Below are 143,808 nucleotides of genomic sequence, written 5' to 3'. Positions count from 1 at the left end.
ATTAAACACCACGGCGCAAGACACGTGACCAGCGAGAGCGGGCGAAGTGTGCCGCAAACTCCACGTTCACGCGCCGGGAGCAGATCCATTCTCGGACTGGTGGCGCTTTAGTCAGCCGATGTATCATTTCCATGCTGATGATGATGATGATGTTTTTTACTACTGCTGCTGGTCGTGTCTCAATCTCAAAGAGAGGGCATCTGACTCAAGTTCCTGAGTTCAAGCCCTGAAGATGGGTCTCTTTGTGTGTGTCTCTAAGCAGGTTCATAATAGCCGTGTCTCAATCACAGAGAGAAGGCATCTGACTCAGGATCCTGAGTTCAAGCCCTGAATATGGGTCTCTGTGTGTGTGTCTCTAAGCAGGTTCATAATAGCCGTGTCTCAATCACAGAGAGAAGGCATCTGACTCAGGTTCCTGAGTTCAAGCCCAGAATATGGGACTTCTCTGTGTGTGTCTCTCAGCAGGTTCATAATAGCCGTGTCTCAATCACAGAGAGAAGGCATCTGACTCAGGTTCCTGAGTTCAAGCCCAGAATATGGGACTTCTCTGTGTGTGTCTCTCAGCAGGTTCATAATAGCCGTGTCTCAATCACAGAGAGAAGGCCTCTGACTCAGGTTCCTGAGTTCAAGCCCAGAATATGGGACTTCTCTGTGTGTATCTCTAAGCAGGTTCATAATGGCCGTGTCTCAATCACAGAGAGAATGCCTCTGACTCAGGTTCCCGAGTTCAAGCCCAGAATATGGGACTTCTCTGTGTGTGTCTCTAAGCAGGTTCATAATAGCCGTGTCTCAATCACAGAGAGAAGGCCTCTGACTCAGGTTCCCGAGTTCAAGCCCAGAATATGGGACTTCTCTGTGTCTCTCAGGAGGTTCATAATAGCCATGTCGGAATCAGTCACCGAGCCAGCACCTATAATTCCCAAGGTTCGATCCCAGGTCCATTAATCGGTCCAGCAAAAGCTGCGTTGTTTCAAAGTGGATCGGGGAGTCGCCACAGTGAACGTGATGCCAAGGGGTTGTCATCTATCCACGTTGCGGCCATTGGCCCCAACTCTTTGTGTGTAATGAGTGCGACACGGCCGTTATGAACACCCCCTTCCCACCCTACCCCACTGCCCCCCCCGCCCCCCCCCCAGTCACACGATTTGTAATTAAGATCACACTTTAATTAGCCGGTAATCGCGAGCGAGCCGAGCGAGCTAATAAACAGCTGGTGACGTGAGAGCACTTACTTTTTCTTGCACGAACCCCCAATTCAAATCGAGAGCGGTCGCATTTTTATTGTCGCCTCTGGCACTGAACGTCTCAATTAAGTCGGCCACGGGCGTGGCCCGTGATGGGTGGGGAAGGCTCTCTCAGACTGGCCAGACGACCCATTCATGCGGACGGTCACACACAAAGCAAATCGGTCGCCGCACGGGTGAGCCCAGGGGCGATGGTGAAACCTCGCCGCCGAATCTCGTCAGCTGAAGGAAGCGTCGAGCGGCATCACGCGAACTCCGCAGCAGCTGTGGCAGGGGCTTGTCGCGAACCGTCGGACAAAGAGGGCGGTCGCCACATCGCCGCGCGGGCGGTTTCCGATGCGCTGATTCTGCGGCCGTCTGGAACGCTCTTCTAGCCGAGATAAGGAAGCCACTGGAGCTAAAGCACTTTTATATCTACATTTAAAACGTATTTCTTCAGAACTGCTTTTAGGATTTCGTTTGTTGTCCTTTCCTCGCAACTTCGATTAGAACGGTTTGCTACGTACGGTGCGAAAGAAGGTCAACATACATATGTAGACTTACACAGAGACCCATAGACTTACACAGAGACCCATAGACTTACACAGAGACCCATAGACTCACACAGAGACCCATAGACTCACACAGAGACCCATAGACTCACACAGAGACCCATAGACTCACACAGAGACCCATAGATTCACACAGAGACCCACAAGCTCACACAGAGAACTATAGACTTACACAGAGACCCACAGACTCACACAGAGACCCACAGACTCACACAGAGACCCATAGACTCACACAGAGACCAATAGACTCACACAGAGTCAGAGTGAGTCTTTGGGAAGGGTTGAGTTTGTGGGCAGTGTTGAGTCTATGGGCAGTGTTAAGTCTATGGGCAGTGTTAAGTCTATGGGCAGTGTTGAGTCTATGGACAGTGTTGAGTCTGTGGGCAGTGTTGAGTCTATGGGCAGTGTTGAGTCTATGGGCAGTGTTAAGTCTATGGGCAGTGTTGAGTCTATGGGTAGTGTTGAGTCTATGGGCAGTGTTGAGTCTCTGGGCAGTGTTGAGTCTAGGGCAGTGTTGAGTCTATGGGCAGTGTTGAGTCTATGGGCAGTGTTGAGTCTATGGGCAGTGTTGAGTCTATGGGCAGTGTTGAGTCTATGGTGCAGTGTTGAGTCTAATGGGCAGTGTTGAGTGTATGGGCAGTGTTGGTCTGTGGGCAGTGTTGAGTCTATGGGCAGTGTTGAGTCTATGGGCAGTCTTGAGTCTATGCAGTGTGGAGTCTATGGGCAGTGTTGAGTCTATGGGCAGTGTTGAGTCTATGGGCAGTGTTGAGTCTATGGGTAGTTGTTGAGTCTATGGGTAGTTGTGATCTATGGGCAGTGTTGAGTCTATGGGCAGTGTTGAGTCTATGGGCAGTGTTGAGTCTATGGGCAGTGTTGAGTCTATGGGCAGGTTGAGTCTATGGGCAGTGTTGAGTCTATGGGCAGTGTGAGTCTATGGGCAGTGTTGAGTCTATGGGCAGTGTTGAGTCTATGGGCAGTGTTGAGTCTATGGGTAGTGTTGAGTCTATGGGCAGTGTTGAGTCTATGGGCAGTGTTGAGTCTATGGGCAGTGTTGAGTCTATGGGCAGTGTTGAGTCTATGGGCAGTGTTGAGTCTATGGGCAGTGTTGAGTCTATGGGCAGTGTTGAGTCTATGGGCAGTGTTGAGTCTATGGGCAGTGTTGAGTCTATGGGCAGTGTGAGTCTATGGGCAGTGTTGAGTCTATGGGCAGTGTTGAGTCTATGGGCAGTGTTGAGTCTATGGGCAGTGTTGAGTCTATGGTGCAGTGTTGAGTCTATGGGCAGTGTTGAGTCTATGGGCAGTGTGAGTCTATGGGCAGTGTTGAGTCTATGGGCAGTGTTGAGTCTATGGGCAGTGTTGAGTCTATGGGCAGTGTTGAGTCTATGGGCAGTGTTGAGTCTATGGGCAGTGTTGAGTCTATGGGCAGTGTTGAGTCTATGGGCAGTGTTGAGTCTATGGGCAGTGTTGAGTCTATGGGCAGTGTTGAGTCTATGGGCAGTGTTGAGTCTATGGGCAGTGTTGAGTCTATGGGCAGTGTTGAGTCTATGGGCAGTGTTGAGTCTATGGGCAGTGTTGAGTCTATGGGCAGTGTTGAGTCTATGGGCAGTGTTGAGTCTATGGGCAGTGTTGAGTCTATGGGCAGTGTTGAGTCTATGGGCAGTGTTGAGTCTATGGGCAGTGTTGAGTCTATGGGCAGTGTTGAGTCTATGGGTAGTGTTGAGTCTATGGGCAGTGTTGAGTCGGGCAGTGTTGAGTCTATGGGCAGTGTTGAGTCTATGGGCAGTGTTGAGTCTATGGGCAGTGTTGAGTCTATGGGCAGTGTTGAGTCTATGGGCAGTGTTGAGTCTATGGGCAGTGTTGAGTCTATGGGCAGTGTTGAGTCTATGGGCAGTGTTGAGTCTATGGGCAGTGTTGAGTCTATGGGCAGTTGAGTCTATGGGCAGTGTTGAGTCTATGGGCAGTGTTGAGTCTATGGGCAGTGTTGAGTCTATGGGCAGTGTTGAGTCTATGGGCAGTGTTGAGTCTATGGGCAGTGTTGAGTCTATGGTGTAGTGTTGAGTCTATGGGCAGTGTTGAGTCTATGGGCAGTGTTGAGTCTATGGGCAGTGTTGAGTCTATGGGCAGTGTTGAGTCTATGGGCAGTGTTGAGTCTATGGGCAGTGTTGAGTCTATGGGCAGTGTTGAGTCTATGGGCAGTGTTGAGTCTATGGGCAGTGTTGAGTCTATGGGCAGTGTTGAGTCTATGGGCAGTGTTGAGTCTATGGGCAGTGTTGAGTCTATGGGTAGTGTTGAGTCTATGGGTAGTGTTGAGTCTATGGGCAGTGTTGAGTCTATGGGCAGTGTTGAGTCTATGGGCAGTGTTGAGTCTATGGGCAGTGTTGAGTCTATGGGCAGTGTTGAGTCTATGGGCAGTGTGAGTCTGGGCAGTGTTGAGTATGGGCAGTGTTGAGTCTATGGGCAGTGTTGAGTCTATGGGCAGTGTTGAGTCTATGGGCAGTGTTGAGTCTATGGGCAGTGTTGAGTCTATGGGCAGTGTTGAGTCTATGGGCAGTGTTGAGTCTATGGGCAGTGTTGAGTCTATGGGCAGTGTTGAGTCTATGGGCAGTGTTGAGTCTATGGGCAGTGTTGAGTCTATGGGCAGTGTTGAGTCTATGGGCAGTGTTGAGTCTATGGGCAGTGTTGAGTCTATGGGCAGTGTTGAGTCTATGGGCAGTGTTGAGTCTATGGGCAGTGTTGAGTCTATGGGCAGTGTTGAGTCTATGGGCAGTGTTGAGTCTATGGGCAGTGTTGAGTCTATGGGCAGTGTTGAGTCTATGGGCAGTGTTGAGTCTATGGGCAGTGTTGAGTATGGGTTGGGTATGGGCAGTGTGAGTCTATGGGCAGTGTTGAGTCTATGGGCAGTGTTGAGTCTATGGGCAGTGTTGAGTCTATGGGCAGTGTTGAGTGTATGGGCAGTGTTGAGTGTATGGGCAGTGATGAGTCTATGGTGCAGTGTTGAGTCTATGGTGCCGTGTTGAGTCTGTGGGCAGTGTTGAGTCTATGGTGCAGTGTTGAGTCTATGGGCAGTGTTGAGTGTATGGGCAGTGTTGAGTCTATGGGCAGTGTTGAGTCTATGGGTAGTGTTGAGTCTATGGGTAGTGTTGAGTCAATTCGCTACATCAGTGATTGCGACACGGCCTTCATGAACCCCATCAAGAAGAGAGAGAGACACCCAGACCCAGGGCTCGAACCCAGGCCCTCAACAGCGCCGGCTCGCTGATTGTGACACCGGCCTTCATGAACTCTGTACAATTGATCGACATTTCAAGCTCACGAGTAGAATAGAAACAGCCGCATTGCGCTGGTGTTCACGTTTAAAATTACGTTTCAACAGAACGCAATGTGTTGGATTAACTAGGAATGTTCTTCTAAAGTGATTTCCACGTAAGAACGCTGAAATGTATCTTCTTGGTTCGTTCGGTAAAGTCACGTAGAAGGGAAGTAATTAAATAATAAAAATTGAACATAATATTTTATAATGTTTTATTTTTATTATTGTATTACTTCCCTTCTACGTGACTTTACCGAAAGAACCAAGAAGATGAATCCCTGCAGTCACGAAAGCTTTAAATCGAAACGCTGAAATTGCCCATATAGTGCACTTGCCAATTTCAGGCAGCTCACGTTTTCGTTACATCATTAAAGATACATATCTGTACAGAATGAGCAAAAAAATTATATCTTTAAAGAATAATACGATTTATCTTTACGTAATTAAAAAATATCTTTACGTGATAGAAATGTGTATATCGTTAGAAATATAATAATGAGAAATAACTTAACGAAATAAAAATAATTCTTTAGATAATAAAAACATATCTTTACATAAAAATATATCTTTACATAATACAAAAAATAGAAATGTCTCTTTACAAAACAAAATAAGATTTACCATTCAAAATCATCTTTCCAATTAAAAAAAATACATCTTTCATATTAAATATACTATATGAATCTTTTCATGATAATCATAAAACCGTCAGATGCTCAAACGAGAGCGGGGAGGTCTCGAACATCGGGATGATCTTACCGCTCGCGATGCTCTTTAAGGATCGTTTTAAAAATGTTCCCTTTTTATATAAATGTACTTTAATAAATGTGCCTAATTTCACGTTCCATTAGCGAGGCGGCGCCGAGACTTCTAACGCGACTTGAACAAATTAAGCGACTGGGAGGTCTCTCCCTGGAACATCTGAGCGGTCTTTGCAGACCCGACAAATGCCACGTGTCTTTTATTTCAATGCGTCGGACTAATGTGTTCCTAGGAAAAATGTGACATCTGTGTATGTACGTGCGATTAAATTTCGATTTAAAGCTTTCGTGACTGCAGGGATTCATCTTCTTGGTTCTTTCGGTGAAGTCACGTAGAAGGGAAATAATAAAATAATAAAAATAAAGCTAAATAAAATACTATTTGTATTTACAATACAATTGTATTTACAATACAATTAGTATTTTATTATGTTTTAATACAATTTGTATTTACAATACAATTGTATTTACAATTGTATTTACAATACAATTTGTATTTTATTATGTTTTATTTTTCATTATTTTATTATTTCCCTTTTACGTGACTTTACCGAAAGATTACTATATCAGTGTTGTTACACCACGATTGCTGAGTACGGGGCCCAAGGACTCCGAAACACCAAGCGGCCTAGCGACAAACAGCACTGTTGAAGGTTATAATCGATGCGAGTGCAACGAGTTTCTTGAACTGAGAGAGCTTATTGTTGCTGTAGGAGCTTGGGGGTAAAGATACGATGATGGTGATGATGGTGGTGATGGTGGTGGTGATGGTGGTGGTGATGATGGTGGTGATGATGGTGATGATGGTGGTGATGATGGTGATGATGATGATGCTGATGATGATAGTGCTGATGATGGTGATAGTGCTGATGATGGTGGCGATGATGATGGTGATCGTGGTGGTGGTGATGATGGTGATCGTGGTGATGATAGTGGTGATGATGATCGTGGTGGTGATAGTGGTGATGATGATGGTGATGATCGTGGTGGTGGTAGTGATGGTGGTGGTGATTGTGGTGGTGATGGTGGTGATGGTAGTGGTGGTGATCGTGGTAGTGGTGATGGTGGTGATAGTGCTGATGATGGTGGTGATGATGATGGTGATTGTGGTGATGATAGTGATAATGGTGATCGTGGTGGTGATAGTGGTGATGATGATGATGGTGATCATGGTGAGGATCGTGGTGGTGATGGTGGTGATGGTGATAATGGTGGTGATAGTGGTGATAGTGGTGATGGTGGTGATGGTGGTGATGGTGGTGATGATGGTGGTGGTGATGGTGGTGGTGATGATGGTGATGGTGGTGATGATGATGGTGGTGATAGTAGTGATGGTGGTGATGGTGGTGATGGTGGTGATGATGGTGGTGATGATGGTGGTGATGATGATGATGGTAGTGATGATGATGATGGTGGTGGTGATGGTGGTGATGGTGGGAGAGGAGATTCCAGAGTGGAGTAGTGCGAGGAAAGACGCAGAGAGAGAGATAGAGGTAACATGTGGTGCAGTGAGTAGGTGAGCGTGTGAGTGAGTGGGTGGGTGGGTGAGTGAGTGGGTGGGTGAGTGGAAAAGTGAGTGGGTGAGTGGGTGAGTGGGTGAGTGGGTGAGTGGAAAAGTGAGTGGGTGAGTGGGTGAGTGGGTGAGTGGAAAAGTGAGTGAGTGGGTGGGTGAGTGGGTGAGTGGAAAAGTGAGTGGGTGAGTGGGTGAGTGGGTGAGTGGAAAAGTGAGTGAGTGGGTGGGTGAGTGGGTGAGTGGAAAAGTGAGTGGGTGAGTGGGTGAGTGGGTGAGTGGAAAAGTGAGTGGGTGAGTGGGTGAGTGAGTGGCTGGGTGAGTGGGTGAGTGAGTGGGTGGGTGAGTGGCTGAGTGAGTGGATGAGTGAGTGGATAAGTGAGTGGATGAGTGAGTGGATGAGTGAGTGGGTGACTGGGTGACTGGGTGAGTGGGTGGGTGAGTGGAAAAGTGAGTGAGTGGGTGAGTGGGTGAGTAGGTGAGAGTGTGAGTGAGTGGGTGGGTGAGTGGAAAAGTGAGTTGGTGAGTGAGTGGGTGAGTGGGTGAGTGAGTGGGTGAGTGGGTGAGTAGGTGAGAGTGTGAGTGAGTGGGTGGGTGAGTGGAAAAGTGAGTGGGTGAGTGAGTGAGTGGGTGAGTGGGTGAGTGAGCGTGTGAGTGAGTGAGTGGGTGGGTGAGTGGAAAAGTGAGTTGGTGAGTGAGTGGGTGAGTGGGTGAGTAGGTGAGAGTGTGAGTGAGTGGGTGGGTGAGTGGAAAAGTGAGTTGGTGAGTGAGTGGGTGAGTGGGTGAGTGAGTGGGTGAGTGGGTGAGTAGGTGAGAGTGTGATTGAGTGGGTGGGTGAGTGGAAAAGTGAGTGGGTGAGTGAGTGGGTGAGTGGGTGAGTGAGTGAGCGTGTGAGTGAGTGGGTGGGTGAGTGGAAAAGTGAGTGAGAGGCTGAGTGAGTTGGTGAGTGGGTGAGTGAGTGGGTGAGTGGGCTAGTAGATGAGTGAGTGACTGGGTGAGGGAGTGGGTGAGTGGGTTAGTGGATGAATGAGTGGGCAAGCGAGTTCACTGGTAAGTGAGTGGATGTGTGAGTGGGTAAGTGAGTGCTTGGGTTAGTGGTTGTGTAAGTAGGTAATTGAGTCTCGGAAAGCTGTCTCGGGTGTGGACCAATCAACTTCAAGGACAGTGCATACATTATCAGAGTTATGTTTTTTGTTTGCATTATGACTGCAGGTATTGTGGTCTATGCAAGCATGACTCCTTGTAAAAAAGGTGTCAGTTTTGTTGCCGGATAGAAGGGTAAAAAAACAATTATCATAATTTTTTACTGGCAAATGAGGTTCCAATGGTGGAACCAAGAACATGTTTGAAGTTGCCCGTCTTGAAGCCGCTGTTACGCCGTATGGAGCTGAACGCTCAATTTCCCTGCCCACGAGAACACGGGGAAACCGGGACTAGGGGTTGACAGCTCCCGGGTCTGTGATCCGATTCCGGCGAGGACACTTACAGAGTTTTGAGTCACGGACACGGCAGACTTGGCACGGTTCATTTAAACTCAAATTGTGCTTCGCATGATAATTATTAAAATGTCAATCCTTCACGTGATTTAAATCCGAGGAGGATGTATTAAATAAATAAAGTACAAAAAATAGAAACCTGACAATTCATATTAAGTTGCCAATTTTATTATGACATAATGAAGCGGATTAGTCTTCGTGCTGCGCGCGCTGGAGGGTTGTGAGATCCCATCATCATCACGGTGGCTAGGAGATGTTAACTACCTCGCCTGGTGTGCAGGAGGTCGTGGGTTCGATTCCTGACTCTGACGCCTGCTGCTGTGTATTTAGAGTTTGCGTGTCTCTCTCTCTCTCATCATCATCATCACGGTGGCTAGGAGATGTTGACTACCTCACCTGGTGTGCAGGAGGTCGTGGGTTCGATCCCGACCCTGACGATGCCTGCTGCTGTGTATTTGGAGTTTGCGTGTCTCTCTCTCATCATCATCACGGTGGCTAGGAGATGTTGACTACCTCGCCTGGTGTGCAGGAGGTCGTGGGTTCGATCCCGACCCTGACGCCTGCTGCTGTGTATTTGGAGTTTGCGTGTCTCACTCTCTTCATCATCACGGTGGCTAGGAGATGTTAACTACCTCGCCTGGTGTGCAGGAGGTCGTGGGTTCGATCCCGACCCTGACGCCTGCTGCTGTGTATTTGGAGTTTGCGTGTCTCTCTCTCATCATCATCATGGTGGCTAGGAGATGTTAACTACACACCACACACGTCACACACAAACCACACACACCACATACACACACCACACACACCACACACACACCACACACACACCACATACACCACACACACCACACACACACCACACACACACACCACACACACGCACACACGCCACGCACACACGCCACGCACACCACGCACACCACACACACACCACACACACACAGCGCACACCACACAATGGAGATAGGGGGGGGGGGGGTAGGAGGAGGTGGGGGTGAGACTATTTGGCGAGATTTGCTGCTGCCACGTGAGGTTACCAGGCCAACAGATTTCCCTTCTCCCCCCCCCCCCACCGTGAGCTGAATGCGAAATGAGGAATCTTACGGCCTCGTTCGAGGTGAGGGATGTCGCGTGGGGAGCGGTGGCGCAGTGGTTAGCGCACTGCTGCCCCCAACCGATCAGCAGCGTTACCCTCGACTTGGATACACGCGCACGGCCAACTGCGTTGACGATGATCTGAACCGACCCCACCCCTAGGTCGACTCGGCCTCAAATGAGTATCTGGTGCGGTGCGTTAATGTCGCCACGAGGGGAGACAAAGGCGGCCGGGCGTGGTGCTGGTCACCCACCCCCCCTCCCCTCGTGTGCCGTGCCGGCCTTCGTAGGTGCTGCTCGCTAACAGCACTTGCCCCAGCAGTCTGATGCAGGCTACACGGGGGACCTTTGTTGTCTACGTGGGGAGCGGTGGTGCAGTGGTTAGCGCGGGGCCTTGCACCTGATGAAGTAAAACATCGTTTATTGTTGTTGAAGTTTGAAACGACGACGTCCTATTTTCCGTGACCAAAAAGAAATATTACAATACCCCGAAATGCGGATTTCGACAAAGCAAGTTGCGTCGCAACGAAATTTGGATTATTTTCTAACCATTGTTTAATACGGACGACGATGATGACGATGATGATGACGACGATGATGACGACAACGATGATGACGAGGATGATGACACGATGACGACGCGGTGACCGCCGTCTCTGCTCGATGGTTATCCACTATTTTCGTGTTGCATTTTGTCCACCACTGCCAACGCAGCAGTGATCGCCAAATCATTGGTACGAACCCCCCCTGACCCCCCCGTATCCAACATTGGTATGACCCCTCCCCACCCCCGAGTCTATGGGTCTCTGTGTGAGTCTATCGGTCTCTGTGTGAGTCTATGGGTCTCTGTGTGAGTCTATGGGTCTCTGTGTGAGTCTATGGGTCTCTGTGTGTGAGTCTATGGGTCTCAGTGTGTGAGTCTATGGGTCTCTGTGTGTGAGTCTATGGGTCTCTGTGTGTGAGTCTATGGGTCTCTGTGTGTGAGTCTATGGGTCTCTGTGTGAGGGTCTATGGGTCTCTGTGTGAGTCTATGGGTCTCTGTGTGAGTCTATGGGTCTCTGTATGTGAGTCTATGGGTCTCTGTGTGAGAGTCTATGGGTCTCTGTGTGAGTCTATGGGTCTCTGTGTGAGAGTCTATGGGTCTCCGCGAGGCTATGGGTCTCCTTGTAAGTCTATGGGTTTCGTGTGAGTCTATGGGTCTCTGTGTGAGTCTATGGGTGTCTGTGTGAGTCTATGGGTCTCCTTGTAAGTCTGAAGGTCTCTGTGTGAGTGTCTGGGTCTCTGTGTGAGTCTATGGGTCTCTGTGTGAGTCTATGGGTCTCTGTGTGAGTCTATGGGTCTATGTGTGAGTCTATGGGTCTCTGTGTGACTCTATGGGTTTCTGTGTTAGTCTCTGGGTCTCTGTGTGAGTCTATGGGTCTCGTTGGAAGTCTGTAGGTGTCTGTATGACTCTATGGGTCTCTGTGTAAGTCTACGGGTCTCTGTGTGAGTATATGGGTCTCTGTGTGAGTCTATGGGTCTCTGTGTGAATCTATGGGTCTCTGTCTCAATCTGTCTGTCCGTTTCAATCAATCAATCACTGTCTCTGTCTCAAATAATATCTGTCTCAATCTGTCTGTCTCAATCAATCAATCTCTGTCTCAATCAACCAATCTCTCTGTATGAATCAATCAATCACTCAATCTCTCTGTCTCCCACACATTCTCTCTCTCCCTCCCTCCCACGCTCATCTCTCGCCGTTCATTCGCACTCTTGAGATTAATTAGCGGAGGATTTATGTTTTTTTTTTTAAACACCATCATAATAACAACACTGTGATTTATCCGGCGCAATATATCACGCAATGCGCACACGGCCGTGTTAAGGACGACAAAGGCATCCAATGCATCACAACAACAGCAGCAGCAACAACAACAACAACAGTCATCGTCATCATTAAGACGTTTAAAGAGCTCGCGGGACTGAAGCTCCATCACTCCCGTCCTTGTTCTTGGTTCTTTCGGTAAAGTCACGTAGAAGGGAAACAATAAAATAATAATTGACAAAGGAATTTGCATATCAAGAGGAATTTAGTGACTAATCCCATATCTGCATTTACCATACATATGCCAAATGTCTCTTGATATGCAAATGCCTTTGTCAAGGCGCTCTTCCCCCTCCAACCCAGCTTAAATATACGCTGCCAAGCTTGGTGGTGTTCATTCAGACGCTGTCTTCCCGACAGACCTGTTCTTCACCTGAGGACGGCTGCTTGCGCTGTGGCCGAAACGTCGTGAGAATTGTATTTTATTATGTTTTTTTTTTTATATCAGACGCTGTCTTTCCGACAGACCTGTTCTTCACCTGAGGACGGCTGCTTGCGTTGTGGCCGAAACGTCGTGAGAATTATTTTGTTATGTTTTATTTTTATTATTTTATTATTTCCCTTCTACGTGATGGCTTTACCGAAAGAACCAAGAAGATGAATCCCTACAGTCACGAAAGCTTTAAATCAAAGCTCCCCTCCTTGTTGTGTTCTTGCCGGCCTCCGCAGACTGAAATGCTCACATGCATTCGCTTCCCCGCACGAGGCCAGGTCGAACCCGTGGGTTGGAGTGACATTGGCGAAGCGTTAATTAAAAGTGGGGGTGGGAGAGGGGGGGATTAAAACAACGTAATTCAGCATCTACACCATTGGAACCTCATTTGCCAGTAAAAAAAATGATAATTGTTTTTTTTTTATCCTTTTATCTGGCAACAAAACTGACACCTTTTTTACAAGGAGTCATGTTTGCATAGACCACAATACCTGCAGCCATAATACAAACAAAAAATATAACTCTGATAATGTATGCACTGTGCTTGAAGTTGATTGATCCACACCCAAGACAGCTTTCCTTAGAGCCTCGCCTCACATGGTGTTGGACCAGATGACGCCAAAAGGCGCACCAAGGTGTCAGTTTTGTTGCCAGATAAAATGGTAAAAAAAACAACGTAATTCAGGGCAAACTACTCGAAACGCCCTCTGAGATTGCGTCCAAATTTAAATGCAACGCGGAGCCCACTTGCAAGCCCCCCCTCCCCTCCACGCTCTCCTGCGAACAAACGAGCACACGGCAGCTTCGTCGTCGGTACGTGGTGGAAATTCCACGTTCTCTTGTCGGGTGCCGCGCGCGCGCGTGTGTGTGTGTGTGCGCGTGAGTGTGTGTGCGTGTGTGTGTGCGTGTGTGCGTGTGTGTGTGCGTGTGTGTGCGTGTGTGCGTGTGTGTGCGTGTGTGTGCGTGTATGTGTGTGTGCTTGTGTGTGTGCGTGTGTGTGTGTGCGTGTGTGTGTGCGTGTGTGTGCGTGTGTGTGTGTGCGTGTGTGTCCACGTGACGAACGACCACCACTCGTTTCATTGCCCCCCCCCCCCCCCGGAGGCAGGGACGTGCGGTCAGGGGAGGCAGGGGCAGGCACAGCCTCACCTATCATACTCCAATGAAAATAGCTGTTAGGAAAAGTAAAAAAATAATAAAATAATAATTCCGAATTTTTTTTTTTTTTCACTGATCTGTGTTATCTGATTTCTGTACGATTCCAATAATTTTCATCAGTCAAAATCGCCAAATTTGCGGAGCTCCGCTGCAAACACAGGGAGAGACGAGAGGTGAGGCAGCGACGAGCTCAGCCTCCCCTCTGATTGCGCAACCCCTCGGAAACTGGATGGAGCGCGGGCAATCAGCTCGTGCCTGTTATTATTTCTCTGTAAGGATTGGAATCAAACAGAAATTACATTTATAACACAGATCAGTGGAAATATCTTACATTTAATTTTAATTTTTTCGTAACAGCTATTTTCATTGGAGTATGGCAGGTGAGCCTCAGCCTCCCCTGCCTCCCCTGACCGCACGTTCCTGCCCGGAGTGATGATTGGCTGAGTGACCCTCCCCCTACCCCTCCTACTCTGCGAGTATCAAGATCCCGAGACTGGGGGTCTGAGTCCTCAACCGAGAATTAGACCCTGAGACCCGGTCTCCTGGAACCGAGTCCTCAGCCGAAACTCTGACCCTGAGACCCGGTCTCCTGGAGTCTCAACCGAGACTCCGACCCTGAGACCCGGTCTCCTGGAGCCGAGTCTCAACCGAGACTCCGACCCTGAGACCCGGTCTCCTGGAGCCGAGTCTCAACCGAGACTCCGACCCTGAGACCTGGTCTCCTGGAGCCGAGTCTCAACCGAGACTCCGACCCTGAGACCCGGTCTCCTGGAGCCGAGTCTCAACCGAGACTCCAACTCTGAGACCCGGTCTCCTGGAGCCGAGTCTCAACCGAGACTCAGACCCTGAAACCCGGTCTCCTGGAGCCGAGTCTCAACCGAGACTCCAACTCTGAGACCCGGTCTCCTGGAGCCGAGTCTCAACCGAGACTCAGACCCTGAGACCCGGTCTCCTGGAGCCGAGTCTCAACCGAGACTCAGACCCTGAGACCCGGTCTCCTGGGGCCGAGTCTCAACCGAGACTCCAACTCTGAGACCCGGTCTCCTGGAGCCGAGTCTCAACCGAGACTCAGACCCTGAGACCCGGTCTCCTGGAGCCGAGTCTCAACCGAGACTCCAACTCTGAGACCCGGTCTCCCGGAGCCGAGTCTCAACCGAGACTCCAACTCTGAGACCCGGTCTCCTGGAGCCGAGTCTCAACCGAGACTCAGACCCTGAGACCCGGTCTCCTGGGGCCGAGTCTCAACCGAGACTCCAACTCTGAGACCCGGTCTCCCGGAGCCGAGTCTCAACCGAGACTCCAACTCTGAGACCCGGTCTCCTGGAGCCGAGTCTCAACCGAGACTCAGACCCTGAGACCCGGTCCCCTGGGGCCGAGTCTCAACCGAGACTCCAACTCTGAGACCCGGTCTCCCGGAGCCGAGTCTCAACCGAGACTCCAACTCTGAGACCCGGTCTCGTGGAGCACAGCCTCAATGCTCTATTCCTGACATTCCCGTCTCGTCGAGTTTGCAGGATTTTAAAATGCAAAGTGCCTCCTTGTTCTCTGGGATTAGTCAAATTCTCACCGGATCAGCGGCTTCTTCATTATTAATTTGCCTTAAGCCGCCGGGCAACGCGCGGTGATATTGGCGCTCGTTTGTGCATTCCCAGCGACGTTTGTGCCAAGCTCGTTCGCAATGTGTAGGAATACCAAAATAAACGATAACGAAAGACGTTGATAAGCGCCGCCTTGCGCTGAATTGTTTCATGAACTCCGCTTTTTGCGACGCGGTAAGTTAATGAACAATACATCTTACTCGGGCATTTAATAGCTGTCGTTGTTGTTTACCAACGGAAATCTGAGTTTTAAGACTAGTTTTTTTTTCAAGCGGGTTTTATCAAGATGTCGCGGTATGGAGGCGGAGGACATGTTGTTACTGTTGTTGTTGTTGTTAGTGTTGTTGTTGTTACTGTTGTTGTTGTTAGTGTTGTTGTTATTGTTGTTGCAGCTGCCGTGAATAAACCAAATTGATTCTAGATTTGAAGTTTTTGTGACTGCAAGGATTCATACTCTTAGTTTTTTGGCTAAAGTCACGTAGGTAAAAAAAATGAAATTAAAATTAATAATAAAAAAAACCACGACGTTTCGGAGGCAATACAAGTCTCCGTCATCAGGTGGGACCGTCACAGCCAGAGTCATTTGCGTCCCTACACTTTCGCCATTGGGGATCTTGCGCGCGTGTTCACGTGGTTGTGTTCCTTCTCAAAGGAACCGGCCGATAACCTCTGGAGAAACCCCTCCATGCAGAACATGAGGTGTGGGGGTGTAGGGGTGACACACAAAGTCCGCGCAGAAAGACACCCGGGTCGGGAATTGAACCGAGGCTGTTCTTGCTGCGAGGTACGAGGATTACCGCTCCACCACCGCCATGCTGACGTCCACATTTAAACCCAGAATCTCAACGGTGCCAGCCCCAGGGCATTCATCTATGAGCTAGGAGATGTTGACTACCTCGCCTGGTGTGCAGGAGGTCGTGGGTTCGATCGCAACCCTGACGCCTGCTGCTGTGTATTTGGAGTTTGCGTGTCTCTCTCTCATCATCATCACGGTGGCTAGGATATGTTAACTACCTCGCCTGGTGTGCAGGAGGTCGTGTGTTCGATCCCGATCCTGACCCTGACGCCTGCTGCTGTATAATTGAAGTTTGCGTGAGTTTGCGTCTCTCTGTGTGGTGTGTGTGTGGTGTGTGTGTGGTGTGTGTGGTGTGTGGTGTGGTGTGTGTGGTGTGTGTGTGAATGATGTGTGAGTATGGTGTGTGTGTGTGTGGTGTGTGTGTGGTGTGTGTGTGGTGTGTGGTGTGGTGTGTGTGGTGTGTGTGTGAATGATGTGTGGTGTGTGTGTGAATGATGTGTGAGTATGGTGTGTGTGTGTGTGTGTGGTGTGTGTATGTGTGTGTGTATTTGTGTATGGTGTGTGTGTGGTGTGTGTGTGTGTGGTGTGTGTGTGTGTGGTGTGTGTGTGTGTGGTGTGTGTGTGTGTGGTGTGTGTGTGGTGTGTGTGTGTTGGTGTGTGTGTGTGGTGTGTGTGTGTGGTGTGTGTGGTGTGTGTGTGTGGTGTGTGTGGTGTGTGTGGTGTGTAGTGTGTGTGGTGTGTGTGTGTGGTGTGTGTGTGGTGTGTGTGGTGTGTGTGGTGTATGGTGTGTGTGGTGTGTGTGGTGTGTGGTGTGTGTGGTGGTGTGTGGTGTGGTGTGTGGTGTGTGTGTGGTGTGTGTGGTGTGTGTGTGGTGTGCGTGTGTGTGTTGTGTGTGTGTGTGGTGTGTGTGGTGAGTGCATGGTGTGTGGTGTGTGTGTGTGTGGTGTGTGGTGTGGTGTGTGTGGTGTGTGAGTGGTGTGTGCGTGTGTGGTGTGTGTGGTGTGTGTGTGGTGTGTGTGTGGTGTGTGTGGTGTGTGTGTGTGGTGTGTGTGGTGTGTGGTGTGTGTGGTGTGTGTGGTGTGTGGTGTGCGTCACTCTCACAAGGCCGGCCCATCAGCAAAGGGGTTGGGTTGGGTTTGGGGTTTTGGACCCAATTCCTTTCAGCAATTAAATTCTCTTAAGCACAAACGTTCATCGGAAATCATTTTTTATCAAACCACCCCGCATGCAAAGCCCACCGAGGCTGATTGAACCTCCGTGACCCCCTGCCCGGCCGCTCGCATTTTTATTTGCACCGGAGCCTCGCGAAAATAGCTTTTTTCAGAATTTTGAAAAATAAAAAAGGAGGGGGGGGGCTTGAGGGGGGGGGGGGCTGGAGGTGGTGGTGGGACTGCAAAGAAAACCAACTTTGAGTGGTGAGAAGAAAGGGGTTTGCCGCTGGCATCTCCTACAGAAAGTAGAGAGATCATCCGCGAACGGAGATTTTTTCGTTTAATTTTTTTTGCTAAAATCGTTTCGTCTTGTCGTTGTTTAACTAAGCCCCCCCCCTACCCCCCCCCCCCCCGCGCCGAGGTGACCGCTGGGGTCAGAGGTGCTCGGTCGAGGCCTGCCGAGCCCCGGGAGATGGAGAGGATGGAAAACAGGTGGGGACATAGACATAGAGTAGGAAGAGAGGGGGTAGAGAGAGGGGGTAGAGAGGGAGGGGGTAGAGAGGGGGTAGAGAGGGGGTAGAGAGAGGGGGGTAGAGAGAGAGGGGGGTAGAGAGAGAGGGGGGTAGAGAGAGAGGGGGTAGAGAGGGGGGTAGAGAGAGGGGGGTAGAGAGGGGGGTAGAGAGGGGGGTAGAGAGAGAGGGGTAGAGAGAGGGGGGTAGAGAGAGGGGGGTAGAGAGAGACGAGGGGGGGTAGAAATAGAGGGGGTAGAGAGGGGGGTAGAGAGAGAGGGGGGCGGTTAGAGAGAGGGGGTAGAGAGAGAGGGGGGTAGAGAGAGAGGGGGTAGAGAGAGAGGGGGTTAGAGAGAGGGGGTAGAGAGGGGGGGGGGGTAGAAAGAGGGGGGGTAGAGAGAGAGGGGTGGTAGAGAGGGGGGTAGAGAGAGAGGGGGGCGGTAGAGAGAGGGGGTAGAGAGAGAGGGGGGGTAGAGAGAGAGGGGGGTAGAGAGAGAGGGGGTAGAGAGAGGGGGTAGAGAGGGGGGGGGGGGTAGAAAGAGGGGGGTAGAGAGAGAGGGGGTAGAGAGAGAGGGGGTAGAGAGGGGGGGGGGGTGTAGAAAGAGGGGGTAGAGAGAGGGGGGGTAGAGAGAGAGGGGGGTAGAGAGAGGGGGGGTAGAGAGAGGGGGGGTAGAGAGAGAGGGGGGGTAGAGAGAGAGGGGGTAGAGAGGGGGGGGGGTAGAAAGAGGGGGGTAGAGAGAGGGGGGTAGAAAGAGGGGGGTAGAAAGAGGGGGGGTAGAAAGAGGGGGGTAGAGAGAGGGGGGGTAGAGAGAGGGGGGGTAAAGAGAGGGGGGGGGTAGAGAGAGAGGGAAGAGGTAAGAAGTAGGAGAGCAGAGCGTAAAATATTTTGTGAAATCTTTCATTTAAAAAGAGGGGGGGGGGGCACATAAAGCAAAGCATTGAAAAAAAACAAAAAACAACGAAATAATGAACGAAGCAAAGTGCCGACTACACGGAGCATCTTCTTGTTTCCTCTGATCGTAAAACAAAAGAGAGACAGAGCAAAAGAGAAGACAGAGACACGCGAGGTGCCCCTCCCCCCACGAATTTTGCCGTCACAAGTCAAATATTCCAAAATGGATTAGACGATTAAAGAACACGAACAAAAAGAAGAGAGGCGGGTGGAGATCGTTGCTCATGTCCAGGGGGCAGTCGTCGCTGAAGACGAGTTATGAGCTACCAGTCGGAGGCCGTCGGACTGCGAGAAGGGCTGCGTGTAGAACGAGATTGAGCGAGAAAGTGAGCGAGAGAGTGAGCGAGAGTGAGCGAGAGAGTGAGCGAGAGTGACTGAGACAGTGAGCGAGAGAGTGAGCGAGAGAGTGAGCGAGAGTGAGCGAGAGAGTGAGCGAGAGAGTGGCGAGAAAGTGAGCGAGAGAGTGAGCGAGAGAGTGACCGAGAGAGTGAGCGAGTGAGCGAGAGAGTGAGCCAGAGAGTGAGCGGGAGAGGAGTGAGCGAGAGAGTGAGCAAGAGGGTGAGCGAGAGGGTGGAGCGAGAGAGTGAGCGAGAAAGTGAGCGAGAGAGTGAGCGAGAGTGAGCGAGAGAGTGAGCCAGAGAGTGACCGAGAGAGTGAGCGAGAGAGTGAGCGAGCGAGAGAGCGAGCGAGAGAGTGAGCGAGAGAGTGAGCAAGAGAGTGAGCGAGAGTGAGCGAGAGAGTGAGCGAGAGAGTGAGCGAGAGAGTGAGCCAGAGAGTGAGCGAGAAAGTGACCGAGAGGGTGAGCGAGAGAGTGAGCGAGTGAGCGAGTGAGCGAGAGAGTGAGCGAGAGAGTGAGCGAGAAAGTGAGCGAGAGAGTGAACGAGAGAGAGAGCGAGAGAGTGAGCCAGAGAGTGAGCGAGAGAGTGAGCGAGAGGTGGGGGTTTACATAAAGCAAAGTAATCAAAAATAATAATTTAACGAAATGATGAACGAAGCAAAGTGCCGACTACACCGAGCATCTTCTTGTTTCCACTGATCGTAAAAAAAGGAGAGAGAGGGCGTGGTGGTTGATCGACGTCGATGACGTCTCATTGTGACGGAGGAGCGGTACCACGTGACGCACCACGTGGGGATGCCTCGGTGGCTAGGAGATGTTGACTACCTCGCCTGGTGTGCAGGAGGTCGTGGGTTCGAACCCGACCCTGACGCCTGCTGTATATTTGGAGTTTGCGTGTCTCTCTCTCATCATCATCATCACGGTGGCTAGGAGATGTTAACTACCTCGCCTGGTATGCAGGAGGTCGTGAGTTCGAACCCGACCCTGACGCCTGTTGCTGTATATTTGGAGTTTGCGTGTCTCTCTCTCATCATCATCATCACGGTGGCTAGGAGATGTTAACTACCTCGCCTGGTGTGCAGGAGATCGTGGGTTCGAACCCGACCCTGACGCCTGCTACTGTATATTTTGAGTTTTCGTGTCTCTCATCATCATCATCACGCAGCCCCACCCACCCCCTCCCCACCCAGCCCCACCCTCCCTACCCAGCCCCTCCCTGCACGACGGACGGACACAATAATCCCCTGTGGGCTGGTGTAACTAGGAGGTTCCTACCAGTAGAATGGTTTAAGGTTTAGTTTCGTAGTGCCGCTATAGCCTGGGCCTCGGGTTATCGCGCGTGTTGTGGACCCTCCTTAGAGGTGCTCCGTTTGCTGTTGACTGCTACAGCTGTAGAGGCAGCAACGGCAAGGGTCGGTGGAACACACAAGGATGGGATTGAGAAACTCCCTTCTCGTGCCCCCTTGGCTCTGCCCCGCGAGAAGTCGGCGCAGGATAAAAGCGTGGACTCCATCTGTTCCACCTGAGCGGGATAGCGCGTTGCTCCCTCGCAACGAGTTTGGGGTTTCTCCAGGCTGTCATTGTTGATGATGTAGATGTTGTTGTTATTGTTGATGATGGAGATGATGGTATTGTTGATGATGCAGATGTTGATGATGTTATTGTTCATGATGTAGATGTTGATGATGTTATTGTTGATGATGCAGATGTTGATGATGTTATTGTTCATGATGTAAATGTTATTGTTGATGTAGATGATGTTATTGTTGATGATGATGCAGATGTTGATGATGTTATTGTTCATGATGTAGATGTTATTGTTGATGTAGATGTTGATGATGCAGATGTTGTTATTGTTGATGTTATTGTTGATGATGATGTAGATGTTGATGATGTTATTGTTGATGATGTTATTGTTGATGATGATGTTGATTATGTTATTGTTGTAGATGTTGATGATGTAGATGTTATTGTTGTTGATGATGTAGATGTTGATCATGTTATTGTTGATGATGTAGATGATGTTGATGTTGATGATGGTATTGCTGATTATGCAGATGTTGATGATGTAGATGATGTTATTGATGATGATGTAAATGTTAATGATGTTATTGTTGATGATAATGATGTAGATGTTCATGATGTTGTTGTTGATGATGTTGATGATGTTACCGGCTTGACGGCGAGTGACAACAGCTGATGATGATGTCAATGATGTTGACGCCCGTGTAGTATCTATATATTTCATGCGCAATTTCATTTTTACCAATCTCCCCTCCCCCATCAACGGAGTCTCTCTCTCTCTTTCCTTCACTTCAATCTCCTTTCTGTTTCCCAGCCGTGACCTTCCGTGCACCACGCAACTCCTCATCAATGCGCTGGCCCCGAAGCCAACGACATCCGAGACATACTCTTAGTTTTTTCGGTAAAGTCACCATGTAGGTAAAAAATTGAAATGAAAATTAATAAAAAATAAAATAATAAAAAATAATAAAAAATAAAATAATAAAAAATAATAAAATAAAATCACGACGTCTCGGAGGCAACACAAGTCTCCGTCATCAGGTGGGACCGTCACAGCCAGATTTGCTGCATCAAGTGAGGCCCTTTTTATTATTTTATTTTATTAATTTTGATTTCAACTTTTTACCTACGTGACTTTACCGAAAAAGCCTAAGAGTATGAATCCTTGCAGTCACGAAAGCTTCAAATCTAGACATCCGAGACCCCGGGGTTCAAGGGCCTGCAGGCAACGGTGTCCAATCCCACGGGGCTCGCAATCGCTTCGACAGGATCACGGAGCCAGCAAACATCCGTGGACGTTCAGCTCGATTCATTGATTTTTAAATCCTTCATATTAAGTTCGCTTGCTTGCTTAGGACCGTGCAAATCTTTCGGTCGTTTTTTAACCCACTTCCCGTGATCCAATCGAGCTGACATTTTGCACACAGACTCGTTGTGCGTGACAATTAATGTTCGCGAAATTTTTTTTCCAAAATTTTACACTTTTTAGGACAAAAATATTATATTTAATTACCAATTGCTTAATGGTGGCAGGCAATCATCTGACCCATAGGTGGCAGCCATCTCAAGCCAGAGGACGAGAGGACTCTAGCCGCCACGCATATTAAGAATTTATAGTGAAAAACTTTGTTTTTACTGGTTATACTTATTATTCACACGCTTTTATGTAACTCACTTCATCTGTTGTTGTATCCTCGAAAAAGAAAATGTAACTCATCTTGTGTACACTTCCCAATGTGCCATCGACTGCAAACTTGGTATAGGTATGGCATGCTGATGACAACACGATTTTCTATCATAAAAAAAAATCCAAAACATTTATTTTTAAACTTTTTACACGCCTTTATTTAACTTACTGTGTGTGTTGTCGTATCCAAAAATCTTGTAATTCAATTTCAACCGTCTTCCCAATGTTGTATCGACTGCAAACTTCGTATAGCTGTCATACTGATGACAATACTATATTCTATCATTGAAAATTAAAAATAAATATTTTAATCAATCTTTTTTACGGCTCACGTTGGCTGTAAAATCACCACGTGGTCCCCCCTTACGTCACGGCAAGCCTCGGGGAGCCACGCCCAGGGGCGGGGGATGTGGAAGGAGGGGGGAGGGGCGATGGGGGAAGGGGGCAGGGGGAGGGGCAGCTCGGACAGTACATTTCATTAAAGCGTGATTTTTTAAAGTATTTTTTTAAAATTATTAGGTACGAGCTTTACCACCCCAGCTTCGCCCAGGATTTGGATCCACCACGCCCGGCCGCCTTTGTCTCCCCAGTGGCGATGTTCACACACCACGGACCATTCTGTCGTGTCGTGTCCAAGCGCAGCAGCAGCAGCAGCGAGGACGAATGCGCAGAAGAGCTGAACAAGCGAATACTGCACTCCATGCTCGGGCATGGGCAGGATCATAATAAGTCTTATTTATCCAAAGCTGCTCAAACTGTCTATATGACTTGAGTCCTTTATTTGTCATCACGGGATGCATGACACAGTGTAACTGCTCTCTTATCTTCATTATTATTTGTGAGCTAACAATGTCGGCAGCCAGGATCAATCGATGACAATCCTTACTTAAAGCTCTCGTAGCTTAAGGATTTCATATTCTTTGGATCTATCGGTAAAGCCACGTAGACAGAAAAAAACACGGTAGGACCAATACCTCAACCCTGGACTGGTCATTGTTTTAATGCTGTGGTCACACACGAAATAGTTTTTTTCAAGACGAAGGTACTCTGCAAAGCCACTGGCTATCAGCAAAGATTCGTTCATGAAGCCATCCAGATATATAAACACAGACACAATTTCAACCGAGAAAGATGAGTAGAAACTGAGCAATCATTGGAAGGACGTTATCAACCAGTTTCAGTCGTAGCTGGCTGTGATGTTCCCAGCCTACCACCTTTCGGTAAAGTCACGTAGAAGGGAAATAATAAAATAATAAAATAATTCTCACGACGTTTCGGCCACAACGCAAGCAGCCGTCCTCAGGTGAAGAACAGGTCTGTCGGAAAGACACCACCAACCTGAGGACGGCTGCTTGCGTTGTGGCCGAAACGTCGTGAGAATTATTTTATTGTTTTATTTTTATTATTTTTATTTTTATTATTTTATTATTTCCCTTCTACGTGACTTTACCGAAAGAACCAAGAAGATGAATCCCCAAAAAGTAAAAAATTTTAATCTTGAAACTTTCGCGACTGCATGAACTCATATTCTTGATTCTTTCGGTAAAGTCACGTAGATAGAAAATAAAAAGAATGAAATAAAATAAAAACAATACCTTGAAAAGTAAAGCTTTTATTATTTTCAAAAAATTTTTTTTTTATTATTTTTATTTTCTATCTACGCGACTTTTACCGAAAGAACCAAGAAAACCCAAAAAGTATTTTGGGGCAAATGCTGCGGCGCATTGCTCCAGGGACAGGGTCAGCTCCCGATGAGCGTGGGTGGCGTCGTACGGCGGTGCGAAATAAGTTCTTCGTGCATTCGAGGTGGCCTGTGCGTGCGCCGGCTTACAATATACCACTCACAAGTTTCTCTAGGCCCAAGTTTCAAGTCCAAGTCACCACCAACATCCCCTCCCGGGCTTGATCAAAACGAGCAACCGCTTTGCATGTACGTTGAACTTCTTTCGCACCGCACACAGCCCACCGCGCTTACCGGAGGTGTGGGGTGTGGACGTGCCCTGCCATGGGAACGTGGAAAGTCCACCACAGGCGCCAAGAGAGACGCCCCATCGGCGGACGAGCTCAGCGCCCCGCGCATCTCTTCGCACACATTTCGACTGCTTGCGTTGTAGCCGAAACGTCGTGAGAATTATTTTATTATGTTTTATTTTTCATATTTTATTACTTCCCTTCTACGTGACTTTACCGAAAGAACCAAGAAGAAAAAAATACACATTTCGAAGTTACACGGCTTTGTTATTGTAATCGTTTATTGTTACACGTTGTGCTTTAAAATTGTACACACTGAGCTTCACGAGCTGACGAACACCCAATAAAAACCCTGAAATTCACATTTTTACCAAAAAGATTTGCTGTGCTGCCCGCTACGAGGTAATCGCTAACACCCCCGCACGCTGGTGGACATCTGTGAAAGAGCTTCAGAGATAATCGGATTCCTCCTGCAGTCAAAATAAAGACCGCTTGAAAGTGATCTAAAACGGGCGCTCACACTCTGCGGCGTGAGCCTGCCACGATCATTACAAATCATTACAAATCTTTACAGATCATTACAAATAACACGGCTTGCGAAAAATAACGCCGACGTCAGCATCGCAGCGTCGGTTGACCCCGACGAAGCAATTTGAATTAACGGTGAACCGGCGAACCCTTTTAGCGACCTTTCGACCGTCGGTTCGAGTCGTTTCAAAACTAAAGAAACCGTCAGAGCGCACGACGGGGCGATCGCGGACGACGCTTTGGCAAACGGTCGCGGATCCTAGCGCCGCGCGGGGGCTTGCACGTGGCATCGGCGGCCATCGCCGCAGCGCGCAAACGCTTCGACGGCAAGACGGATGCGCGCGCCTCTTGCCGAAGCTTCCTACGAAGCGCGCGCGGATCCATCGAGCCGTCGGGAAGGCGGCTTCCGTTCGCCCCGCGGCCCGCGTGAAGCGCGATGACGGACCTCCCGGCAGAGGTCGCAAACGGGTTTTGATTCCTTACCCGTACCCGGCCGCACCAGGGTCGCAAACGGATACCCGTACCCGTACCCGTTTGCGACCCTGGTGCAAACGGGTACGGGTAGGCCGTGAGTCACTGGTGAGTAACCGTTTGTCACTCATTTCCCAACGTCTTGTCTCTTCTCACAATTCAAGTTCCTAGAATCAACCCACCCGCGCCTGCAACATGGGTACCCGTACCCGGCCGTACCCGATACCCGTACCCTACCCGTACCCGGCCGGGTATCGGGTAGGGTACGGGTATCGGGTACCTGATTGCAACCTCTGGGATGAAGCCATGTTGCAGGCGCGGATGGGTTGATTCTAGGAACTGGAATTGTGAGAAGAGACAAGACGTTGGGAAATGAGTGACAAACGGTGACTCACCAGTGACTCAAGGCCTACCCGTACCCGGCCGCACCAGGGTCGCAAACGGGTAGCCGGGTATCGGGTAGGGTACGGGTATCGGGTACCCGATTGCAACCTCTGCCTCCCGGGGGTTTCGCGTGCGCTTTAGCCGAACGCGGTTGGCTGCGTCGCGAAAGGAGCGCAACTCACACGCGTACGTAACGCCGCAAGAGGCTACTACTACCACCTTGCAATTCTGACGGGGGCTGTCCCTGTGTAGTCGCAGCAGCAGTGTGCTTCAAGAGAATAACATTAACACGCGAGTCGCATGTACGCAAAGCTTTCGGTAGGTGTATCGGCGGAACAAGAAATATATATTAACATTTTACTCTCAAGGCAAACACATCTCTCTCTCTCTCTGGAGCTCCCTCGAGCGGAGGGCCCTCACGCCAGCAGCTGCGACAGCGAGCAATTGCAGGGCTGCGCCTTTGCCGCTAATTAACGAAAAAAACGTCACCTTAAAGGCAAACAAACGTAAGCTCTTAAAGAGTTAAGATATCTATTTGCACTTCGCCATCGGAGAGAATTCCCGCCGGGGAGCCGGCGGAGGCCGAGCGGGCGAGGAGTCGCCCCCCTCCTGCTCCGTGGGGGGCTCCGTGGGGGGGGGCTCTGTGGGGGGCTCCGTGGGGGGCTCCTCTTCAGCTGGGGGGGGCCTCCCTCGCCAGCCGCTCCTCCGCTGCCATTGCACCACACAGATGGCGAGTCACCTCGCCACAATGAACCCGGACCGAGAGGCTGGGTTAGAGTCCGGGTCTAGGCTGTCCTCAGTGAACCCAGGACTGGGAGAGGCTGGGTTAGAGTCTGGGTCTAGGCTGTCCTCAATGAACCCAGGACTGAGTGAGGCTGGGTTAGAGTCCGGGTCTAGGCTGTCCTCAGTGAACCCAGGACTGGGAGAGGCTGGGTTAGAGTCCGGGTCTAGGCTGTCCTCAGTGAACCCAGGACTGGGAGAGGCTGGGTTAGAGTCCGGGTCTAGGCTGTCCTCAGTGAACCCAGGACTGGAGAGGCTGGGTTAGAGTCTGGGTCTAGGCTGTCCTCAGTGAACCCAGGACTGGGAGTGGCTGGGTTAGAGTCCGGGTCTAGGCTGTCCTCAATGAACCCAGGACTGGGAGTAGGCTGGGTTAGAGTCCGGGTCTAGGCTGTCCTCAGTGAACCCAGGACTGGGAGAGGCTGGGTTAGAGTCTGGGTCTAGGCTGTCCTCAGTGAACCCAGGACTGAGTGAGGCTGGGTTAGAGTCCGGGTCTAGGCTGTCCTCAGTGAACCCAGGACTGGGAGAGGCTGGGTTAGAGTCCGGGTCTAGGCTGTCCTCAATGAACCCAGGACTGGGAGAGGCTGGGTTAGAGTCCGGGTCTAGGCTGTCCTCAGATGAACCCAGGACTGGAGAGGCTGGGTTAGAGTCCGGGTCTAGGCTGTCCTCAGTGAACCCAGGACTGGGAGGCTGGGTTAGAGTCCGGGTCTAGGCTGTCCTCAATGAACCCAGGACTGGGAGAGCTGGGTTAGAGTCCGGGTCTAGGCTGTCCTCAGTGAACCCAGGACTGGGAGAGGCTGGGTTAGAGTCCGGGTCTCGGCTGTCCTCAGTGAACCCAGGACTGGGAGGGCTGGGTTAGAGTCCGGGTCTCGGCTGTCCTCAGTGAACCCAGGACTGGGAGTGCTGGGTTAGAGTCCGGGTCTCGGCTGTCCTCAGTGAACCCAGGACTGGGAGAGGCTGGGTTAGAGTCCGGGTCTAGGCTGTCCTCATTGAACCCAGGACTGGAGGGCTGGGTTAGAGTCCGGGTCTAGGCTGTCCTCAATGAACCCAACTGGGAGTGCTGGGTTAGAGTCCGGGTCTAGGCTGTCCTCAATGAACCCAGGACTGGGAGAGGCTGGGTTAGAGTCCGGGTCTCGGCTGTCCTCAGTGAACCCAGGACTGAGAGGCTGGGTTAGAGTCCGGGTCTAGGCTGTCCTAATTGAACCCAGGACTGGGAGAGGCTGGGTTAGAGTCCGGGTCTAGGCTGTCCTCAATGAACCCAGGACTGGGAGAGGCTGGGTTAGAGTCCGGGTCTCGGCTGTCCTCAGTGAACCCAGGACAGAGGCTGGGTTAGAGTCCGGGTCTAGGCTGTCCTCAATGAACCCAGGACTGGGAGTGCTGGGTTAGAGTCCGGGTCTAGGCTGTCCTCAATGAACCCAGGACTGGGAGAGGCTGGGTTAGAGTCTGGGTCTAGGCTGTCCTCAATGAACCCAGGACTGGGAGAGGCTGGGTTAGAGTCCGGGTCTAGGCTGTCCTCAGTGAACCCAGGACTGGGAGAGGCTGGGTTAGAGTCCGGGTCTAGGCTGTCCTCATTGAACCCAGGACTGGGAGAGGCTGGGTTAGAGTCCGGGTCTAGGCTGTCCTCATTGAACCCAGGACTGGGAGAGGCTGGGTTAGAGTCCGGGTCTAGGCTGTCCTCATTGAACCCAGGACTGGGAGAGGCTGGGTTAGAGTCCGGGTCTAGGCTGTCCTCAGTGAACCCAGGACTGGGAGAGGCTGGGTTAGAGTCCGGGTCTAGGCTGTCCTCATTGAACCCAGGACTGGGAGAGGCTGGGTTAGAGTCCGGGTCTAGGCTGTCCTCATTGAACCCAGGACTGGGAGAGGCTGGGTTAGAGTCCGGGTCTAGGCTGTCCTCAGTGAACCCAGGACTGGGAGAGGCTGGGTTAGAGTCCGGGTCTAGGCTGTCCTCATTGAACCCAGGACTGGGAGAGGCTGGGTTAGAGTCCGGGTCTAGGCTGTCCTCAGTGAACCCAGGACTGGGAGAGGCTGGGTTAGAGTCCGGGTCTAGGCTGTCCTCATTGAACCCAGGACTGGGAGAGGCTGGGTTAGAGTCCGGGTCTAGGCTGTCCTCATTGAACCCAGGACTGGGAGAGGCTGGGTTAGAGTCCGGGTCTAGGCTGTCCTCAGTGAACCCAGGACTGGGAGAGGCTGGGTTAGAGTCCGGGTCTAGGCTGTCCTCATTGAACCCAGGACTGGGAGAGGCTGGGTTAGAGTCCGGGTCTAGGCTGTCCTCATTGAACCCAGGACTGGGAGAGGCTGGGTTAGAGTCCGGGTCTAGGCTGTCCTCAGTGAACCCAGGACTGGGAGAGGCTGGGTTAGAGTCCGGGTCTAGGCTGTCCTCATTGAACCCAGGACTGGGAGAGGCTGGGTTAGAGTCCGGGTCTAGGCTGTCCTCAGTGAACCCAGGACTGGGAGAGGCTGGGTTAGAGTCCGGGTCTAGGCTGTCCTCAATGAACCCAGGACTGGGAGAGGCTGGGTTAGAGTCCGGGTCTAGGCCGTCATCAGTGAACCCAGGACTGAGAGGGGCTGGGTTAGAGTCCGGGTCTAGGCTGTCATCAGTGAACCCAGGACTGAGAGAGGCTGGGTTAGAGTCCGGGTCTAGGCCGTCCTCAGTGAACCCAGGACTGGGAGAGGCTGGGTTAGAGTCCGGGTCTAGGCCGTCATCAGTGAACCCAGGACTGAGAGAGGCTGGGTTAGAGTCCGGGTCTAGGCCGTCATCAGTGAACCCAGGACTGAGAGGGGCTGGGTTAGAGTCCGTGTGTGGACCGACCGCGATGAACCCAGACCGAGAGGCTGGGTTAGAGTCCGTGTGTGGACCGACCGCGATGAACCCAGACCGAGAGGCTGGGTTCATCGCAGCGACGTGAAATCCGCAGGCGGTGGGGACCCGCCGTGTGTTTCGTGCATCGGGAGGGGAGGAGCGGTGGCCTCTAGCGGCTGCCGAGGGAGGCTCCGGCAGCTGAAGAGGGCGGCTGCCACGGAAGCGCGACGACGCCCCCGGGGGCTCCGACACACGAGAGCGTGGCAGGAAAGAGCTGCAGGTGCCATCAGGGAGAGGAGGAGGTTGGTATGGATGTGGACGCGCGCGAAGGATGGAGGAGGATAGGTCGAGACCGGAGCGTGGCATGAGAGCGGCGTAGATGCCACCAGGAAGAGTAGGTGGATGCTGGTGGATGCTGATGGGTGGGAAGCGTGTGCGCGGGGGGTGCTGGAGGTCAGGTGACCGCGACGGACGCCGGAGTGGTGCCCAGGGGGCTAGCGACCAAGGTGGTGGTGGTGGCGGTGATGATGGAGACTGTAGCACGTGCCAACTTGTGTAGACAAGGAGAAGCCCCCAAACGTCAGATGGTAGTGGCGGCGAGTTTGCAAGAGGTCGGGTGTCGACCGAGCAACGGCCGCGCGATCTGGTAGGAGGGAAGGAGGGGCGATGCATAGCGGCACCAACGTCAATCATGCCGCGATCTGGAGTTGGTGAGGTCCTCCAAGTCCCTCTGACGTGCGGCGGCCGCGTCGACCGAGGGGGGAGGGGGTGGGGGGGGGGGCGACAACGCCGGACGACCCCCCCGCCCCCCGCGCCGCGCAGGAGTCGGTCAGTAGTAGAGGATTCCGAAACTGCCCTTTCCGTTGTGGCGGAACGAGTTGCCCACGATGGAGATGAACATCTCGGCGGGAAGGTCTCCCGTCGTCGCCGCGTCTCCCCCGCACGCCTGCAGCGACAGTGACGGGGGGAGGGAGGCAGGAAACAAAACCACACGTGAGTGAGCGAGCGAGTGAGCGGGCGAGCGGGCGAGCGAGCGCGTCAAACGCGACGATTGCGTCTTTGGGGAAACGGCGTTCCGTTGCGGAGAGCGGCAGTGCGGGCGACTAGTACACGGCACTGTGGGCCCAGCGATTCCAGTTCGATTATGAGAATACGTTTGACCCTTGCTGGCAGTAAAATTATTGTGTCGAGATGATAAAAACACGAGACAGAAACATTTTGATTTTTGATTTAAAGCTTTCGTGACTGCAGGAATTCATCTTCTTGGTTCTTTGGGTAAAGTCATCACGTAGAAGGGAAATAATACAATAATAAAAATTAAACATAATACATTACAATTCTCACGACGTTTCGGCCACAACGCAAGCAGCCGTCCTCAGGTGAAGAACAGGTCTGTCGGAAAGGCAGCGTCTGAATGAACACCACCAGGTTTGGCAGCGTATATTTAAGCTGGGTTGGTGTTCATTCAGATGCTGTCTTTCCGACAGACCTGTTCTTCACCTGAGGACGTGAGAATTATTTTATCATGTTTTATTTTTTATTATTTTATTACTTCCCTTCTACGTGACTTTACCGAAAGAACCAAGAAGATGAATCTCTGCAGTCACGAAAGCTTTAAATCGAAATTTATGGTCAAGCAGTCGCCGTCATCAACACGGCATGGGGCGGCAGGCCACTATCCAGCGGTGGATTGAAAGTGGTTGTGAATTATTCCATTCCATTGGAACCTCATTTGCCAGTAAAAATATGATAATTGGTTTTTTACCCTTCTATCTGGCAACAAAACTGACACCTTGTTTTTACAAGGAGTCATGTTTACATAGACCACAATACCTGCAGTCATAATGCAAACAAAAAACATAACTTTGATAATGTGCACTGTTTTTTGTTTGCATTATGACTGCAGGTATTGTGGTCTATGTAAACATGACTGCTTGTAAAAACAAGGTGTCAGTTTGTCAGATAAAAGGGTAAAAAAACAATTATCAATTATTCCATTGCGAGTAAGCAACACGCGTGGGTCAGAGAGATCCTTAGGAACACGCGACCGCAGTTTACGAATATAAAGTTTCACTTAATCAGTGCGATGTGCGAGCCTATCGCTGTGACCCCCCCCCCCCCACTGAAACCACCCTGCCCCCCCCATGACCTCTCCAAAAACAAAGATCCCCAGTATACTAATAGGGTGTTTCCCCTTTTTTCTGGCAACAAAACTGACACCTTTTGCAAGGAATCACGTTAACATTAACCACAAAACTTGCAGTCAAAATGCAAACAAAAAACTATACTCTTAATAATTGATGCATTGTCCTTGAAACTCATTGATCCACACCAGAGACAGCTTTCCTTAGAGCCTAGTCTCATACGGTGTTCGACCAGATGATGCCAAAAGGCGCATTTCCCATATCCCTTCCCTTTCATGCTGCTAATCCTGCATAATGCACGGGCATGAGTAGTACTAATCACATACCTGCATTTCCCATAAATATGCTAAATGCCTCTTGATATGCATATTCTTTTGTCAAGGCACTCTTTTCCCCACTTCCAACCCAGCTTATATATATGCTCCAAGCACGTGTGCTGTTTCATTCAGACGCTGTCGCCACGACAGACCTGGTTTTCACCTGAGGACGGCTGCTTGCGTTGTGACCGAAACGTCGTGAGAATTGTTTTATTATGTTTTATTTTTATTATTTTATTACTTCCCTTCTACGTGACTTTGCCGAAAGAACCAAGAAGACAACGCACCATCAGAGTAATGAGAGCTCGGGGTGAACATCTACATCACGAGGCCTCCTTTGCCAGTACCAAAATACACTAATAGGGTTTCTCCCCTTTTTTCTGGCAACAAAACGTGCAAGGAATGATGTAGATCCCCCGTACAGCCTGAACAGACTGTTGGGGCAAGTGCTTGTTAGCAAGCAGCACCACGGGGGAAAAGAGAGAGAGAGACAGAACGCACAACGGGCATCGTCGGGGTCGGGCTTGCTCGAACCCACGACCTCCCGCGCACCAGGCGAGGGCGATAACATCCCGCCACCGTTTCCCGTTAGTCACCTGCGTTTCCATCGGCTGCTCAGGGTTGCCGGCGGCGGCGACGGCGGCGGCGGCGCTTTCCCTCCACTCCCTCTTCGTCTGCGACGAGTTCACCAGCTCCACCGCGATCGCCTCCTCCGGCTCCAACAAATCTGTCGTCGCCGTCGCCCGCCCGCCATCGTCGCCCCCCTTCTCCTCCGCAGCGCCCTCGCGAGACGGTAGCGACGGGCTCTGTCCGAGGTCGCCTGCGGTTGCAACGGGGGGGGGGGGGGGGGTAAACGCAGGGGCCGGGCGAGAAGGGGGGGTCAGAGTCATTAGGAATCTTCGTATTTAGTTTTGATGATAGTTTTTGGAGGCATTCATGCCCCATCGTGTTATTTCACGCGTCGTTATATTTACAGTATGCACAGCGAGCAAAGGCTCTGCTATCCGGCACTTTGCCATCCAGAATGCTCTATTAACCGGAAGCTGTCATAAAAGCAATGGAACTTTCGATTTAAAGCTTTCGTGACTGCAGGGATTCATCTGAAGATTAATCTAAATCGAAATTTCCATTGCTGTCTATGACAGCTCCCGGTTAATAGAGCGTTCTGGATGGCAACGTGCCGGATAGCAGAGCTAATTTTATTATGTTTTATTTTTATTATTTTATTATTTCCCTTCTACGTGACTTTCTTCCCTTTATTAATGCTAACCCTACTCCCTCCCTTTGATGCTGCTAATCCTGCATAATGCACGGGCATAATATGACTTTGAAAGCCCCCGCCCACCTCCTACGCATTCCACAAGTAGTGACTAATCCCATATCTGCATTTCCCAGAAATATGCTAAATTCCTCTTGATATGCAAATTCCTTTGTCAAGGCGCTCTTCCCCCTCCAACCCAGCTTAAATATACGCTGCCAAGCGTGGTGGTGCTCATTCAGATGCTGTCTTTCCGACAAACCTGTTCTTCACCTGAGGACGGCTGCTTGCGTTGTGGCCTAAACGTCGTGAGAATTGCATTTTATTATGTTTTATTTTTATTACTTCCCTTCTACGTGACTTTACCGAAAGAACCAAGAAGATGAATCCCTGCAGTCACGAAAGCTTTAAATCTAAACCAAGAATAAGGTAAAGCCCGCCGAGCCGATTGGCCTCTTCTTCAGAAGCGACCTGACCACCATCGCAGACGACAGCTCAACGAATCGGTTGGCTACGTACGGTGCGAAAGAAGTTCAACCCACGCACCTACGTGCGCCGCACTAAATCGCATCGTTGCTAATCCCCCGCTCGGCGCCTTGGGCGTCTGCGTGCAAAGAGCTTCATAGCTCATCGGATTCCTCCAGTGCAAATAACCTTCTGATTCTTGGAGGTTCAGGGGAAGCACGACAGGGGTGGTAATGCGGCAAAACGCTCTGCTATCCCGGCATCCGTGTGGGAGGTAAAATCCGATGAGCCGTGAAGCTCTTTTTCACAGATGTGCCCGGCGAGGGGCAGAGGTCGCAACCGGGTACCCGATACCCATACCCTACCCGATACCCGGCTACCCGTACCTGGCCGGGTATGGGTAGGGTACGGGTACCCGTTTGCGACCCTGGTGCGGCCGGGTACGGGTACGTGTAGGCCGTGAGCCACTGGTGAGTAACCGTTTGCAACTCATTTCCCAACGTCTTGTCTCTTCTCACAAATCAAGTTCCTAGAATCAACCCACCCGCGCCTGCAACATGGCTTCATCCCAGAGGTCGCAATCAGGTACCCGATACCCGTACCTTACCCGTACCCGGCCGGGTATGGGTAGGGTACGGGTACGGCCGGGTACGGGTACCCGTTTGCGACCCTGGTGCGGCCGGGTACAGGTACGGGTAGGCCGTGAGTCACTAGTGAGTAACCGTTTGCAACTCATTTCCCAACGTCTTGTCTCTTCTCGCAATTCAAGTTCCTAGAATCAACCCACCCGCGCCTGCAACATGGCTTCATCCCAGAGGTCGCAATCAGGTACCCGATACCCGTACCTTACCCGTACCCGACCGGGTATGGGTAGGGTACGGATACGGCCGGGTACGGGTACCCGTTTGCGACCCTGGTGCGGCCGGGTACAGGTACGGGTAGGCCGTGAGTCACTAGTGAGTAACCGTTTGCAACTCATTTCCCAACGTCTTGTCTCTTCTCGCAATTCAAGTTCCTAGAATCAACCCACCCGCGCCTGCAACATGGCTTCATCCCAGAGGTCGCAATCAGGTACCCGATACCCGTACCTTACCCGTACCCGACCGGGTATGGGTAGGGTACGGGTACGGCCGGGTACGGGTACCCGTTTGCGACCCTGGTGCGGCCGGGTACAGGTACGGGTAGGCCGTGAGTCACTAGTGAGTAACCGTTTGCAACTCATTTCCCAACGTCTTGTCTCTTCTCGCAATTCAAGTTCCTAGAATCAACCCACCCGCACCTGCAACATGGCTTCATCCCAGAGGTCGCAATCAGGTACCCGATACTCGTACCCTACCCGTACCCGGCCGGGTATGGGTAGGGTATGGGTACCCGTTTGCGACCCTGGTGCGGCTGGGTACGGGTACAGGTACGGGTAAGGAATCAAAACCCGTTTGCGACCTCTGGCGAGTGGGCACGGGGCGAGCGAGTTACCGCAACAACAACACAACAGGCAGAGGAGTGCGCGATAGTGAAGGGAGTTATCAAGTGAGGAGCATACACGCAGACAGTCCCCGGGATGCGGAAGACCCCGACTCACGGAAACCCCCACCCTTACGGAAATGCTCCCAGGGATCGTGTTTTAAAAAAAGATGTAATTTCAACGTGCAAAAATGTTTGCGTTGGTTACGTAGGCAGTGTGTGGGATGATACGGTGGTCCTGTATGGGATGAGACGAGGGTTCTGTATGGGATGAGGGTTCTGTATGGGATGAGGGTTCTGTATGGGATGAAACAAGGGTTCTGTATGGGATGAAACAAGGGTTCTGTATTGGGTTCTGTATGGGATGATACGGTGGTTCTGTATGGGATGAGATAAAGGTTCTGTATGGGATGAGATTAGGGTTCTGTATGGGATGAGATGGGGGTTCTGTATGGGATGAGATAAAGGTTCTGTATGGGATGAGGGTTCTGTATGGGATGGGATGAGGGTTCTGTATGGGATGAGATGAGGGTTCTGTATGGGATGAGACGAGGGTTCTGTATGGGATGAGGGTTCTGTATGGGATGAGGGTTCTGTATGGGATGAGGGTTCTGTATGGGATGAGACGAGGGTTCTGTATGGGATGAGGGTTCTGTATGGGATGAGGGTTCTGTATGGGATGAGATGAGGGTTCTGTATGGGATGAGATGAGGGTTCTGTATGGGATGAGGGTTCTGTATGGGATGAGATGAGGGTTCTGTATGGGATGAGATGAGGGTTCTGTATGGGTTGAGGGTTCTGTATGGGATGAGATGAGGGTTCTGTATGGGATGAGGGTTCTGTATGGGATGAAGATTCTGTATGGGATGAGACGAGGGTTCTGTATGGGACGAGACGGGGGTTCTGTATGGGACGAGGGTTCTGTATGGGATGAGGGTTCTGTATGGGATGAGGGTTCTGTATGGGATGAGGGTTCCGTATGGGATGAGATGAGTGTTCTGTATGGGATGAGACGGGGGTTCTGTATGGGACGAGACGAGGGTTCTGTCTGGGATGAGACGAGGGTTCTGTATGGGATGAGATGAGTGTTCTGTATGGGATGGGACGAGGGTTCTGTATGGGATGAGACGAGGATTCTGTATGGGACGGTGGTTCTATATGGGATGAGACGAGGGTTCTGTATAGGACGAGACGAGGCTGCGTGGTGTATAATTGCTCTGCATTGCGCCACGTTGCCGCCGCGTCAGACGCGAGACGGGGTTCTGTGTTGTAGCCCAGAGACACACAGAACCCCGTCTCGCGTCAGACGCGAGACGGGGTTCTGTGTGTCGCCCAGAGACACACAGAACCCCGTCCCGCGTCAGACGCGAGACGGGGTTCTGTGTGTCGCCCAGAGACACACAGAACCCCGTCTCGCGTCAGACGCGAGAAGGGGTTCTGTGTGTCGCCCAGAGACACACAGAACCCCGTCTCGCGTCAGACGCGAGACGGGGTTCTGTGTGTCGCCCAGAGACACTGTCTAAGGGCTTCCTAGCAGATCCGTCTACAGGCTCGACGTCGCGTCTCCCTCCACGGGGGGGGGCCCGGGGGGGGGGCCGTCGTTTCTTAACCCATTTTCTCCGGGGGACAATGAGGTGTTCCGGCCGGCGGTACTAAATAAACCCGCCGCATTTGCCCCAAGTCAACTCCCACCGATGAATATTCATCGAAAGCCTCGCTGCTTTTGCAGCCAACGATAGGTAATTTCATTTTTTTTTTCAATTCGTAAAAAATAAACTCCCGCCGACATGAACCCCGCGCACACACGGGTCAACGGGGCCGACCTCGCGGATCGACGCGAGAAAATGTTACAAGCGGTACCGATCGGCGATCTCGCCGATCGACAGAATAAATCTCTCCAAAGCGCTCGCTCGCTCGCTCAGGTTCGCAAGCACGTAGTGGAAGGTGAGGGGTGAGGGGGGGGAAGGGCTGGTCAGAGCCGCCAAGTTCAAATCCCGACCGGGGTCTGCCATTCCCCACGTCCCTCGCCCAAGTCCACAGTTTGCTCCGTGTTGAAACAATGCTGCCGAAAATCACGATGCACTCCACCAGCCAGACAAGCCGTGCAGTGCCGATGAGTTGTGCAGGAGGTACTTTTATTTCTTTTAACTGGAGAGTCGGATATACGTGAAGGACACAATCTGCTAATTGCGTTGTTTTAAATTGGTTAAAACCATTCAAACTCTGTCTACTTGACGGACCTGTTCTCCACCTGAGGACGGCTGCTTGCGTTGTGGCCGAAACGTCGTGAGAATTATTTTATTATGTTTTATTTTTATTATTTTATTACTTCCCTTCTACGTGACTTTACCGAAAGAACCAAGAAGATGGTTAAAACCACTTGAGCAACATTGGCCTCGATTGCTAGATCAGCTATTTACTCTTAAAACAAATAATCAGGTAAGGCCCACTCAGCTACGTAGCGCTTTCTCAGACGCGGCCTGACCACCAATTGTAGCTCAACGGAGTGGCCTATCATCGTTGCGTGGAAATGTAGAGCGGCAGCCAAAACGCGTGACGTTGATTCTAATCGTGGAGGGAAAAATTCACGACGACCACAGGGAGAGGGGACACGGAAACTCCAAATACACAAGCAGGCATCAGAGTCGAGGTTAAACCCACAACCTCCTGCATATCCAGCGAGGTAGTTAACATCTCGCCGCCGCCGCGCCACGGCGAATGTACCCGTCTGTGAAACGTAGCGCCTTCGCAAAGGCTTCACACTGTGCGAATGGCGCCAACACCAAACGTACGACTTATTTTTATCATAACTCTTACGAGCTTAACCCCTGCCTCCCCCCTTCTGCCACGTATACTCCCGCGCGTTCTTCATGCGATCTCAATACAGCTTTTCCATCCTCGGGTTTGCGAGAGCTGGGAAGGTGCATCACTGGTGACCGGGCTGAGAAACTCGCAACACAGGGTCTCAGTCTGTGTTCATCATGGGTAGCTGAGACCCGGACTCAAACCCAGCCTCTCAGTCTGGGTTCATCACGGGTAGCTGAGACCCGGACTCAAACCCAGCCTCTCAGTCTGAGTTCATCACGGGGAGCTGAGACCCGGACTCAAACCCAGCCTCTCAGTCTGTGTGCATCACGGGGAGCTGAGACCCGGACTCAAACCCAGCCTCTCAGTCTGGGTTCATCACGGGTAGCTGAGACCCGAACTCAAACCCAGCCTCTCAGTCTGAGTTCATCACGGGGAGCTGAGACCCGAACTCAAACCCAGCCTCTCAGTCTGAGTTCATCACGGGGAGCTGAGACCCGGACTCAAACCCAGCCTCTCAGTCTGGGTTCATCACGGGTAGCTGAGACCCGGACTCAAACCCAGCCTCTCAGTCTGAGTTCATCACGGGGAGCTGAGACCCGGACTCAAACCCAGCCTCTCAGTCTGAGTTCATCACGGGGAGCTGAGACCCGGACTCAAACCCAGCCTCTCAGTCTGAGTTCATCACGGGGAGCTGAGACCCGGACTCAAACCCAGCCTCTCAGTCTGGGTTCATCACGGGCAGCTGAGACTCGAATTCGAACCCAGGCTCTGTTCATCACAGGCTCTCAGCGGTATTGGCTCTCCGCGTGTGCGTCTGACGCGGCGACACGAATCCACGCGGGGACGAGCCGCTCTGGGCGCAGCGGCACGGAGGGAAGAGCGGCCTCTAGTGGCTGGCGAGAGGCTCCTCTTGATGAAGAGGCTGCCGTTGCCGACGGGCTCCGTGCCCGTCACCTCGCGCGGGGCCGTTCCACCGGAGCGACGGCGATTTCAGAGTCTAGCCGAGCCGTACACAATGATCTTTGATATTCATTAATCTTTTTTTGTCCGGAATCCGATCGACTGAATGTATGCGGTCGATGGGAGAATTAAATTTTTGTGAATCCACCTTTGGTCACGTGGTCGGGGTGGCCTCTGAATTGTCCATTAGTTTGCTTCGCAACGATCTCCCGCAAAACGAATTACGTGCGCGAAGCGGGACAAATGGGGCCTCGCAAGTCCTTCGAGTCGGTTTTGTCTCTCCGTTCGGACAGGAGAATGATTTAGGCGTCACTTCACGATTGATGAATTCCATTTCCGCGTAGGCATTTAGTCAAATAGCTTCGCTAATTGCGCTCCAACAATTGGTCCCGCTTCCTTCATGTTCACTCGCAGCCATTCCATCTGGTGCGGAAGCGTTCCCTGTGCCCACGCTGCAAAGGACACCGCTCCGACTTCGTGAAATGCGGCGTCGCTTCATCTGCAAAAACGGCGCGATCCCTGGCAAAAACGGCATCTCGTTTTTTTGCTGCAGAGATGCGCATCAAATTCCTCCGTCAATTATACCATTTTCACCCTCCCCGCTCTCATTCGCGGAAGAGTCAACCGTGACATAAACAAATGCCGCTGGGTTGCCACGTGATGGTATGGTAGTGGTGGTGGCGGTGGTGGTGGCGGTGGTGGTGGTGGTGGCGGTGGTGGTGGTGGCTATGCACATGGCCTCTGCAATCCTGCAGTACGGAGGCAGCGAAGGTTGGTCGTTCGCCGCACGAACATATTCCCCGGCTTGCCAGAAGGCAGCATGTTGATTCGATGCGAATAACCCAACCAATAAGAGGTGGTGCATATTCTCGGATTAACATGATGCATTGCAACTTACGCAACGACATTAACCCCCCCCCCCCCCCCCTCTTGGTCTTCGCACCCGCAGTGACATGACCGTTACTCGCACGCGTGGGTTGTACTGCGGGTACACCAGTGTTCCCACACCCCACATGTATGTCACATGCATATCACATGTATATCACATGAATAACACTGGTCAACAAAAAATAAACATTTTGTTCTGGCCTGGACTTTTGCAGCTGTTCTAGACTAATTTCAGGGTGCTGATTCCAAATCTGATCTCAGATTTGCTCTATCACTTCTCATTTTTATGCTATCAGCATACCCCATTTTCATTGATTTCACCCGAAATTAACTGTCACTTATGATTGCAAGTTGTTGCGAGTCAGTGACTGCTTTAGTATTAAAATATGGTGCTGTATTTTTAGGATAGTATGTTTATAATGTCATTTTATGTAGATATCCACATTTATTTCATTTTTTTCTTCTGCAGTTTTTATTGAAAATGCAATATTTGATATCTCAAAAACCTGATGTGATAGACAAAAACTGATGCCAGATTTGGAATCAGCACCTTAAAATTACCTTCAACCCGTTGGAATACCTTATGCCAGAAAAAGTGTGTTAACCAGTGTAATCACTCGTTAGTGGGGGTTGGATAAACATCACAAAAATAGGATCACAGAACTCGGGCAATTGTTAAATCTGTGGTATATCCCGTGCCTCTGAGTCTAAGGAAATCTCACTAACTTTCACTTAGATTTATGTTTATTAAATTATATAAAATACGTTAGACATTGTATAATAAATTTAGTTTTAAGTCTCAACGAAGTGGCTTATCGCGTGGACATTTATAGCAGCCAAATACTTTAAAAGCACCTTGCTACATGTGAAGGTAAGAGAATCAAGAGGAACCACGAAAAAAAATCCACACGACCACGGGGAGAACAGGCAAACTGTAAATACACGGCCGTCAGCGTCGGGATGGAGGATCGAACCCACGACCTCCTGCACACCAGGCGAGGTAGTTAACATCTCCTAGCCACCGTGATGATGATGAGAGAGAGACACGCAAACTCCAAATATACAGCAGCAGGCGTCAGGGTCGGGATCAAACCCACGACCTCCTGCACACCAGGCGAGGTAGTTAACATCTCCTAGCCACCGTGATGATGATGAGAGAGAGAGACACGCAAACTCCAAATATATAGCAGCAGGCGTCAGGGTCGGGATCAAACCCACGACCTCCTGCACACCAGGCGAGGTAGTTAACATCTCCTAGCCACCGTGATGATGATGAGAGAGAGAGAGACACGCAAACTCCAAATATACAGCAGCAGGCGTCAGGGTCGGGATCAAACCCACGACCTCCTGCACACCAGGCGAGGTAGTTAACATCTCCTAGCCACCGTGATGATGATGATGGGAGAGAGACACGCAACGCAAACTCCAAATATACAGCAGCAGGCGTCAGGGTCGGGATCAAACCCACGACCTCCTGCACACCAGGCGAGGTAGTTAACATCTCCTAGCCACCGTGATGATGATGAGAGAGAGACACGCAAACTCCAAATATACAGCAGCAAGCGTCAGGGTCGGGATCAAACCCACGACCTCCTGCACACCAGGCGAGGTAGTTAACATCTCCTAGCCACCGTGATGATGATGATGAGAGAGACACGCAAACTCCAAATACACAGCAGCAAGCGTCAGGGTCGGGATCGAACCCACGACCTCCTGCACACCAGGCGAGGTAGTTAACATCTCCTAGCCACCGTGATGATGATGAGAGAGAGAGAGACACGCAAACTCCAAATATACAGCAGCAAGCGTCAGGGTCGGGATCAAACCCACGACCTCCTGCACACCAGGCGAGGTAGTTAACATCTCCTAGCCACCGTGATGATGATGAGAGAGAGAGAGACACGCAAACTCCAAATATACAGCAGCAAGCGTCAGGGTCGGGATCAAACCCACGACCTCCTGCACACCAGGCGAGGTAGTTAACATCTCCTAGCCACCGTGATGATGATGAGAGAGAGAGAGACACGCAAACTCCAAATATACAGCAGCAAGCGTCAGGGTCGGGATCAAACCCACGACCTCCTGCACACCAGGCGAGGTAGTTAACATCTCCTAGCCACCGTGATGATGATGAGAGAGAGAGAGACACGCAAACTCCAAATATACAGCAGCAAGCGTCAGGGTCGGGATCAAACCCACGACCTCCTGCACACCAGGCGAGAGAGTTAACATCTCACCACGGGGGGAGAGAGAGAGAGACACGCAAATTCCAAATATACAGCAGCAGGCGTGCATGTTTTGCACCTTAACCTCCAATCGGCTTCGTAACAAACAAACTAAAATACATTTGTGAGTGCATCAAGCCATCAGCTCGAATTCCACATCCTAATCAACGTAAAACCATTTGTAGTGCAGCGTTGCGCTAACACCTACACTGCAACATCAGCATCATCATCAGCAGCATCATCATCAAGAGAAGCATCATCAACAGCAGCATCATCAGTAGCAGCAGCAGCATCATCAGTAGCAGCATCATCATTATCAGTAGTAGCATCAGCAGCAGCATCATCATCATCATCAGCAGCAGCAGCAGTAGTAGCAGCATCATCATTATCAGTAGCAGCATCATCAGCAGCAGCATCAGCAGTAGCAGCAGCATCATCAGTAGCAGAATCATCATCAGTAGCAGCATCATCAGCAGCAGCATCATCAGCAGCAGCATCATCATCATCAGCAGCAGCAGCAGCATCATCATCAACAGAAGCAGCATCAGCAGTAGCAGCATCATCATCAGCAGCATCATCATCATCATCAGCAGCATCATCATCATCAGCAGCAGCAGCATCATCATCATCAGCAGCAGCAGCAGCATCATCAGCAGAAGCAGCATCATCAACAGCAGCATCATCCTGCCACCACGGCGCCGCATCACGTGGCAGGAGGAGGTTGTGATGGTTGGGAAGCACTTGCAGTGGTGCAGGAGGATGGATAGGGCAAGCAACTTTGGAGGCTGGGACGACGGGCGTGGCAGGTAGGTGCTGGAGATGTTATTGTGAGGCGCTAGCGATGGGTGGGACGCACGGTTGTGCAGGGCAGTGGAGGGCAGGTCGTCGAGATGGGCAAGAAAAGACCTAAAGCCAAGCGCGGTGGCGGAGGTGATGAGGGCAGACCCCGGGGGGGAAAAAAAACCGGGTGTCAACTGTTCCACAGCTCGGTGGACCTGGCCAAACGGAAAGGAAGCGATGGCGAGGCTGTGGCAGAGGTCGCAAACGGGTTTTGATTCCTTAACCGTACCCGGCCGCACCAGGGTCGCAAACGGGTACCCGTACCCGGCCGGGTACGGGTAGCCAGGTATCGGGTAGGGCATGGGTATCGGGTACCCGATTGCGACCTCTGAGATGAAGCCATGTTGCAGGCGTGGGTGGGTTGATTCTAGGAACTTGAATTGTGAGAAGAGACAAGACGTTGGGAAATGAGTGACAAATAGTTACTCACCAGTGACTCACGGCCTACCCGTACCCGGCCGCACCAGGGTCGCAAACGGCTACCCGTACCCGTACCCGGCCGGGTACGGGTAGCCAGGTATCGGGTAGGGTACGGGTATCAGGTACCCGGTTGCGACCTCTGGGCTGGTGGTTGTGGCACCGAATAGCACCGGCCTAGACTGACCTTGACACGATCCCCCGCCCCCCCCCCCCCCGACACACGAAGACGTGCGCCGATAGAAATCAACGGAAGAGCGCGCGCTAATTTGACGCGTCTTGAAACCCACTCGAATTAAGGGAAGGAACCGGCCGAGCGCAATCATTACCGAGCTGTGGAAGCGGGGCCGGCAAGGCTCGCCGTGTAATTCATTATAATTTCCAACAGAATAATCCCTCTTACTCCGACTACATCAATATTGCCGTGGCGGCTTAACTAGATAACAGCTGGTGGTGTCCAATAATAAAGCCACCGCCGTCCCACTTGCAATGTCTATTCTCATCATATTTTTTTCTTCACACGGAATATGATTACCTACCACGCTGCGGGGCGCACGGATCGCAAGCCGGAGGGGGTCCCGAGTTCGAATTACCGCTCGTTCGTCGACCCGGACGATGACCGTCATTACAATCGTCGTCATCATCATCTCTCCGTGGTCGATAAACAGCAATCGGTGTCCAATAATAAAGCCGCCACAGCCGCCGTCCCACTCCCAATGTCTATTCTCGTAGAATATTTTTTACAATACATTTGTTTTTTTTTGCACTTCATAAGAAGATGATTATCACGCGCTGCGTCTTTCCGCTGCGGTGCGGGGCCGTTCGGATCGAAGAGCCGGAGAAGGGGTCGCGAGTTCGAATCACGCTCGGCCATCGACGCGGACGATGACCATCATTATAATCATCATCATCATCTCTCCGTGGTCGACAAAACGAGCGCCAGCTGGTGACAGGTCAACACGCCGCTGCTGCACGGCGCCATTTGTCAATCCACTGCCAAACGCATCTTTTTAGTGTGCCATGAAGTAGGGCCGTTGCCCGAAACGTCGCCTATTATATATATAATTTCCCCCCCCCATTTAAGCGCACACACGCGCCAAGTGTTGATGACGAACGCGTTGAGTTTCCACTCCTGGAACGAGGGCCTGCCAACGCCGTGCAAAGCTAAGGAGGGCTTAACGACCACACTTCGCCACGCCGGCTCAGTGCGAGTTGGCGAAAGCTGCGAGCGTACACATGGGACCGCGCGCGGGCAGGCTTTACGGGAAGTGGATTCGTTCCGCTGCCATCTGCTGCTACCCGCCACGTGGCCCCGCAAATGCCGGCATATGGCAACGGTGGTCACCTGTCCGAGCAATATCCAGGCTGGGCCGCGCTTAGCCCCCCACATCTGACGAGGTCGCACGCATTTCGCGTGACGCGTTGGCCTGTGGGCACGTCTGCGGCCCTGAAGCTCTGCTGCTGCTGCTGGAGCAGCCTGCGCTGCACGTATTTGAGTGTTTACGCTTCTACTACTACTACCCTGTTATGTACTGTACACTTGTGTTTCGATTTAAAGCTTCTTTCGCGACTGCAGGGATTCATCTTCTTGGTTCTTTCGGTAGAGTCGCGTAGAAGGGAAATAATAAAATAATAAAAATTAAACATAATAAAAATAAAACATGATAAAATAATAAAACTTGATAAAATTATAAAAATAAAACATGATAAAATTAAAAATTCTCACGATGTTTCGGCCACAACACAAGCAGCCGTCCTCAGGTGAAGACACAGAGTTGTCGGAAAGACAGCGTCCCAATGAACACCGCCAAGCTTGGCATCGTATATTTAAGCTGGGTCGGGGGAGGAGAGCGCCTTGACAAAGGAGTTTACATATCTGAATTAACCATTAATATGCTTAATTCCAGTGTTGATATGTAAACGGCTGCTTGTGTTGTGGCCGAAACGTCGTGAGAATTTTAATTTTATTATGTTTTTTTTTATTTTATTATTCCCCTTCTACGTAACTTTACTGAAAGAACCAAGAAGATCTACTTGTGTTTGTCAATCTCGATGACGATTTTAAAGTGCAAAGCTCCCAGTGGATTCCTAATATCGGAGGGAAGAGCGTTCCAGACGGCCCCGTCATCAACATCACCCACCATCACCACCATCCCCCACTTCCTCATCATGCGTGTACCTCCTCACCACCATCAACACCATCATCATTACCACCACCATCACGTACACATGCATGTTCAACTTCTTTCTCACCGTACGTAGCAAACCGTGATAATCGGTAGTGAGGGGGGGGGAGGGGAATGACAACAGACCTAACACAAGAAGCCGTTCTAAAGAAATCAGTTTGTCAATCTAGATGACGATTTCAAATTGCATAGCTCCATTGGCTTCCTGAAATCGGAAGGAAGAGCGTTCCAGACGGCCGCAGAAACAGCGGCGCATTTAAAAGTCTTTGCTCGACGGTCAGCAGCCAAAAGCCGCCGCCGCTGCTGCGATGACCGGAGTTTGCGTCATGATGGTTTATACCCCTCAACCTGAAATCACTGGGGAAGGTCAACATCTGTGGGCTCCAGCCCTTTCTATATAGGCCCCACCTCACCCCCACCCCCCTTCCTGATTGCGCCTCTGAAATTTCTCTTTTTAAGCTCCGCTCCTTATCCGTTAGGCCCCGCCCCTTCTTCGTCAGGCCACGCCCATTCTTCATTAGGCCCCGCCCCTTCTTTAGGCTCCACCCCTTCTTCTTTAGGCCACGCCTGTTTCCTTTAGGCTCCGCCCCTTCCTCTTTAGGCCACGCCTGTTTCCTTTAGGCTCCGCCCCTTCTCCTATAGGCCACGCCTGTTTTCCTTTAGGCTCCGTCCCTTCTTTAGGCCCCACCCCTTCTTCGTTAGGCTCCGCCCCTTCCTCTTCAGGCCCCGCCTCTTTCCTTTAGGCTCCACCCCTTCTTCTTTAGGCCACGCCTGTTTTCCTTTAGGCTCCACCCCCCTTCTTCTTCTTTAGCACCCGCCTATCTTTGTTTAGGCCCAGCCACTCCCTCCGGACATGGAGTCGGCCCTGGCTTTGGTGGTGATGGTGGTAGTGGGAGGTTACGCAAGAGGGGTGGAGAGGGGGGGGGGTGCACGTGCCCCAGTGGCAGAGGTCGCAAACGGGTTTTGATTCCTTACCCGTACCCGGCCGCACCAGGGTCACAAACGGGTACCCGTACCCTACTCGGCTACCCGTACCCGTACCCGTACCCTACCCAAAATGAGTGACAAACGGTTACTCACCGGTGACTCACGGCCTATCCGTACCCGTACCCGGCCGCACCACGGTCGCAAACGGGTACCCGTACCTGGCCGGGTATCGGGTAGGGTACGAGTATCGGGTACCCGGTTGTGACCTCTGCCCAGTGGAGGGGGGGGGTAGGTGACCTGGTTACACGCATCGTTAACAACAATTTCGTTCATACGACCGCCGCTGCTGCTGCTGATATTGACGACGACGATAACGAAGTTGGAGAAATATCGAACCCCGTCCAGGATTTGAACTCTTAACCCCTTCGCCCGTGCGTCAATCGCTCCGACCACATCACGGCATAGCCGGGGGGCAGATTGGATTAACAAAAAGAATGTTTTATAAAGAAACGCGGAACCTACCGGCTGCGTTGTTGTTGTTGAGCTTGAATTGTCCGTGCTTCTCCGCGTGGCAGCCGGGGGGCTTCGAGGCTTCTGGTTTCACGAGGCTGACGGCGTGGCCGTCGTTCTTGCTGATGAGGTTGTTCCTCATGGACAGCTTGGGCATGTCATAGAGAGACTCCATGAAGTCCTGTGGCAGAGAAGGGGTGGGGGAGGTGGGGAGGTGAAAACCTGGGATCACGATCTCTTCGAGCCGAGGCTAAAAGGCGCTATTCCTGAAACCCAATCGTCAAGATTCCGATCCTGGTGGAATATAGAAGTAGCACGTACAACTTATTTTTAAATCCTTTATATTAAGTTCACTTGCTTGCGCGCTTACGACCGTGCAAATCTTTCGGTCGTTTTTTAACCCACTTCCCGTGATCCAATCGAGCTGACATTTTGCACACAGACTCGTTTAGCGTGACAATTTATTTTCGTGAAAAAAAGATTGCCAAAATTTTACACTTTTTAGGGAAAAAAATTATATTTAATTACCAATTGCTTAATGGTGACAGGCAATCATCTGACCCATAGGTGGCAGCGATCTCAAGCCAGAGGACGAGAGGACTCTAGCCGCCACGCATATAAAGGATTTATAGTGAAAAACTTTGTTTTTACGAGTTAAATATTTTTTTTAAACCCAATAGCTCAGACTAAAGGCAAATAGCGCCACCTGGTGGAATAGGTAGACTTTACTCTTTGGTTCTTTCGGTAAAGACACGTCGGAGAAAATAAAAAATTAACCCGTAAAAACAAAGTTTTTCACTATAAATCCTTTATATGCGTGGCATCGGTTTTATTTTATTATTCATTTCTGTTTTTCTTGAGTAAGAGTTTCATTTTTATCACATTGGTATTTTAAATTAAATATGAAAAAAAAAATGTTCCTAAAAAGTAGATAATTTTGGAAAAAGAATTTTCACGAAAATAAATTGTCACGCACAACGAGTCTGTGCAAAATGTCAGCTCGATTGGATCACGGGAAGTGGGTTAAAAAACGACCGAAAAATTTGCACGGTCGTAAGCGCGCAAGCAAGTGAACTTAATATAAAGGATTTAACAAGTATAACCCGTAGAAACAAAGTTTTTCACTATAAATCCTTTATATGCGTGGCGGCTAGAGTCCTCTCGTCCTCTGGCTTGAGATGGCTGCCACCTATGGGTCAGATAATTGTCTGCCAGTATTAAGCAATTGGTAATTAAATATTTAAATTGTTTTCCCTAAACAGTGTAAAATTTAGGAAAACATTTTTCACGAACATTAATTGTCTCGCACAACGAGTCTGTGTGCAAAATGTCAGCTCGATTGGATCACGGGAAGTGGGTTAAAAAACGAGCGAAAGATTTGCACGGTCGTAAGCAAGCAAGCAAGCGAACTTAATATAAAGGATTTAAAAATAACTAGATTTTAGTTCATGTTTTGTTATTTTTCACCTACGTGACTTTACCGAAAGAACCAAAGAGTATGGATCCTTGCAGTCACAAAAACTTCAAATCTAGAATTAGGTAGGCTTTGTCTCGAAATTAAGACCTTGAGATTTTGCTAATGCTTAAACCAGTAACGCTAACACACAAGCCCCATACGCTACCATTAACACTCGCACACACACCAACACTTAGCATTAACAGTAACATTAACAAATCTTGATTTAAAGCTTTCGTGACTGCAGGGATTAATATTCTTGGTTCTTTCGGTAAAGTCACGTAGAAGGGAAATAATAAAATAATATAGATATAAAACTATAGAAATTCTCACGACGTTTCGACTGCAACACAAGCAATCGTCATCAGGTGTGAAATCCACAGCAAGAAAATTTGAAAAAAGTGCGTTTTTTTCTTAACGTCAGCACCACGGACAGCGATTTCACACCTGATGATGATTGCTTGTGTTGCAGTCGAAACGTCGTGAGAATTTGTATTATTTTATATTAATATTATTTTATGATTTCCCTTCTACGTGACTTTACCGAAAGAACTAGGAGTATGAACCCTTGCGGTCACGAAAGCTTCAAATCTAGAATCTAACACTAGGCTCACATTTTTCGATTTAAAGCTTCTTTCGTGACTCCACCGCTCGGCGAGGTTGAACCGTCGTGGGCTCTTATACGAAGTGAGCCTCTTCATCTTCTTGGTTCTTTCGGTAAAGTCACGTAGAAGGGAAGTAATAAAATAATAAAAATAAAACATAATAAAATAAAAAATAAAAGAATGTTTTTATTATGTTTTTTTATTACTTCCCTTCTACGTGACTTTACCGAAAGAACCAAGAAGACTAGGCTCACACGCAATCGCCCTGACCCGGAGTCTCACCATGATGAGAACGCCCTCACGGCAGTGGTGAATCCCATTGCCAAGCAGGATGCAGGTGCTGCCTGGGTACACCTCCACTCCCGCTCCCTGCACACACACACACACAAAGACAAAGATCACCCGTGTAGTCTCAACGTACTGTTGGGGCAAGTGCTGTTAGCGGGTAGCACCTATGAAGGCTGGAATGGCACACAGGGGGATGGGTGGTCAGCACTGTGCCCGGCCGCCTTTGTCTCCCTCGTGGGGATGCTTACACACCGCACTAGGGTACTCGTTTGAGGCCGAGTCGACCTAGGGGAGGCCTAGGACCGATTCAATAATCATCGCCGGTGTTGGCTGAGAGCGGGAATCGAACTCGGGCCGTAGTGTAGCGCGCTGACCGCTGCACTATCGCTCCTCGTACACGCGCACACACCCAGACATGAACGAAATCAGTAGGACAAGGTCTCTTTCGCGAAACCATCTCATCACATAAATGTTTAGTTTACCCTGGGAGTCTAGGCTACCATGGGAGTTCAGTTTACCATGGGAATTCAGTTTACCCTGGCAGGCCAGTTTACCATGGGAGTCCAGTTTACCGTGGGAGACCAGTTTACCGTGGGAGACCAGTTTACCATGGGAGTCCAGGTCACCATGGGAGTCCAGGTCACCATGGGAGTCCAGGTCACCATGGGAATCCAGTTAACCATGGAAGTCCAGTTTACCGTGGGAGTTCAGTTTACCGTGGGAGTCCAGTTTACCATGGGAGTCCAGTTTACCATGGGAGTCCAATTCACCATGTCCATGGGAGCTTCGTAAGCCCATCGGATTTCTCCAGGATAAACAATTCCGATTCTGATCGGCAGCATTGGCCGGCCGCAACGACCCCTTGACCTTGAACTGGAACAAGAAGGTTGTGGCATGAACGCTCACCTTTGCCCCGTAGAGGTCACAGTTCTTTAAGGTCAGGTGGGCTTTGGGCCTCACCGTGACCCCGGAGGTCTCGCACTGCAGCACGCATTCGTGCAGCTCCGTCTCTCCACGGAGCACACCTAGGGGCGGGACGGTCACATGGGGGCACGCGCATTTCACCACCGTTGCTGCTAATGACAGCGACTGCTCGTGGTGATAACTATGCGACTGCTGCGAATTAATGAATGTTGAAATCCTTTCGCACCGTATGTAGCCGGCAGCGCTAATCGGAGCTGCTAAATAATCATTATTTAGCAGCTGCCACTGCTATGCTACAACTGTTGCTGCTGATAACATTAGTTCTGCTGCTGCTCTTGCTGTCGACATATCTACTGTTGCGACTGATGATGATTCTGCTGCAGCTGATGATGATGCTGCTGCTGCAGCTGATATTACTGCTACTGATAATGTTGTTGATGCTGCTGGTGTTCCTGCTGATGACGATGCTGCTGCTGCTGCTGATGATGATATCACTTGCCGCTGATGATGTTGCTGCTGCTGCCGATTCAGCTGCAGGCTGCTGCTACGCTGATGATGCCGATGATGAATGAATGGTGTCGCTCACTCACGCAGGATGCCCTCGGTGGCGTCGTGCTGGATGAACTTGATGTTGGAGATCGTCACGTGCCGCGCGCTGCACTCCACGAACACGTCGCCCCGCCCACGCATCTCGATCACCACGTCGTCGGCGACGCCGAACCCTGAGAGAGGAGAGACACCGCGGCAAGGGGTCCCCCAACCGGCTTCCAGCCAGCGATGACCGGCGCTCCACCTCCCATCCCACCTCTACATTGAAGAAGCCCCGTGACCTCCCATCTCATCTCTACACTGAGGACGCCCCGTGACCTTCCATCCCACCTCTACACTGAGGAAGCCCCGTGACCTCCCATCTCATCTCTACATTGAGGACGCCCCGTGACCTCCCATCTCATCTCTACATTGAGGACGCCCCGTGACCTCCCATCCCACCTCTACACTGAGGAAGCCCCGTGACCTCCCATCTCATCTCTACACTGAGGAAGCCCCGTGACCTCCCATCCCATCTCTACATTGAGGACGCCCCGTGACCTCCCATCCCACCTCTACACTGAGGAAGCCCCGTGACCTCCCATCTCATCTCTACACTGAGGAAGCCCCGTGACCTCCCATCTCATCTCTACATTGAGGAAGCCCCGTGACCTCCCATCCCATCTCTACATTGAGGACGTCCCGTGACCTCCCATCCCACCTCTACATTGAGGAAGCCCCGTGGCCTCCCATCTCATCTCTACATTGAGGACGCCCCGTGACCTCCCATCCCACCTCTACACTGAGGACGCCCCGTGGCCTCCCATCCCATCTCTACATTGAGGACGCCCCGTGACCTCCCATCCCACCTCTACACTGAGGACGCCCCGTGACCTCCCATCCCACCTCTACACTGAGGACGCCCCGTGACCTCCCATCCCACCTCTACATTGAGGATGCCCCGTGACCTCCCATCCCACCTCTACACTGAGGACGCCCCGTGGCCTCCCATCCCACCTCTACATTGAGGAAGCCCCGTGACCTCCCATCCCACCTCTACACTGAGGACGCCCCGTGGCCTCCCATCCCACCTCTACACTGAGGACGCCCCGTGGCCTCCCATCCCACCTCTACACTGAGGACGCCCCGTGACCTCCCATCCCACCTCTACACTGAGGAAGCCCCGTGACCTCCCATCCCATCTCTACATTGAGGACGCCCCGTGACCTCCCATCTCACCTCTACATTGAAGAAGCCCCGTGGCCTCCCATCCCACCTCTACACTGAGGAAGCCCCGTGACCTCCCATCTCATCTCTACACTGAGGAAGCCCCGTGACCTCCCATCTCATCTCTACATTGAGGACGTCCCGTGACCTCCCATCCCATCTCTACACTGAGGAAGCCCCGTGACCTCCCATCCCACCTCTACACTGAGGAAGCCCCGTGGCCTCCCATCTCATCTCTACACTGAGGAAGCACCGTGACCTCCCATCTCATCTCTACATTGAGGACGCCCCGTGACCTCCCATCTCATTTCTACATTGAGGAAGCCCCGTGACCTCCCATCCCATCTCTACACTGAGGAAGCCCCGTGACCTCCCATCTCATCTCTACATTGAGGACGCCCCGTGGCCTCCCATCTCATCTCTACATTGAGGACGCCCCGTGACCTCCCATCTCATCTCTACATTGAGGAAGCCCCGTGACCTCCCATCCCATCTCTACATTGAGGAAGCCCCGTGACCTCCCATCTCATCTCTACACTGAGGACGCCCTGTGACCTCCCATCCCACCTCTACATTGAGGAAGCCCCGTGGCCTCCCATCTCATCTCTACATTGAGGACGCCCCGTGGCCTCCCATCTCATCTCTACATTGAGGACGCCCCGTGACCTCCCATCTCATCTCTACATTGAGGAAGCCCCGTGACCTCCCATCCCATCTCTACACTGAGGAAGCCCCGTGACTTCCCATCTCATCTCTACATTGAGGACGCCCCGTGGCCTCCCATCTCATCTCTACATTGAGGACGCCCCGTGACCTCCCATCCCATCTCTACATTGAGGAAGCCGCGTGGCCTCCCATCTCATCTCTACATTGAGGACGCCCCGTGGCCTCCCATCTCATCTCTACATTGAGGACGCCCCGTGACCTCCCATCCCATCTCTACATTGAGGAAGCCCCGTGGCCTCCCATCTCATCTCTACATTGAGGACGCCCCGTGGCCTCCCATCCCACCTCTACATTGAGGACGCCCCATGGCCTCCCATCCCATCTCTACATTGAGGAAGCCCCGTGGCCTCCCATCTCATCTCTACACTGAGGAAGCCCCGTGACCTCCCATCTCATCTCTACACTGAGGAAGCCCCGTGGCCTCCCATCTCATCTCTACACTGAGGAAGCCCCGTGACCTCCCATCTCATCTCTACATTGAGGACGCCCCGTGGCCTCCCATCCCATCTCTACACTGAGGAAGCCCCGTGGCCTCCCATCCCATCTCTACACTGAGGAAGCCCCGTGACCTCCCATCCCATCTCTACACTGAGGAAGCCCCGTGGCCTCCCATCTCATCTCTACACTGAGGAAGCCCCGTGACCTCCCATCTCATCTCTACATTGAGGACGCCCCGTGGCCTCCCATCCCATCTCTACACTGAGGAAGCCCGGTGACCTCCCATCCCATCTCTACACTGAGGAAGCCCCGTGGCCTCCCATCTCATCTCTACATTGAGGACGCCCCGTGGCCTCCCATCTCATCTCTACACTGAGGAAGCCCCGTGACCTCCCATCCCACCTCTACATTGAGGACGCCCCGTGGCCTCCCATCTCATCTCTACATTGAGGACGCCCCGTGACCTCCCATCCCATCTCTACATTGAGGAAGCCCCGTGACCTCCCATCTCATCTCTACACTGAGGAAGCCCCGTGGCCTCCCATCTCATCTCTACATTGAGGACGCCCCGTGACCTCCCATCTCATCTCTACATTGAGGAAGCCCCATGACCTCCCATCCCACCTCTACACTGAGGACGCCCCGTGGCCTCCCATCTCATCTCTACACTGAGGAAGCCCCGTGACCTCCCATCTCATCTCTACATTGAGGACGCCCCGTGACCTCCCATCTCATCTCTACATTGAGGAAGCCCCGTGACCTCCCATCCCATCTCTACATTGAGGAAGCCCCGTGACCTCCCATCTCATCTCTACACTGAGGACGCCCTGTGACCTCCCATCCCACCTCTACATTGAGGAAGCCCCGTGGCCTCCCATCTCATCTCTACATTGAGGACGCCCCGTGGCCTCCCATCTCATCTCTACATTGAGGACGCCCCGTGACCTCCCATCTCATCTCTACATTGAGGAAGCCCCGTGACCTCCCATCCCATCTCTACACTGAGGAAGCCCCGTGACTTCCCATCTCATCTCTACATTGAGGACGCCCCGTGGCCTCCCATCTCATCTCTACATTGAGGACGCCCCGTGACCTCCCATCCCATCTCTACATTGAGGAAGCCGCGTGGCCTCCCATCTCATCTCTACATTGAGGACGCCCCGTGGCCTCCCATCTCATCTCTACATTGAGGACGCCCCGTGACCTCCCATCCCATCTCTACATTGAGGAAGCCCCGTGGCCTCCCATCTCATCTCTACATTGAGGACGCCCCGTGGCCTCCCATCCCACCTCTACATTGAGGACGCCCCATGGCCTCCCATCCCATCTCTACATTGAGGAAGCCCCGTGGCCTCCCATCTCATCTCTACACTGAGGAAGCCCCGTGACCTCCCATCTCATCTCTACACTGAGGAAGCCCCGTGGCCTCCCATCTCATCTCTACACTGAGGAAGCCCCGTGACCTCCCATCTCATCTCTACATTGAGGACGCCCCGTGGCCTCCCATCCCATCTCTACACTGAGGAAGCCCCGTGGCCTCCCATCCCATCTCTACACTGAGGAAGCCCCGTGACCTCCCATCCCATCTCTACACTGAGGAAGCCCCGTGGCCTCCCATCTCATCTCTACACTGAGGAAGCCCCGTGACCTCCCATCTCATCTCTACATTGAGGACGCCCCGTGGCCTCCCATCCCATCTCTACACTGAGGAAGCCCGGTGACCTCCCATCCCATCTCTACACTGAGGAAGCCCCGTGGCCTCCCATCTCATCTCTACATTGAGGACGCCCCGTGGCCTCCCATCTCATCTCTACACTGAGGAAGCCCCGTGACCTCCCATCCCACCTCTACATTGAGGACGCCCCGTGGCCTCCCATCTCATCTCTACATTGAGGACGCCCCGTGACCTCCCATCCCATCTCTACATTGAGGAAGCCCCGTGACCTCCCATCTCATCTCTACACTGAGGAAGCCCCGTGGCCTCCCATCTCATCTCTACATTGAGGACGCCCCGTGACCTCCCATCTCATCTCTACATTGAGGAAGCCCCATGACCTCCCATCCCACCTCTACACTGAGGACGCCCCGTGGCCTCCCATCTCATCTCTACACTGAGGAAGCCCCGTGACCTCCCATCTCATCTCTACATTGAGGACGCCCCGTGGCCTCCCATCCCACCTCTACATTGAGGCTCCGGAGCCGCAGGTTGCCGACCCCCCGCGCTTCCACCGCCCCCGTAGCCGGCTCAGTGGCACTTTACAACTTCCGGCACGCCCACACGGGGGCAGCCGTGCGGGGGGGGGGAGCGGCCGTGCGGGGGGGGGGGCCGTGCAGGGGGGGGAGGGGCGCCGGCTCAGGCCACCCACCCTCGATGCTGACCGACTCCGCGATGCTGCAGAAGCCCTCCTCGGAGTAGACGCCTGGGCACAGCACGATGCGGTCTCCCTCGTAGCACGCGTCCAGCGCTCCCTGCAGGCTGCTGTGGAACTGCATGCGTGTCCATGGGGGGGGGGGGGGGGGGGGGGGGGGGGAGAGAGGGGGCAGGGGAAGAGAGAAAGTGTATAGTGTAGTGTAAAGTAGAACCCCTCGTAAAGACCACCCCTTTATACGACTAATCGCTTAACAACAGGCCTCCATGGATCCCAATGCGTAGTGTATAGTGTAGTGTAAAGTAGAACTCCTCTTAAAGACCACCCCTTTAAACGACTAATCGCTTAACGACGGGCCTCCATGGATCCCAATGTGTAGTGTATAGTGTAGCATAGAGTAGAACCCATCTTAAAGACCACCCCTTTAAACGACTAATCGCTTAACAACAGGCCTCCATGGATCCCAATGTGTAGTGTATAGTGTAGCGTACAGTAGAACCCCTCTTAAAGACCACCACTTTATATGACTAATCGCTTAACAACAGGCCTCCATGGATCCCAATGTGTAGTATATAGTGTAGTGTAGAGTAGAACCCCTCTTAAAGACCACCCCTTTAAACGACTAATCGCTTAACAACAGGCCTCCATGGATCCCAATGTGTAGTATATAGTGTAGCGTAGAGTAGAACCCATCTTAAAGACCACCTCTTTAAACGACTAATCGCTTAACGACGGGCCTCCAGAGCCCAGGGTAACGTTCAATGCTATTGGAACGAATTAAGCCTTTAACGTGCATTTCCTATACTCGCTTCATGACCGGTTTCGTGGAACCAATTACTGTCGTTAAGAGCGGTTCCTCTGCACAGTCGATCATCGATTACACAGGTCAACAAAAAAAAAATCATTTTTTTCTGGCCTGGACTTTTGCAGCTGTTTTAGACTAATGTCAGGGTGCTCATTCCAAATCTGATCTCAGATTTGCTCCATCACATCTCATTTTTATGCTATCGGCATACCCCATTTTCATTGATTTTACCCGAAATTAACTCTGTCACTTATGATTGCAAGTTGTTGCGAGTCAGTGACTGCTTTAGTGTTAAAATACGGAGCTGCATTTTTATGATAGTTTGTTTATAATATCATTTTATGTAGATATCCACATTTATTTCATATTTTTCTTCCGCAGTTTTTATTGAAAATGCAATATTTGATATCTAAAAAACCTGATGTGATAGACACAAACTGATGCCAGATTTGGAATCAGCACCCCAAAATTACATTCAACCCGTTGGAATACCTTATGCCAGAAAAAGTGTGTTGACCAGTGTATTTGGAGTTTGCGTGTCTCTCTCTCTCATCATCATCACGGTGGCTAGGAGATGTTAACTACCTCGCCTGGTGTGCAGGAGGCCATGGGTTCGATACCGACCCTGACGCCTGCTGCTGTATATTTGGAGTTTGCGTGTCTCTCTCTCTCATCATCATCATCACGGTGGCTAGGAGATGTTTGATAGACAAAAACCGATTCCAGATTTGGAATCAGCACCCCAAAATTACCTTCAACCCGTTGGAATACCTCATGCCAGAAAAAGTGTGTTGACCAGTGTTATCCGGCGACTTCGGAAGGAGAGCGCCGGATTTTCAAAAAAGTCGGATAATCACTCGCCGTCATTATTTTAAACAGCTTATTTTTGCACCTTCTCGCTTGATGTTACATTTTTAGCTGTTGCGTGTATGTTTTTTGGGGGGGTGGGGGGGGGGTTTGGCGTTTTAAATTTACTGTGTAAAATTTGCATAAATAAACGTACAGACAGATGTAAAAAGTTACTGTATTGCTTGTACCGTGCTTACCACTACAATCTCTGAGACTCGGCGTGGGGCGATGTACGTAGCACTACTACGCTCTAATTTCCACGGTCAAAATACACACCGCGGCATTAACTGGGGAGACCTGCCGGATCTGAACCGCGGAGGGCCACGTCACCACCGCCACACCCCCGCCCCCAGTCCAACACTCACGTGTATCATCTGCTCGTCGCCGACGCCGGCGCCGAGCGATTCGGCGAGCGAGCGGGTGAGCGCGCCGAGCGTGGCGAACGACACGGAGCGCACCACCACGTGCGCCGTCACGGCGCCGTCGGACCGGGGTCCGCGCGCCACTCGCGCCTCTCCCCCCGCACTCGCCTGGTATCCCAGCACGAAGCTGAGCAGGGGGCGGGCGGAGACAGCAGCAGCAGGACAAGATACAAGAAAGAATTTCGATTTAAAGCTTGTTTCGTGACTGCAGGGATTCATCTTCTTGGCTCTTTCGGTAAAGTCACGTAGAAGGGAAATAATAAAATAATAAAAATAAAACATAAAATTTCGATTTAAAGCTTCTTTCGTGACTGCAGGGATTCATCTTCTTGGTTCTTTCGGTAAAGTCACGTAGAATGGAAATAATAAAATAATAAAAATAAAACACCTATTTTATTATGTTTTCTTTTTATTATTTTATTATTTCCATTCTACATGACTTTACCGAAAGAACCAAGAAGATTAAAAAAATAGTTTAGTTTTACAGTAAAACCTTGGATTGCGAACATAATTCGTTCCGGAAACATGTTTGTAATCCAAAGCGCTCGTGACGCTAGGCAGACAAAGCACATCACAGATGTCACCGCTCACTTGCCGTGCAAAATATATCCATTATTGCGCCCTCCCCCCAAAATACAAAAGCCTATTTTTATACTTTCGGCATTGTGTACAGTCTGGAAGCTACCCACATGCCAAATTTAAAATTTGTTGCATGTCGGGAAGTACGCTAAACATTTCGAACAGACAACAACACACACACATTTCCCTTCTATATTTTTAGATATACAAACAGCAGTCACAAGTCGCAGCCCTTCTCACCGAAGCACTGGGTTCTCCATGATCTGGAGCTTGCGCTTGGCGGTCTCCAGATTCTCGTAGAGCTCCACGCCGCGGGCCACCTTGGCTCCGTCCTGCTCCATCTCCTCGGCGTCGGTCCCCTCCGTGATGGAGCCGCGCAGGAGGCAGAACTCGGCGTAGGTGGCGTCGAAGTGCGAGCGCAGGCGGGCGTACTCGCTCACCAGCCCCGCCGGGAGGCGCCCCTCCAGCACGTCGTAGTACCTGCAGTCACCACATCGTCATCATCATCATCAGCACATCGTAATATCTGTAGCCATGTCATCGTCATCATCATCAGCACGTCGTAATATCTACAGCCACCACGTCATCATCATCAGCACGTCGTAGTACCTGCAGCCACCACGTCGTTGTCATCATCATCAGCATGTCATAGTACCTGCAGCCATGTCATCATCATCATCATCAGCACATTGTAGTACCTACAGCCACCACGTCGTTGTCATCGTCATCATCATCATCAGCACGTCGTAATATCTACAGCCACCACGTCATCATCATCATCATCAGCACGTCGCAGTAGCTGCAGTCACCACGTCGTGGTCATCATCATCATCAGCACGTCGTAGTACCTGCAGCCACCATGTCGTCGTCGTCATCATCAGCACGTCGTAATATCTGCAGCCATGTCATCGTCATCGTCATCATCATCATCAGCACGTCGTCATACCCGCAGCCACCACGTCATCATCATCATCAGCACGTCGTAGTACCTGCAGCCACCACGTCGTCATCATCATCAGCACGTCGTAGTAGCTGCAGTTACCACGTCGTGGTCATCATCATCAGCACGTCGTAATATCTGCAGCCATGTCATCGTCATCATCATCAGCACGCCATAGTACCTACAGCCACATCATCATCATCAGCACGCCATAGAACCTACAGCCACGTCATCACCATCAGCACGTCACGTGAGTTAAACGCAAAGATATTCGTCCTTACAGTTTGAGTCTTGGATCGACGCATCTCACAAAGTAATCGTAATCGTCGTCATCTTCCTCGTCCCACGCCCTCCAGATGTGCCCCAGGAAGAAACTAAAAGACAAAACGCACGCCCCGGTCAATCACCAACGCGTGCCAATTACAGTGATCACAACAAGCGATCAAACGGAACGCGAGATGTGTCACGTGATTACGCGCCGAAAGGCAAAGTGTCTCCCGGTTCATCTTGTTGGTTCTTTCGGTAAAGTCACGTAGAAGGGAAATAATAAAATAATAAAAATAAAACATCAGAAAATAATATAATAATATAACAATATAATGAAATAATAGAGTATAAAAATAAAACATAAGAATAATATAATAATATAATGAAATATATTTTATGTTGTATTTTTATTATTCTATTATTTCCATTCTACGTGACTTATAAAACATAATAAAATCATTCTCACGACGTTTCGGCCACAACGCAAGCAGCCGTCCTCGGGTGAAGAACAGGTCTGTCGGGAAGACAGCGTCTTACGAGCAATGGGGAGAGAGGCTCATCTCTGTTGTGAGTTCCGAGCGGTGAACACAAACTTAGGAGTACACTTCCGCGAAATAAAGTCTCGACGATCAGCGAGGCATTTCCTACGTAAATAAGCGGTGTAATAAAAATAGTGATTCGGAACAAAGACAAAGATCCGCCGCGTAGCCTTAACAGACTGTCGGGGTAAGTGCTGTTAGCGAGCAGCACCTATGAAGGCCGGCACAGCACACGAGGGGGTGGGTGGCCAACACAATGCCCAGCCTTTATCTGCCCTGTGGTGATGTTTACACACCGCACCAGCTACTCCTTTGAGGCTGCGTCGACCGAGGGGAGGCCTAGGACTGGTTCAGATAATCGTCACTGGTGTTGGCCATGAGCGGGAATTGAACTCGGGTCGCCGGGTTTGTAGCGCAGCGTGCTAACCGCTGCACCACCGCTCCCCACATAATCACACTGCACCAGGTACTCATTTGAGGCTGAGTCGACCTAGGAGAGGCCTAGGACCGGTTCAAATTATCGTCACTGTTGTTGGCTATGAGCGGGAATCGAACTCAGGGTCGCCGGGTTCGTAGTGCAGCGCGCTGACCGCTGCACCACCGCTCCCCACATAATCATGAACAGAGACACACACATACACCATCATGTGACTCTCTCGACTCGGACGGCAACTTCCAATCAGATCGCAGACGGAGGTCACGTGACTGCCGGGCGTCACGCTCCCTTCATTGAAAAATGGTGGCTCAAGTAAGTGAGCGAGTGTGATGTGGATGGCTCGGGCATGAAGAAGCTTATTTCGTAGCTCATACCGAATCAGAATCTTTATTTAGACTGGAGGATCAATCCGATGAGCTACAAAGCTCTTTATCAAAGATGTCAGGTATTGGCGGGTCAGCAAGTTACAACTGCAAACAATACAAAAACACCGAGTGACTGATCGATGGGCAAATATAATTACGGGGTTAATACAGGAAGGAACAACAGTTCCACACTGCCCACCAGGGATTATTTGTCTGTCTGTCGTGCATAGCCACGCCCTCGATTTGTATTTCGTAGAGCGCTTCGGGCGGTCTCAGCACCACGTGACGCGCCGCCCCACGCAGCTTGAGCCGCGTGACACGGATCGCACGAATGCGCTGTCCAACCAAGTTCCTACCTGCCCACTCCGAAGGAACGTGTTTCAGAATCAGACGTTTAAATTTCGATTTAAAGCTTTCGTGACTGCAGGGATTCATCTTCTTGGTTCTTTCGGTAAAGTCAAGTAGAATGGAAATAATAAAATAATAAAAATAAAACAGAATAAAATAAGTGAAAATTATTTTTCTTCTTGGTTCTTTCCTTCTTTCCTTCACCTGAGGACGGCTGCTTGCGTTGTGGCCGAAACGTCGTGAGAATTATTTTATTATGTTTTATTTTTATTATTTCATTATTTCCATTCTACGTGACTTTACCGAAAGAACCAAGAAGATGAATCTGACGTTTATTTCCCGAGTAAAAAGCCCATTGGGCTGAGAATAAAAAGAAGAATAATTGCACATTCTATTTTTGGGGGACGTGAGGTCAGGCCACTGCCCAATGTTCCCCCCTCGTTTGAATGGTGGGGAACCCTCCGGCATCCCCGGCTGTTTCCACAAGACCATGGCACGGCCGCCACTTCGTTGAGCCACCACTTGTGGCCAGGGCGCTTCTGAAAAATAAGCCAACGGCTCAGTGGGGTTTTATCTGGTAGGATAATAAAAAAACACTTTTGTTTTATTTGTATATATATTTTGTAAGTACAGTAGAACCTGGGAGATCGGACGCACCAGAACTCGAACAAATCGGTGTTCTAACGATATTTACGAACATTTTTTGCCCCGGACACCGAACGAAAATTCGGAGGTCGAACGGCAGAGGTCGCAACCGGGTACCCGATACCCGTACCCTACCTGATACCCGGCGACCCTGGTGCGGCCGGGTACGGGTAGGCCGTGAGTCACTGGTGAGTCACCGTTTGTCACTCATTTCGGGTAGGGTACGGGTAGGGAACGGGTACCCGTACCCGGCCGGGTACGGGTACCCATTTGCGACCCTGGTGCGGCCGGGTACGGGTAAGGAATCAAAACCCGTTTGCGACCTCTGCCACACGCCCTCCCGCATGGCATTGTGGGAGCTTCGGTATCGATAAAGTTAGTCGATTTCTTCTTCCGATTTCGTTTCGAAGACGTACGCACACATCATTGTAGCGGAATCGCAAGATAAACCGCCGAGGCACGCGTACGTCATCGCAACGGGAAAGGGTTCATCGAGGCCCGTTGCGTGGAGCGCTCACCGGACGTGCTCGATGGCGAGCGCCGTGCGGTCCAGCCGGCCCGAATCGTCGTACACCACCCAGAGGTCGCGCAGGTCCACGCGCCCGCCAGACCGCTCCAGGATCTGCTCTGCCTCGCCGCGACACGGCGGGGGAGCGGCAGCCGTGGCCTCCGGGGTGCCGACACGGCACGGGGAATCGCACGCCGACGACGACGACGCCGACGCCGCCGCCGCGGCGGAGTACTCGAACAGCAACGGCTCAGCCAGAGTCACCAGCGCCTTGAGGTCGTCAAAGTAGACTGCCTGCACCTGTGAGAGAGGGCGTGGGAGGGGGATGCGTCTCTGCGATTCACCAAACTCCCAGGCCAATAGAACGCCTCAGCTGCAGCGGCGTCAAAACAACCGCAACCTCCGATGAGCGCGGTTGGCTACGTACGGCGCGAAAGAGGTTCAACGTGCACACGTACAACCTGTCAGGTGCTGTCCGTGGTGTTAGGTGAGGACGTATGGCTTCCACAGCTAAGATAAAAACCTTGAATTACCTCCCCCATCACATCAAGGACGAGTTGTTAAATTGCTATCGTGTGCCACAGAGCTATTTTTCAAGGTCTCCAGCTTTATACCTATGTAGTGTTTTAAAGGACGGACTTATAAACTTCTTTATGGCACACACTGTTTATTGTCTTAATAGCCTACCCGATACCCGGCTACCCGTACCCAGCCGGGTACGGGTACGGGTAGCCGTTTGCGACCCTGGTGCGGCCGGGTACGGGTAGGCCGTGAGTCACTGGTGAGTCACCGTTTGTCACTCATTTCGGGTAGGGTACGGGTAGGGAACGGGTACCCGTTTGCGACCCTGGTACGGGTACGGGTACCCATTTGCGACCCTGGTGCGGCCGGGTACGGGTAAAGAATCAAAACCCGTTTGCGACCTCTGCTGTAGACCAATCATTGTTCAGCATACATCAAGGCTTGATTTGATTGGTAAGAGAACTCCATTCCCTTGCCCGCCCAAGCCGTCACAGTTTCTCACGGTGAATGCATTTCCGGTGACAATCGGTGTACGGTGCTTTTTCTGCAATATTTTGCTGTCTTTTCTTCGATTTTTAAGATGTTTTCTTGCTCATGTTTTTGTTTGTTGCAGTTGCACCCGATTCAAGAGCCGAATGGCTCACAGGGCTATACCAAATAAATGAAACTTGAACTTGAAACTTGAACGACTGCCCCGAAATGTCAAGAGCGGCCCGTGGCCTCTTGGCCGTTCCAGACACGTCCTTGTTGAGCAACCGCTCGCTCCGATGCGGACAAAGCGGTTGTGGGCAATTAAGTTGCTTCTCACCTCCACGAGGACGTCGAAAGCTCCGGTCCTCCACACGGCGCTCCACCCGCATGACTCCACCGTCTCCTCCAGGTACTCGCCCATGAAGCCCCGCACCTCGGACGGACGGCAGTCGCCTGTCGCAAACACGTCGTCCGTCAGGCCGAAACGGTTAATAAGTCGAAGCGTTTTTTTATTTTATCAGGCAAGGCCCACTGAGCCAAACGGCTCTTATTCAGAAGTGACTTGCTGCTATGCGTGATCCCAATTGAGGAATCTGCAGGTAATTTTTCAGTAGTGGGAGCTTTGGTCAATATCAGTTACACCGTGTGTGTGTGTGTTTTCATCTACGAGTATAAACTGGAGGATTTACAACTCCATTGGAAGAGTGCGAACGGAGAAATAAACAGAAATTAATTTTCAACTTGAGCTTCTTTTGCACCATACGCAGCCAACTGCTCATCGGAGGTGCAGTCTTGGTAGTCTATGTGCAGTACGTATCCATGTTGGAACTTCTTTCGCCCCGTACATAGCCAACCGTACCAATCGGACGTGATGCACGGGCTTAGTGAACAAACAGCGCGAATGGGATTCACGTTGAAACTTGTTCTAGAACCACGCGATGACGCTACCGTGCTGTAAAGTTTATTGCACCGCTCGCCGTTTTGTCCAGTGGAGTTGTAAATCTCTTGCTGTGCAGTTGGTGCCTCTCACAACCTGGAAGCGGGAAACTCCACATTATATATGTGTACATACACACAAGTATGTGTACATACACACATGTATTATGTGGACATACGGCCTTAATAGAAGGCTATACAATTGTACGGGAGATGACAATGTTTAAAATAAAGAGTGGGGTTATGAAAAGTGGTGGTGTAGTTATGGTGACAGGAGGTACAGGTGGGAGTGGTTAAGGAGTGGTAGGGGTAGTGATAGGGGCTGGGGTAGTGATAGGGGTAGTGATAGGGGCTGGGGTAGTGATAGGGGTTGGGGTAGTGATAGGGGCTGGGGTAGTGATAGGGGTTGGGGTAATGATAGGGGTAGTGATAGGGGTAGGGGTAGTGATAGGGGTTGGGGTAGTGATAGGGGTAGTGATAGGGGTTGGGGTAGTGATAGGGGTAGTGATAAGGGTAGTGATAGGGGCTGGGGTAGTGATAGGGGTTGGGGTAGTGATAGGGGTTGGGGTAGTGATAGGGGTAGTGATAGGGGTTGGGGTAGTGATAGGGGTTGGGGTAGTGATAGGGGTTGGGTAGTGATAGGGGTTGGGTAGTGATAGGGGTTGGGGTAGTGATAGGGGTTGGGGTAGTGATAGGGGTCTGGGGTAGTGATAGAGGTTGGGGTAGTGATAGGGGTTAGGGTAGTGATAGGGGTTGGGGTAGTGATAGGGGTTGGGGTAGTGATAGGGGTAGTTATAGGGGTTGGGGTAGTGATAGAGGTTGGGGTAGTGATAGGGGTTAGGGTAGTGATAGGGGTTGGAGTAGTGATAGGGGTTGGGGTAGTGATAGGGGTTGGGGTAGTGATAAGGGTTGGGGTCGTGATAGGGGTAGTAATAGGGGTTGGGGTAGTAATAGGGGTTGGGGTAGTGATAGCGGTTGGGTTGGTGATAGCTCCAAATTAAGTATTGGTGATAGGGGTTGGAGTAGTGATAGGAGTTAGGGTAGTGATAGGTGTCTGGGCGAGACCTGATCCTAGCTGGGGGGCGAGGGCGGGGGGCAGAGAGTAGTTTCCAAGAATGGGCAAGGGAGAAGAGATTGCTATTCAGGGTTCCCAGCTGTGTCTGAGAGTCACAGCGCGCACGCTAACGCCGCAGGTCACCTAGTATGTAGTCCTGGTACACCTTGAAGCGCTCGTAGTACGAGAGGTGCGGAGAGTGGAACACGTCCGGGAACTCCACGCAGCCCGAGGAGGGCAGGCGCTCGAGTTGGCGGACCAGCTCCTCCTGGCTCGCGATGACATAGCTTCGCTTGTCCTTGGCGTGTGCGGTGAAACCTGCAGGGAGACGGAGAGAGAGTGAGACGTGGATTCACCAAGACATGCAGTGCACGTTTTTTTCTTCTAGATTTGAAGCTCTCGTGACTGCAAGTATTCATATTCTTAGGTTTTTTCGGTAAAATCACGTAGGTAAAAAATTAAAATTAATAAAAGTAAAATAAAAATAAAATAAAAATCACGACGTTTCGGAGGCAACACAAGCTTCCGTCTTCAGGTGGAACCGTCACAGCACGATTGCTGTAAACCTCATTAACTTGATACAGCTATCGTGCTGTGACGGTTCCACCTGAAGACGGAAGCTTGTGTTGCCTCCAAAACGTCGTGATTTTTATTTTATTTTACTTTTATTAATTTAATTTTTTACCTACGTGACTTTACCGAAAAAAACCTAAGAATACGCAATGCACGCTTTGCGGGGACGGATGCACATGCTGCGATCACACTGGACATTCGTGAACTGCTGAGCATCTGCGCAAAAGAGCTTCATGGCTCATAGGATTCCTGCAGACTAAATACAGATTTTGAGTCTGGCACGCATCAGCGATATTCATTCACACACATGAATAGCACCACGCCCATCAACACTAACTTTACAACGACTACCATTATCACCACTTCCCCCATCACCCTCCCCATCAACACTACCACCACCACCCATCATCACCACCCCCATCACTATCACCACCCCCATCACCATCCCCATCACCACTACCCCCACCCCATCACCATCAACACTACCCCCATCACCACCCCCATCATCACCAACTCCATCATCACCATCAACCACCATTACCACCCCTACCATCACCATTATCACCACCCCTATCATCACCATTATCACCACCCTTACCATCACCATTTTCACAACCCTCACCATCATCACAACCCTCACCATCATCACAACCCTCACCATCATCACAACCCTCACCATCATCATAACCCCCACCACCCCTCACCACCACCCTCACCACCACCCTCACCACCACCCCCACCCTCACCACCCCCATCAGCACCACCCTCACCACCACCCTCACCACCATCACCACCACCACCACCATAATCATCACCCTCACCATCACCCTCACCACCAACCTCACCACCACCACCCTCACCACCACCACCACCATCACCACCACCCTCACCACCACCCTCACCACCACCCTCACCACCATCACCATCACCACCCTCACCACCACCTTCACCACCATCACCACCACCCTCACCACCACCCTCACCACCACCCTCACCACCACCCTCACCACCACCACCACCCTCACCACCACCCTCACCACCACCCTCACCACCACCCTCACCACCACCCTCACCACCACCCCCACCCTCACCACCACCCTCACCACCACCACCCTCACCACCACCACCCTCACCACCACCCTCACCACCACCCTCACCACCACCACCATCACCACTCTCACCACCACCCTCACCATCACCACCCTCACCATCACCACCATCACCATCACCCCCACCACCACCCTCACCACCACCACCACCCTCACCACCACCACCACCACCCTCACCACCACCACCCTCACCACCACCACCCTCACCACCACAACCCTCATCACCACCACCACCACCCTCACCACCACCCCCACCCTCACCACCACCCTCACCCTCACCACCCTCACCACCACCACCCTCACCACCCTCACCACCACGCTCACCCTCACCACCCTCACCACCACCACCCTCACCAACCTCACCACCACCACTCTCACCACCACCACCCTCACCACCCTCACCACCACCACCACCCTCACCACCACCCTCACCACCACCACCTTCACCACCACAACCCTCACCACCACCCTCACCACCACCACCACCACCCTCACCACCACCCTCACCACCACCACCCCTCACCACCACCCCCACCCTCACCACCACCCTCACCACCACCCTCACCACCACCCTCACCACCACCACCCTCACCACCACCCTCACCATCACCCTCACCACCACCACCCTCACCACCACCACCACCCTCACCACCACCCTCACCACCACCATCACCACCACCCTCACCACCACCCTCACCACCACCACCACCCCCACCCTCACCACCACCCTCACCACCACCCTCACCACCACCACCCTCACCACCACCACCCTCACCACCACCCTCACCACCCTCACCACCACCACCACCACCACTCTCATCACCACCCTCACCATCACCACCTCACCATCACCACCATCACCATCACCCCCACCACCACCCTCACCACCACCACCACCCTCACCACCACCACCACCACCACCCTCACCACCACCACCCTCACCACCACCACCCTCACCACCACCACCCTCACCACCACCACCCTCACCACCACCCTCACCATCACCCTCACCACCACCACCACCACCACTCTCACCACCACCCTCACCATCACCACCCTCACCATCACCACCATCACCATCACCCCCACCACCACCCTCACCACCACCACCACCCTCACCACCACCACCACCACCACCCTCACCACCACCACCCTCACCACCACCACCCTCACCACCACCACCCACACCACCACAACCCTCATCACCACCACCACCACCCTCACCACCACCACCACCCCCACCCTCACCACCACCGTCACCCTCACCACCCTCACCACCACCACCCTCACCACCCTCACCACCACCCTCACCCTCACCACCCTCACCACCACCACTCACCACCCTCACCACCCCACCCTCACCACCACCACCACCCTCACCACCACCCCACCACCACCTCACCACCACCACCTTCACCACCACCCTCACCGACCACTCACCTACACCACCACCACCACCTCACCCACCTCACCCCACCATTACCACCACCACCCTCACCACCACCCTCACCACCACCCCACTCACCACCCTCACCACCACCCTCACCACCCCACCACCTCACCACCACACCCTCACCACCACCCTCACCACCACCCCCACCACCACCCTCACCACCACCCCTCACCACCACACCATCACCACCCTCACCACCACCCTCACCACCCACCACCACTCCTCACCACCACTCACCTAACCCTCGACCACCACTCACCATCACCACCCTCACCACCACACTCACCACCCTCACCACCTCCCCACCACAACCCACCCTCACCCACCACCTCACCACCATCCCCCACCCTGCACCACCCCCACCCCCTCACCCTCACCACCAACACCACTCACCCCACCACCCTCACCACCATCACCACCACCCACCACCACCACCGACCCATCACCACCACTCAACCCTCACCACCACCACCCTCACCACCACCACCACCTCATCCACACCACCACCAACCACCCTCACCACCACCACCACCACCCTCATCACCACACCACAACACCACTCACCCTCACCACCACCCTCACCACCAACCACTCTCATCACCACCACCCAAACACCCTCACCACCACTCACCACCACCCTCCCACCACCACCACCCTCACCACCACCCTCACCACCACCCTCCCCACCACCCACCACCTCACCACCACCCTCACCACCCTCACCACCACCATCCACACCACCACCACCCTCACCACCACCACCCTCACCACCACCCTCACCCCACCACCCACACACCCCCTCACCACCACCACCCTCCACCACCCTACACCCACCACTCACCACCACCACCCTCACCACCCACCACTCACCACCAACCACCACACCACCCTCACCACCCTCACCACCCTCACCACCACCACCCCAACCCCACCCCCACCCTCACCACCCCCACCCTCACCACCACCACCCTCACCACCACCACAACCTCACCACCACCCTCACCACCACCACCACCCTCACCACCCTCACCACCACCAGACCCTACCCTCACCACCACCAGACCCCGTACCCTCACCACCACCACCCTCACCACCCTCACCACCACCACCCCCACCCTCACCACCACCAGACCCCACCCTCACCACCACCACCACCCTCACCACCACCACCACCCTCACCACCACCCTCACCACCACCACCCTCACCACCACCACCCTCACCACCACCACCACCACCCTCACCGTCCTCCTCCGCTCCCGAGCCGAGCGTCTCCATCTCTCCCGCGCAGTTCGCTGTTTGAACGGACGACGTCACGAGCAGCTGTTGAGCCGTCGCGCGCTCCTATTGGTGCGATCGCCGGTCACGTGGCGCACACAAAAGTTTGAATTATTTTTTTAATTCAAATCTCGCGCGCGCGCCGCCGCCGGTTAACAAATCCCCTCTGCGTGTAAGCAGTGCCGGACAGAAGCCTGTGTTTTCAGACTTCCGGAATAAATTTGCCAAGCCGGTTAGTATCAATTCTAGATTTGAAACTTTCGTGACTGCAAGGATTCATATTCTTAGGTTTTTTCGGTAAAGTCACGTAGGTAAAACATCAAAATTAATAAAAAAAATAAAATAAAGATCACGACGTTTCGGAGGCAACGTCATGATCTTTATTTTATTTTTTATTAATTTTGATGTTTTACCTACGTGACTTTACCGAAAAAACCTAAGAATACGGTTAGTATCAGTTTTCAATTTCATTGATTTTGTACAGCCATGTGAGCCATTCGGCTACTTGAATCGGGTGCAACTGCAACAAACAAACATCTGAAAGTGACTTGGCACAAACAGAAAAATCCTGGAAAAAACAGCAAAATATTGCAGAAAAATCACCGTACACCAATGCTGTGTGCAAAAATCCCAGTGGGATGCAAGTCAAACACAATAACAACCATAAGACAATTTAGATTAAAGTTACCAGTCTAACTCTGTTAGACTGGTAACTTGGTTTTTTCGGTAAAGTCACGTAGGTAAAAAAACAAAATAAATCAATTAAATTAAATCACGACGTTTCGGAGGCAACACAAGCTTCCGTCTTCAGGTGGCACCGTCACAGCAAAATTGCTGTATCAAGTGAAGAGAGCTCTAAGAGACACGAGATTATATACTGGTTAGGGGGGGGGGGAAGAGCCAGGATGGGCCGTGGGGAGGGCTAAGTTAACCTGCCTTTTGGCATCCCACTGGGATTTTTGCACACAGCGTTGGTGTACGGTGCTTTTTAAATCCTTTATATTAAGTTCACTTGCTTGCGCGCTTACGACCGTGCAAATCTTTCGGTCGTTTTTTAACCCACTTCCCGTGATCTAATCGAGCTGACATTTTGCACACAGACTCGTTGTGCGTGACAATTAATGTTCGTAAAAAATGTTTTCCATAACTTTACACTTTTTAGGAAAAATTATTATATTTAATTACCAATTGCTTAATGGTGGCAGGCAATCATCTGACCCATAGGTGGCAGCCATCTCAAGCCAGAGGACGAGAGGACTCTAGCCGCCACGCATATAAAGGATTTATAGTGAAAAACTTTGTTTTTACGGGTTAATTTTTTCTTCAATATTTTTCTATCTTTTCTTGGATTTTCTGTTTGCACTTAGTCACATATTCACTTTAAGATGTTTTCTTGTTCGTATTTTTATTTTTTGCTTGTTGCGGTTGCACCCGATTCGAGGGCCGAATGGCTCACAGGGCTACACCTAATCAATGAACTTGAACTTGAATATGCGTTGCTTTTTCTGGAAGACTGCTGTTTTTTCCTGGATTTTTCTGTTTGCGCGAAGTCATTTTAAGATGTTTTCTTGCTCACGGTTTTTGTTTGTTGCGGTTGCACCCAATTCAAGAGCCGAATGGCTCACAGGGCTATAGCTAATAAATGAAACTGAAAACTGAACTATTAATATTCCTTCCCTTTATTAATGTTACCCCTATCCCCTCCCTTTGATGCTGCTAATCCTGCATAATGCACGGGCATAATGACTTTAAACCCCCCGCCAAACCTCCTACGTATTTCACAAGTAGTACTAATCGCATATCTGCACTTCCCATAAAAATGCTAAATTCCTCTTGATATGCAAATTATTTTGTCAAGGCGCTCTTCTCCCCTCCATCCCAGCTTACATAGTCGCTCCAAGCCTGGGGTGTGTCATTCAGCCTCTGTCTTCTCGACAGACCTGTTCTCCACCTGAGGACGGCTGCTTGCGCTGTGGCTGAAACGTCGTGAGAATTATTTAATTATGTTTTATTTTTATTATTTTATTATTTCCATTCTACGTGACTTTACCGAAAGAACCAAGAAGATGAATCCCTGCAGTCACGAAAGCTTTAAATCGAAACTGAACGTATTCTTGGATCTTTCAATAAAGTCACGTAGAATGTAAATAATAAAATGATATACTTTATTATGTTTTATTTTTCTTATTTAAAACAATATATTTTATTATGTTTTATTTTTATTATTTTATTATTTCCATTCTACGTGACTTTACCGAAAGAACCAAGAAGTTGGTTTAAGTTGGTTAAAATAGGGGCTAATCAAGCTGGGAATATATAACTGAAAGAAATGGAAATGGCTGTACAATTATAGCAGCCTTATAGTTTACTGCAGTATACTGCAAGACAACCAGTATATCATATATCGTGTCTCTTAGAGCTCTCTTCACTTGTTACCGTAATTTTGCTGTGACGGTGCCACCTGAAGACGGAAGCTTGTGTTGCCTCCGAAACGTCGTGATTTAATTTAATTGATTTATTTTCTTTTTAAATCCTTTATATTAAGTTCACTTGCTTGCTTGCTTGCGCGCTTACGACCGTGCAAATCTTTCAGTCGTTTTTTAACCCACTTCCCGTGATCCAATCGAGCTGACATTTTGCACACAGACTCGTTGTGCGTGACAATTTATTTTTCGTGAAATTTTTTTTCCAAAATGTTACACTTTTTAGGGAATTTTTATTATTTAATTTAATTACCAATTTCTTAATACTGGCAATCATCTGACCCATAGGTGGCAGCCATCTCAAGCCAGAGGACGAGAGGACTCTAGCCGGCACGCATATAAAGGATTTATAGTGAAAAACTTTGTTTTTACGGGTTTATTTGTTTTACCTACGTGACTTTACCGACAAAACCAAAGAGTAAAGTGAATATCATTTAATTTGTTTAATAGTACAATTCACGTTTGGCCTCGTTCGTAAGTAGAGGAGTCCCTGTAAACATAATTTTCAACAACAATAAAACCACGCAGGCACTTGTGCGAAATGGACACCTAAAACACGCCGATTAATTGAACCTCGGGGTGGCGAGCGGTGAGGGCGGTGGGGGGTCTGGGGGGTGGCGGTGGGGGCGGTGGGGACTTGGATCGGGGGGGCAGTGGGGGGTAGAGGTTGATGGGTGGGAGGGGCGGTTGGTAATGGGAGGGGGGGGCGGTTGGTAAGTGGGTGAGGGGGCCGGTGGGTGAGTGGGTGGGGGGGCAGGTGAGTGAGTGGGTGGGGGGGCCGGTGGGTGAGTGGGTGGGGGGGCGGTTGGTGAGTGGGTGGGGGGGCCGGTGAGTGAGTGGGTGGGGGGGCCGGTTGGTGAGTGGGTGGGGGGGCCGGTGGGTGAGTGGGTGTGGGGGCCGATGGGTGAGTGGGTGGGGGGGCCGGTGAGTGAGTGGGTGGGGGGGCCGGTGGGTGAGTGGGTGGGGGGGCCGGTGGGTGAGTGGGTGGGGGGGCCGGTGGGTGAGTGAGTGGGAGGCCCGGTAAGTGAGTGGATGGGGGGGCCGGTGAGTGGGTGGGGGGGCCGGTGGGTGAGTGGGTGGGGGGGCCGGTTGGTGAGTGGGTGGGGGGGACCGGTGGGTGAGTGGGTGGGGGGGGGGCGGTTGGTGAGTGGGTGGGGGGGCCGGTGGGTGAGTGGATGGGGGGGCCGGTTGGTGAGTGGGTGGGGGGGCCGGTGGGTGAGTGGGTGGGGGGGGCGGTGGGTGAATGGGGGGGGGGGGCGGTGGGGGCGGTGGGGGAGGGGTGAGTGGGTGGGGGGGGGCGGTGAGTGGGCGGGGGGGCGGTTGGTGAGTGGGTGGGGGGGGCCGGTGGGTGAGTGGGTGGGGGGGGCCGGTGGGTGAGTGGGTGGGAGGGGCGGTTGGTGAGTGGGTGGGGGGGGCGGTGGGTGAATGGGGGGGGGGGCGGTGGGGGCGGTGGGGGCGGTGGGGGCGGTGGGGGAGGGGTGAGTGGGTGGGGGGGGGGGTGAATGGGGTGGGGGGGGCGGTGAGTGGCGGGGGGGGCGGTTGGTGAGTGGGTGGGGGGGGCCGGTGGGTGAGTGGGTGGGAGGGGCGGTGGGTGAGTGGTGTGGGGGGGCGGTGGGTGAGTGGGTGGGGGGGGCGGTGGGTGAATGGGGGGGGGGCGGTGGGTGAGTGGGTGGGAGGGGCGGTTGGTGAGTGGGTGGGGGGGGGCGGTGGGTGAATGGGGGGGGGGGCCGGTGGGGGCGGTGGGGGAGGGGTGAGTGGGTGGGGGGGGTGAATGGGGTGGGGGCGGTGGGGGGGGGGCGGTGAGTGGGCGGGGGGGCGGTTGGTGAGTGGGTGGGGGGGGCCGGTGGGTGAGTGGGTGGGAGGGGCGGTGGGTGAGTGGGTGGGGGGGGCGGTGGGTGAGTGGGTGGGGGGGGCGGTGGGTGAATGGGGGGGGGGGCGGTGGGGGAGGGGTGAGTGGGTGGGGGCGGTGGGGGGGCGGTGAGTGGGCGGGGGGGCGGTGAGTGGGGGGGGCGGTTGGTGAGTGGGTGGGGGGGTGAGTGGGTGGGGGGGGTGAATGGGGTGGGGGCGGTGGGGGGGCGGTGAGTGGGCGGGGGGCGGTGAGTGGGGGGGGCGGTTGGTGAGTGGGTGGGGGGGTGAGTGGGTGGGAGGGGCGTTTGGTGAGTGGGGGGGGGGGCGGTTGGTGAGTGGGGGGTGGGGGGGGCCGGTGGGGTGAGTGGGTGGGAGGGGCGGTTGGTGAGTGGGGGGGGGCGGTTGGTGAGTGGGTGGGGGGGTGAGTGGGTGGGGGGGGTGAGGGGTGGTGAAGGACCCCTCCAGCCGTGAGAGCCGCCATCTTGGGTAGGGTGTGAGTGAGAGAGACGCCACTGGACGAGTCGCGGCGTCGTCTGAGCCCTCCCCCCACTTCCTTCCACGACGTCTCGACAATTAGAACACGGGCGTCAATCAACTTCGAGTTATAGACACGCACGTATCGATCCCTCTTATCGCCGCGGCACACGAGGAGAAGCAGCATCATCATCATCATGAGCGTGATCGACTACGTGCGAGAGATGCACTCGGCGGGTCTCTACTCGAATGTGCGGCTCATGAGCAGCCTGCTAATCACGTTCAGCGACAACAACCCGTACGTGCCTCTATAACACACACACACTACTACTACATACTACTACATACTGTGTGAACGTTGTACACGTGTACTGCTAATCACGTTCAACAACAACAACATCTACTAACACACACACACTACTACTACATACTGTGTGAACGTTGTACACGTGTACTGCTAATCACGTTCATCAACAACATCTACTAACACTCACACACTACTACTACATACTGTGTGAACGTTGTACTACAGGACACGTGTACTGCACACAGCCTGCTAATCACGTTCAGCGACAACAACATCTACTAACACACACACTACTACTACATACTGTGTGAACGTTGTACACGTGTACTGCACACAGCCTGCTAATCACGTTCAACAACAACTACTAACACACGCCACTACATACTGTGTGAACGTTGTACACGTGTGATGCACACAGCCTGCTAATCACGTTCAGCAACAACATCTACTAACACACGCCACTACATACTGTGTCAACGTTGCACTACAGGACACGTGTACTGCACACAGCCTGCTAATCACGTTCAGTAACAACAACAATATCTACTAACACACACACGCCACTACATACTGTCAACGTTGTACTACAGGACACGTGTACTGCACGCAGCCTGCTAATCACGTTCAGCAACAACAACAATATCTACTAACACACACACACCACTACATACTGTGTGAACATTGTACTACAGGACACGTGTACTGCACGCAGCCTGCTAATCACGTTCAGCAACAACAACAATATCTACTAACACACACACACCACTACATACTGTGTCAACGTTGTACTACAGGACACGTGTACTGCACGCAGCCTGCTAATCACGTTCAGCAACAACAACAATATCTACTAACACACACACACCACTACATACTGTGTCAACGTTGTACTACAGGACACGTGTACTGCACGCAGCCTGCTAATCACGTTCAGCAACAACAACATCTACTAACACACACACGCCACTACATACTGTGTCAACGTTGTACTACAGGACACGTGTACTGCACGCAGCCTGCTAATCACGTTCAGCAACAACAACAATATCTACTAACACACACACACCACTACATACTGTGTCAACGTTGTACTACAGGACACGTGTACTGCACGCAGCCTGCTAATCACGTTCAGCAACAACATCTACTAACACACACGCCACTACATACTGTGTCAACGTTGTACTACAGGACACGTGTACTGCACGCAGCCTGCTAATCACGTTCAGCAACAACAACAATATCTACTAACACACACACACCACTACATACTGTGTCAACGTTGTACTACAGGACACGTGTACTGCACGCAGCCTGCTAATCACGTTCAGCAACAACAACATCTACTAACACACACACACCACTACATACTGTGTCAACGTTGTACTACAGGACACGTGTACTGCACACAGCCCATGCTCGTCTACGATTATTCTACGGCTATGTAAAACAATACTTGTACAATAAACCAAAAACAAAATTGATCAAATCTATTTCTAATTTAGCTCAAACCTTCCCGTAGACCACGTGATTGTGTCCACTTTGAATGTGTCATCTCGGCCTCAAATGAGTACCTGGTGCGGTGTGTAGTAAACATCGCCATGGGGAGACAAAGGCGGTCGGGCGTGGTGCTGGCCACCCACCTCCCTCGTGTACCGTTCCGGCCTTAGTAGGTGCTACTCGCTAACAGCACTTGCCCCAACACTCTGTTAAGGCTATACGGGGGATCTTTGTCTTTGTCCGTGTGTCACCCCGTGTCTCTGCATGTGTGTCTGTGTGTCACCCCGTGTCTCTGCGTGTGTCACTACCACAGGGAGCTGCTGTCTCCCGGCGTGCACTGCCAGATGCTGGTGTACTACGCGGTTGCCTGTCTCCGTGTGTGTGTCCCTGTGTCACCCCGTGTCTCCGCGTGTGTCCCCACCGCAGCGAGCTGCTGTCCCCCGGCGTGCACTACCAGCTGCTGGTGCACCACGTGGTTGCCTGTCTCTGTGTGTCCGTGTGTCACCCCGTGTCTCCGTGTGTGTGTCCCTGTGTCACTCCGTGTCTCTGTGTGTGTCCCCGTGTCACCCCGTGTCTCCGTGTGTGTGACCCCGGGTCACCCCGTGTCTCTGTGTGTCCCCACCGCAGCGAGCTGCTGTCCCCCGGCGCGCACTACCTGTGTCACCCCGTGTCTGCGCGTGTGTGTCCCCGTGTCACCCCGTGTCTCCGCGTGTGTCACCCCGTGTCACCCCGTGTCACCCCGTGTCTCCGTGTGTGTCCCCGGGTCACCCCGTGTCTCTGTGTGTCCCCACCGCAGCGAGCTGCTGTCCCCCGGCGCGCACTGCCTGTGTCACTCCGTGTCTCCGTGTGTGTGTCCCCGTGTCACCCCGTGTCTCCGCGTGTGTCCCCACCGCAGCGAGCTGCTGTCCCCCGGCGCGCACTACCAGCTGCTGGTGTACCACGCGGACGCGCTGCACGCCGAGCGCGAGTTCCGCAAGGCGGAGGCCACGTACCGCCAGGCGCTGCAGCAGAAGAAGTTCCTCGGCAAGTGCGTACGCGTTCGATCCGGGGCCGGGGCCGCCGCTCCCCCGCCGCCACAGGTGAGAGATCGCCAGCGGATATCACCTTCCGCTCACCATCTCCCCCCATCACCACCACCACGGATAAAATACCACCACCCCCATCGGCACCGCCACCGCACCCCCCGCCACAAGAAAACTCTCTCCACCAAACATTAACGCCGCTCTACTACCGGCTCCCATCATCACATCCCCACCATTGCGAGCGCTGTACCCCAAGGAAAGGTGAAATACCACCAGCTGATGTCTATGCTACCACCTCGACCTCAGTCTGCACCACTGCTGCTGCCACTGTGTGCTGTGTGTGTGTAGGGGCCGCTTATCTACACACGCACACATTCAAGTTGTTTGTGCGTTTCGATTAAAAGCTTTCGTGACTGCAGGGATTCATCTTCTTGGTTCTTTCGGTAAAGTCACGTAGAAGGGAAATAATAAAATAATAAAAATTAAATTATTCTCACGACGTTTCGGCTACAACGCAAACAGCCGTTCACCTGAAGACGGCTGCTTGCGTTGTGGCCGAAACGTCGTGAGAATTATTTTATCATGTTTTATTTTTATTATTTTATTATTTCCCTTCTACGTGACTTTACCGAAAGAACCAAGAAGTTGTTTTTGTGTGTGTAGCTGCTCGTTAACAGCACTTGCCCGGATAGTCTGTTAAGGCTGAAACGGGGCTGGGGGGGGCGCGGATTCTATGTCTTTGTACTTTGTGTGTATGGGTGCACAGGCGGTCTCCGGCGACGCTTGTATAACGACACCATGGATCGATTTGCGAAGCAGAAACTTGGTTTCCGACGCATCTTCCGACACGACTCAGCAACACACTTGGACAGCGTCGGTCTGGTTTCCGATGCGACTTTGGCTTGGAGATGTTGTTATTCCCAAGTGATCTTGTGGATTTTACCGATGAATCCCCGTTAAAGAGGGTCCGATTCACGACAATTCGATTTGCGACGACGGGGTTTCCAGGTACGGATTGTGTCGTAAAAGCGGGGACCGCCTGTATACACGGCGACCCGAGTTCGATTCCCGCTCACAGCCACCACCAGTGACGATTATCCGAGTCGGTTCTGGGCCTCCGCTAGGTTGACTCGGCCTCAGATGAGTACCTGGTGCGGTGGGGAGACAAAGGCGGCCAGGCGTGGTGCTGGCCACCCACCCCTTTCGTGTGCCATGCCGGTCTTCATAGGTGCTCGCTAACAGCACTTGCCCCACAGTTTGTTCAGGCTACACGGGGAATATTTGTCTTTGGGTGCGCTATAGTTGTGCGTGCTGTGTGTGTGTAGGGGCTGCCGTCGGAGCTGGAGGTGAAATACAAGCTGGCCGATTGCTACATGAACCTGCGTCAAGATAAGGATGCCATCGCTGTGCTGGACACGGTGCCTGCCAAGCAGCGCACGCCCAAGGCATGAGCGCATCACACACGCACACCACACACGCACCACACACGCACCACACACGCACCGTGCACACACCGTGCACACACCGTGCACACACCGTGCACACACCAACACACAAACCGCGCACACACCACGCACGCATTCGCTCACGCTCATGCACACACACTCGAACACGCGCACACGCACATCATCAAGAACGGCCGCAATTTGCCACCAAGTGGCGGAGCTTGTGGCAGGCTAGGTGCACGTTGAGGCTTTCGTGTGAAGTGTGGAATGCTGGCTGCTGGTAGGAAGTTCCAGAACAGACCCAAGGCATTGTGGGTTGGTTGCCGAGATGACCGTGCCCCCCACTGTGCCAATTGTCGCGTGGCGCCCCCCACACATACACGTGTATGTTGACCAGATGTTAACGACCTTGCCTGGTATACAGGAGGTCGTGGGCTCGATCCCACGCCTGCTGCCTGTATATTTCGAGTTTGCATGTTCTCCCCGTGGTCGCGTGGATTTTTCTCCGGGTCCTCCAGTTTTTCCCTCCACATTTAGAATCAACGTCACGCGTTTAGGGAGTCTGGCTGCTATAAATCTCCACATGATGATACTCCACTTTTATTGAGCTGTCAATTGTGGCCCGGTCGCTTCTAAAAAGAGCAATATAGCTCAGTAGGCCATACCTGGTAAAGTAAAAATAGTTAAATAGTTGCGTATACAACACTCTCCTAATCAATTTAAGAAGCTCGTCAACGTTAATTTACAATCCCAACTTTGTTTTTGTGTTGCCGTTCGCGGCTGTGTTATGGGCTCGGCACGTTCACCGTACCTCCGATTCGCACGGTCGGCTACGTACGGAGCGAAAAAAGTTCAACAGACGTACGCCGATTGACCGTGACGATGCACAAGTGTGCGGTGCCGGGTCTGTTCACGTTCGTTAGCGCGCTGCGCTACGGACCCGGCGACCCGTGTTCCATTCCCCACTCGCAGGCAACATCAGTGACGAATATCTGAACTGATTCTGGGCCTCCTTTAGGTCGACTCGGCGTCAAATGAGCACCTGGTGCGGCGTCTGAACATCAGCACTGGGGAGACAAAAGTCGGCCGGGCGTGGTCCTGGCCCCAGCAGCCGCCTCGTGCGCCGTGCCGGCCTTCACAGGCGCTGCTCGCGTACTGCAGCGCTTGCCCCAAAAGTCTGTTGCGGTTACACGGTGGGGGGATCTTTGTCTGTCGTGTGCTTTCACCCCGTGTGCTCAGATCAACATGACCCTCGCGGGGCTGTATCGCAAGACCGGGCAGGAGCGTTCGGCCATCACCTGCTACAAGGAGGTGCTGCGGCAGTGTCCGTTAGCCCTGGAGGCCATCCTGGGTGGGTGCCGTGTGGGGTTGCGTGCGACTGTCCACGCTACGCGGCGTGCTTTGATTCGTCAAATCTCCGCCGTCGTTTGTTGTTTCCGTCGCGCCTCGCACTTGCGCGGCAGGTCTCCAAGTGCCGAAAGGGGCCTTCGCATTGCGCGGTGGGCACACTTGAACGCACGTGACGGTCGGCGTCGACGACGTTGGAACACGCAAGCTAGCGACGTTCCAGGCGTTGGAACACACAAGCTAGCGACGCTCCAGGCGGCGGGGGGAGATTCGCGTTGCAGAGTGGCCGAGAGCGAGCGTGGGGGGCGTTGATGAGTAGGTGGTGGGTCGCAGTGGCGGTGCGTGCGTGCGCGCGTCTGACTTTGCGGTAGATGATTGTTGGTTGCGGAGTTACGCAACCATCAGACTGATGTTTGGGGTGTCATCCTGTGTGTGTGTGTTTGTAAGAGTTGGTGTAGCAGGTAGCGCGCCGCACTACGAACCCGGCAAAACTCGAATTTGATTCTCGCTCACGGCCGACTCCAGTGGCGATTATCTGAACCAGTCCTGAGGCCACCCCTAAGTCGACTCGGCCTCAAATGAGTACCTGGTGCGGTGTGTAAACGTCGCCACTGGGGAGACAAAGGCGGCCGGGCGTGGTGCTGGCCACCCACACCCTCGTGTGCCGTGCCGGCCTTCATAGGTGCTGCGACTCGCTAACAGCACTTGCCTCAACAGTCTGTTCAGGCTACATGGGGGGGGGGGGGTGATCTTCGTCTTCGTAGCGTTGCTGTGGATGGGGGAGGGGGGGCGGCATTGTGTACCGACGTAGGGCGAGTGGAGTCGCGACGTTGGGGTTGCCGTTATCGAGTAACGCTTGAAGGGACGGTAGGCGGCCATGGGGTAAGGCTGCGGCGCGGACGCCGTGCAGGAAACACAAATTGAGCGTGTGGGAAACGGGGGGGTCCATGTCGTGGCGACGAAGCATACCGGCACGCAAGCGTGGCGCCGGTAGGCGGACGGACGGACGCTGGGATCGGTGGCCACCGCAATGAGAAGGTCGAGAACCCAAGGGCAGAGGTCGCAAACGGGTTTTGATTCTTTACCTGTACCCGGCCGCACCAGGGTCGCAAACGGGTACCCGTACCCGGCCGTACCCGTACCCTACCCGTACCCGGCCGGGTACGGGTATGGTACGGGTATCGGGTACCTGATTGCGACCTCTGGGATGAAGCCATGTTGCAGGCGCGGGTGGGTTGATTCTAGGAACTTGAATTGTGAGAAGAGACGAGACGTTGGGAAATGAGTGACGAACGGTGACTCACCAGTGACTCACGGCCTTCCCGTACCCGGCCGCACCAGGGTCGCAAACGGGTAGCCGGGTATCGGGTAGGGTACGGGTATCGGGTACCCGGTTGCGACCTCTGCCCAAGGGGGGGGGGAGTTCATCGGTGACGCCGTCATCTCCTCTGCCTGTGCGTGTGTGCGTGGAGCAGGCCTGCTGTCGCTGTCGGTGAAGGGGGCGGAGGTGGCGTCTCTCACGGTCAACACGCTGCAGGCCATGCCCTTGCTCGAGTGGCTGTCCATGTGGATCAAGGCGTACGCGTTCGCCTACGCGCGCGACTACCCACGAGCCATCACCACCTTCTGGTGCCTGCTCTCGCGCTCGCACGTCCACACGCGTCCACGCACTGCATGTTCACGCGTGCACGCACAAGCACTCGTACACGCACATGTGTGTGTACGTGCGGTAGTATTACGGCCAGCGTGGTGCGCTGTGAACCCCGGCCACACGAGTTCGATTCCCGCTCACGGCCAACACCGGTGATGATTATCCGAACCAGTCCTGGGCCTCCCCTAAGTCGACTCGGCTTAAAAAATAGTACCTCTTGCGGTGTGTAAACGTCGCCACTGGGAAGACAAAGGCGGCCGGGCGTGGTGTTGGCCACTCACCCCCTCGTGTGCTGTTCCTGCCTTCATAGGTGCCTGCTAATGGCACTTGCCCCAACAGTTTGTGCAGGATTTTTTTTTTCGATTTAAAACTTTCGTAACTGCAGGGATTCATCTTCATGGTTTCTTTCAGTGAAGTAACGTAGAAGGGAAATAATAAAATAAGAAAAATAAAACATAATAAAGTAAAAAATCCTCACGACGTTTCGGCCACAACGCAAGCAGCCGTCCTCAGGTGAAGAACAGGTCTGTCGGAAAGACAGCGTCTGAATGAACACCATCAAGCTTGGCAGCGTACATTTAAGCTGGGTAAGCAGTCTATGCAGGCTATACGGGGGATATTTGTCTTTGGTTCTCTCTAACAGCACTTGCTCCAACAGTCTGTTGAGGCTATACGGGGGATATTTGTCTTTGGTTCTCTCTAACAGCACTTGCTCCAACAGTCTGTTGAGGCTATACGGGGGATCTTTGTCTTTGGTTCTCTCTAACAGCACTTGCTCCAACAGTCTGTTGAGGCTATACGGGGGATCTTTGTCTTTGTTGAGGTATTCTTAGGTTTTTTCGGTAAAGTCACATCGGTAAAAAATTAAAATTAATAAAAATAAAATAAAAATCACGACGTTTCGGAGGCAACACAAGCTTCCGTCTTCAGGTGGAACCGTTGTGATTTTATTTTAATTTAATTTTACTTTTATTAATTTAAATGTTTTACCTACGTGACCTTACTGAAAAAACCTAAGAATATGAATCACGAAAGCTTCAAATCTAGAAGTCTCTTGAGGCTAAATGGGGGATATTTGTCTTTGTTTTTTTGTGTCTCGCCTGACCCGCAAGCTCTCTGGACAAGCGCATGCTTCTCAAGGACAACGTGGATCTGCTCACGAGTCTGGCGCGCACGTACTTCCGCAGCGGTGACAGGAAGAACGCCATCACGCGGTTCCAACAAGCGCAGATCCTCGACCCGTACCTCATCAAAAGTGAGCCTCCCCCACTGGCGGCGTCGGCTCCCGCGTCGCAGAGCTTGCACCCGGGTACCCGATACCCGTACCCTACCCGATACCCGGCTACCCGTACCCGGCCAGGTACGGGTACCCGTTTGCGACCCTGGTGCGGCCGGGTACGGGTAGACCGTGAGTCACTGGTGAGTAACTGTTTGTCACTCATTTCCCAACGTCTTGTCTCTTCTCACAATTCAAGTTCATAGAATCAACCCACCCGCGCCTGCAACATGGCTTCATCCCAGAGGTCGCAATCAGGTACGCGATAACGGTAACCTACACGTAACTGGCCGGGTAAGGGTAGGGTACGGGTGCGGCCGGGTACGGGTACGGGTAAGGAATCAAAACCCGTTTGCGACCTCTGCCGCGTCGTCCCCCACGCCGTCTCTCGCTGGCCTGCGGCGTAGCAGCGAACCACCAATCAAACTGCGCGCTCGGACCAATTTCATCGCTCATATCGCCACGGTGGATATTCCTCTCCGGCGCTCCCATCTCGACCATCGTGCCATTGGCGAACCGTCGGACAAAGACGATGCGCGCATCGCGCGATTTCAGAAGCGCCTCTTGCGCTCTCGTTCAGGAACGCTCTCTTCCGATACTCTTTGGTTTTTTCGGTAAAGTCAGGTGGGTAGAAAATTCAAATAAATTAAATCACGACGTTTCGGAGGCGACACAAGCTTCCGTCTTCGCGTGGAACCGTCACAGCAATTTTGCTGTGACGGTTGGTGTTAAAGGCAATCTCAGTCCTCCGGTACAACCACGGCAGTGACGTCAACCGCCATTAAGTGTTCTAATGACGGCCGTCGTGCGTGTGTGCGTGCGTGTGTGTGTGCGTGCGTGTGTGTGTGCACGTGTGCGTGCGTGTGCACGCGTCCAGGCTTAGACCTCTACGGGTACCTCCTGGCCAAGGAACGTCGCTTGGAGGAGCTGGAGAAGCTGGGAGTGAGACTCTTCGGGCATCTCAGACCAGCAGGCGGAGCCCTGGGTCGTCATGGGGTGGGTGCACGGCTCGCGCGACGCGCCCATCTCATCGCGGCGATGCACAACAAGAGCGGGGCGCCGTGTATAGCCGCGTTGGCAGCAGCCCACAGTCCCTGGCAACAGGTTGCGAAATACCAGACCAGACTGAGAACGGCTAAATTAAATCGGCACGTGGGGTATCGCGGGTTGCCGTCGACTAGAATGGGGCCCGTGCTCTTAGTCGTGGCTCGGCGCTGGCTTGGTTCAGCCGCTCGGACGCTTACGAAGACGAGCGAGCGAGCGAGTGGTTCGGCCCGGGGCTCGGCTGACGGAACTGCTGAGCGTGGCTGGGACTGTGGTCTGATCCGTGGCTCAAGTTGAGCGTGGATCTGACCCGACTCGATAAGCGTGGCTCTGAGCCGTGGCAACGTGCGGGCCCGATATGTCACGCTGTGATGCACGTGTACGCACACACCGTCAACATATCGGCCAAACCCGGTTATGAAAACGCTTTTACATGTACGATGGTACAAAAACATCCTGTGGCATGGGCCTAAATGGAATGGGCGCGGTGGTTGTTATAAATATGAGGACGCGGATGATGCGTGAGAGGAAAGGGAGGTGAAGATGACGGGATGAGCGAGTCGATGGAGGGATGACCGTGGAGACGGGGGGAGGGTAGTCGGTGACGACACGGGGAAGGCGTGGATGAGGAAGGGCGGGCGAGTGAGGACAGACGATTGGGCTTTAAGGAGGAGCAGAAGATAGTGGGAGCGACATGTCCATTCCAGTGCAGAGGGGGGCTATGAGCGAGAGGCAACAGAGCCGTGACGGAGCACAGGGAGGAGGGGGGAACGGAGGGAGACACCTCGGACTGTGAACGCGGAGAGCGAGAAGGAGCGTAGAGAAGTGAGATGAGAGAAGCGAGGTAAGAAAGGGAGGGGGGGGGGGCGAGACCAGAGGTCGCAAACGGGTTTTGATTCCTTACCCGTACCCTACCCGATACCCGGCTACCCGTACCCGGCCGGGTATCGGGTAGGGTACGGGTACCCGATTGTGACCTCTGGGATGAAGCCATGTTGCAGGCGCGGGTGGGTTGATTCTAGGAACTTGAATTGTGAGAAGAGACAATACGTTGGGAAATGAGTGACAAACGGTTACTCACCAGTGACTCACGGCCTACCCGTACCCGGCCGCACCAGGGTCGCAAACGGGTACCCGGGTATCGGGTACGGGTATTGGGTACCCGGTTGCGAACTCTGGGCGAGACTGCCCGCCGCATTTAACACTGGTGTGGCCGACCCCGCACCTCCGCAACCCCCGGCAGCTACTACTGCTACAAGACGAAGAAGCACACGCGCGCCGTCTACCTGGCGGCGAAGGCGATCCAGCTCAACGGGGGCTGCGTGCAGGCGCTGCTGCTCAAGGGCTCCGCGCTGCGCGCCATGGGCAAGCTGCACGAAGCCGTGCTGCATTTCCGCGAGGCTCAGCGGCTCGCGCCCAACCGCCTCGACTGCTACGAGGGTGCGTGTGCAAGCGTGTGCGTGTGTGTGCGTGTGTTTGTGAGCGTGTGTGTGTGAATGAGCGTGCGTGTGAGTGTGTGTGTGTGAATGAGTGTGAATGCGTGTGTGAGTGTGTGTGAGTGTGTGCGCGTGTGTGCGCGTGTGTGTGTGGGGAGCGGTAGTGTAGCGGTTAGCGCGCTGCGCTACAAACCTGGCGACCCGGGTTCGATTCCCGCTCACGGCCAACATTGGTGACGATTATCTGAACCGGTCCTGGGCCTCCCCTAGGTCGACTCAGCCTCAAATGAGTACCTGGTGCGGCGTGTAAACATCGCCACCGAGGGTGACAAAGGCGGTCGGGCGTGGTGCTGGCCACCCACCCTCTCGTGTGCCGTGCCAGCCTTCTTAGGTGCTCGCTAACAGCACTTGTCCCAACAGTCTGTTAAAGGCTATGCGTGGATATTTGTCATTGTGTGTGTAAATAAATGTGTGTGTGTGTATAAATGAGTGTGTGTGTGTGTAAATAAATGAATGTGTGTGTTTTGTGTAAATAAATGCGTGTTGTGTATGTAAAGGAATGTGTCAATGAATGTATGTGTGTGTAAATGAAAGAATGAGTGTGTGTAAATTGGCCCAGTCATCTCGGTCAAGTCAAGCCATGGCACCTGGGTCTGTCCCGTGACCTCCTGCCAGCGGGCGTTCGACACTTCACGTGGCCTTTAAAGTGCACATATCCTGGCACAAGCGCCGCGATGACATCACCGCCACTTAGTGACGAGTGGCGGTTGTTGTTGCTGTTGCAAACGAATGTACGTGTTGCAGAGGTCGCAAACGGGTTTTGATTCCTTACCCGTACCCAGCCGCACCAGGGTCGCAAACAGGTACCCGTACCCTACCCGATATCTGGCTACCCGTACCCGGCCGGGTATCGGGTAGGGTATGGGTACGGGTACCCGATTGCGACCTCTGGGATGAAGCCATTTTGCAGGCGCGGGTGGGTTGATTCTAGGAACTTGAATTGTGAGAAGAGACAAGACGTTGGGAAATGAGTGACAAACGGTTACTCACCAGTGACTCACGGTCTACCCGTACCCGGCCGCACCAGGGTCGCAAACGGGTATCGGGTAGGGTACGGGTATCGGGTACCCGATTGCGACCTCTGACGTGTTGGTGTGTGTGTGTGGCGCAGGCCTGGTGGAGTGCTACCTGTCGCTGCAGCGCACGCGCGACGCGCTCAACCTGGCGAACGCGGCGTGCAAGGCGCTGGGCTGCACGGCGCCGGTGCTCACCATGTACGCCTGCGTGTGGCTGCACGAGACGAGCAGCACCGACAAGGCCCACGGACTCATCGACCGCGCGCTCGCTCAGCAGCCGGACCTCATCAAGGCGGTCATCATGAAGGCCGAGCTGCTGCGTGAGTCGAGACCGCCACCACCTCGCCGCAGTCGTCATTGTCATCGGCGCATCGCGCGCGCGCGCACAGACATATGCACGCACGCACACGCAGGCCAGAGGTCGCAAACGGGTTTTGATTCCTTACCCGTACCCGTAACCGGCCGCACCAGGGTCGCAAATGGGTACCCGTACCCTACTCGTACCCTACCCGAAATAAGTGACAAACGGTTACTCACCAGTGACTCACGGCCTACCCGTACCCGGCCGCACCAGGGTCGCAAATGGGTACCTGTACCCGGCCGGGTACGGGTAGCCGTTCCCTACCCGTACCAGTACCCTACCCGAAATGAGTGACAAACGGTTACTCACCAGTGACTCACGGCCTACCCGTACCCAGCCGGGTACGGGTAGCCGGGTATCGGGTAGGGTACGGGTATCGGGTACCCGGTTGCGACCTCTGACGCAGGCTCCTATAAACACATTTACACTTCCACACCGGGAGACCCAATCAAACGGGGCCACCTCTGGATTGCCGGGCGACGCTACGAGGTTCTTAAACTCCCCCTGGCCACCGTCTCTGCCCACCCGGCAGCGTAAATGGGGTTCACCGCAGCCGTGTGTTCGACAGGTCCACGTGTGGTGGGGGTTAAAGTGTGGGTACTCTCACGCCTTCGCAGACGTCTGGCCAGCGATGTACCCCTCTAGCGGTGACCCTCCCGTTCTGCCAGCAGTGGCGTGAGCGAGCAATTGCGGGGCTTTTTTATTTTAGTTTTTCATTTCATTTATTAGGTATAGCCCTGTGAGCCATTTGGCTCTTGAATCCGGTGCAACCGCAACAAACAAAAAACCAAAACATGAACAAGAAAACATCTTAAAGTGACCATATGCAAACAGAGAATCCAAGAAAAGACAGCAAAATATTGCAGAAAAATCACCGTACACCAACCCTGTGTGCAAAAATCCCAGTGGGATGCAAGTCAAACAACCAACAACAACCACAAGATAACTTAGATTAAGGCCATCAGTCTAACTCTGTACTACAGCAAACAAACATGGCCAAACCGAAAAACTTTTCGAAAATCACCAAAATAAAGCCATAAAAGCAATGAAACAGTGCAGGTCATAGGAACTGTGACCGAATTTTCACAATAAACGACATCAACAACATGTATTACCAAAACTCTGCAGCCATATCTGGCTGCATGAGTGCGCCTTTACCATTGTCTGCAATGACCTTTTAACCCCTTTCCGTTCCGAGACACACGCGAGTTGCAGGGTGTGGGGGGGGGTGGGTGTCCCGCTCGCCCCAGAATCTCGGAACGCGCAAACGGCTGGGCGTTTATTTTATTCGGAGGAGCGTAGCGCCGTTGTTCTTCAAGACATTGCAACTCGCGACACGGCCGATAGCTGGCGCTAAACTGTGCCGTTGTGCCCTCCTCGCAGAAGCCTCGGCACCGACGAGGTTATTTTATCTTCTTGGTTCTTTCGGTAAAGTCACGTAGAATGGAAATAATAAAATAATAAAAATAAAACATAATAAAATTATATTATTATATTATATAATTTTATCATATATAATAAAAATAAAACATAATAAAATTATATTATTATATTATATAATTTTATCATGTTTTATTTTTATTACTTTATTATTTCCATTCTACGTGACTTTACCGTAGAATGGAAATAATAAAATAATAAAAATAAACCAAATAATAGTTACATTATATAATTAGATTGTTTTATTATGCGTTATTTTATTTATTTTATTATTTCCAATTCTACGTGACTTTACCGAAAGAACCAAGAAGATGAATTCCTGCAGTCACGAAAGCTTTAAATCGAAATTTGAGGTTATTTTATTTGAGTTTTTCAGTACATGGGGAACGTACATGATCGAGTAAAAATTGGCGACGTACACAAAAGTCATCGCAATGGGAGATGGTTAATAGAGGCGCGTGTTTAGATTTCACGGCGATCAAATTTGACGTAATTTTCGTTAAAGCCGATCGTAGAATTGCCCAAAAAAACCAGCAGAACAAAAACTAGACGGAGAACCTCATTAAGGCCGCTACACGTGTCATCGCCATTCCCAGCGTCAGCACCCCCCCCCTCTCCTTGCTCCGGGAGTAAAGTGTGAACGTCATGCACGCTGTGTGCGTCAAATCACCCATTGCGGTAAAAGCCGCGATGAAAGCGCCAATTAAGATCGGGGAATTGCGATGCTGGTGGCGATGGAGGAAACGTGAGCGGCTGTGTACCCCACCAACCCCTCCTCTAATTTTATGATTATTCAGCAGCAGCAACAAAGGAGCTCCAAGTCTTTGGCAGTAATTGTCACCGGTGTTTACGACTCGAATTCGCACCCGCCGCGGGATGTGCAGCGGTGAATTCTGCGGGGCGTTCCGACGTCGCGCGAGACAACCCCGGTGGCGTGCTAACCACTTACGCCGCTGCGACGTCTCGTTGGATCTTCACGCTGAATAAAACCCGCCCCCCCGCCCCCTCGCCTCGTCTTCCCCCTCCCGTTAGGTCGAGACCAGAAGTGTGAAGAGGCGATGGCGCTGGTGAGGGCGGCACTGACAAACCGCAGCGTGGGAATCTTACACCGCATCCTCGGCGACTTCTTAGCAGCCATCAACAACACACAGGAGGCCATGGACCAGTACAGCATCGCACTGAGGTGAGCACCTGCAGAGGGCTCCAGGAGACCGGGTCTCGGGGTCGGAGTCTCGGTTGGGACTCGGCTCCAGGAGACCGGGTCTCAGAATCAACACAAAATTTCGTCCAATTTTCAATGTCTCCCCTTCCCCTCTCCCCAATAAACCGCTGTCCCTCTGCCACCCCCTCCCTTCTCTCCCCTCTCTCTCTCCCTCCCGCAGCCTGGATCGGAGCGACAGCAGGGCGCTGGAGGGGATGCAGCGGCTGGAGCGGGAGGAGGGGGGCGGCGGGGCGGAGGGGGTGTCGGGGGAGGACGACGGGGACGACGTGGAGGGGATCAGCGGCGAGGACGGCGAGGGGGAGCTCGAGGTCAGCGACACCGAGACGGCGCCCTGGGCCGAGCACGAGCAGTGGTTCGGCATGCAGTGACACGCGGCGACGCACGCACGGCGACACGCACGGTGACGCACGCACGGCGACGCGCACGGTGACGCACGCACGGCGACACGCACGGTGACGCACGCACGGCGACGCGCACGGTGACGCACGCACGGCGACACGCACGGTGACGCACGCACGGCGACGCGCACGGTGACGCACGCACGGTGACACACACGGTGATGCACACAGTGACACACACGGTAACACACACGGCAACACAGTGACACACGGTGACACACACACAGTGACACACGGCGACACACACGGCGACACACACGGCGACACACAGTGACACACACGGCGACACACACGGCGGCACACACGGCGACACACACGGCGACACACATGGCGACACACAGTGACACACACAGTGACACGCGGTGATGCTCGCACAGTGACACTCGCCGACACACGCGGTAAACACGCGGTGACGCTCGCACATTGACACTCGCTCACACGCACACGTGACGACACCAACGACAGCCACAACAGCCGCTGATTCGCCACCAAGTGGCGGTGACGTCACCGCAACGCTCGTGCCGGAGGCTAGGTAACACACACAAAGACACGTTGACACAAACGCACATCGACACGCAAGCAGTGTTGCAGTAAAGCACAGTGACACACAGGCGGCCACGGCTCACAGTGCTGTTCTCTGCGTACGGTCGGATCGCGCGCCCTCTTAACTGCTGGGCGGTATGGGCAGCCTCTGTTGCCGGGTAGTGATAAACACTTCACCACGAGGCCCATGTGAGCCTGTGGGGAGGCTGGCCGGTACCATCTGGAGGGATGACAAATTGCTAGCAGTATTCCACCGTGCGGGAAACATCTTAGCGTTGCACAAATGTATTTATATCCACACTTCCTACTCTCGTATTCCGTGGATGTTTTCACATCACATTTGGGGCTTCCCCCCCCCAAAATCAATGTTTCAAGTGCACTGCAGTGGCTTTTAGTGAAATGCTACCACAGGTGAGCTTGTCATCATGCCTGTATGTGATCCGGAGATGGAACATTTAAAGAAAATTATTGTTAACAAATGGGGGGTGGGCGGGGGGGGATTTGCCGATTGGCTAATTTTGGCTGATTGGCTCAAGGAGACCACATGGGAGGCCCTCCCACTCAACTAGCTCCCCCAACTGGCTCGTATGAAAAATAATCACTATTTATCCTCATCCATTGCGTCCTTTAATGCGCTCGTTTGGAAGGCGTTGCGAGGATGTGTACATATGTTGCGGGTCTCGAGCGGGATTAGATTCGTCATCGTCGGCTCCTGCCGGACGGCGTGCCCTCTCCCGTGCCACTTGGGCGCCGTGGTGCCCCACGTTCTAAACTCGCTCCCGCGCACGAGCCGATCCCCTTTCGCTCCATCTCCGCATTGTGGGCGTTCCTGTTGCAAGCGCGTTTCCCGCTTTGAGCCGCCCGTTGCGACGTCACCGGTCTCATCCGTCGACCCGTCGTGCCTCTTGGCGACGCATTCGCGCCCGAGTCCACTTTTGCTTGTCTGAGACTCGTCAATGTGAGACGTCTCCGCTTCCCGTTTCATTCCCGTTTCCTTCCCGTTTCCTTCCCGATTCCTTCCCGATTCCCCGAGCGTTCGCTCTTGCCCGCCCGTCCCTTGGCGTGGATTCCAAGCGTGAGTTTGGCCGGCGCTTCTCTGCACACTTCTCAACCTTTTTTTGTTCCATTTGTATTCGCGAGCCGACGATTGGAATGCCACGGCAGGAGAAAATGAGCATCGCCCGTGTCGGTTTTGGAATTTGCGTCTTATTTTTTGCCATTTCGATCCCGGTCTGCGATCAGTCCTTCCCCCTCGGTACACATTTTGTCGTTTTGCATACGCGCTTTCTCCAACGCAATATTGTCGCGCAAAATGATGTTGCGTCTGCTGAGCGTTCACGTGCGCGATTTTGGTTTCTCATTTATCCCAACAACTTCCCAAAACCTCCTTTTTATTCAAAATAGCCAGCGCCAATTTTAGCGAAGAAAGCGGATTGCGTATGCAAGCGAACAGCGACTGCGCGTGACATCAAGGCACGATCCACCACCACACGGCCCTTGTTGTGTTATACATCGGGGTTGGGGAAGCGATGACCCACAGCCGGGCTGGGACGATCAACTCCGCTCCACCCGAGAGCCTGCTTTGTTAGCGGGTGGCTCCACAAACTCGCACATGAACCCAGGAGCTCAACGACGGCAGTGTTCAGCGGTGAAGTATTTGTTCGTCTGCGCTTCTCCGCGCGCGTGTCATTGCCCGCTGCCGCCGTTTGAAGACGCTGCCCAAGACAGAAACGGCTAGATTTGAAGCTTTCGCGACTGCAAGGATTCATACCCTTAGGTTTTTTTCGGTAAAGTCACGTAGGTAAAAAAAATGTATACTAAAATAATAAATAAATCACGACGTTTCGGAGGCAACACAAGTCTCCGTCTTCAGGTGGGACCGTCACAGCTAAATTTACTGTCTCAAGTGAAGAGAAATCCAAGAGACAAGATCTTAAATACTCGTAGTTAAGATCATGGGGTGGTGGTGGAGGTTGTGGGTTTAATAAGATCTTAAATACTCGTATTTAAGATCTCGTATTTAAGATCTTGTCTCTTGGATTTCTCTAAATTTAGCTGTGACGGTCCCACCTGAAGACGGAGACTTGTGTTGCCTCTGAAACGTCGTGATTTATGATTATTTTATTATTATTATTTTTACCTACGTGACTTTACCATGGCTCTTTGCAGAGTAACGTCGTTTTTCCGAGGCTGTTACCATCACCAGAACGCATAACCCTCCTCCCACTGTTAGGTCACGCAGCTGTGTGACTCTACGGTTTTCCGGTCTCGTTTACGACGCTTCGGGGAGCATGTACCTTGGACGAGCCGGAACGCACGATATTAGCGTCGTCTTAATTTAAGTCTCGTTGCGAGGGTGGGCGGGCGGGCGGGCGGGAAGGGATGGGGGCGCGGGGGGGAGGGGTTGTTCTCTGTGTCTTGTGAATCTTCACGTCTTTGACATCAGCCATGACAGGTATCCCAAACCTTTGCCGAGAATTCTTAAAACGGTCCGACTTGCACAACCACGGCACTTTGTTTTAGCTTGTGGGGGGCGCGCGAGTGAGTGAGCGAGCGAGCGAACGAGTGGTTCTCTCCATGCCCCTGTGCCAGAAAGCGGAGCTTGGAGTGAGAGCACGCACGAAACTCGCTAGACATTCGGTGCAGTCATCGACGACCGCATTGCGTCGTCGTCAATGAATTTGCGACGCGTCGCACGGCGGGCTGATCGCAGAAGGGGGGGGGGGGGCGACGTGCGCTTCCCGGCGGCTTTCTTCATTTGACGTGAAAATGGCGTGAGCCGTGGTCACCGACTCCACCGCTCGGCGAGGTTGAACCATCGACGGCTCTTATACGAAGTGACCATCTTCATCTTCTTGGTTCTCTCTTTCGGTAAAGTCACGTAGAAGGGAAATAATAAAATAATAAAAATAAAACGTTATAAAATAATTCTCACGACGTGTCGGCCACAACGCAAGCAGCCGTCCTCAGGTGAAGAACAGGTCTGTTGGAAAGACAGCATCTGAATGGGCACCACCAGGCTTGGCAGCGTATATTTAAGCTGGGTTGGAGGGGGAAGAGCACCTTGCGTTGTGGCCGAAACATCGTGAGAATGATTTTATTACGTTTTATTTATTATTTTATTATTTCCCTTCTATGTGACTTTACCGAAAGAACCAAGAAGATGAATTCCTGCAGTCACGAAAGCTTCAAATCGAAATCGAAGTGACCCTGTGGAGGGGGTGGTTTGGGCGGGGGGGGGGGGAATATGCTGTGAAGTTGTGACGCTTAACCGTTGGGACCACGGCAGAGGTCGCAAACGGGTTTTGATTCCTTACCCGTACCCGTACCCGGCCGCACCAGGGTCGCAAACGGGTACCCGTACCCGTACCCGGCCGGGTACGGGTAGCCGTTCCCTACCCGTACCCTACCCGTACCCTACCCGAAATGAGTGACAAACGGTGACTCACCAGTGACTCACGGCCTACCCGTACACGTACCCGGCCGCACCAGGGTTGCAAACGGGTACCCGTACCTGGCCGGGTACGGGTAGCCGGGTATCGGGTAGGGTACGGGTATCGGGTACCCGGTTGCGACCTCTGGACCAGAGGGAGGGGGGGGAGGGCATCACTGTAATTGCTCTGCAGCGTTATCACCTTTCCTGCCGAGATGCGAGTGCACTTTACAACCAACCCTCTCGGGGCCATCGGCATCGTCCGTTGTGGGCGCGATGGATAATCAACGTTTGAGATTCGCGGCTGTATTGCCACTAAGATTACCGCATTCGACGGATTATAAGACGCCCCAGGAGAAAGTCAGACGCAACGCCACCACTATTATTAACCGGGCGTCAATCAAATTGGACGCATCTGGTCATGCGCATGCATAGCCCAACGTTGTTACAGGATGCACCCATCCTCCCTCGCCGCCACGATTTGCACGAAAATACAGGGGGGGGGGGGATGTGTGTCTTGTAATCCGCAAGAGGAGTAACTGGACGGCTGGCCTATCGTGCCGATCGCATCCAAATTGAAACACTACTTCTTGGGAGCGATGGGTTTTAGGGGGTTCAAAGATGCCCTCCTTGCTCGCTCGCTCGCTCTCTCTCTCTCCCCCTGTCCACACCGGATCAAAGTGTCACACACACACGAAGAAGCTGTGCGGGGTTTTTGTTTTGTTTTTACAAAAGGGAAGTGCGGAGTGCTGCCTTGTTACTGTGCTGTTCTCTTCGTGACATTTGAAACCCTGGTCGGTCGGTCGGTCGCTGCGCTCGTTTGTTGCATCTTAAACCGCAAGTTACACGTTGGTATAATGAATTGAATGTCCGTGTAATAAATTCCTTTTTATCGCTTTGGCGAGTGTGGCGTTGTGACATCTGTAAGCGTGTGAGTGAGTGGCGTTGTGTTTCAGCTGGCAGTCCCCTTCATCATCATCATCATCATCGGTGAGCTCCTCCGGCAGGCAAGGCTGCGTTTGGCCACGTAGCCAACATGCTCGCTCAGCCGATGCTTGCCCAAGTAGCTTCTGTTAAGGAATACAGAAGGGCTGATATATGCTGCTATATGATTTAACTACGCATATTTGTACCATCTTATTTGACGGGTACTAGTCTATTTTACCGAGTTGTTGACATCCCCAGCGTTTAACAGTGCTGCTAGTTTTTGGTTTTGGAAGCCAACATCGGCCGTAATTCTTGCGGAGGTCCTTAACAGAGGTTGCAAATGGGTTTTGATTCCTTACCCGTACCCGGCCGCACCAGGGTCGCAAATGGGTACCCGTACCCGGCCATAGACGCACACTGCCCATAGACTCAACACTACCCATAGACTAACACTGCCCATAGACTCACACTACCCATAGACTCAACACTGCCCATAGACTCAACACTGCCCATAGACTCACACTGCCCTTAGACTCAACACTGCCCATAGACTCAACACTACCCATAGACTCAACACTACCCATAGACTCAACACTACCCATAGACTCACTGCCCATAGACTCAACACTACCCATAGACTCACACTGCCCTTAGACTCAACACTGCCCATAGACTCAACACTACCCATAGACTCAACACTACCCATAGACTCACTGCCCATAGACTCAACACTACCCATAGACTCAACACTGCCCATAGACTCAACACTGCCCATAGACTCAACACTGCCCATAGACTCAACACTGCCCATAGACTCACTGCCCATAGACTCACGCTCCCCATAGACTCAACACTGCCCATAGACTCAACACTACCCATAGACTCAACACTACCCATAGACTCACTGCCCATAGACTCACGCTCCCCATAGACTCACGCTGCCCCCCATAGACCGAGTCGGGAATCGAACTGGGGCTCTGTGGTCTTGCCGTGCGAGACACGAGCGTTAACCACTGCGCCACTCATCTGCCCCAAGGATTATCCTGCCTGGTCTTAAACTCCTCGGCTTTGTCGTCTTGGTGTGCCAGAGACGGCAGCGTTCGTGACTTACGCTTTTAGACGCAGAGAGAGCGAGCGGGTTCTATGTATTAAAATTATTTAAAACGGGGAGATAATTGTTTTTTTACACTTTTTTCTGGCAACAAAATTGACAACTTTTTTTACAAGGAGTCATGTTTGCATTGAACACAATACCTGCGGTCGGAATGCAAACACAAAACACAACTCTGATGATATTCAGTCCTTGAAGTTGATTGGTCCACACCCGAGACAGCTTTCCTTAGAGCCTAGTCTCATATCGTGTTGGACCAGATGACGCCAAAGGCGCACAACTCAAAGACAATGCACCATCAGAGTATGAGAGCTCGGGGTAAGCATTTACACCATTGGAACCTCATTTGCCAGTAGCAAAATATGATAATTGTTTTTTTACCCTTTTATCTGGCAACAAAACTGACACTTTTTTTTACAAGGAGTCATGTTTGCATTGACCACAGTACCTGAAGTCGGAATGCAAACACAAAACACAACTCTGATAATGTATGCACTGTCCTTGGGAGTTGATTGGTCCACACCCGAGACAGCTTTTCTTAGAGCCTAGTCTCACATGATGTTGAACCAGATGACGCCAAAGGGCGCACGTGCACCAGCAGTGTTTTTTATATATAAAAAAATTGTAAATGTCGTGGTTTCACGCTTCAACACACCGGTGGGCTAAAGCAGTGAACTATTTGTCTTTTCGATTTAAAGCTTTCGTGACTGCAGGGATTCATCTTCTTGGTTCTTTCGGTAAAGTCACGTAGAATGGAAATAATAAAATAAAAATAAAACATAATAAAATAATTCTCACGACGTTTCGGCCACAACGCAAGCAGCCGTCCTCAGGTGATGACCAGGTCTGTCGAATTGTTTTACTATGTTTTCTTTTTATTCTTTTATTATTTCCATTCTACGTGATTTTACCGAAAGAATGAAGAATAACAACAACAAAAAATGGCATCCAACTCAAGCCACGTGTTGCTAGAAAACCCGAAGGTTCGCGCGGAGGGATACCCCAAACCCCGCTACGTCACGCCGCCTTGTCACCCCCCCCCCCCCCCCCCATTGTACGGCGATCACAAAAGCGAGAAGACGGCGCGAGATGAGTAACCAAAAAATAGTCCCTCGCCGTCTCTCTCCCTTTCCCGGCGGAGACGAGGCGAAACGTTCCCCTCGCCTTTCCTTCGTCCGCGTCGTTCGCCTCGCACTCTTTTCTGTGCGCGCACTCACGGCCACTTACACCGCGTCGTGATCGCCGGCCGTGACCCGTTGCCATGGGCAACGCGCGCGGGGCATGCCGGGTCGCCTGAGGCCTAGCGAGAAGCCTTGGGGGTTCTGAGAGGGCCGCGTTTCTTTATTTTTAATTGTTTTTATTTATAAATTTATAAAAACAAACACCGCGGCGACAAACGTAATTTCTTCGCCCCGTCCACGAAACGGAGAGGGGCCAACGCGTCGCCTTTTCTCCGTGAGAGTTTGTGCATTCGTTCGCGTGCGTCCGACGCCGTCTGTTGCGTTATTATATCCACTAGTTCTACGCTCTTAAGTTCTAGATTTGAAGCTTTCGTGACTGCAAGGATTCATATTGTTAGGTTTTTTTCGGTAAAGTCACCGTGTAGGTAAAACATTAAAATTAATGAAAGTAAAATTAAAATCACGACGTTTCGGAGGCAACACCAGCTTCCGCCTTCAGGCGGAACCGTCACAGCCACGATAGCTGTATCTAGTGAATAAAAGATTACAAGAGCTACCACTCCGTTTATATATAATAGTTGAAGAAGAGGGGAAGGGCCAAGTACGGCACACTTTTTTATTAATATGGTAAGGTGAGAGGCTTAAGAGGCTGAGCCTTTGTTATGGAGAGGTGCGGTTTGTGACTAAGCCTGGCCTACATAACAATAGTGTGAAAAAATAAACTAACGCCCAGCGTGGTGAAGTATGGCTGTGTAGCTCACACGACGTGGTTTGCGATGCCCCTCGCTGCGAACGGTGCGATGTTTGTGGGGGGTGGTGGGTTGTTAGTGGTTAAAATCGTCCTCGCCGCAGGAATGTGGAATCGCCACCACCGCTGGGCCTGCTTGGGCTGTAAGCGGGAGACGAGCGCCTGTGCTTTAAAAGTGCTCATTTGGAGCGGGGAAATCTACTTGTCACTTGGAATTATTACGGAATTATCGGCGATGATGCAAGAGAGCGTGGGTTAAATCCCGACCCTGACGCCTGTTGTATATTTGGAGTTTGCGTGTCTCTCTCATCATCATCACGGTGGCTAGGAGATGTTAACTACCTCGCCTGGTGTGCAGGAGGTCGTGGGTTCGATCCCAACACTGACGCCTGCTGCTGTGTATTTGGAGTTTGCGTGTCTCTCTCTCTCATCATCATTATCACGGTGGCTAGGAGATGTTAACTACCTCGCCTGGTATGCAGGAGGTCGTGGGTTCGATCCAGACCCTGACGATGCCTGCTGCTGTATATTTGGAGTTTGCGTGTCTCTCTCATCATTATCACGGTGGCTAGGAGATGTTAACTACAATGCCTGGTGTGCAGGAGGTCGTGGGTTCGATCCCGACACTGACGATGCCTGCTGCTGTATATTTGTAGTTTGCGTGTCTCTCTCATCATCATCACGGTGGCTAGGAGATGTTAACTACCTCGCCTGTGTGCAGGAGGTCGTGGGTTCGATCCCGACACTGACGCCTGCTGCTGTGTATTTGGAGTTTGCGTGTCTCTCATCATCATCATCACGGTGGCTAGGAGATGTTAACTACCTCACCTGGTGTGCAGGAGGTCGTGGGTTCGATCCTGACCCTGACGATGCCTGCTGCTGTATATTTGGAGTTTGCGTGTCTCTCTCATCATTATCACGGTGGCTAGGAGATGTTAACTACCTCGCCTGGTATGCAGGAGGTCGTGGGTTCGATCCTGACCCTGACGATGCCTGCTGCTATATATTTGGAGTTTGCGTGTCTCTCTCTCATCATCATCACAGTGGCTAGGAGATGTTAACTACTTCGCCTGGTGTGCAGGAGGTCGTGGGTTCGATCCAGACCCTGACGATGCCTGCTGCTGTATATTTGGAGTTTGCGTGTCTCTCATCATCATCACGGTAGCTAGGAGATGTTGACTACCTCGCCTGGTGTGCAGGAGGTCGTGGGTTCGATCCTGACTGATTCCTGCTGCTGTGTATTTGGAGTTTGCGTCTCTTAATCGAATACAGGAAATAACATCCATAATAGAGGGGGGCGGGGGTTTGTGTTTTGGGGTTGAGATCGCGTAAATATATAAATGTGTCGTTAAACCCGCCACTTATCCGACGCAGCCAATTAGTAAAGTTAGTAAAAACACCCCTTCTGTTATGGATAATATTGGTCGCGATAGCCGTACGTGTTAAACTGACTCACCCCCTATGGGGAGGAAATGCATGTTAAAGGCTCCATTTGCTCCAATACGTTCGGAAGTTGACCTCGAAATATCGTTCATCGATGGCATCGTAAACCAAGGGACCACTCATTTAGTTTCTAATTTTTTCCCGACCTCCCCCGCGCACCTCCGATTAGCACGGTTGGCTCCGTACGGTGAGAATGAAGTTCTAAATACATGCGTCGACTCAAGACAGAGATCCGTCGACTCACAGAGAGACCCATAGACTCACGCAGAGACCCATAGCCTCACGCAGAGACCCATAGACTCAAGACAGAGATCCGTTGACTCACACAGAGACCCATAGACTCACAGTGAGACCCATAGACTCACACAGAGACCCATAGACTCACGCAGAGACCCATAGCCTCACGCAGAGACCCATAGACTCAAGACAGAGATCCGTTGACTCACACAGAGACCCATAGACTCACAGTGAGACCCATAGACTCACACAGAGACCCATAGACTCACAGAGACCCATAGACTCACACAGAGACCCATAGACTCACGCAGAGACCCATAGCCTCACGCAGAGACCCATAGACTCAAGACAGAGATCCGTTGACTCACACAGAGACCCATAGACTCACAGTGAGACCCATAGACTCACACAGAGACCCATAGACTCTCAGAGACCCATAGACTCACAGAGAGACCCATAGACTCACAGAGAGACCCATAGACTCACACAGAGACCCATAGACTCACACAGAGACCCATATACTCACACAGAGACCCATAGACTCACACAGAGACCCATAAACTCACAGAGACCCATAGACTCACAGAGACCCATAGACTCACAGAGACCCATTTCTTTAGAACTGCTTTTTGTTTTCATTAGCAAAAGAATCTCAAGGTGCATTTTTTCTTACCACTGAATTATGTCAATCTGCGCGTGTTCTCAAATCCACGTTGTTTCTCTTCTGTCTCTCGGTGCGATTCCAAAGCGTTCTTCACTCCACGCTTCTTTACACTTCAGTTTCCGTTGCATCGTTTGTGTTGGTCGAGCGTGTTTCTGAACCCTGTGTCACAGCAGGGAGTGCGTTTCTCATCATGACGACCAAGGGGAGGACTGCAGCCAAGAGGACGACCCGCGTGGAGATGGAGCGATTAGATCGGTGCACGTGTCAGGAGTGAGATGGGTGGTAGCAGCACTGGACCGTGAGTGATGGTGACAGAGTGGAGGGCGAATCGTTCATCTTGCAGTGGATTATCAGTCTGTGATAATGATTTATAATAAGGAAATACAATTAACTTAACACATTTTTAACTTTCGATTTAAAGCTTTCGTGACTGCAGGGATTCATCTTCTTGGTTCTTTCGGTAAAGTCACGTAGAAGGGAAATAATAAAATAATAAAAATGAAACATAATAAAATACAATTCTCACGACGTTTCGGCCACAACGCAAGCAGCCGTCCTCAGGTGAAGAACAGGGCTGTCGGAAAGATTCCGACAGACAGACGCTGTCTTTACGACAGCCCTGTTCTTCACCTGAGGACGGCTGCTTGCGTTGTGGCCGAAACGTCGTGAGAATGATTTTATTATGTTTAATTTTTATTATTTTATTTTTTCCCTTCTACGTGACTTTACCGAAAGAACCAAGAAGACATTTTAACTGTATAAAAACAGCATTGACGTACATCAACAAGCTGAAACGTGCAGCATGTGTCTATGGGCTGTACATTGAACTTCTTTCACACCTGCTCGTTGCTGATTGTGCTGATCGGAGGTGCAAAGTTGAAAGCCCATGTGTTAAACTGCCCTCTAACTGCATTCGCTGCTGCCCTCCCGCTTGTCTGTGGGTCATCGCACCTCTGAGTCGTTGTCTGCAATATTTTGCTGTCTTTTCTTGGATTTTCTGTTTGCACTCAGTCACATATTCACTTTAAGATGTTTTTTTGTTCATGTTTTTTGTTTTTTTAAATCCTTTATATTAAGTTTGCTTGCTTGCTTACGACCGTGCAAATCTTTCGGTCGTTTTTTAACCCACTTCCCGTGATCCAATGGAGCTGACATTTTCCACACAGACTCGTTGTGCGTGACAACTAATGTTCGTGAAAATTTTTTTCCAAAATTTTACACTTTTTGGGACATAAATATTATATTTAATTACCAATTGCTTAATGGTGCAATGCAATCATCTGACCCATAGGTGGCAGCCATCTCAAGCCAGAGGACGAGAGGACTCTAGCCGCCACGCATATAGAGGATTTATAGTGAAAAACTTTGTTTTTACAGGTTATACTTGTTTGTTTGTTGCGGTTGCACCCGATTCAAGAGCCGAATGGCTCACAGGGCTATACGTAATACATGAACTTGAGCTTGAACCTGGGAGTGAGCGAATGCAGCGTGGATCGTTATGGCTTAAAATTATTATCATTCATCGGGTGTTCTCGGCTGCGGATGAGCTACGTCGCATGTACGTTGAACTTCTTTCGCGCTGCACGTAGTCAACCTCGCTAGTCGGAGGTGCGGGGGGAAGGACGTCGTGGGCAGCATAGGAGAGCGAAGCGAAATCCATTGTCGGACTGTACTTCTGTGCTCCCACAGCTATGTTTTCAGAAATCCGCACTGACCAAGCGTGAAATATCAAATCAAATAACACCCACCCCGCCCACGACCTGCACGGCGCGTCGAGAAGAGGGCTACGCTGTACACGTACGCACAACGGCGCGCCCGTTCCTTGAAATGTGTCCCATCGTTAAGGTCCGCGTTGATCTTTTTTTTTTCTCTTTTTCTTTCTTCAGAGTGGTGCAGGTGGTGCTACGATGTCGGGTGACGCGGCAGGGCCAGGCTTCTCCGGAGAAGACGGCGTCGGCGTGTGGACGTCCGTCGGCGAACTCGTCCTGAAGACGGAAAGCGACTCCCAAGGTGCGCACAGAGAATCAGAATCAGAAAGGGTTTTCGATTTAAAGCTTTCGTGACTGCAGGGATTCATCTTCTTGGTTCTTTCGATAAAGTCACGTAGAATGGAAATAATAAATAATAAATAAAACAATTAAATAATTCTCACGACGTTTCGGCCACAACGCAAGTAGCCATCCTCAGGTGAAGACCAGGTCTGTCGGGGAGACAGCGTCTAAATGAAACACCACCATGCTTGGAGCGTATATTTAAGCTGGTTTGGAAGGGGGGGGAGGGGAAATGCGCCTTGACAAAAGAATCTGCATATCAAGAGGAATTTAGCATATTTATGGGAAATGCAGGAATGCGACTCGTGCTACTTGTGAAATGTGTAGGAGGTGGGCGGGGGTTTTTTATCGCAGACGTCCAGCCGGGGCACGGGGTAAGAACGTTACCACGACGAACGGTACAAAGGTACGATATGGGTGCATTCATCCTATTGCCATCGTGTAGAGCAACTCCAGGGCACTTTGTAATGAAAACTCAAAGTATTCCCATTCACTATGAGACATCTCCTTTACCAGTGGCAAAATATAGTGATAGGTTTTTACCCTTTGAACTGGTACAAAAACTGACACCTTTATACAAGGCATCATGTTTGCAATAACCACAACACAAAATGTTTGCATTTTGACTGCTTGTGTTGTGGTTATTGCAAACATGATGCCTTGTATAAAGGTGTCAGTTTTTGTACCAGTTGAAAGGGTAAAAACCTATCACTATATTCCCATTCACTTGTAACGGACAGCTCGGGGCACGGGCTCCTAGGTACGCGATGAGCTGTTTATATTTCGATTGTTTCCTGCGTTGAAGGACGCACGATATTGTAATGCTGTTTTGTTAATCAAAACAGTCATCTGCGGTAAATCTGCCTTTGTAAATAAAATGATAAAACTCCTGATTCACCTCGAAAACCCCAGCTGCTGGCTGCAGGAGCTGAGTTGTTATTCACCATTATTACTCGGACGCTTGTTCACCCAGGAAAGCCCTCGCCAAGTCTCGATTCTCTTCTTCAAGGAAGGTCCTGTGGCGTTTTTAGCAGTAGCTGGGGCCAAGTTTTGCTGCTGTGTTATTGCAATTGAGTAATTGTCACGTACCGTTTTTTTTTAGCAATATCAGTCGCGTTGCATATTTTAGTTTCACCTTTTTTCATTTTGTTGTTGCCGTCGTTTTTGTATTGTTGTAACTTGAGATTATTTTGCTGCTGTACATTTTCACGTGATTAGTCACTTTGTTGAGCGATCATTTGTGTCCAGGTCGCTTAAAAAAAAATAAGTTAATAGCTCAGCGGGGCTTTACCTGGTAAGATAAACAAATGTTTTTGTTAAAAGTGATTTCCTAGACTTTTCTCTCCTATCGTGTTTTTTGTATTGTTCGTTGTTATAATCTTCCCACCCCGTGCCCCCACCGAATATCTGTGGGAAAGAGCTTAATAGCTCATCGGATTTCTCCTGCAGTCTAAATAAAAATCTGATCATCTGAATTTACACTGACATATACCCCCCATCACTAAAATGTGCCTGATGTCAGATCTCGGAAGCTGAGCCGGGTTAATGCGTGAATGGTGGCTCTGCACGCCTGTACTTCAGCACAGTGGAGGCAAGCCATTCGTAACAAGCGAGGAGAACGCACAATTCGTGAGGTTCTCTGGTCAGCCGCCGGTGTGAGCGCGCGTGTGTGCGTGAGACGTGCACACACAGCTGGTGCATCGGGCAGCCATCTCGGTCCACCCACGGCAGCCTGGCCTGCCCCGTGACCTCCTGCCAGCAGGGTGTTCGACACTTTACGTGGCTTTCGATTTAAAACTTTCGTGACTGCAGGGATTCATCTTCTTGGTTCGTTCGGTAAAGTCACGTAGAAGGGAAGTAATAAAATAATAAAAATAAAACATAATATAATAAAATAAAATAATTATTTCGTTATGTTTTATTTGTATTACTTAATTACTTCCCTTCTAAGTGACTTTACCGAAAGAACCAAAAATAATTTACGTGGCCTTAAAGTGCACCCATCCTGGCACAGGCGCCGCGGTGACGTCACCGCGGCTTAGTGGCGAACGGCGGTTGTGGTTGTGCGACGCGCAGCCTGGCTGGCGCGGGGCGGCGGGCACGTCTGCGAGGCGTGCGGGCGAGCGTTCCGAGGCGCCGAGGAGCTGGGGGTGCACGCCGCGTCGCACGCCCGCGACAAACTCTACCCGTGCCGCGAGTGCGAGCGGAGGTTCGCGACGCGCGACGGCCTCCTGACGCATCAGACGACGCACACGTGCGAGAGGCCGTTCGCCTGCGAGGTGAGCGTTGCGGGGCGGTCGCGTGAGTGGATAGGTGGACAGGCGGGCGAGTCGCCGAGTGGATACGTAGTTGAGCGAGTCGCTGAGTGGATAGATCGGTGAATGGGTGAGCAAGTGGATAAATAGTTGGGGAGGGTGTGTGTATATATGGGCGGGTTTGTGGGTCAGGTTGGTTGGTGGCTGGGTGCGTAGGTGAGTTGGTGGGGATGTGGGTTGGGCAGGCTGGTGAGAGAGAGTTGGTGGATGAAGTCAACAAGCGAGAAAGCAAGCAAGCAAGTAGGTAGGTTAGACAAAAACGATGCAAGCTTCCTCCCCTCTTATCTCCTCGCCCGCACATTACCTCTCCTTTCCCTCCCTCGTCCGTGCACGGCCTCCTCCTCCTCCCCCCCACACCCACCAACTCTGCCTCCTCCGCCGTCTGCCGGGACCCTACCCGGCCAGGTGTGCGGCCGCCGCTTCCTGCGCTCCTCCAACCTGTCGCACCACCGCAAGGTGCACTCTGGCGAGCGGCGCTACCCGTGCGCCGAGTGCGGGAAGGCGTTCACGCAGTCGAGCAACCTGGCGGCGCACCGGCTGTCGCACTCGGGCGAGCGTCCGTACGTGTGCGTCGAGTGCGGAAAGGAGTTCTCGCAGCAGACCAACCTGCTGAACCATCGGCGCACGCACAGCGGCGAGCGGCCCTTCGGCTGCGGCGACTGCGGCAAGCGCTTCGCGCAGTCGGGCAACCTGGCGGCGCACCGGCGCACGCACGCCGAGGACAAGCCGCACGTGTGCGTCGCATGCGGGAAACGGTTCAAGCAGCGCAAGCACCTGCTGCAGGTGCCTGTGTGCGCGGGGTGGAGGGGGCGGGGAGGGTGACGACGGTGGTAACGGTCGGAATCCGTCGGAAGAATCTTCATTGGGGTGAAATCCTGATGAGATGTGAAGCTTTTTTTTTTTTTTTCACAGATGCCCAGTCGGGGCATGGGGTGAGAAAGTTACAAGAATTAATGATTTTAAAACACGACAGCAGTGCAAAGTGTAGGGAAGGAAAGCAAATCACTAAAAATAAATGCACGAAATAGATAAAGTATTTAAGTTCAAATTGTATAAGTACACCGATGCACTTAGACAATTTGGTGATGATCCTGACGGCATTAATACTCCTGTTGAGGATGATGGCAATAGTGCTTCTGTTGGTGATCGTCATGATAGCTACGATGCTGTTCTTGTTGATGTCGATGGTATTGAAGCTGCTGTTGATGATGATGTTGAGGATAACGGCGACGATTCTGCTGCCACCGATAGAGATGTTGACGATGTTGATAACTTTCGATTTAAAGCTTTCGTGACTGCAGGGATTCATCTTCTTGGTTCTTTCGGTAAAGTCACGTAGAATGGAAATAAAAATTAAAAATATTTTATTTTTTATTATTTCCATTCTACGTGACTTTACCGAAAGAACCAAGAAGATGTTGATAACGACGACGACGACGACGATGATGACGACGTTGGTGCCGTTGCTCCCCCAGCACGCGCGCACGCACGCCAGCAGACGTCCCACGGACGTCGTCGCGACGCCAGCGGCTGTGGCGGCCGTGGCGACGTGGCCGGGAGGATCAGTCGCGGGAGGCTCGGCTCGGCTCCAGCTGGGAGGAGGAGCACGGCCGGGCTTCCCCACGGAGTCGGGACCCGCTCCTCGGCACGGTCCGGTCGGAGTCTGGGCCGAGGGCGGTACCGACGGCGTCGGGGCAGAGGCGTTCCCCACAGGAGCGTGGGCAGAAAGGCTCGGGGCAGGCGAGGAGGAACAGGAGTTGGAGGAGGAAGAGAACGATGATGATGATGAAGAGGAGGTGGAGGAAGAGGTAGCGATGGCGATGATTGCGGCTGGCTTTCAGGCGCAAGGCAACGCTCCCCCGGCTTACAGGATGTTCACGGAGCGGCTGGAGCCCGCGTCGCTCGCCACCAACGGGAGCAGCACGAGGAGGAAGGGGAGGCAGCCGCAGGTGCGACTCCCGTACCTGCCCTTCGACCCCAACTGATGATGTTGCGTTTGAAGATGGAAAGGGCCAGACGGCAACGCGACCCTGGTGGACGCGTCGCCCCGCCCGCGAGTTTCAAAGGAAAGCTGTCTCGGGTGTGGACCAATCAACTTCAAGGACAGTGCATACATTATCAGAGTTATGTCTTTTGTTTGCGTTATGACTGCAGGTATTGTGGTCTATGTAAACATGACTCCTTGTAAAAAAAAGGTGTCAGTTTTGTTGCCAGATAGAAGGGTAAAAAAACAATTATATTTTTACTGGCAAATGAGGTTCCAATGGGGGTTTCAATGCGTCGTTCACAGGCGCGCACGCGTGGCCGCTTGTGTCAATCGATCGCTACCCGAGGACGTCCCACCCCCCCCCCCCACCACAGCTACACCGCACCACATCAATCCGTTCAGGCTGGCGAAAGCATCGGCGCGGAAGCACAGAAGCGCCGTGCGTGACAACGATGTAACCTGCTGCCCACTGCCCGCCGCTGACGGGAGGATTCAGACGCTGTCTTCTCGACAGACCTGTTCTCCACCTGAGGACGGCTGCTTGCGTTGTGGCCGAAACGTCGTGAGAATTATTTTATTTTTATTATTTTTTATTATTTCCATTCTACGTGACTTTACCGAAAGAACCAAGAAGATGAAGGGGGGATATTGCCGTCGAGTCTCGTTCCAGCGGCGTCGTGAAACCGTTCCAGCACCCGAGCGACGTCGCAGGTTGCTTCGCTGCGACGACGCTCACATTTTGACGTCACGATATAGCACCGACAATCCGTGACGGCAACGTAGCGATCTTCGCGGAATGGACGAGTCCATCGCGAGGTCGTGAAACTCGGAAGGCGTGGGAACGCAGCCTCCGCGTTTCCTCGAATCGGATTCTTTTATTTATCCTGGAGGAATCCGATGGGCTAAGAAGCTCGTTTTCACCGATGTTCCAGTCGGGGGCGGGTCAGAGTTTTCGCAACAATAAACAATATACAAAAACGAGTGCAAGGTATAGGAAAGAAAAGCAAATCACGAGAAATAAATACGTACAATAACAGGTGCGGCGCCTTCAGCTGACTCCTGATAAACTATAAACTAAGCTCTTATTTATTTTACCAGGTAAGGCCCACTGAGCTGTTAAATTCTTATTTTAGAAGCGGCCTGGCCACAAATGATAGCACAACGAAGTGGCATATGTGAAAACTTAAAGCAGCAGGCAAATGATTCTTAATGTGGAGGGGAAAAACCGGACAACCCAGAGAAGAAATCTACACGTCCACGGGGAGGGAGAGACACGCAAACTCCAAATATACAGCAGAAGTCGTCAGGACTGGGATCGAACCCACAACTTCCTGTACACCAGGCGAGGTAGTTAACATCTCACCACTATGATGGTGATGATGAGGGAGAGACACGCAAACTCCAAATATACAGCAGGCGTCAGGGTCGGGATCGAACCCACAACTTCCTGTACACCAGGCGAGGTAGTTAACATCTCACCACCATGATGGTGATGATGAGGGAGAGACACGCAAACTCCAAATATACAGCAGAAGTCGTCAGGACCGGGATCGAACCCACAACTTCCTGTACACCAGGCGAGGTAGTTAACATCTCACCACCATGATGGTGATGATGAGGGAGAGACACGCAAACTCCAAATATACAGCAGAAGTCGTCAGGACCGGGATCGAACCCACAACTTCCTGTACACCAGGCGAGGTAGTTAACATCTCACCACCATGATGGTGATGATGAGGGAGAGACACGCAAACTCCAAATATACAGCAGAAGTCGTCAGGATCGGGATCGAACCCACAACTTCCTGTACACCAGGCGAGGTAGTTAACATCTCACCACCATGATGGTGATGATGAGGGAGAGACACGCAAACTCCAAATATACAGCAGGCGTCAGGGTCGGGATCGAACCCACGACCTCCTCTACACCAGGCGAGGTAGTTAACATCTAGCCACTGCGACGATTGAGGGGAGTGGTCACGAAGAATCGCCGCTTGGCCAGGGCCAGTCCCGGTCGTGGGGACGATCGACGAATCTTGGGATGCGCTCCGAAGAGCCACTGCGCTTCTACGTGGTCAGGGGCTTGAGGAGCGCGAAGAGTCGTATCGCGATGTGTCTGCTGTGCATATGACGGCGCACTCGATTGTCACGTGCAAGTATTCACCATTCACTCGTGTCGGACAGCCCGGGACGCAGGCCCCGAGATACGCCGCGTCTACAAGATGAGCCGTTTATATTTCGGTAGCGTCTTGCGTGTAAAAGACGACCCAATCCTCAACGCATCTTGCCGATCCGCCTCAAAAACCCGCAGCTCCTGGCTACAGGACTTGAGTTATTTATTCATCGCTATTACTCGGATGTTTGTTTACCCAGGAAAGCCTCGCTGAGCCTCAAGACTCTCTTTCAGAAGGGTTTTTCCAAATGTTTGCCAGGAGGTGGTGGTGGTGGGGGGGGGCGATGCTGGTGCTGTGTGTGTGATCCCAGTTGAGTAATTTTCAAGTACTGGGTGGGGAGGGTGGGGCTGGGTGGGGCTGGGTGGGGAGGGGCTGGTCACCCCGTGGTGCCCTTATAAAACTCAACGTTTAACCTACTCACGTCGGCTTGTGCCCGCCCTCACAGTCGGCCATATTTGCGGAATACACCACGCCGCCGTTGACCCTGCAGGCCATTGACCGAGCAACCCAACGTTCCTACCAGCTCCCTCCGCAGGAATGTGTTATATATACGGTATATATCCGTGTGTTTGTGTAAACGGCATGCGCAGGCATCGCTATGAACCCACTGTGCTACAAAAACATCGACCAGGCACGGCTAACAGGAGCAAGCGATATCTGTCCGGCCTTGAGTACTTGCGGTCTGTGAACATCGGTGCTGGGGTAGACGGCCGTGGTTGGGAGTGGTTGAGAGTGGTTGCTTGTCACACAACCCCCTATTGCGGGGGTGAGCTGACCCCTTAATAGATGCTCGCTAACAGCAATTGGCCCCCAATTTTTTAAAGGCTATACGGGGGATTCTTGCACACGTGTGTGTGTGTGTGTACATGTGTGTGTGTGTATAACTTGTGGGGAGCGGTAGTGTAGTGGTGAGCGCGCTGCGCTACGAACCCGGCGACCCGGGTTCGATTCCCGCTCACGGCCAACACCAGTGACGATTATCTCAACCGGTCATGGGCCTCTCCTAGGTCGACTCGGCCTCAAATATCGCCACTGGGGAGACGAAGGCGGCCAGGCGTGGTGTTGGCCACCCAGGAATTGCAAAGTGTTCAGCCACGGTCCGTCTCTCCACTGCCCGGTGAAGACCTCATCATGCCATCGCCGTCTCCTCTGGTCTTTGCAATTCCTCGGTCCATCTTCACTTCTGCACACAAACTCATCGGATTGCTCCATGTCCACAGTGGCTGCCCTCCGAAGCTTTCTAATCGGGGGCGCCGCGGTGGCTAGGAGATGTTAACTCCCTCGCCTGGTACGCAGTAGGTCGTGGGTTCGATCCCGACACCAACACCTGTTGTATATTTGGACTCTGCGTGTTCCTTCCCAGTGGCCGCGTGGATTTTTCTCCGGGTCCTCCGGTTTTTCCCTCCGCACTTAGAAACACGCGTTCGGGAGTATTTTGCTGCTGTAAATTTCCACGCGATAAGCCACTTTGTGGCCAGGTCGCTTCTGATTAAGAGCTATACAGCTCAGCGGGCCTTACCTGTTGGCGAGCACCTATGAAGGCCGGCACAGAACACGAGGGGGTGGGTGGCCAGCACCACGCCCGACGGCCTTCATCTCCAATGCTGATGTTGACGCACCAGCTACTCATTTGAGGGTCGAGATGACCCAGTCGGAGGCCCGAGACCGGTTCGGATAATCGTCACCGGCGTTGGCCGTGAGTGGGATTCGATCTCGGCTTCGTACCGCGACCGCACACGTGCAGAGTGCAATCACCCCGCGGGGCTTGACCGCCGGGAAGGAGAGGGGCTCGTGATGCGCTGTTGTGTGCGGGAAAAGGGCGATGGAGAGTCTTGACGACTTGGCACTCGGTCTCGTTTCACGTGAGCCGCTCGTGTCTGCCTGTGTTGACGTCGCGGGAATTGTAGCGGTGAACCGCGCACGTGCGCGCGAGCTCTCCGCTCAATAAAAGTGCACTTTCACCTCGGCGACGATGGATGTCGGCGTTCTTCGCGACGTTTCGGCGTGGGCGTTGGCCACGATGAGACATCAGATATGAGACATGATCACGATAAGGCATCGTCACAATAAGAGATCATTACGATAAGACTTCAAATAAGACATGATCACGATAAGGCATCGTCACAATAAGGCATCGCATCAGACGAGACATCATCCGTGTGAGGGCCGCCACACATTTGAAACCATTGGGGGTTTGACAGCAGTGCGACGATGACGACGATGGGGGGTTTTGTCACTCTGTATTGTCGGTGTGGCCGCACATCAAGGGGCCGTACTAAAAGGCCACCACCAAAGAAGACCACTGCATGTCAGTTGAACTTCTTTCGCGCCGTACTGAGCGAACCGCACCATCCGGGAGCCGTGTGCGGTAAACGCATGGGGGCTCGTTACCATGCCGCACAAGACAAAGATCCCCCGTGTCGCTTTAACCGGTATCGGTCCATGGCCGCACTGCAGCAGGTGAGTGGTGAGTCCGCGCGTGACCCGCCTATTATTTTATTATTGACCAATTCCATCCGCGCCTCTTTCCCTTTCCCGCACTGCGCACTTGTCACAGTTTTGGTAAGCCCCCCCCCCCCCCCCCGGTCCGTGAAAAAATTGTCTTCCACGAAACCGGTCCCTGGTGCCAAAAAGATTGGGGACCGCCGCTGTAGCCAATCACTGACCACCTTACCCCTGACCAGAGGTCGCAACCGGGTACCTGATACCTATACCCTACCCGATACCCGGCTACCCGTACCCAGCTAGGTACGGGTACCCGTTTACGACCCTGGTGCGGCCGGGTACGGGTAGGCCGTGAGTCACCGGTGAGTAACCGTTTGTCACTCATTTCGGGTAGGGTACGGGTACGGGTAGTGTACGGGTACCCGTACCCGGCCGGGTACGGGTACGGGTACCCGTTTGCGACCCTGGTGCGGCCGGGTACGGGTACGGGTAGGCCGTGAGTCACCGGTGAGTAACCGTTTGTCACTCATTTCGGGTAGGGTACGGGTAGCGTACGGGTACCCATACCCGGTCGGGTACGGGTAAGGAATCAAAACCCGTTTGCGACCTCTGCCCCTGACACCGACATGCTGCGCGAGCGACGGATTGGCACCCACCACCTGCACTGCCCGCCACTTCGATCATTCGCCGCTTCGATCATTCGCCACTTCGATCATTCGCCACTTCGATCATTCGCCACTTCGATCATTCGCCACTTCGATCATTCGCCACTTCGATCATTCGCCACTTCGATCATTCGCCACTTCGATCATTCGCCGCTTCGATCATTCGCCACTTCGATCATTCGCCACTTCGATCATTCGCCACTTCGATCATTCGCCACTTCGATCATTCGCCACTTCGATCATTCGCCACTTCGATCATTCGCCATTCGATCATTCGCCGCTTCGATCATTCGCCACTTCGATCATTCGCCACTTCGATCATTCGCCACTTCGATCATTCGCCACTTCGATCATTCGCCACTTCGATCATTCGCCACTTCGATCATTCGCCGCTTCGATCATTCGCCGCTTCGATCATTCGCCGACTTCGATCATTCGCCACTTCGATCATTCGCCGCTCGATCATTCGCCACTTCGATCATTCGCCGCTTCGATCATTCGCCACTTCGATCATTCGCCACTTCGATCATTCGCCGCTTCGATCATTCGCCACTTCGATCATTCGCCGCTTCGATCATTCGCCGCTTCGATCATTCGCCACTTCGATCATTCGCCGCTTCGATCATTCGCCACTTCGATCATTCGCCGCTTCGATCATTCGCCACTTCGATCATTCGCCGCTTCGATCATTCGCCGCTTCGATCATTCGCCGCTTCGATCATTCGCCACTTCGATCATTCGCCGCTTCGATCATTCGCCGCTTCGATCATTCGCCACTTCGATCATTCGCCACTTCGATCATTCGCCACTTCGATCATTCGCCACTTCGATCATTCGCCGCTTCGATCATTCGCCGCTTCGATCATTCGCCACTTCGATCATTCGCCACTTCGATCATTCGCCACTTCGATCATTCGCCACTTCGATCATTCGCCACTTCGATCATTCACCACTTCGATCATTCGCCACTTCGATCATTCGCCGCTTCGATCATTCGCCGCTTCGATCATTCGCCACTTCGATCATTCGCCGCTTCGATCATTCGCCACTGGCAGCGTTTCGGATGTCCGCCCTGGCAGCAAGTCCACTGGCTCTCTCGCCAAACTCCGCGGCCGTCTGGAACGTTCTTGCGATATTCGGAAGCCGCTGGAGCTATGCACCGATACATCGTCGAGATTGACAAACTCATTTCTTTTATAATTGTTTTTTGTTGTCTGGTTTGTCGTCGTGCCTCGCCTGGCCTCCGATTAGCACGGTGGGCTTACGTACGGTGCGAAAGAAGTTCAACATTCAACTTTACTCCCATCTCCTAAACCCAGACCATTGTTTTCTATTTCAAACACCAACCCCTATCTCCCGAAACCAGTGGTTCTTAACCTTGACTGCAACCTTGCACCCATTTGGGTATCAATCGTGAAAAAATGTTTTCAATGTTAATGCATAGAGAGTTTGATGAAACAAAGTAAGTTGTAACTTAACGTGCCCATCCTTAATTTGTGTTGTCGATGATTTACCTTCTAAAGAAAATCTTTCCGTGTCTCGCACCCCCAGAAAGGGCATCTCGCACCTCCCCTCCCCTGCGTGCACCCCAGGTTAAGAACAACCGCTGCCCTTAACCCACAGCTCAAGGCCACCTGCGCTCAAGAGGCAGCTCCCGCTCACTGCTGATGAATCAGTTTACACGTGCAGTAGGAGGCACTCTATTTATTAACAGCCTTCACAGGTGACAAGGGATCACTACAGCTCCCAGTCAGGACAGCTGGCAGACTGCCTGACTGACGACGCCGAGATGGTGAAGACGCAGACTCCAGCAGCACGACTGGATCCCCACTCACAGCAACAGCCCCGAGCCTTCGCTCGGGCTACCCTTTTATCCTCCCGGCGTGGCCTCGCTCCGCCCCGGCCACGCCCCCCTTCTCGAACCTTCTCGCGGGTTCCCAGGCTCACCTCACGTGCCCCCCTCTATCACCTTTCCCCTACATCCCTCTCTGGCTTGTCACGTGACCTGACAGACAGGGCTGCTGCGACCGCAGATTCCCCTTCTTTGCCAGCAACACGCGCCTTGCTACGTAACGACCCATTCCATGTCACTACACACAGACACGCAATACAACGAGGCGAGTCGGTTTCTGAGCAGCTTTTGAGTTTATTGCATCTTTTCGTGATTCGGGTAACCTGTCCATGGTGAAGCGAGCAGCCTTCCCTGCGTGTTTCGTGGTATCGCGATGGAGCACGGCCGTGCTATCTAATGAATGGACCAGCACATGCAATGACCACAACTGAACAATCATCCTCAGCAGTCGGTCTAGTTTCACTTGCAGGACAATACACAGCCTAGAACAAAGTCATGGGAACATGGGTTCACTACGGCTTAAATATCAGTTCCAATTAAGACTACGATCTTGAGACCCGGTCTCCTGGAGTTGTCTCAACTGAGACTCTGGATCCTGGTTTCCTGAAGTTAAGTCTTAAGATTTTCGAACCCAAGATCTGGACTCATGGAGCCGAGTCTCAAGACTCTGATCCCGAGACCGGCTCCGATCCTGAGACACGGTCTCCTGATGTTAAGTTTCAAGATTCTTGATCCTGAGATCCGGTCTCCTGGAGCCGAGTCTCAACTGAGACTCCGATCCTGAGACACGGTCTCTTGATGTTAAGTTTCAAGATTCTCGATCCTGAGATCCGGTCTCCTGGAGCCGAGTCTGAACTGAGACTCCGATCCTAAGACCCGCTCTCCTGGAGTTGAGTCTCGACCGAGACTCCGGTCCAGAATCCCCGGTCAACTCGAGTCTCAAGGCAACACCGATGGTAAACAAGTGATCCGTTCCCGCATCTATCGGATCGTTGTGGAATCACTACCCTCATGCGAGACGAAACCATGTCGCCGGCACACGTGGCCCGACGAACGATTAACTCCCACGTGACCGCTCGCAACTAAGCTGAGACATCAAACCCGACTTCCTCTGCCTTCATAATTAACGCAACGATTTTCCCAAGCGACGCTCCACATGCACGAGCCACCACCCTCGCTAGCTTCGCCGTCTCGGCTCATGTCCAAGCCATCACCAGCACAAATCCCACTTCTCAGTTTGACAACCATGAGCTTTGACTCATGATTGTGGCTAGGAGATGTTAACTGCCTTGCCTGATATGCAGGTGGTCACGGGTTCGATCCCGACCCCGATGCCTGCTTTATATTTGTAGTTTGCGTATCTCTCTCTCTCCGTGGTCACGTGGATTTTTCTCCGGGTCCCGCGTTCTTTTCCCCCTCCACATTTCGAATCGACGTCGACATGCGTTCAGAATATTTGGCCGCTGCCAGACATTTCCACGTAATGTCGATAAGCCACCTGGCCAAGCTATCACTTGTGATTCCAGGTCGCTTATAGACAGAAACAAAAAGGAGCTGCATAACTCAGTGGGGCATTCCCTGGTAATTAAAAAATAGTTTAGTTTATAGTTTAATTCTAGATTTGAATCTTTCGTGACTGCATACAGCAAGCGTGCTGTGACGGTTCCACCTGAAGACGGAGGCTTCTGTTGCCTCCGAAACGTCGTGATTTTTATTTTATTTTTTACCGATGTGACTTTACCAAAAAAACCCAAGTTTAAGTTTAAATCTGCAGCAGCAGACGGTTAAACCCCCAGCGTCGCGCTCACTCGAGCCGTCTAATTTGCCCGAGGTCCCTCCTTCTCCACTGCTACCTGCCCGCGGGGGGAGGGGGCTCTGGAATTCCCTCCCCTCTGGCCATTGCCACCACCACCACCCCCGAACCTGCTTTCAAGTCTGGACTAGGATGTTTCCTCGTCTCCTCTGTGCCAGTGACTGAACGTCTGCATCTGTTCGAGCTTCTGAACCCAGTGGTGTACATTCATTTTTAGAGGGCGGGTGGGGACACTTCCACCGATCAGACATCATCAGTGAGTGAGTGAGGACTGCCACACCGTTTGAAACTATTGTTGGGGGTTTGGCAGCAGCACGATGATGGGCCAGCAGTGTTGAGGACCTGGGTTTGACTCCTGGGTCTGGGTGTCTCTCTCTCGGTGGACTCAGAATGGCCATGTCAGAGACACTGAGCCAGCATTGCTGAGGACCTGGGTTTGAGTCCTGGGTCTGGGTGTCTCTCTCTTGGTGGACTCAGAATGGCCATGTCAGAGACACTGAACCAGCATTGCTGAGGACCTGGGTTTGAGTCCTGGGTCTGGGTGTCTCTCTCTTGGTGGACTCAGAATGGCCATGTCAGAGACACTGAACCAGCATTGCTGAGGACCTGGGTTTGAGTCCTGGGTCTGGGTGTCTCTCTCTTGGTGGACTCAGAATGGCCGTGTCAGAGTCACTGAACCCGCCACTCAGCCCCTGTGTGAAAGTGCCCGCACGCGAAGCGCATTACACCAGGTGAAGCCCCAACTGAGCTACGTTGATCTTTATCAGAAGCAACCAGGCCGTCACAAATGACGGCTCAACGAAAGTGAATTGTCATCTGGAAATGTATAGCAGCGGCCAAATACTCTAAACGCGTGTGGAGGGGAAAACTGGGGATAAATCCACGCAACCACGGAGAGAACATGCAAACTCCGGCGTCCGGGTCTGGATCGAAGCCACAACCTCCTGTATACCAGGCGAGGTAGTTAACATCTCGCCCACATTGTACGCATGTACACGTTGAACTTCTTTCGCACCGGACGGAGCCAACCGTGCCAATGACACACTGACCGCTGCAACTCCGTGTAAGCAATCGTAAAACGAACGTTCCTCTGTCGATCTGCTGCTGGATGAAGATCTACCTCCACATGCCATGTCGGTCATTTGACTATACGTCACCACGCCGGCTTGCGCGGTGTTGTGAAGACGACTGGTGGATGATGTCACCCACCACTGATGCTGGCTGGGACGTGAGTGGGAATCGAACTCAGGTTGCCGAGTTCATGGCGCAGTGCGCTAACCGCTGCGCCACCACCCCCCCCCCCACCACCACCTGCACAAAACCTAACCCTAAACTAACCTAACCCTCGCCTAACACTAACCTAACCTTAGCCTAACACTAACCTAACCCTAGCCTAACACTAACCTAACCCTAGCCTAACACTAACCTAACCCTAGCCTAACACTAACCCTAGCCTAACACTAACCTAACCCTAGCCTAACACTAACCCTAGCCTAACACTAATCTAACCCTAGCCTAACACTAACCTAACCAGCGCCTAACACTAACCTAACCAGTCAGTGTGGGCTGCCGAAGAGGTGGGGGGGGCGGGGAGGGATACCATGCAGCACCACCGACGTCGAGCCGTGTGCCCCCTGGGGCCTGAGCCACCGCGCTTGCCAGAGGAGACGACGGCCAACACCGGACGGGACTCCTCCAGTGCCCCGTCCGCAGCGAGTACCGACGGCGCCGTCCTCGTCGCAAGAATCCGACACCCAGATGCGGATGAAACGCGACCGAAACGTTTCCCCAAGCCTCGTAGCGTTACGGAATCCATGCTCTCGCTCTCGTGTAGATTTTCCCCGTTCCCCCACCCACCCACCCGCGTCTAACGGAAGGGGCTGCCCACCAACACCTCCCTCCGGAGCCTTTGACCGGAGGGGCAGGGGGGGGCAGCAGCTACAAAGAGAAGGGCCGCTGGTGGCGGTGCGCGTCGCCGATTTCATTTCACTACCAGGCGAGGTCCCGTTTGTTGATGGGGGTTACGCAGGTGAGATGGTGGGGGGGGGGGGGTTAGGCCGTGAGAGTCACAATGAGAGCCGCTGCTACGAATGGGGCTAGGCGCAAGTGTCGGAAGCCCGAGGGTCAGAGTGGGGGGTTTTGGGTTGGGGGGTCAGGGTTAGAGGTCAGGTCGAGTGATAGGATACGGATCGGGTCGGAACATTGGGGTAAGGGTGAGGGTTGGAGATTTGGGTAGGTGTAGGATTAGGGGAAGGGTTTGAGGGCAGGATAGGCGGCAAAGTGAGAGGATACGGGTAGGGCTAGGATATAGGGTTAGGGATTTGCGTAAGATATTTGGGTAGGGTTAGGAGCAGTTTTCGGGTTAGGTATTGGGACAGGAAAATTATTAGGGGGGGGGTAGGGGATAGGGTTAGTGATCAGGATGGGTGTAGGATTGGGGTTAGAGATCAGGATAAGGGTAGAATTGGGGTTTTGGATCAGGATCGGCGTAGGATTGTTGTCGTGTCCCTACTCAACCAGGAGATGAGGTCAACCCATTGAGATTCACGCCACAGCACTGCCTCTCTGGATAGGTGACCTGATTACGTGTTGGGATTTGGGCTCGAGATTCGGGCAGGATCAGGATTGGAGTTCAACATTAGGATACGGGTCGGACGAGGGGGTAGGTTTAGATATTAATGTAGGGGTCGGGTTTGGGCGTTAGTTTTATGAACAGTTAAGGATAATATACCTAGGGTTAGAGATTTGGTAAGGGTTAGGATTAGGTCAGCGTTAGGCCAAGGCTTAGTGACATATTATAATAACGTTACATTCACGGTTCAGGCTTCAAGGGGGCTTCATGATCAAGATTAAGGTTTATGGTTCAGGGTTTAGGGGTCAGTGTTGGGGTTATGGGGAGTGATCTGTGAATGGGGTTCAGGCTGAGAGGTTCAGGGTTATGTGTGTGGGGTTCAGGGTATGGGGTTCAGGCTTAGGGGTTCAGGGTAGTGTTTTGCGAATGGGGTTCAGGGTTGGGGATTCGGGCTGAGGGGTTAGGCGTTCAGGGTTAGGGGTCAGGGGTAGTGCTCCATGAATGGGGTTCAGGGTTCAGCGTTAGGGATTGGACGTTGAGGGTTCAGAGTTTCAGTTTAGGGGTTCAGGGTTCAAGGTTTGGGGGTCAGGGGTAGTGCTCTATGAATGGGGTTCAGGATTCATGGATTCGATGTTGAGGGTTCAGAGTTTCAGTTTAGGGGTTCAGGGTTCAAGGTTTGGGGTCAGGGGTAGTGCTCTGTGAATGGGGTTCAGGAGGCCGGGGCATTCCGATGGCCTCGCTCAGGAGTTGAACCCGTGCTCAGGAGGCCGGGGCATCTTCAGGCTCCGCAGAATCGCTGTCCTCCGACCCCTCAGAGTCGTGCTCCCCGGACGGAGTCTCGGGGGTCGACCTGCGGGCACGGAGAGGGGGCAGCGACCCCTCAACTCCGGGTTGCTCAGCCCCGCGGCCATCATCGTTCCCGCTACTAGGTCCCAGCAATGAGTCTAACCCTGACCCAGACTCTAGCAGTGAGTCTAACCCTGACCCAGACCCAAGCAATGAGTCTAACCCTGACCCAGACTCTAGCAGTGAGTCTAACCCTGACCCAGACCCAAGCAATGAGTCTAACCCTGACCCAGACTCTAGCAATGAGTCTAACCCTGACCCAGACCCCAGCAGTGAGTCTAACCCTGACCCAGACCCCAGCAGTGAGTCTAACCCTGACCCAGACTCTAGCAGTGAGTCTAACCCTGACCCAGACCCCAGCAATGAGTCTAACCCTGACCCAGACCCCAGCAGTGAGTCTAACCCTGACCCAGACCCTAGCAGTGAGTCTAACCCTGACCCAGACTCTAGCAGTGAGTCTAACCCTGACCCAGACTCTAGCAGTGAGTCTAACCCTGACCCAGACCCTAGCAGTGAGTCTAACCCTGACCCAGACTCTAGCAGTGAGTCTAACCCTGACCCAGACTCTAGCAATGAGTCTAACCCTGACCCAGACTCTAGCAGTGAGTCTAACCCTGACCCAGACCCTAGCATTGAGTCTAACCCTGACCCAGACTCTAGCAGTGAGTCTAACCCTGACCCAGACTCTAGCAGTGAGTCTAACCCTGACCCAGACCCTAGCAGTGAGTCTAACCCTGACCCAGACTCTAGCAGTGAGTCTAACCCTGACCCAGACTCTAGCAGTGAGTCTAACCCTGACCCAGACTCTAGCAGTGAGTCTAACCCTGACCCAGACCCCAGCAGTGAGTCTAACCCTGACCCAGACTCTAGCAGTGAGTCTAACCCTGACCCAGACTCTAGCAGTGAGTCTAACCCTGACCCAGACTCTAGCAGTGAGTCTAACCCTGACCCAGACCCTAGTAGTGAGTCTAACCCTGACCCAGACCCTAGTAGTGAGTCTAACCCTGACCCAGACCCTAGTAGTGAGTCTAACCCTGACCCAGACTCTAGCAGTGAGTCTAACCCTGACCCAGACTCTATCAGTGAGTCTAACCCTGACCCAGACCCCAGCAGTGAGTCTAACCCTGACCCAGACTCCAGCAGTGAGTCTAACCCTGACCCAGACTCCAGCAGTGAGTCTAACCCTGACCCAGACTCCAGCAGTGAGTCTAACCCTGACCCAGACTCTAGCAGTGAGTCTAACCCTGACCCAGACTCTCACAATGAGTCTAACCCTGACCCAGACTCTAGCAGTGAGTCTAACCCTGACCCAGACTCTCACAATGAGTCTAACCCTGACCCAGACTCTCACAATGAGTCTAACCCTGACCCAGACTCTAGCAGTGAGTCTAACCCTGACCCAGACTCTCACAATGAGTCTAACCCTGACCCAGACTCTAGCAGTGAGTCTAACCCTGACCCAGACTCTAGCAGTGAGTCTAACCCTGACCCAGACTCTATCCGTGAGTCTAACCCTGACCCAGACCCCAGCAGTGAGTCTAACCCTGACCCAGACCCCAGCAGTGAGTCTAACCCTGACCCAGACTCCAGCAGTGAGTCTAACCCTGACCCAGACTCCAGCAGTGAGTCTAACCCTGACCCAGACTCTAGCAGTGAGTCTAACCCTGACCCAGACTCTCACAATGAGTCTAACCCTGACCCAGACTCTAGCAGTGAGTCTAACCCTGACCCAGACTCTAGCAGTGAGTCTAACCCTGACCCAGACTCTAGCAGTGAGTCTAACCCTGACCCAGACCCTAGTAGTGAGTCTAACCCTGACCCAGACTCTAGCAGTGAGTCTAACCCTGACCCAGACCCTCACAGTGAGTCTAACCCTGACCCAGACTCTAGCAGTGAGTCTAACCCTGACCCAGACTCTAGCAGTGAGTCTAACCCTGACCCAGACTCTATCAGTGAGTCTAACCCTGACCCAGACTCCAGCAGTGAGTCTAACCCTGACCCAGACTCTAGCAGTGAGTCTAACCCTGACCCAGACTCTCACAGTGAGTCTAACCCTGACCCAGACTCCAGCAGTGAGTCTAACCCTGACCCAGACTCTCACAATGAGTCTAACCCTGACCCAGACTCTAGCAGTGAGTCTAACCCTGACCCAGACTCTAGCAGTGAGTCTAACCCTGACCCAGACTCTAGCAGTGAGTCTAACCCTGACCCAGACCCTAGCAGTGAGTCTAACCCTGACCCAGACTCTAGCAGTGAGTCTAACCCTGACACAGACCCTAGTAGTGAGTCTAACCCTGACCCAGACTCTAGCAGTGAGTCTAACCCTGACCCAGACTCTAGCAGTGAGTCTAACCCTGACCCAGACTCTAGCAGTGAGTCTAACCCTGACCCAGACCCTGGCAGTGAGTCTAACCCTGACCCAGACTCCAGCAGTGAGTCTAACCCTGACCCAGACTCTCACAGTGAGTCTAACCCTGACCCAAACTCCAGCAGTGAGTCTAACCCTGACCCAGACTCTAGCAGTGAGTCTAACCCTGACCCAGACTCTCACAATGAGTCTAACCCTGACCCAGACTCTCACAGTGAGTCTAACCCTGACCCAGACTCTAGCAGTGAGTCTAACCCTGACCCAGAACCTAGCAGTGAGTCTAACCCTGACCCAGACTCTAGCAGTGAGTCTAACCCTGACCCAGACCCTGGCAGTGAGTCTAACCCTGACCCAGACCCCAGCAGTGAGTCTAACCCTGACCCAGACTCTCACAATGAGTCTAACCCTGACCCAGACCCTAGCAGTGAGTCTAACCCTGACCCAGACCCTCACAGTGAGTCTAACCCTGACCCAGACTCCAGCAGTGAGTCTAACCCTGACCCAGACTCTAGCAGTGAGTCTAACCCTGACCCAGGCTCTAGCAGTGAGTCTAACCCTGACCCGTCATCCTGTATCCCGACCCCTGACCTGTAAACCCTGACCCATCGCCCTGTTTCCCCGTATTTCCTTCGCCCCGTGCGCCCTCTGCCCTCACCCATCCTCGGTGTGCGAGTGGCCGATCATGCGGCGGCACGTCTCCATCTGCACGTCGAGGCCGCGCTTCATGCTGCACATCTCCATGTACTCGTGCAGGTGGCGGCTCATGTCGCTCTTGGCGCTCGCCAGCTCCAGCTGCGGGTACGTGCGCACACGCGGGGACACGTGGGGACACGCAGATAACATGGGACACACGGAGACACACGGAGACACGGGGACACGCGGGGACACGCAGATAACATGGGACACACGGAGACACACGGAGACACGGGGACATGCGGGGACACGCAGATAACATGGGACACACGGAGACACGCGGAGACACGCAGGGACACGCAGATAACATGGGACACACGGAGACGCACGGAGACACGCAGGGACACGCAGATAACATGGGACACACGGGAGACACACGGAGACGCACGGGGACACGCAGATAACATGGGACACAAGGCAGATACACGGAGACGCACGGGGACACACTGGGACACGTGGAGTTGCACTCACAAGCATAGAAAACACGGGGCACATGGGAACGCATTGACAGCATGGGACACACGTGGATGCATTCAGACGCATAGAAAACACGGGGCACGTGGGGACATGCGGGGAACACGCACGGAGAATGGTCCTTCCCCGGTGCCCATCTGAGCGGCGAATCACTTGGACTTTTAGTCCACGGCTGAACGGAGCTGACGGGTAGGCGGAGGGCCTACCTCAATTTGTCCGATCGTCTCCTGGTATTCACGCTCGCGCGTCTTGAGCAGCGACTCCGTCTCCAGGATGACCCGCTCCACCGTGTCGTCCTGGCAGCATCCACATCAACAACAACGACGACACAAAGATCACCCGTACAGCCTTAACAGACCGTTGGAGCAAGTGCTGTTGGCAAGTAGCGCCTATGAAGGCCGGCACTGTGGCACACGAGGGGGTGGGTGGCCAGCACCACGCCTGGCCGCCTTTGTCTCCCCAGTGGCGACGTTTTTACACACCGCACCAGGTACTCATTTGAGGCTGAGTCGACCTAGGGGAGGCCCAGGACCGGTTCGACACTGGTGTTGGGCATGAGCGGGAATTGAACTCGGATCATCGGGTTCATAGCGCAGCGCACTAACCACTACCGCTCCCCCCACATCTACAACATCACCATCATGATCAACATCGTCACCAACATCACCAACATCATCATCGTCATCATCAATTACATCCAAATCATCATCACCAACATCATCATCAATTACATCAAAATCATCATCATCACCAACATCATCACCAACATCAATTACATCAAAATCACCAACATCATTAGAAATTACAACCTCATCATCAACTTCAATTACATCCTCATCATCATGTGAAATTTATATCAGCCAAATACTCTAAACGCAAGTCGATTGTAAATGTGGAGGGGAAAACATACGTGCTGGGAAAAGATCAGGCGAGGTAGTTAACATCTCCTAGCCACCGTGATGATGGTGAGAGAGAGAGACACGCAAACTCGAAATACACAGCAGCAGGCATCAGGGTCAGGATCGAGCCCACAACCTCCTGCACACCAGGCGAGGTAGTTAACATCTCCTAGCCACCGTGATGATGATGATGAGAGAGAGAGACACGCAAACTACAAATACACAGCAGCAGGCATCAGGGTCGGGATCGAACCCACGACCTCCTGCACACCAGGCAAGGTAGTTAACATCTCGCTATGCACGGTCGGGACTTATGTCCATGGAGTTTCTGTACCCCCCTCTGTTTCTCTACCGGGATCATCATCATCGCGACCCATGGGCGGACAGCCCGTAGTGGACGTGTCCCACTGCACGTTGCGTCATTTGTTGTTTCCACTTTCCTCTCTGTCTCGTGGTGCCGATCTGCTCAAGTAGTGGCCACGCCTCTCGGGCAGCCAATCGCTACCATCTTCGTCAAGCCACCATTCTCTGTGTGGTCTTCCTCTCTTTCCTGGCCCTTACATTTTTTGCCGAACAACAACAACACACAACAACACACAACAACAACAAACAACAACAAACAACAACGCTTTTCATTTTCCTGCCGTTGCCCTACGCGCAACCCTTTTTCTTACTTTCAAGAGCGACAAAACTAATTTCTTTTGAGCCGCTTTGTGTTGTTGTTTAGTGTTGATGTCCCTCCCCCCCCTGCACCTCCGATTCGCACGGTTGGCTACGTACGGCGCGAAAGAAGTTCAAGGTACGCACACGCACACACATGTGTGTGGGTACGTTGCCCACTCTTTTGGGCTCAGCTTAGATGCAGTGTGTTAACGTTCCTGGGCTCCGACTGAAATATAACGACAAAAAAGCATCCGGGCAAAAAAAGATAAATTCTCGCACCCGCGCGCCACTGCGGGATCAGAGTCTCGGTTGAGACTCGGCTCCAGGAAACCGGGTCTCAGGGTCGGAGTCTCGGCAAGTCCGATGTTATTGTTCCCACCAGCGCCGTGGTAACGATAAAAGCGGACTGCGACGGAGTCACCGACCATGCAGATATTCAGCCAATCAAAAATAAAAATGGGGGGTGGCGGGGGCCCGTGTCGGATGACGCGATACCAATTCGGCGGGATGTCTCGATCCACGCGTTGATTGGCAATGAATCGACACGACGATCACCATCGGCCTTGAGGCGCCTTTGCCGGTTCGACTGAGCGAGAATCGACACGCGAAATTAACCTCGATTCACGATGCACATGAACCGCTTGTGGGCAACGCCCCGCCCCCTTCTGGGGCAGCGCCCCGCCCGCTCTCTTCCTCCACATATACAGGCAGCAATCTGCGATCGGTGATTTCATTCATCGGGTGTCCAATTTTATCGCTCTATCACAGCGCTGCCGCTACTGCCGCTGCTAACGCCACTGCTGCTGCTGCTGCTACAGCTGCTGCTGCTGCCCCTGCCGCCCCTACCACTGCTGCTGCTGCTGCCCCTGCTGCTGCCCCTGCTGCTGCTGCTACAGCTGCTGCCCCCGCTGCTGCTACTACAGCTGCTGCTGCTGCTGCTACAGCTGCCCCTGCTGCTGCTGCCCCTGTTACCTCTACCGCTGCTGCCCCTGTTGCTGCCCCCCCACCGCTGCTCACGTTCTCGCCGGGGGAGGCCTCGGCGCCGCTGGGAGGGGACGCGGAGAAGTCCTCCCACAGCAGCAGCGTCTCCTCCGTCTCCTCCCACGCGAGGCTGTCGCAGTCGTCCTCAAAGTCCATCGTCTCTCGCCTGCGCGCGGGTAGGGGGGGCGGAAGGACAGGCGGGAGAGGCTTGAGTGCCCGTGTGCTCGCTAACAACACTTGCCCCGACAGTCCGGCGAGGCTGTACGGGGGATCTTTGTCTTTTGTTCGCGTGGGGAGCGGCGGCGCGGCGGTCAGCGCGCTCGGCCACGAACCCGGCGACCCGAGATGGATTCCCGCTCGCGGCCAGCGCCGGCGACGATCGTCTGAACCGGTCCTGGGCCCTCCCCTGGATCGAGCGCCTGGTGCAGTGTGTAGTAAACATCGCCACTGGGGAGACAAAGGCGGCCGGGCGTGGTGTCGGCCACCCACCCCCCTCGTGTGCCGTGCCGGCCTTCGTAGCTGCTCGCTAACAGCACTTGCCGCAACAGCCTGTAAAGGCTATTCGGGGGATCTTTATCTTTGCGTGTGTACATGAGCGTGCGTGTGTGTGTGTGTACGCACGTGTGTGCGTGTGCGTGCATGTGTGTGCGTGCATGTGTGTGCGTGTGTGTGTCTGTGTGTGTATGCGTGTGTATGCGTGTGTGCGTGTGTATGCGTGCGTGTATGTGTGTATGCGTGCGTCTGTGTGTGGATGCGTGTGGATGCGTGTGTGTGTGTGCGCGTGTGTTTGTGTGTGTGTGTGTTTGTGTGTGCGTATGCGTGTGTGTACGTGCGTGTGTGCGCACGTCCTCACAGCGTGTTGATGATGCGCTTCATCTCGTCCGTGATGTTCCCGGACGTGGAGTTCTCGTCGTCGTCGTTGATGATCGCCCCCGGTAACGGCGCCGTTGCTACGGACGGGGTCACCACCCCCAGCGGGACAACCTCCATCGATGCGGTCCCCTCTGAGCAGATGCCACACGGAACACCGGCAAGCACGCTCCGTGAGACCGCGTCTCCACTGAGACCGGGTCTCAGGGTCGGAGTCTCGGTTAAGACTCGGCTCAAGGAGACCGGGTCTCGGGGTCGGAGTCTCGGTTGAGACTCGGCTCCAGGAGACCGGGTCTCAGGGTCGGAGTCTCAGTTGAAACTCGGCTCAAGGAGACCGGGTCTCAGGGTCGGAGTCTCAGTTGAGACTCGGCTCCAGGAGACCGGGTCTCGGGGTCGGAGTCTCGGTTAAGACTCGTCTCCAGGAGACCGGGTCTCAGGGTCGGAGTCTCAGTTGAGACTCGGCTCAAGGAGACCGGGTCTCAGGGTCGGAGTCTCAGTTGAGACTCGGCTCCAGGAGACCGGGTCTCGGGGTCGGAGTCTCGGTTAAGACTCGTCTCCAGGAGACCGGGTCTCAGGGTCGGAGTCTCAGTTGAGACTCGGCTCAAGGAGACCGGGTCTCGGGCTCGGAGTCTCGGTTGAGGCTCCAGGAGACCGGGTCTCAGGGTCGGAGTCTCGGTTGGGACTCGGCTCCAGGAGACCGGGTAGGGAATGGGTGGCCAGCACCATAGGGGAGCGGTAGTGTAGCGCACTGCGCTACAAACCCGGCGATTCGAGTTCGATTCCCACTCACGTGGTGCTACCCACCCACCCCCTCGTGTACCGTTCTGGCCTTCATAGGTGCTCGCTACAGCACTTGCCCCTACAGTCTATTAAGGCTATACGGGGGATCTTTGTGTGGGTATGTGTGTATACGTGTGTGTACGTGTGCGAGTGTGCACGTGTGTGCACCTGTGTACGTGTGTGTACGTGTATGTGTACGTGTACGTGTGTACGTGTGTACGTGTATACGTGTGTATACGTGTGTGTACGTGTGTGTACGTGTGTGTGTACGTGTGTATGTGTGTACGTGTGTGCGTGTGTGTGTGCGTGTGTGTACGTGTGTGCACGTGTGTGCGTGTGTGTGTACGTGTGTACGTGTGCGTGTGTGTGTATACGTGTGTGTGCGTGTGTGTGTGTACGTGTGTGTGTGTGTACGTGTGTACGTGTGTGTGTATGTGTGTACGTGTGTGTGTGTGCACGTGTGTACGTGTGTATGTGTGTACGTGTGTGTGCGTGTGTGTGTGTACGTGTGTGTGTGTGCGTGTGTGTGTATACGTGTGTGTGTGTACGTGTGTGTGTACGTGTGTATGTGTGTGCATGTGTGTGCACGTCTATGTGTGTGTATGTGTGTGCGTGTATACGTGTGTGTGTACGTGTACGCGTGTACGTGCGTAGGTGTACGTGTGTACGTGTGTACGCGTGTGTGTGTGCGTGTGTATGTGTATGTGTGTACGTGTACGTGTGTGTGCGAGCACCGGGAAGCGTCAGGGCGGAGCGATCTTCGTCCCCTCCCTCGAGCTGCTCCCCCGCGGGGCCCCCCACTTGCTGCCCATGAGCCTCCTTCTTGCGCGACCCGGGGGTCCCCGCAGCCCCCCCCCCGGGGCCCCCCGCTCCGGCCGACGTCCCCACCGCCTTGATGGGCGAGAACTGCAGGGACTGCAGCGGGCAGAGGGAGAGTCGCAGGGAGAGTCACGTGGAGAGTCACGTGGAGAGTCACGGTTAGAGTCACGTGGAGAGTCACGTGGAGAGTCACGTGGAGAGTCACGTGGTGAGTCACGTGGAGAGTCACGTGGAGAGTCAAGTGGAGGGTCACGTGGAGAGTCACGTGGAGAGTCACGTGGAGAGTCACGTGGAGAGTCACGTGGAGAGTCACGTGGAGAGTCACGTGGTGAGTCACGTGGAGAGTCACGTGGAGAGTCAAGTGGAGGGTCACGTGGAGAGTCACGTGGAGAGTCACGTGGAGAGTCACAGGGAGAGTCACGTGGAGAGTCACGTGGAGGGTCACGTGGAGAGTCACGTGGAGAGTCACAGGGAGAGTCACGTGGAGAGTCACGTGGAGGGTCACGTGGAGAGTCACGTGGAGAGTCACAGGGAGAGTCACGTGGAGAGTCAAGTGGAGAGTCACGTGGAGAGTCACGTGGAGAGTCACGTGGAGGGTCACGTGGAGGGTCACGTGGAGAGTCACGTGGAGGGTCACGTGGAGGGTCACGTGGAGAGTCACGTGGAGGGTCACGTGGAGGGTCACGTGGAGAGTCACGTGGAGAGTCACGTGGAGAGTCAAGTGGAAAGTCACGTGGAGAGTCACGTGGAGAGTCACGTGGAGAGTCACGTGGAGAGTCACGTGGAGGGTCACGTGGAGAGTCACGTGGAGAGTCACGTGGAGAGTCACGTGGAGAGTCACGTGGAGAGTCACGTGGAGAGTCACGTGGAGAGTCACAGGGAGAGTCACGTGGAGAGTCACGTGGAGAGTCACGTGGAGAGTCACGTGGTGAGTCACGTGGAGGGTCACGTGGAGAGTCACGTGGAGAGTCAAGTGGAGAGTCACGTGGAGAGTCAAGTGGAGGGTCACGTGGAGAGTCACGTGGAGGGTCACGTGGAGAGTCAAGTGGAGGGTCACGTGGAGAGTCACGTGGAGAGTCACGTGGAGAGTCACGTGGAGAGTCACGTGGAGGGTCACGTGGAGAGTCAAGTGGAGGGCCACGTGGAGAGTCACGTGGAGGGTCACGTGGAGAGTCACGTGGAGAGTCACGTGGTGAGTCACGTGGAGAGTCACAGGGAGAGTCACGTGGAGAGTCACGTGGAGAGTCACGTGGAGAGTCACGTGGAGGGCCACGTGGAGAGTCACGTGGTGAGTCACAGGGAGAGTCACGTGGTGAGTCACGTGGAGGGTCACGTGGAGAGTCACAGGGAGAGTCACGTGGAGAGTCACGTGGAGAGTCACGTGGTGAGTCACGTGGAGGGTCACGTGGAGAGTCACGTGGAGAGTCACAGGGAGAGTCACGTGGAGAGTCACGTGGAGAGTCACGTGGTGAGTCACAGGGAGAGTCACGTGGTGAGTCACGTGGAGGGTCACGTGGAGAGTCACAGGGAGAGTCACAGGGAGAGTCACGTGGAGAGTCACGTGGAGAGTCACGTGGAGGGTCACGTGGAGAGTCACGTGGAGAGTCACAGGGAGAGTCACGTGGAGAGTTACAGGGAGAGTCACGTGGAGGGTCACGTGGAGAGTCACGTGGTGAGTCACAGGGAGAGTCACAGGGAGAGTCACGTGGAGAGGCACGTGGAGGGTCACGTGGAGAGTCACAGGGAGAGTCACGTGGTGAGTCACGTGGTGAGTCACAGGGAGAGTCACGTGGAGAGTCACGTGGTGAGTCACAGGGAGAGTCACGTGGAGGGTCACGTGGAGAGTCACGTGGAGAGTCACGTGGAGGGTCACGTGGAGAGTCACGTGGTGAGTCACAGGGAGAGTCACGTGGAGAGTCACGTGGTGAGTCACAGGGAGAGTCACGTGGAGGGTCACGTGGAGAGTCACGTGGAGAGTCACGTGGAGGGTCACGTGGAGAGTCACAGGGAGAGTCACGTGGAGAGTCACGTGGAGGGTCACGTGGAGAGTCACAGGGAGAGTCACAGGGAGAGTCACGTGGAGAGTCACGTGGAGGGTCACGTGGAGAGTCACGTGGAGAGTCACAGGGAGAGTCACAGGGAGAGTCACGTGGAGAGTCACGTGGAGGGTCACGTGGAGAGTCACGTGGAGAGTCACAGGGAGAGTCACGTGGAGAGTCACGTGGTGAGTCACAGGGAGAGTCACGTGGAGGGTCACGTGGAGAGTCACGTGGAGAGTCACGTGGAGGGTCACGTGGAGAGTCACAGGGAGAGTCACGTGGAGAGTCACGTGGAGGGTCACGTGGAGAGTCACAGGGAGAGTCACGTGGAGAGTCACGTGGTGAGTCACGTGGAGAGTCACGTGGAGAGTCACGTGGAGAGTCACGTGGAGAGTCACGTGGTGAGTCACAGGGAGAGTCACGTGGAGAGTCACGTGGAGAGTCACAGGGAGAGTCAAGTGGAGGGCCACGTGGAGAGTCACGTGGAGAGTCACGTGGAGAGTCAAGTGGAGGGCCACGTGGAGAGTCACAGGGAGAGTCACGTGGTGAGTCACGTGGTGAGTCACAGGGAGAGTCACGTGGCGTCCCTCTGGAGGCGTTGGCCTGCAGCAGGAGGAGGCTCACCGTGAACATGCGGCTCATGTCATGCGAGTTGCGCTGCTGCGCGATGTCGCACAGCCGCGCCGTGATGTCGATGCGGCGGCAGATGTCCATGTCCACCTTCATGGCCTTCTCCTGGATGCGGCTGTCCAGGTCCGTCATTTGCTAGAGGGCCGCGGCAAAGAGAGGGGCGTGACGCGGAGCACGGTGGGGCTCCAGCATTCGCTCACCGCTCACCTCGCTCGCTCACCACTACCCTCACTCACTCACTCACCACCACACTCACTCACTCACCCACCACCACACCCACCACCACACTCACTCACTCACCACCACCCTCACTCACTCACCACCAGCCTCACTCACCACCAGCCTCGCTGACTCACTCACCACCACCACCCTCACTCACTCACTCACCACTACCCTCACTCACTCACTCACCCACCACCACACCCACCACCACACTCACTCACTCACCACCACCCTCACTCACTCACCACCAGCCTCACTCACCACCAGCCTCGCTGACTCACTCACCACCACCACCCTCACTCACTCACTCACCACTACCCTCACTCACTCACTCACCACCACACTCACTCACCCACCACCACACTCACTCACTCACCACCAGCCTCACTCACTCACCACCAGCCTCACTCACCACCAGCCTCGCTGACTCACTCACCACCACCACCCTCACTCACTCACTCACCACTACCCTCACTCACTCACTCACCACCACACTCACTCACCCACCACCACACTCACTCACTCACCACCAGCCTCACTCACTCACCACCAGCCTCACTCACCACCAGCCTCGCTGACTCACTCACCACCACCACCCTCACTCACTCACTCACCACTACCCTCACTCACTCACTCACCACCACACTCACTCACCCACCACCACACTCACTCACTCACCACCAGCCTCACTCACTCACCACCAGCCTCGCTTACTCACCACCCTCACTCGCTCACTGCTCCACTCACCGACTCACTATTCCCCTCAATCACTATCCTCCTCACTAACCCCTTCACATTCACTGCTCACCTCACTCGCTTGGTCACTCACTACTCTGCTGACTCGCTCACTATTCTCACTAACCCCTCACTCCCCTCACTATTCTCCTCACAAACCCCCTCACTTACTACTCTGCTCACTCGCTCACTATTCTCCTTTCACTATTCTACTCTCCCACTCACCCTCATTATTCTGCTCACTCCACACTCCCCTCACTATACTCCTCACTAACCCCCTCACTCGCTCACCGCTCACCTCACTCACCCGCTACTACTCAAACTCACTCGCTCACCGCTCACCTCACTCACCCGCTACCACTCAAACTCACTCGCTCACCGCTCACCTCACTCACCCGCTACTACTCAAACTCACTCGCTCACCGCTCACCTCACTCACCCGCTACCACTCAAACTCACTCGCTCACCGCTCACCTCACTCACCCGCTACTACTCAAACTCACTCGCTCACCGCTCACCTCACTCACCCGCTACCACTCAAACTCACTCGCTCACTCATCATCTTGTGTCCCTCCTATCGGCCATCTTGTGTCCCTCCTATCGGCCATCTTGTGTCCCTCCTATCAGCCATCTTGTGTCCCTCCTGTCAGCCATCTTGTGTCCCTCTTATCAGCCATCTTGTGTCCCTCTTATCAGCCATCTTGTGTCCCTCCTATCAGCCATCTTGTGTCCCTCCTATCAGCCATCTTGTGTCCCTCCTATCAGCCAACTTGTGTCCCTCCTATCAGCAATCTTGTGTCCCTCCTATCAGCCATCTTGTGTCCCTCTTATCAGCCATCTTGTGTCCCTCCTATCAGCCATCTTGTGACCCTCCTATCGGCCATCTTGTGTCCCTCCTATCGGCCATCTTGTATCCCTCCTATCAGCCATCTTGTGTCCCTCCTATCAGCCATCTTGTATCCCTCCTATCAGCCATCTTGTGTCCCTCCTATCAGCCATCTTGTGTCCCTCCTATCAGCCATCTTGTGTCCCTCCTATCAGCCATCTTGTGTCCCTATCAGCCATCTTGTGTCCCTCCTATCAGCCATCTTGTGTCCCTATCGGCCATCTTGTGTCCCTATCGGCCATCTTGTGTCCCTATCGGCCATCTTGTCTCCCTATCAGCCATCTTGTGTCCCTATCAGCCATCTTGTGTCCCTCCTATCAGCCATCTTGTGTCCCTATCAGCCATCTTGTGTCCCTATCGGCCATCTTGTGTCCCTCCTATCGGCCATCTTGTGTTCCTCCTATCAGCCATCTTGTGTCCCTCCTATCAGCCATCTTGTGTCCCTATCGGCCATCTTGTGTCCCTCCTATCGGCCATCTTGTGTTCCTCCTATCAGCCATCTTGTGTCCCTCCTATCAGCGGCTGCTCCAGTACCAACCGCTTTGGCTGTGCCCCCATTGGCCAACTTGTCCGACCTGGAGCTGCCCTTCTTTAACCCCTTAACCAATCACAGTCCTCCTCCTCCACCCATCAGAGCACCTCCACCCCCCCCCCAACCACCCCCTCTCTACAGCGAGTTCCACAAGTGTGGGGGGGAGGGGAGAGACGCGGGGGCTGACGTCGTTCAGCAGGGTCTTGAAGACGACCAGCTCGGCCTTGAGCCGCTCCATCTTCTGAGTGAGGTCGTCCTGGATGAACTCGGCCTCCTTCGCCTCCTGGACACGGGAAATTAAGGCGGGGTGACGCGCGTGCAGACGCACGCAAAAACAACAAAGATCCTCATATATCCTACACCAGGCTGTTGGTGCAAGCGAGCAGCACCTATGAAGGCCGGCACGGCACACGAGGCGGCGAGTGGCCAGCACCACGCCCGACCGGCCGCCTTCATCCCCCTAGTGGCGATGTGAACTACACGTCGCACACAAGTACTCATCGAGGCCGGTGTCGGTGGCCGTGGGCGGTGGCAGTATTGCCGCCGCCTTGCCGCTGCGGAGGTTTGCGGTTCGAAAATTAGCGACCGCCCCGGTTAATTCTCAAGTGGTGCACGCAGTATTAGCCGTTGTAGTCGTGACGACGCTACGTTGTCACCGTGACGACGCGACGTTGTCACGGTGACGACGCGACGTTGTCACCGTGACGACGACGACAGACCTGGTCTTCACCTGAGAACGACTGCTTGCGTTGTGGCCGAAACGTCGTGAGAATTATTTTATTATGTTTTATTTTTATTATTTTATTATTTCCATTCTATGTGACTTTACCGAAAGAACCAAGAAGACGCTAGGTTGTCACCGTGACGACGTGACGTTGTCACCGTGACGACGCTAGGTTGTCATCTGCGTTCATTCACGGTGGACGTCGCGAGTAATCCCGTGACATCATTTCCCAAAAGTGGAGGCCGTCGTGTGCCGGTGTGAGGGGTCGTCCAAATTTATGCCGAGTTTTAAAATGACCGCTGGAAGGGACTCGCAACCGGGATTCTACGTGCGCACGGGGCAGCGATCATCGCCATCGCAACCCCCGCCTACTGGCAGCCGATTGCACCCAGCCAGGGTCACGCTTGCGAATTGGGACTCTGATTTCGTGGCGTCTCTCTCAAGTTCTCACCCAACCACCCCCCGCCCGGTTAAATAAATTAAACGCCAACCGAGGGCAGTGGTTCATAGCCTTGCAGCACCCCTTTGGTTCTCAATCATTAAAAACATTTACAATGTTCATAAATACATAGGGGTTTGATGAGGCAAATTAAGTCGTGAGGTACGTGCCCGTGCTTCATTTGTATCGTCGATGATTATTAACTTCTTATTTTAAAAAATCTGGCCGTGTCTCGCTACCCCCCAGAAAGGGCATCTCGCACCCCCGGGTTAAGAAGAATCACCAACTTAGGGGTTGGTTTCTCACCACGACAATTTCCCGTGGAAATGCTCCAACTCCATGGCACGACGCAGGTTAGACGCTCGTACAGGGGGGGGTAGGGAGGGGGGTAAAATCAAAATCTTGCTTCTCCGTACGCTCGTGAAAGTTGGCAAATATGGTGGTGGTGGTGGAGGCGAAGGCTGAGTGATTTATAATTTTATTTCTATTATTATTTCGATTATTTTTTATTTTTTACCTACGTGACTTTACCGAAAAAACCTAAGAGTAAGAAGGCTGAGAGGCGGCGGATAACGGGAAAGGCCGGACGATGTCATGAGCGTGGGGGTCGAGACGACGGGGGAGAAGACGCCACTCGGGGCATCACTCCATCCCTGTGCCCGGTGCACCTCGTGCCATTTGCCGCGGCTGCCACGCACGGCTCACGCGCCGCCTACTCCGACGCGAATGCCCGACGTCGCGCGCGCGCACCTCCTGCAGGACGACCACGGTGTCCTGCAGCGCCAGGCGCAGCGCCAGCTCCTCCTCCCACCTGCGTGGGCGGCAGCGCGACACGGGAGGGTCACCGACCATCGCGACACGGTGACCTCCGCGAGTGGCGGGGCGCGCGCGCTTACGTGTAGCGCGAGCACTGCACCGTTGGCGAGTTGGCGAGTTCGTGAATGATTGCGTTAGTGAGCCAATGAGTGAGCGTTTGAGTGAGTAAAGCAGCGAGCGAGCGGGCGAGAAATTAAGTGACCGTGCAATTGAGTGAGCGAATGAGAGAGTGAGTGAGCGTGCGAGCGAGCGGGGCGATTGAGTGAGCAATCGAGTGAGCGATCGAATTGAGTGAGCGAATACGTGAGTGAGCGAGTGGTTGAGCAAGCGAACGATGAATGAGCGAGCAATATGGTGAGTGAGCGAGTGATATTGTGAGCAGAGGTCGCAAACGGGTTTTGATTCCTTACCCGTACCAGTACCCGGCCGCACCAGGGTCGCAAACGGCTACCCGTACCCGGCCGGGTACGGGTAGCCGGGTACGGGTAGCCGGGTATCGGGTAGGGTACGGGTATCGGGTACCCGGTTGCGACCTCTGATGGTGAGTGAGCGAATTAATGAGCGAGTCGGTGAGTGAGCTTTATAGTGAGCGAGGTTTTCAGTGAGTGAGTGAGTCGGTGAGTGAGCGAGTGAGTTAGCAAGCTTTTAAGTGAGCGAGTCGGCGAGAAAGTGAGCGAGTCGGCGAGCGAGCGGGTCGGCGAGCGAGCGAGCGGGTCGGCGAGCGAGCGAATGAGCGGGTCGGCGAGCGAGCGGGCGGGCGGGTCCGCGTACTTGCGCTTGAAGTGGTCCCGCTCGCGCTTGACCTTGGAGAGCACGTTGTAGAGGGCGCGCATCTCGGGCGTGATCGTGTCGATCTGCACGCCGACGTCGTGCGTCGTGGGGAGGCCCAACCCCGACACACGGCGCGCCTCAACCACGGCGGCGGCGGCGGCACCGCCCCCCCCCACGCGCCGAGCGTAGCTCCACGCCGAGCCTGACGCCAGCGACTGGGGGGGGGGGGGGGGGTGTAGTGGTTAGCGCTACGCCGCGCTACGAACCCGGCGACCCGAGTTCCGTTGCGCTGCACGCGCGTTGTTGAACTTATTTCTTACCGTGCGTGGCCAACCTTGCTAAATCGTACTCGTAGTTTTTTCGGTAAAGTCACCGTGTAGGTAAAGAATGAAATAAAAATTAATAAAAATAAAATAATAAAAAATCACGACGCTTCGGAGGCAACGTCGTGATTTTTATTATTTTCTTTTTATTAATTTTAATTTCATTTTTTACCTACACGGTGACTTTACCGAAAAAACTACGAGTATGAATCCTTGCAGTCACGAAAGCTTCAAATCTAGAATCTTGCTAAATCGGCCATCAACACCAGGCAAAGATTATCTGAACTGGTCCTGGGCCTCCCCTAGGTCGACTCGGCCTCAAATGAGTACCTGGTGCAATTATTACATTGCCATTAGGGAAGACAAAGGCGGCCGGGCGTGGTGTTGGCCACCCACCCCTTCGTGTGCCGTGCCGACCTTCATAGGTGCTGTTCGCGAACAGCACTTGCCCCAACAGTCTGTTAAGGCTATACGGGGGATCTTTGTCTTTTTCTTCGTGACTCTTAATCCTCTGTGACTCTCCCCGTGTCCTCTGTCTCTGTCTGTGTCTCTGTCTGTGTCTCTGTCCGCGTGTCTCTGTCCGCGTGTCTCTGTCCGCGTGTCTCTGTCCGCGTGTCTCTGTCCGCGTGTCTCTGTCCGCGTGTCTCTGTCCGCGTGTCTCTGTGTGCGTGTCTCTGTGTGCGTGTCTCTGCGTGCGTGTCTCTGCCTGAGTGTCTCTGTCTGCGTGTCTGTCTGCGTGTCTGTGTCTGCGTGTCTCTGTCTGCGTGTCTCTGCGTGCGTGTCTCTGTGTGCGTATCTCTGTCTGCGTGTCTCTGTGTGCGTGTCTCTGCGTGCGTGTCTCTGTGTGCGTGTCTCTGCCTGCGTGTCTCTGTCTGCGTGTCTCTGCGTGCGTGTCTCTGTCTGCGTGTCTCTGTCTGCGTGTCTCTGCGTGCGTGTCTCTGTCTGCGTGTCTCTGTCTGCGTGTCTCTGTGTGTGTGTCTTTGTCTAACTCTGCATCTCTCTCTCTCTGCGTCTGCCTAACTCCCTGTCTCTCTCGATCTCTCTGACCCTCCCCTGTCTCTCTCTCTCTCTACTACTGGATGTGAACCCAATGCAGAGTTGTGTTCATAAAATGCCATGGACAGAGCTGAATGGAAGAGGTCCACTGATCGCCAACGCCTGTGAGTAAGGACACGGCTCACACTGAAATTCAACTATAAATGTTTTTTTTTATTTACCAGGTCTTAAATTTCGACTTAAAGCTTTCGTGACTGCAGGGATTCATCTTCTTTGTTCTTTCGGTAAAGTCACGTAGAAGGGAAACGTCGTGACAATTGTATTTTATTATGTTTTATTTTAATTATTTTATTATTTCCCTTATACGTGACTATACAGCTCTTCTTTGAGAAGCAACCTGCCTATCACAAACGATAGACCAATGAAGTGGCTTCTCGTCATCATCATCATCACCACGTGTGAATGTATAGCAGTAGCCGAATGCTCTCAACGCGTGATGTTGCTTCTGAATGGGCAAGGAAAAACCGGAGGAACCGGAGAAAAATCCACACGACCACAGGGAGAGAGAGAGACACGCAAACTCCAAATACACAGCAGCAGGCGTCAGGGTCGGGATCGAACCCACGACCTCCTGCACACCAGGCGAGGTAGTTAACATCTCCTAGCCACCGTGATGATGATGAGAGAGAGACACGCAAACTCCAAATATACAGCAGCAGGCGTCAGGGTCGGGATCGAACCCACGACCTCCTGTACACCAGGCGAGGTAGTTAACATCTCCTAGCCACCGTGATGATGAGAGAGAGACGCAAACTCCAAATATACAGCAGCAGGCTTCAGGGTCGGGATCGAACCCACGACCTCCTGTACACCAGGCGAGGTAGTTAACATCTCCTAGCCACCGTGTTGATGATGAGAGAGAGAGAGATACGCAAACTCCAAATATACAGCAGCAGGCGTCAGGGTCTGGATCGAACCCACGACCTCCTGTACACCAGGCGAGGTAGTTAACATCTCCTAGCCACGGCTAAATTAAACGGAGAGATACTGGACGTGGTGTGCTGGGCGTTGAAATATATCCGGGGGTCGCTGACCGGGAAGCAGGCGTCCGTCTGCGTGGAGACGTTGCGCTGCTTTGCCGAGTGCCTCCGCGCCGCCTGCAGCTGCTGCTCCAGCAGCCGGTTCCGTCGTTCCAGCTCGTGCACCTTGGCCAGGAAGCAGCGGAAGCGCAGGTTCAGCGTCTGCGGAGGGTGGGAGGGGGGCGGGGGGGCACGGGGAGGGAGTCAGACGAGCGGGGACCCTGGGGGGACCCCGTGGTGCTGCCGAGGGTAGCCCCCCCCCCCCCCCGGGGCTCGTAGCTGCTGTTGACGAGAGAGTCGAGGAGACAGAGGGAGGAGAAGGGGAGGGATGGGAGGTAGGGTGGGAGGAGGGGATGGGAGGGAGGGAGGGGGATGGAGGGAGAGGAGAGAGAGGAGGAGGGAGGGGGGAGGAGAGGGAGGGGGGAGGGAGGGAGGGGGGGAGGGAAGGAGGGAGAGGAGGGTGGGAAGAGGGAGAGGGGAGGGAGGAGGGAGGAAGGGAGGGAGAGGAGGGTGGGAGAGTGGGAGAGGGAGGGAGGGGGGAGGGAGGGAGGAAGGGAGGGAGAGGAGGGTGGGAGAGTGGGAGAGGGAGGGAGGGGATGGAGGGAGCGAGGGGTGGGAGGGAGGAAGAGGAGGGAGGGAGGAAGAGGAGGGAGGGGAGGGAGGGGGAGGCAAGGAGGGGAGGCAGGGAGGGAGGGAAGAGGAGGCAGAGAGGGAGGCCTCGCCTTGAGCAGGCTGATGTTGGAGCCCAGGTCGCTGCGGAGGGCCATGTTGACGGAGGGCGGCGGCGGCGTTGGCGGCGCCCCTGAGTAGATGGAGGGGATCAAGGAGGGCGGCCGCATCGCAAAATCGTCGGCGTGGAGCCGCTCCTCGGGGCTCAGCGGACTCATGGCCTTGGGGAGCGCGCTCATGCCCCCCCTCCCCACACCGCCCCCCCTCCCCCCGAGCGTCGCCTCCGCCGTGCGAGCCGAGGCCGCACGTGGGCCCAGGGAGCGCAGCCTTCGGGGAGCCCCACAATGCACGCAGCGTTAAACACACACACACGCAACACACACTCAACACACACACACTCACGCACTCAACACACACACACTCACCACACACACACGCACTCAACACACACATGCAACACACACGCACTCAACACACACACACACTCAACACACACACACTCAACACACACACGTTCAACCCACTCACGCACTCAACACACACTCAACACACACACACACTCAACACACCCGCGCAACACACACACGCACGCACAACACTCAACACACAAACACAACACACACACACTCAACACACTCAACACACACACACTCAATACACTCAACACACACACTCAACATACACACACTCAACACACTCAACACACACACGTGCAACACACACACGCACTACACTCAACACACACACACTCAACACACACACACACTCAACACACACGCGCAACACACACACGCACGCACAACACTCAACACACACACACAACACACACACACTCAACACACTCAACACACACACACTCAACACACACACACTCAACATACACACACTCAACACACACGTGCAACACACACACGCACTACACTCAACACACACACACTCAACACACACGCACGCAACACACACACACTCACTCACGCACTATACTCAACACACACACACGCGCACAACACACACTCAACACACACACACTCAACACACACTCAATACACACGTTCAACACACACGCACTTAACACACACGCACACACACACTCAACACACACACGTTCAACACACCCACTCACGCACTCAACACACGCTCAACACACACACACTCAACACACACACTCAACACACACTCAACACACACACACTCAACACACACGCACTCAACACACACACACTCAACACACACGCACACACACACGCACTCAACACACACACGCACTCAACACATACACACTCAACACACACTCACTCAACACACCACACGCACACACACACTCACTCAACACACACACGCACTCAACACATACACGCACTCAACACACACACACTCACTCAACACACTCAACACACACACACTCACTCAACACACTCAACACACACACACTCACTCAACACACGCACTCAACACATACACGCACTCAACACACACACACTCACTCAACACACTCAACACACACACACTCACTCAACACACTCAACACACACTCAACACACACACGCACTCAACACACACACTCAACACACACTCACCACACACTCAACACACACACGTTCAACACACACTCAACACACACACACTCAACACACCCACTCACGCACTCAACACACACACGTTCAACACACACACACACTCAACACACACACGTTCAACACACACACACTCACTCACACGCACTCAACACAGACACGTTCAACACACACACGCACTCAACACACACTCAACACACACACGCACTCAACACACACACGCACTCAACACACACACACACTCAACACACACACACTCAACAAACATACACGCACTCAGGCTCACAGAGACCCGTAGACTCACACAGAGACCCATAGACTCACGCAGAGATCCATAGACTCACACAGAGACCCATAGACTCACACAGTGACCCGTAGACTCACACAGAGACCCATAGACTCACACAGAGACCCATAGACTCACTCAGAGTCCCATAAACTCACGGAGAGACCCGTAGACTCACACAGAGACCCGTAGACTCACACAGAGATCCATAGACTTACACAGAGACCCGTAGACTCGCACAAGAGACCCATAGACTCACACAGAGACCCATAGACTCACACAGAGTCCCATAGACTCACACAGAGAACCGTAGACTTGCACAGAGACTCGTAGACTCAAATAAAGACCCGTAGACTCACACAGAGACCCATAGACTCACATAGAGACACATAGACTCACATAGAGACCCATAGATGCACACAGAGACCCATAGACTCACACAGAGACCCGTAGACTCACACAGAGACCCATAGACTCACACAGTGACCCGTAGACTCACACAGAGACCCGTAGACTCGCACAGAGACCCGTAGACTCACACAGAGACCCGTAGACTCGCACAAGAGACCCATAGACTCACACAGAGACCCATAGACTCACACAGAGACCCATAGAATCACACAGAGACCCGTAGACTCACACAGAGACCCGTAGACTCACACAGAGACCCATAGAATCACACAGAGACCCGTAGACTCACACAGAGACCCGTAGACTCACACAGAGACCCGTAGACTCACACAGAGACCCGTAGACTTACACAGAGACCCGTAGACTCGCACAAGAGACCCATAGACTCACACAGAGACCCGTAGACTCACACAGAGACCCATAGACTCACACAGAGACCCATAGACTCACACAGAGACCCATAGACTCACACAGTGTATAGAATACACACTCCCACTGTTTGCGGACAGCGACGCTAAACCAGCGTGTATGTGTGTTATACATGAAGGTGTTTCAAAAAGATGGACCCAATTTCAAAGCAGTATATTTCACGATGAGTTTAGTTTTCCGAACCCTCCACCTGCTGTACGGACAACATCGAGGCGATGGTTGAATTCGTCCCAAACGCCTCTCAAAGTGTCCTCTTCCACTGAAGTCACCGCTGCCGTGATTCTGTTTTTGAGGTCATCCAGATCAGTCGCTAACGGTGGCACAAAAACATCACGGCCTTTGACGTATCCCCACAAGAAAAAGTCGCAGGGTGCGGTGACGTCTGGGGGTGATCTTGGGGGCCAAGAGTGTAGCGCCAAGTCTTGGGGTCCCGTGCGACCTATCCAACGTTGAGGCAGTGGGTCTAGCGAATGACTGAGGCTAGGCGCTGTTTGTGCGCTGGGAGAGGCATCTAGCGGTACAGTAATCCCTCGCCACTTCGCGGTTCAAGTTTCGCGGCCTCAGTGCATCGCGGATTTTTCGAACTGATTTAAAGGCCTCATTATACCTGTGCAGTAACACCATCATCATTATCATTCATCATCACATTCATCGAACTGCACAGGTCTGTCATCGTCGTCATTGTCATCGTCGTCGTCGTCATTACTGGAGTCAAATCTCAAGATACTACTGTCATTGGTGAGTGTAGAACACCATAATACGTATCGTATGAGAGAGAGAGAGAGTGAATGTATAATATTAAGGTTTTATAATTAAATAGATTTAAGTAAAATATATATATATATAAAGTATAAATAGACATATTTTAAACATTCTGGTACCCACACACACATAGACGGAAATTCCTAGGGGGCCAATCCTACATAGCGGATTTTCACCTATCGCGAGGGTTTCCGGGCCCCATTAACCGCGATAAACAAGGGATCACTGTAATTATTTGAAACTCCATGCCCTGTCCTCTCTATGCCCCGCCCTTTCAAGTGGTAACAGTTTCATTCATGAGCGATTCGTGGTTGCAGAGATATAGCGATTTCAAACCGGGTCCATCTTTTTCAAACACCCTGTACATGAATGTGTTTGAGTGACTTACTTAAACTCTGTAGACACTTTGAGCTGGTTTAATCTCGCGTGCGTGACTGTCCAGGGGTTGATCCCTGGGCTGAACCCTGGGCACTCTACCGGTGCTTGCAGCGGTGATTAGGAGCCAGGCATCGTGAATTCCTGGGCAGCACGTGAACAGAAAGGCAACAGCAAAACACGTGGACGGTATTTTTAAATCCTTTATATTAAGTTCACTTGCTTGCGCGCTTACGACCGTGCAAATCTTTCGGTCGTTTTGTAACCCACTTCCCGTGATCCAATCGAGCTGAAATTTTGCACACAGACTCGTTGTGCGTGACAATTTATTTTCGTTAAAACAAATTCAAAAATTTTACACTTTTTAGGAAATTTTTTTAAATCTATATTTAATTACCAATTGCTTAATGGTGCAATGCAATCATCTAACCCATAGGTGGCAGCCATCTCAAGCCAGAGGACGAGAGGACTCTAGCCGCCACGCATATAAAGGATTTATAGTGAAAAACTTTGTTTTTACGGGTTAATTTTTTCTATTCACAATAGAGATTTTGGGGGTAGATCGCTTAAATGTGAATGTGTCGTTAACCCGTAAATCGGTAAGGTTTGTCACTTCAACAAAAAGTGCCACAATTAGTGACGACTTCAACACACGGGCATGTTGGGAGAGTAAACCCATGACGTTTACAATTCGAGTTACCGCGACGTTTCGCCGGGGATTACAACAACCAGCTCCGTCGGACGATTTGCCAGAATTGTTAATAAAATAACCAGATAGACGTCAGATACAAAATAACCAGATAAAAATTTGATCCAAAATAACCAGATGGAAATTAGATCCAAAATAACCAGATAGAAATCATATAAGAATAGGTTTTACCATTTCTGGCAATAAAACAGTTTGGTGTTTTAACATCTTAACTCCTGTTTCAATACTCTGTGGTTCTTTCGATAAAGTCACGTAGGTATAAAATCAAACAAAATAAATCACAATGTTTCTGGCGCAACACAAGCATGAATTGTTTTATTTTCTACCTACGTGACTTTACCGAAAGAACCAAAGAGTATAGATTCCTGCAGTCATGAAAGCTTCAAATCCTGTTTAATTGCCAGAAAGGGTAAGATCTATTCTTATATTTTTATACTGGCAAGGGGGGTCCAATGAGATAGAAATCATATACAAAATAGCCAGATAGAATTCAGATCGAAAATAACCAGATAAAATCAGATAAAAAATTAGCCAGCTAGAAATCAGATCCAAAGTAGACAGATAGAAATCAGATCGAAAATAACCAGCTATAATTTCAGATCCAAAATAGCCAGATAGAAATCAAGATAGAAAATATCCAGATAGAAATGATATCCACAATAACCAGATACAAATCAGATCCAAAATATTCAGATAGAAATCAAAAATAGCCAGACATATATCAGATCCAAAATAACCAGATAGAAATCAGATTAAAAAAAACAGATAGAAATCAGATTTAAAAAAACCAGATAGAAATCAAATTTAAAATAACCAGATAGAAATCAAATCCAAAATATTCAGATATAAATCAGATCCAAAATAACCAGATTTAAATCGGATCGAACATAAGCAGGTAGAAATCAGATTAAAAATAACCAGATAGAAATCAAATTAAAAATAACCAGATAGAAATCAAATCCAAAATATTCAGATATAAATCAGATCCAAAATAACCAGATTTAAATCAGATCGAACATAAGCAGATAGAAATCAGATCCAAAATAACCACACTGCAGTAGAAATCCTAAATTGCTGCCCAAACAAAAATCAATACTTAAACAAATTAATTTCCTGCGATGGAAGTTGGCTCGGGTAAATGTATTCCTGCAAAATCGTGCATCCACAAAGTTGATTAACAGCGACGTTTTATTACGTCTGGGGGGGGGGGGGGGGTGCTGACCGCATTTGGATCTTGAACACAACACGGCAGCGTTGTTGTGATGATTGTGGTGGTGATGATGGTGGTGGTGATGGTGGTGATGATGATGATGGTGGTGGTGATGGTGGTGATGGTGGTGATGATGATGGTGGTGATGATGGTCGTGGTGATGATCGTGGTGGTGGTGATGATGATCGTGGTGATGATCGTGGTGGTGGTGGTGATGATGATGGTGGTGATGATGATGGTGGTGGTGATGATGATGGTGGTGATGATGGTGGTGATGATGATGATGGTGATGATGATGGTGGTGATGATGACCGTGGTGGTGATGATCGTTGTGGTGATG

General features: G+C 52.7%; 4 protein-coding genes across 8 annotated transcripts; 2 read left to right on the top strand and 2 right to left on the bottom strand.

Annotated features, from left to right (window-relative positions):
- Window positions 1–28,987: 28,987 nt before the first annotated feature.
- Window positions 28,988–69,032, bottom strand: SHCBP1 (SHC binding and spindle associated 1). Its single transcript, XM_061576078.1, has 14 exons — window positions 68,935–69,032; window positions 64,702–64,875; window positions 62,905–63,020; window positions 61,585–61,874; window positions 58,748–58,840; window positions 57,767–58,006; window positions 56,891–57,074; window positions 54,869–54,989; window positions 50,174–50,305; window positions 49,566–49,684; window positions 48,654–48,740; window positions 46,323–46,491; window positions 31,962–32,185; window positions 28,988–29,850 (listed from the first exon to the last, which is right to left on the bottom strand). The coding sequence occupies exons 1-14, from the start codon at window positions 68,966–68,968 to the stop codon at window positions 29,734–29,736; spliced, it is 2,100 nt and encodes a 699-aa protein (XP_061432062.1). The 5' UTR covers window positions 68,969–69,032; the 3' UTR covers window positions 28,988–29,733.
- A 4,720-nt stretch (window positions 69,033–73,752) lies between these two features.
- Window positions 73,753–94,172, top strand: ANAPC7 (anaphase promoting complex subunit 7). The gene is given in 12 exon segments (XM_061576096.1): window positions 73,753–74,071; window positions 76,476–76,659; window positions 77,928–78,047; window positions 79,287–79,398; window positions 80,870–81,023; window positions 82,158–82,300; window positions 83,199–83,275; window positions 83,277–83,317; window positions 84,609–84,805; window positions 85,973–86,197; window positions 88,711–88,861; window positions 89,061–94,172. Coding segments are annotated over 12 exon segments (1,713 nt in total). The 5' UTR covers window positions 73,753–73,970; the 3' UTR covers window positions 89,269–94,172.
- Window positions 94,173–96,532: 2,360 nt separating this feature from the next.
- LOC133357959 (zinc finger protein 316-like) lies at window positions 96,533–110,072 on the top strand. Of its 3 annotated transcripts, none has more exons than XM_061576177.1 (6): window positions 96,533–96,767; window positions 99,759–99,883; window positions 101,472–101,595; window positions 103,713–103,915; window positions 104,357–104,734; window positions 105,427–110,072. In XM_061576177.1, exons 3-6 carry the CDS (start codon window positions 101,493–101,495, stop codon window positions 105,934–105,936), a joined length of 1,194 nt encoding a protein of 397 aa, XP_061432161.1. In that variant the 5' UTR covers window positions 96,533–96,767; window positions 99,759–99,883; window positions 101,472–101,492; the 3' UTR covers window positions 105,937–110,072. The 3 variants fall into 3 exon arrangements, with proteins under 3 accessions (XP_061432161.1, XP_061432163.1, XP_061432164.1); XM_061576179.1 differs by having other exon boundaries at window positions 99,756–99,883; XM_061576180.1 differs by lacking the exon at window positions 96,533–96,767 and adding an exon at window positions 96,787–97,120 and having other exon boundaries at window positions 99,756–99,883.
- A 3,281-nt stretch (window positions 110,073–113,353) lies between these two features.
- On the bottom strand, window positions 113,354–141,694 carry LOC133357921 (intermediate filament family orphan 2-like). Of its 3 annotated transcripts, none has more exons than XM_061576104.1 (13): window positions 141,563–141,694; window positions 137,766–138,039; window positions 137,059–137,205; window positions 134,646–134,860; window positions 133,809–133,869; window positions 132,083–132,178; window positions 129,515–129,655; window positions 126,767–126,947; window positions 125,236–125,386; window positions 124,419–124,548; window positions 122,046–122,135; window positions 121,328–121,464; window positions 113,354–118,308 (listed from the first exon to the last, which is right to left on the bottom strand). In XM_061576104.1, exons 2-13 carry the CDS (start codon window positions 137,949–137,951, stop codon window positions 118,218–118,220), a joined length of 1,626 nt encoding a protein of 541 aa, XP_061432088.1. In that variant the 5' UTR covers window positions 137,952–138,039; window positions 141,563–141,694; the 3' UTR covers window positions 113,354–118,217. The 3 variants fall into 3 exon arrangements, with proteins under 3 accessions (XP_061432088.1, XP_061432089.1, XP_061432090.1); XM_061576105.1 differs by having other exon boundaries at window positions 137,766–137,845; window positions 141,563–141,688; XM_061576106.1 differs by lacking the exons at window positions 113,354–118,308; window positions 121,328–121,464; window positions 122,046–122,135 and adding an exon at window positions 122,911–123,294.
- Window positions 141,695–143,808: the final 2,114 nt, after the last annotated feature.

The sequence above is a fragment of the Lethenteron reissneri genome, chromosome 60, assembly GCF_015708825.2.
Source record: "Lethenteron reissneri isolate LAM-NWPU_2019-01 chromosome 60, ASM1570882v1, whole genome shotgun sequence".
Lineage (NCBI taxonomy): Eukaryota > Metazoa > Chordata > Hyperoartia > Petromyzontiformes > Petromyzontidae > Lethenteron > Lethenteron reissneri.
This window is presented reverse-complemented; position numbering and strand designations above follow the sequence as displayed.

Excerpts from the sequence above, each read along its gene's own strand:
- SHCBP1 (XM_061576078.1), bottom strand. The coding sequence starts at position 68,968 with ATGGAGACGCTCGGCTCGGGAGCGGAGGAGGACG. Across the intron at positions 46,492-48,653 it reads GTGAGGGCGTTCTCATCATG|GACTTCATGGAGTCTCTCTA; the intron begins GTGAGACTCCGG and ends TCTCTGCCACAG. Across the intron at positions 29,851-31,961 it reads AGCAGCCGATGGAAACGCAG|GCGTGCGGGGGAGACGCGGC; the intron begins GTGACTAACGGG and ends CTGTCGCTGCAG.
- LOC133357959 (XM_061576177.1), top strand. The coding sequence starts at position 101,493 with ATGTCGGGTGACGCGGCAGGGCCAGGCTTCTCCGGAGAAGACGGCGTC. Across the intron at positions 101,596-103,712 it reads GACGGAAAGCGACTCCCAAG|CCTGGCTGGCGCGGGGCGGC; the intron begins GTGCGCACAGAG and ends TGCGACGCGCAG. Across the intron at positions 103,916-104,356 it reads AGAGGCCGTTCGCCTGCGAG|GTGTGCGGCCGCCGCTTCCT; the intron begins GTGAGCGTTGCG and ends CTACCCGGCCAG.
- LOC133357921 (XM_061576104.1), bottom strand. The coding sequence starts at position 137,951 with ATGAGCGCGCTCCCCAAGGCCATGAGTCCGCTGAGCCCCGAGGAGCGG. Across the intron at positions 124,549-125,235 it reads AAGCGCATCATCAACACGCT|GCGAGAGACGATGGACTTTG; the intron begins GTGAGGACGTGC and ends ACCCGCGCGCAG. Across the intron at positions 122,136-124,418 it reads AGGCCTCCCCCGGCGAGAAC|GACGACACGGTGGAGCGGGT; the intron begins GTGAGCAGCGGT and ends GGATGCTGCCAG.